This window comes from Uranotaenia lowii, chromosome 2 (genome assembly GCF_029784155.1).
Source record: "Uranotaenia lowii strain MFRU-FL chromosome 2, ASM2978415v1, whole genome shotgun sequence".
Taxonomy (NCBI): domain Eukaryota; kingdom Metazoa; phylum Arthropoda; class Insecta; order Diptera; family Culicidae; genus Uranotaenia; species Uranotaenia lowii.
In genome coordinates, this window is record NC_073692.1 from 268,700,809 (window position 1) to 268,844,987 (window position 144,179).

At 36.1% G+C, this 144,179-nt stretch overlaps 2 protein-coding genes across 2 annotated transcripts; one reads left to right on the plus strand and one right to left on the minus strand.

The window, feature by feature from the left end:
• The first annotated feature begins 9,554 nt into the window (after window positions 1-9,554).
• Window positions 9,555-15,079, plus strand: LOC129742625 (uncharacterized). The gene is made up of 2 exons (XM_055734553.1): window positions 9,555-12,438; window positions 14,961-15,079. The coding sequence occupies exons 1-2, from the start codon at window positions 9,555-9,557 to the stop codon at window positions 15,077-15,079; spliced, it is 3,003 nt and encodes a 1,000-aa protein (XP_055590528.1).
• Window positions 15,080-30,210: 15,131 nt separating this feature from the next.
• On the minus strand, window positions 30,211-95,806 carry LOC129749036 (hormone receptor 4). The gene is made up of 8 exons (XM_055743863.1): window positions 93,322-95,806; window positions 49,500-51,832; window positions 42,890-43,042; window positions 42,561-42,816; window positions 41,671-42,383; window positions 41,408-41,600; window positions 41,224-41,339; window positions 30,211-36,776 (listed from the first exon to the last, which is right to left on the minus strand). The coding sequence occupies exons 1-8, from the start codon at window positions 93,332-93,334 to the stop codon at window positions 36,696-36,698; spliced, it is 3,858 nt and encodes a 1,285-aa protein (XP_055599838.1). The 5' UTR covers window positions 93,335-95,806; the 3' UTR covers window positions 30,211-36,695.
• Between the last annotated feature and the right edge of the window lie 48,373 nt (window positions 95,807-144,179).

The window sequence follows — 144,179 nt, forward strand, 5'->3', positions numbered from 1 at the left end:
GTCTTCCTCATGCATTATATTTTTTGTTATTGTAAAAACTTCTACCAACATTTTGTTTTTTTTTGTATTCCACTTACATCAATTTTAACTAATATATTGATGTTTTTTTTTCCTTTCAAATCAAACTTACTACTGAAGAATACCAATTCCATCGATGAAAAACCCAGCACAATTCCATCGTTAATGAAATCGTATTACAAAAAATTAAAGATAGACTTTCGTGTCGAAGAAGATAATCAGTGCGGCGGGCCAGTAACATTCACTTGAAGGGTGTGCTCAACAGACTGGAAGGATCCATTCAATTTGGTGAGAATATTTCATTTTATCTTTTCAGAACATTTTAATTGCGTATTCTTGTATTGATTGAAATTTTATCTGAGCTAATACTATTTTTGAGGAGAGTCTGAAGTTTGTTCGTTTTAAACTTTGATATCTGTATATTTTTTTTTAATTTTGAAGTAAGTATGAGCTTAATCAAGTTTGTATTGTTGAAAATAGGTATGTAATTTCATCGCAATCCAGGATAGTTACATAAAAATCAACCAAATTTCATAAAAAATCTCATTTTTCTGTCCACGTGGTATTTGAACGGCCGCCTACTCGTTGATCCCTTTCAACAAATACCCATATTGTGGGAGTTTCGAGCGATTTTCAGTGTTTAAAATCATTCCAATGTTCAGTGCAAGCCGCCATCTTGGATTTCAAGATGACGCCTGAAAGTGAAATTTATATTCTACTCGTTGATCCTTTTCAACTTATACCCATATTGTGGGAGTTTCATGCGATTTTCAGTGATTAACATCATTTTAAAGTTTATTGGAAGCCGCCATATTGGATTTCAAGATGACGTCCGATAGCGAAATTCGACTTCTTCTAGTTTAGCACTTTCACCAAATACCCACATTGTGGAGCTTTCATGCAATTTTCAATGATTAACAGCATTTCAAAGTTCAGCAGAAGCCGCCATTTCAAGATGGCGTCGGAAAGACAAAAATCGACTTCTTCAAGTTTAGCCCTTTCACCCAATACCCATATAGTGGTGGTTTAATGCGACTTTTTGTCATTTACAGCATTCAAAGTTGAGCGGATGCCGTCATCTTGGATTTCAAAATGGTGTCTGATAGCTAAATTCGACTTCTACTCGTTTAGTCCTTTCATCCAATACCAATATTTTTGGGGTTTCATGCGATTTAAAGTCATTTACAACATTTTAAAGTTCAGCGGAAAACGCCATCTTGGATTTCAAGATGGCGTCAGGCAACGAAATTTGACTTCAATTCCACAGGTCATTCACAACCAATCCCTTTTCATTCAAAAAGTCTGTCCTCATTTACTGTACTAATGATTAACAACTCAGGAGGAACACATGTTAAGCATGTAATTGGTTGGCTTGCGAGAGAAACGACAAATTTTAGCTTTTTGTATGGCTCTCATAAAACCATTATAAAACTAATTAGCCATTTATCTGAACATAAAAAGCTATTAAGCATTGGATTGATTAACGCCATGTTGGTTGCAAAATCAAAGGGCACAAAATTACGCCATGTTGATGGATTCAAAATGCAAGTAAAGCATGGATCACGATGAATCTGGACGCATTAACCCTCATCCGCATTAGATTTTCCAAATCAGCACTAGGAGTGTCAATTTGACATTACAAGCTCAAATCGTTTTAAATTTTGGCGTGTTCAAGCGATCTAAACAAAACTGATATCAATAGAAACCTTGTAATGTCAGTAAAATATGTTTAGAACATTATATATACCTTAAGCTACTAGTTTTCTCATTTTTCAGCATGAAAGAAAAAAATCCGAAAAAACATGCATCAGGAAAACTGCTGTAGTTCATATATTACACGTCCAAAAAAATATGCATATGAAAGATGCATATGAAAGCAGAAGTTAATGTCTACATCATGAATCCAAGAAATATTTTTTTAAATTTTTTTTAATGAAATGGTCACAAAAAGTTCAAAAAAGAAGTCTGAAAAACCTACTTTTCATTCGATTGCTAGTAAAAACTGTTTGAGCGGTGGTAAAGTTTTTGGAAAAATACGACTATAAATTTATTCTAATTCTAATATTTTGTTGTCTTTAGATTGTTGATGCAACAAAAATTGAATTAACGGGAATTTTTCAAAGTTGACTACTTTGCGCGATTTTTTTACAAATTGAAATTTCATCTGTTTTTGTGGTCCACCGTCAGGTTGTACCCGGATTTGCAGTGCTTTTACTTTGGTTGGATCAATCAAAAGTATATTCATTGGAAAGAAAATTTAATCTACATTCTAGTGAGGTGCAACAATTCACGCTATAAGATTTTACAAAAATATGAAAATTATAAATGTAAAATCATTCCTGAATTTCTAGAACCAAAAGCAGCGCGTCCAGCAGAACGTGTTTGTTTGCTCTCCGAGTAGGTACGGTGGGTGGTGATTTGGGCAGAGAGCAAAGCCGAGAGCCGAAATATTGATGCGTGTCGTGGTCGTGACTCGTGACTAGCAAACGCGAACTACTATCAATAGAAAATTTCCAACCAAGAAACGTACGACGCGCATCATTATTTCTTCTCTCTGCTTGGCTCTCTGCCCAAATCACCACCCACCGTACCTACTCGGAGAGCAAACAAACACGTTTTGCTGGACGTGCTACTTGTGATTCTAGAAATTCAGGAATTATTTTACATTTGAGGCACTTGGGATAAGAGGGGTGCAAGTGATTTTTTATCAAAACTGAGATTAACTGTTTTTTGGAAATTTAAAGTATAGATTAACATTCTGTAGAAGACATAAGTCGAAAAAAAATTATTTCGATATTTTTAAGCTGTTTTAAAAATAACGTGTTAATGAAAATGCTGGAAGGGTGCAAGGGCACTCTCACCTTTCTGACACCAAAGGATTAATCTTTTAGACTGAAAACAAGTAGTGAAGCAAACATGGAATCATCATCTAGCTCCGACTTTTTAGGATTTTCTACTGGTTCTGACCAGGATAATCCAAAGTCCCTTGACAGAGAAGTGATGAAAATAGATTCAAATGAAACTTCGTCGACATCAGTTCCTTCTCAGCCTCGAACGAGACGGGTCGCATTTTGTGTTCGGTCTTCGCTCGCTAGACGAAGGCTTTTGTATTCTGAACTAAAAAGTTTCAAGTGATAGTGGCGCGATGAGTCCATCGCCGGGTGAGCTCCCTGATAGGAAAATACCAACATGGATGGATCCACAGAACCTGCATGGACGATTGTACTACTTGACCCTGAAAGCAGCAGATGGACACAAACTTCCACAAAACCCATTTTTAATTGGGCGATCCGTGGAACGAGCGGCAGGAGGTAAAATAGATGGCGCGTTCTTCGAGAATAGACATGATTGGTACGTACTGAAGACAAGAAGTAAAGAACAAATCAGAGAGCTTGCAAAGAAATGGCAGAAAACGATTTGTTAACTGAATTGTCGTCCCAAAAGTTATTGAAGTGCGGAGAATCACCAAAAAAACTCCCACTGGAATTGTTGGTACATCCACGCTGATATTAACTATCAGTACACAGCAAAAAATTTCTAAAAGTATACGCAATCTAAAATACGAGTGATTTACTTTTTGACCAGTGTAATTCAAAACTGATGTAATTTTACACTCTTTTTGATCTATTTTTGAATCGTTGGTATAAACTTAATTTTGAATGATGTATGTTTACACGCCCTGATCTAAAAAATATATCTTAATATAAAATTACATCGAAAACAATGTAAAACACGACAGATCCATTGTTTTCCTTTTTTCGCGGCATAACTTGTTCTGTTTTTATCCGAGATGGTGGTTTATTGTGCGAAAAGAAAAAAATTCGCTTCCGCAGTTAATTTTGTATTAAAACCGAACCAAATTCTTTCAGAATTGAATTAAAAAATGGTAGGTTATAATTATAGACGAAATGAAAAAAATGGAACTTCAAATTCTCTTTCGATTGCAGGAATTGCAGTTTTATAAATGGATCAAAAGCCGAATCAATGTTGAATGTTTCTGATGTTTAGGGGATTCCGATTACTATGCTGTTCCGGAAGGACTCAAGAATGCCTGACGCTGATCGGCAAAACATCGCCCTGCTGGGGATCATCGGACACAACCACAGTTCCAGCTGCCAGTGATGGTGGGTGTTTTTTGAGTTTGCAGTGTATCAGAAATATATGTTAAATAAAATGACACATGTGGCGTATTTATTCATAAACAACACCCAAAATCAGATTATTTAAAAAAGATTTGTAATATTAACGGTAATATGTTTTGAAATTTATATCATTGTGTATTTTTACACGACGGTTTATGTCATCCGTTTTCGTGCATCGTTTTCGATCTAAATTTACACGCCTCAAAAATTACATTGTTGAGAAAAATACACCGTGGTAGAATTTTATATCAAAATCGATGTTCCGTTTTCGTGCATCGTTTTCGATCTAAATTTACACGATTTTTTCTTGCTGTGTAGCACAGTTATACCAGAATTTATCAATTTCGGATTTCTGCGAGTACGAACTCGATTGTACTACCCATTGCCTTTACTGTGCAGGAATTGCCTGAAATATGGACACACGAAGAAAAAATGTACTAACCCTCTGTCGTGCAGCAAATGCAATTCTGAAAAACATGATAGTCAGTTTTGAAAAAATCATCCATACTGTGGAAATTGTGAAAAAGAAGGTCATTCCCCTATCAATCGATCATGTCCAACCTGGCTTGCCGAAACAGCAGCAATAAAAATTAGCACCGAACAGTACTTACCTATAGCGGCAGCACGAAAATTGATCCAGCAAACCAACTGCAAGCAACCTACATTCGCCAGTATTATGAAGACGACGGACCAAACACAGCAGAAAACAATAGACAATGGGCCTTATTCTGTGAGGCGAATGAAGTGACTCGTAGTCACATTAGTCATAGTCACGTGACTCTAGTCGGGGTATTCCGAGAGGCGACTCACTCACGGTGACTAGTTCATTGCCTCGGTGGCTTGATGTTCATTTTGACGTTCCAGAGGCAATGAACCAGTTTCATCGGGTTCACCATGCGAACTGTCAAACATGTAAGGAACATTCAAAGCAGGTAGTGTGATATTCAATTTCTTGGATGACGTCACATTCATGAAGAATTTGAATATAACAAATGCATGAAAAAAAAATCAAATCAATCTTTTTAGAGTATGCCCGTAAATCCCTTAGCGGAATTGAAATTGTCTTCCGCTCTAGTCCATGATGAGAATTGAGATTTTCATTTTTGAGCGTGATAAATTTTCAGATTTAGCTTAAAAAAATAAGAATTAAAAAGTAAAATAGTTGTAGAGAATTCCAAATTCAAAGATGCAATTCAGATTGAAAACTGAAATTTCATTCTATATTATCGATTGTCAGGTTAATGTTAATGTTTATTTCTATATTAAGAAAAGGAATTTTTTTTAAGGATTCAGTTCTTTTAAAGACTGAATTTCATTTTTTATTTAATTGTTTGTTCGAAACATTCAAGATTAAACGTCATGCTAATTCCACAGAGAACTAATTCCAAATACAAAAAACCTTCATAAAAACATATTTCAGATTAAAAGTTTAAATTTCAAACAAACAATTAAATAAAAAATGAAATTCAGTCTTTAAAAGAACCCTTAAAAAAATCCTTTTCTTAATATAGAAATAAACATATGCAATTGTTCTGTCTCAAGAACTTGAACAAATAAACATATATGTAGGTAAAATAGAAATTTATTTCTTAATATAATAGTTTTCAATAAAATAACCTCCTAGCCTTGAACATTTACAAATGAATCAGAAAACCAACAATCTTTGAAAATTGTGTAATTTTACATCTTTAAACTTTTATTTCTCTAAAAACAGGAAATCTACGAAAAATATACATTTTTGGTTTTTAGATATTTGTTTTTCAATGATTGCGTAACTTTAAAACTTTCAATTCATTTTATTTTAAAAGTCGAATGAGCCAAAGCCAAATATATACACTCAGAAAAATACTATTATGTATGCCATAAGATTCTCTTATGATGTGGCGCCATAAGAAAAATCATTGAAATTCATAAGACTGTCTTATGACGCGAATGAATTCTGAAGATGAACGCCTACTGCAATGAGAGTTTGTTGCTTTTCATAAGAGGCTCTTATGGAAACAGGAAATCACTTTCTAATAAGAATAATTTAAGATATTTGATGCTGAAAAATTTACTTTATTGTTTTACAAATTCAAATTAAATCACTCATGGTCTCCATCAGCAGCGCATCAACACCCAGTTCCACCAAAAAAAAATTGCCGCATCCGATCCTTCGACGTTTTGTTTTTTGCCGATCAGCTTGCTGAAAAGCAAACAAAAAATATGTTTTAGTTAAATGATATTATATTATAATAATCAATGTACATCAAATCAAACTTACCGTTCAGGAGATTAAAATAACAGTCAACTATTGAGAAAAAATTATAACTTTCAACTGATCCGGAAAAAAAACTTTCAACTGACAAGTGCTTCGTACCGTTAGACGATAAAAAAAAACTGATGGAATGAATGTGTTCATTGGTTTTCACAATGCCGTTTCTTCTTTCTTTCATAAGATATTCCTATGAAAATTGAAAGAATTTCATAAGACTCTTATGAACAATAAATTTGCACTCCTAAAAGCGGTTCATAAGATGTATCTTATAAATATCGTAATAAGAATTTGCCTGAGTGTAGTTATTTTCCTGTAAGTGATCTCTCGAAACCTTGTTAAAAAATAGGTCTATCATAAGCTTTGAAATAAATTTGAATTTTGGAGCCTTTATACAAAACTGAATAAGTTGTTTTTTTGATTATTTTTAACAAGGATATGAATTTTAATAACAAATGAACTGAAATTTAAATTTCGGATTTGAACATGTTGAAATTTGTTTTTTTTTTAATTATTTGAACATGAAAACCTTTTCTATGCTGTATGAGGCCAGAACAAATTTAAAATACTCGGAGATGAAACATTAAAAATAATAATATATCATTGCTCAAAACCTATAAATCAAGTATTTTTTATCGATAAACTCATCAAAATGATGAATACAAAAGGTAAAATAACTCTAATTTTCCAAAATTTGTTTTTTGGTCTTGTAATCTTTCGGATATTTTAATTTTTTTTTCGAATTAGAGTTCGATTAGAAAATTGTGTTATCAAACTCAACAATGAATGGAATGTTGCTTGAATAAATGACGTACTATTTGTTCTTAGTTTTTACTTTTAAAATCAAATAATTTAATTATAAAGAAATGGACATATTCATAACCATATACAGACCTCGTTAGATTTTGGCAACATTCAATTTTGGGAACACAAAATTTACAGGGCCTTTAGATACACAACTGATTTCATACAAATTTGCCATATTTTTAAACTACTAATACATATGCAAAAGCAAGAACTTCGTACCTGTAAAATCAAGTTATGTTTATAGATTGGCAGTTCTTTGAAATACATCCGAAATGACTATTGCCCAACATTCTAACATACTAAGGTGATGCATACCAGATCAATTTCATACACAGTTTTGCACACTTTCTTCAAAATTTTGAGTGTAAATGTATTTTGATTTCTTAGCCAAGTATTTTTTTTACGTTTGCAACAAGCCCAAGCACTTTTATCAACAATAAAAAGTAACTTCTGTTTCTTTTGGTTATCGTTAATTTGAAACATAAATTTATGCATCACCTACCTCTACATTTCATTGGTTTTTACCATTGCGTTCATTCGCATGAATACAAAATGAATCCAACAAGCTGTCAAAGCGGTCAAAGCACGTCAGCATTTTTCGACGGCTCGGTTTGGTTCCAAAAATTTAAACATCAACATAGCGCCCATTGCCGGAACGTAAAACGGCAAATACCCGTCTCCAGGAGGCCTACATCACATCTGCTGAAGCAAATCCAGAATCTGAAGATGACCGAGGATACCCGGATCATAGCCACGGTACTGTTACGAGGGCTGTTCTCGGTTGAGGTTCGGAAATTTTTAAATCTACCACCGAATCGAAGGAACAGCTCAATCAGTTGATTCTGCTAACGAATGCAACGCTGCAGCACCAATCGGAAATTCCGAGCATGTGGCGAAAGATTTGCGGTAGCGGAGGTTGCCCCGAATCTTATTAATGACAATGCCAACAACCAGTGGCTGGAGTTCGAGCAGTTTATTTTTCTATGTGCCAGCAGCCTAAACAGCCAGCCTCAGGAATCAACACTGCGAACTTTTCGATAAACGGGAAGGCCAGCATTTGCCACTGATCAAACAGATGCTGATAAATAACCTTGACCCCTTGTCGGATCCGGAAAAGCGGTTCCAAGCCGTTGAGGCGTTTAAGGAGGACGATGTGCAGCATCAGTTTTAAGATTTGTTGTCAAGGCACGTAACCAAGGCAAATGTTTAGGGAATCGATAAAGGTAGTTTTTATTTTATTAGGGATATTTTTAATTTTTACATGTCATCATTTTTCCAGAACTAACTGCCCCTTCTGCTGCACTGATGAACTACCGTAAAATAATACGATGGATAGCTATTTATGGTACCTGACAAACAAAAGAGTTAAATAATAGTACGGTGAAAGAAAATGGAACGCCAAATCAATAAAGCAGATCACGGTGTGCCAAAATACGTTGTTAGAAAAAGAAGGAAAACATATCGACATTTGAAATGCTTGAACACCCCCAGCAATTAAAAACATCGCACGGCTTTGACAGTTCTGCCGTTGCGAGTGTGTTAGTGCGTGACTGCCGAAACAGCTGATTGAAACAGCAGCAGCAGCACAGTTTAGCATAAACCACCGTCGACAACAAATCGCCCCACAATAAACCGCCGCGAATCTAATCGAAACCGAAGTTGCAAAGTGTTTTATTTGCAATCCGCGAATTCCCGCAAAGTGTCCGAACCGGTCGAGTGATTGGGTGATCGTTTTTCCCCTGAACATTTTGGTCCTTCGAGCCGGATTCAGGACATTTGTGGAAGCCCCGTGAACCGCGGAATAGTAAAGCTTTTCGAGCTATTGTTCCTGCCTGATAGCTGCACCATTTTGGACGCCGGATTCGCCATCGCTACAGCAGCTGAGAGACGACGCCGCGACGCCATCGCAGATTTGGGTGCAATTGAAAATTGCAATCTATCAGCTGGGAGATACTGCAGTTTTTGGAAGCAGATCCAGGAGGAACTGAAAGCCTTTTTTTGGTTTGTTACGAGAACGGTAAAGTGTATACGATTGGTGGCTTGATGCATGTGGCCTACCTGAGTGAAAATAAATAAAGATTTTGCATGTGAGTAAGTCTTGGTTTGTTGCATGTGGTGTGAGCCTTGTACGCTGTAATTGGTCTAGGATTTCGCCGCATAATTTCACTTTGCTGTTCTCTATCGGTTGCCTCCCCCTCGCTGCTGTCAATAGGGTTGCCAGTTGTCAGTTTTTCGTCGCGGTACTGTGGAACGTCGAGTTGATAGTTCGGTCAGTGAAAAATTAGTACAGTGTAACATATTTGGTGCAGTGTCAGATATTTAAAAGTGTAGCAATGTCTAAAAGTACGCTGAAGGCTTTGCTAAAACGTGAACGGCAGTTATATGTCATTTTTGATGGTACGGATAGATTCATCCAAACCTATCAGATTGATAGTGATCGGTGTCAATTAAGTTCGAGATTGCATGTGATTGATACTGTGTACAGTGAGTTTTTTGAAATACGGAGCAAAATTGAACTTTTGCTGGATGAAGCGGATGAGAAAGAACAGAAAGATGCTGACAGCGAAGTCAAAGGAGAAATTGCCAAGCAACGCGAAGAGGAAAACGACAAGGTTCTACAGCAATTCGATGACCGATACTTCGCCATCCGAGGTGACCTCCTTAGACTCCAAGGTGATAAGGATGCCTTAGGTGTGAACACAACCAGCAACAGTCAGAGTCAGTCTGCGTCAGGGAATACTTCAAGAGTAAAGCTGCCAGAGATACGTTTGCCGTCCTTCAGTGGAAAAATAAGAGAGTGGATTACATTCCGGGATTCCTTCCGAAGCCTTATCCATGACAACGAGCATCTGACGTCTATGGATAAGTTTACGTACCTTCGTTCCTCTCTACAGGGTGATGCACTGAAGGAAATCAACAACATCGAGCTTTCAGAGGCAAACTACGACGTCGCCTGGAAAACTTTGCAAGTTCGTTATGAAAATAAGAAGCTGATTGTGAAGGCTCATCTCGACGCTCTTTTCGCCCTCGAACCGCTTAAAAAGGAGAATTATGACGGTCTGAACTTCCTCATCAGCGAGTTTGAGAAAAACTTGATGATGTTACAGAAAATCGGAGAGCCAACGGAGTCTTGGAGCACAATATTAGTCTACATGTTGTGTTCTAGACTAGATTCTGCAACATTGCGCCAATGGGAGACGCATTACGGGTCTAAGGAGGTCCCAACGTACGAAGAGCTGCTTCTGTTCTTGCAAGGTCACTGCTCTGTTCTCCAATCAATCACCTCTGCAAGAAATCCACCATCCGAAGCCCGTCAGACGAGATCAACAGTTTGTAATACAACCATCAGATCAGTTTCACGTTGTCCGTTCTGTGCAGATCCATGGCACTCACCGTTCCAGTGTGGCAAATTTCAACGGATGAAGGTTCCCGAGCGAATGGATGCTGCCATTCGCAACAAGCTGTGTCGAAATTGTTTGATGCCAGGCCACTTCTACCGAAATTGTGAACGAGGTTCTTGCCATCATTGTCAGCAGAAGCACCACAGTATGTTACATTCTAGATCCTCCGTTCCACAGCCGCAGTTTTCGGCACAATACCGACAGCAGAGTCAAACGCGTCCGGCGCAACAAATACCGTTTCAACCGCAACCGCAGCCAATGAATCAACAGCAACAACACAACTCAAGACCAATACAGCATGCGCACACCACTACACAGCATGCACAAACCCACTCACACAACACAAACACAAATCCAGACAACGCACAAGCCACCACAAGTCAGAATTACGTAGCACTTCCGTTTACACCGTCTCGTAATATTTTACTGTCCACGGCGATGATCCGAGTCAAGGATCGCTTTGGAAACACACTGCTGGCACGTGCGCTGCTAGATTCGTGTTCTCAGCATTGTTTGATGACACGTGAATTCTCTCGACGGCTTAAGTTCCATGAAACCCCAACGTTTTTGTCGGTGCAAGGCATCGGCTCGTCTCAAATGGTTTCAACGAAGTTAGTTTCCGCAGAAGTTGGTTCTAGATCCCCCAGAATTTCCCAGTTTAAAGAATGGATGCAATTTTTTGTACTGCCAAGGTTAACAGTTGATCTGCCTACTGCTGCTTTTGATCCTTCGATCCTTACGCTGCCGAGTTCGGCCTGTTTAGCAGATCCTGGGTTTTATGAGTCTGGTCCAATTGATGTTATAATTGGAGCCGAATTTTATATGGATTTATTGTCAGATGGAAGAATGAAGCCGTTAGAGAACGGACCCACATTACAGAATACAGTTTTTGGCTGGATTGTGTCTGGTAGATTGCCCAATAATCAAAATTCAGTTTCTCAGTCAGAAGTTTATGTCTGTTCAGTCGGTGATATTCAAGATCAGCTCACACGTTTTTGGGAGCTCGAAACATGTCATGTTCGCAGCGTTCAGTCGATTGAAGAGTCAGCTTGTGAAGAGATTTTTAAGAATACTACTGTCAGAGATGAGTCAGGAAGGTTTGTTGTAACTTTGCCTAAAAAAGAAGGTTTTTTGAATCGGATTGGAGATTCTAAAGTTATCGCCACGAAACGGTTTTTGAGTTTGGAAAAACGATTATCAATGGATTCTGAATTGAAAAGGTTGTATTCCGAATTTATTCATGAGTATCAGAGTCTTGGTCATATGTCAGAAGTTATCGACAGCTCAAATCAGTTAAATGAAGTTTGCTACTATTTGCCGCATCACGCAGTTCTTAAGCCCGAAAGTACCACGACAAAGTTACGGGTGGTTTTCGACGCTTCCTGTAAGTCGTCGACAGGAGTCTCTTTGAATGATGCGCTTATGGTTGGCCCGGTTGTACAAGATGAGCTGATTGATATTGTATTGCGATTCAGATTGTGTCAGTTTGCGATTGTGGCAGATATTGCCAAAATGTACCGTATGATCCAAGTTCAGAAATCAGACCAAAAATTGCAGAGAATTCTTTGGCGAGACTCCACCGATCAAGCCCTTCGCACTTACGAGTTGTTAACAGTAACTTACGGAACAGCGTCAGCGCCTTACTTGGCAACAAAGTGTTTGCAAGTCCTAGCCGATCAGGGTTCTAAAACTCATCCCTTAGCGTCGAAGATTTTGAGTCGTTGTTTCTACGTCGATGATATGCTTGCTGGAGTTGACAGTATCGAAGAAGGTGTACAGTTAGTCAAAGAAATGTCAGAATTGATGGACTCAGCAGGTATGTCTTTGCGAAAATACGTTTCGAACAGCTCAGAAATACTCCTAGAACTCCCTGAAAATCTTCGAGATGAACGTTCGGTTTTGGAGCTTGATTCATCAAGCTCGACGGTGAAAACTTTGGGATTGTTATGGGAACCAGAGTCAGATGTTTTTCGGTTTAGTACTCCAAGTTGGAAGAGTTCAGCACCCATTACGAAAAGGTCAATTTTGTCAGATGTTTCTAAGTTATTTGATCCATTGGGATTAGTCGGTCCTGTGATTATTCAGGCAAAAATTTTCGTTCAAGAACTTTGGAAACTACAATGCGGATGGGATGACGAGCTTACCGAAGATTTAAAGAGCGCTTGGGATGAATACAGAAGAAATTTGATTGGGTTAGATAATGTGTCAGTACCACGATGGGTGGGTGTCAGTAAAACAGTCAGTTCATTACAAATACATGGATTTTGTGATGCGTCAGAGAAGGCCTATGGGGCCTGTATTTATGTCAGAACTGTGTCAGAATCGGGAGAAACTGTTGTTCAATTGATGACCTCAAAATCACGAGTCGCTCCTTTAGAGAATCTCCAGAAAAAGAAGAAACCCCGAGCAGACTTTTATGGCAAAATTATAGCAAATTTTGCTATCACGCCCTGAGAGCCGAATTTGCTCTCATTTTGCTTGACATAAGGTGGTACACAGCAAAAATGAGAGCAAAGATTTTCATACATGGTTAGCAAAGTGATGCCTTATTTTGCTAAAACTGAGAGCCGAACTACACCTCATTTTCCTAGAGCTTGGAGAGCAAAATGACGCCAGTATAAGGCATCACATAATTTTGCCTGACATCAAAATTTGGCATTATTTTGCTTTCAAAATTTTAAGAAAACTACAGCAAAATGAGGTACAATTTTGTTATCCCTGTTAAAAATTGCGTTTTATTTTTGCTATGTTCTACCTTAAGTCAACCGAAATAAGAACGAATTTGCTGATCAAAGCGTGATAGCAATTTTTTTCGAGCAACCAGAGTCGCCTTCAGTTATGCAACGTGTGAGCAATTAACAGCGTATCGATAGAGACAATGGAAAGTTTTTATTTGACACGGTTAATCTAAAAAAAGTATTTAAGACAATAGTCCCTATATTTTTTGATAGAAGATTTTCAAATCAATACAATATGTTTGATTTAAAACTCATATAGGTAAGTAAATTTAACAACACAAGCACTTTTATCAATTTTTTTAAATGCAATCCGAGCGAATGTTGATTTACCCCAATTAAATCAACTTTATCACTTCTTTGGAATTTAAAAACCAAAACTCTCTAGATTTACAACTTCAATTTGAGACTTCAACTTGAACAGTCAGCCACAAACAGTAAATAAATATTTGAACGTACATCAGTGAAATGCTGGACCTAAATTAACAAACCTGAACTTATTTGTGCCTGAATAAATCTACATATTTTTGTTGATTTGCGACAAAAATTTTCATATACAATTCCCTTTAATTAAACTCCTGAATTTATGTTACATTCCAATCTTAAAAATTCGCAAGAATATTGCATTAAGATAAAATGTATAGACAACGCATTGTTGCATGATAAATGTAAAATTTTATCCCAAGATATCCGTTGCCTACCCAAAGGCGTTTTAAATTTGTTAAAGCTAAAAGAGAAAAAAGCTGTTCTTGAAAAGTATCAGTGCAAGAATTTTTAGAACAAATGTAATAGAATTATTTAAATTCATAATATAGGTAATTACAATGTTGTTGTTTTTCTTTTTTTTTGAGGCGTTTAACTCTTTGTCATTCTTCCTCGAACTAAGATGTTTTTTTTAAATTTAATCATTAAATTTATTATTATTTCTAACACCATATCAGGCTACTATTTACTTTATTTTCAAGGTGTTAAAACATTATTCGGATATGGAGTTTTCGAAAAATCTATGTTGTCCGGCCATAGGCGATGTCCGGCCATAGACGACTTCCCCCTACATTGAAACATGGAGAATCGTTAAGAATACTAGTATACTTAACTTAAAATTGATGATTTGCGACTTGCACCCTTCTGATCCTAAGGGCCTCGATTAGTAATAAAACCCCAAACAAATGGAAAAAGTAAAAAACAACGCATGGAATGGGGCAATTTAATTAGTAAAAATATTGTACTTCTATTTCTTAAAGATTGGAATAGGAATTGCATTTTTAATTTGTTTAATGTGTTCAATAGTCTAAATATTGGTAATTTGTCCAATATGAAGCATTGTGGTCTTAGAGCCTAGCTCAAACTAAATTATTTTATTTGCTGCTATCTAGGAGGTTTACTTTTTTCGATACAGACTTTAGTTTCCCAAACGAAAAAACTAAAATATTTTGATTAAACTTAAAAAAAACAGTAGAAAATACTCCTCAGAATTAAACCCGAAAAGTAACCCAAAATAGGTATAATGGACAACGTAAAGAAATACTGACAAGGAGTACCCGGTGAAAGTGTAAAAAAATAAAGTTTTGTGGTACTATTACTATGACTTACCGCTTCCAAGGAGGTTTGCAGAGACGCTTGACTGGAATCAAGTGGGGCATCGAAGAAGAGGCAAGCCCAGAAACTCGTGAGCCGTTGATATTCGCACTGTTGGCGAAAATATCGAGTGGCAGCAAGTGAAGGTGCTGGCTCCGGATCGCCCTGGCGTGAACATTGTTTAAGCTTCTCCGGCGGTCCTCTAGTGAAATCCGGAACACAGTTTTCGTAGAATTTCCCGTGAAATGATTTGTTTGATTCCTGAAAATTATTCGAACATTGTCATCACTTGTCCAACGGGATAAATAAAACCTTACCTTCTTCCGCGGCTGCAGCAACCTCCAGGCGTCATTTCGTACATTCTGCTTTTTAATACCACTTACGAGCACGTTCCGGTCGTCGTTTTAACCACGAACACTCCAAAAAACTAACAAAAAACTTGTCGGATACTTCAAACAATCTCCGGTCAACTGATGCAAAACTTGTTTTGTTTTCTGCTGTCCAGGGCGCCTACAGCTACGGGCGGATGCATTTTGAGGAAAAGTAGGCAAGGGGTACCAAAAATTTCTCAGTGGTGGAGGGTAAGTGGAGGGTGCAGACGGAGCGCTTTTTGACAACCTGTTGTTCGCCTACCATGCCTACGATTACGATTGCCTATCACAAGATGATCGATTACGTGTTTAGGTATGTTAACACACCCGTAGCTTTACTCGCTCTGCTTCTGTCTTGTTATGTTTCGATCCGTGGTAGGATCAGTGACATTGAGAACATGCCTAAGAATACGGATTTTGGTTCGGAAAAATATTTTGGTTTGTTGTGTTGAATAAGAAACGAAAAAATAATCATCAATAAATCCACATCATGTTTTTTGTTTGTTATAACAATTTATAAGTTTCTCATTTGTTTGGAATATTTTTGAGATGAACGTTAAAGGAGTTTTGTGACTCAGCCAAAAAAAGTGCAACCGCTTACAATGTGCTTACAATGAACTAAATTGGCACACGGGGGTTTCGAGGGACAGCATTTTTATTTCAGGAATCAAATTTTGTGTACTTCTTTCACTGTTTTTGATATTGATAATATTATAAAGGGACGGATGACTGTTTTTACTATATCCAATATCCACGTAATTAAACACTATAATGAGATGAAAATTAGCGCACGGAAGTTGTCACACATTCCCAAATACTGTTTTAGTGATATTGACGTTATTATACGTTGAATGGAGATATAAATTTGCTCACAGGAGTAGTCAAGAACGGGCAATAGATTATAGGTATCAAATTTCATGTAAAGGTCGTCATCATCAATTCTTGCGGTTTTGACACATTGAAAAATATTCATGTTCCAGATTATAATACTACTTGTTTTTTGGATGCAATAATTATAATATCCAATCAATAAAAATTTAGTTTATATTAGAAATTTATGTTAATGTCGAAAAGATGACCTTAATATAAAAAAATATGTACTACAGGTAATGAAAATTTTAGGAACAAATTTAAAACAAACGGTTAAGTTTTTGATATTTATAAAAATCATATATTATTCAAGGCACATATACATACCCCGTGCGATTTTGGCAAGACGCCCAAACAAATTGTTTGGCACTTAAATTGAAAATTCAACCTAAGTTTTTCTTTAGAACCCTTGTCAGATTAATCATTAGTTTGTATAATTTTTATTCGTATTTTTTTTTGTCAAAACAATGCTGCATAAGTTTGCTATTGGATACCTTGTACTGCAAACAATAGAAAAATTAGACAATTAAGAAAAATTTACAAGCAATATCTCAGAATTGTATTTAGAAAGAAAAAAAAATGGACATCTCAATTATGCCTAGTTTTGCTATCAAATTAAATTCTACACCAAATGTTGCTTCTTGTTTGCTGTTGATACCTAATTGTGGTATAAAGTTGCTGTCAAATGAAAAAATATGACACCTGAATTATGCCTTATTTTGCTCTCGTGCGAAATTTAACAGCAAAGGATGGTATCAGTTTGCTGTTGAGACCTTATTATGGTCTCAGTTTGCTGTCTATTTGGGCATCAAAGTCTGCTCGGGACGTCAGTCAATTCCAAGGCTGGAGTTGTCGTCTGCATTACTGCTTGCTCACCTGTTTGAGAAGATCGTGAAAGGCACGGAGCTGTCTTCTTTCAAATCGTTTTTCTGGACAGACTCGATGATAGTCAAATGTTGGCTTGCATCTTCACCGTCAAGATGGACTAATTTTGTGGCAAATCGGGTGTCCGAAATCCAGCATATTACACGGTCGGGCGTGTGGAGTCATGTCGCAGGCACAGAAAACCCAGCGGATATCATATCGCGAGGAATGACCCCCGCTCAGTTACAGTATCAGTCTCTTTGGTTTCATGGTCCCAGTTGGTTACAATTGGAGGAATCGCATTGGCCTCAACCTCAACAAGTTTGTCCAGAAATACCCAGTTCCATGCTCGAAGAGAGAGGAGCTGTCACTGTCGTCACTGATTCTTTGACAACCAATGAGATATTTGAATTGAGAGCCTCACTTGTAGATCGCGTACTTTTTGCGATTTCGTTTCAATGCGCAAAAGTGTAACAACAGTAACAGAAAAGTCGGATATTTGTCAGCCTCAGAGTTAGAAGAAGCCCTTCAGTGCTTAGTCAGATTGTCCCAAAAAGAAAGTTTTCCGAAAGAATATGCAGATTTGTCGAATAACCGTCAGATTTCAATCAGTTCAAAGTTGCTGTCTCTCAATCCACGCATGATGAATGGAATAATTTGTGTCGGTGGTCGATTAGAGAATGCAGCAATCTCTGAAACGAGAAAACATCCGTTTATATTGGATTATAAACATCCGCTTACCAGATCAGTCATGTCGTATTACCATCAGAAGTTGTTTCACGCTGGACAGCAGCTGTTGATCGCAACAGTTCGTCAGAAGTTTTGGCCAATTCATGCAGGCAGTTTGGCTCGGTCAGTAATCCATAATTGCGTACGTTGTTTTCGTGCTAGACCCAAAATTCAAGAACAGCTTATGGCTGATTTACCACCGGAAAGAGTGACACAAAACCCAGTATTTCAACGTGTGGGAGTAGATTACTGCGGCCCATTCCTTGTCACTTACCCCCAACGTCGATGTCGCCCGGTGAAGGTATTTGTAGCCATTTATGTGTGTCTGGTTACGAAAGCTGTGCATCTTGAAGTCGCGTCAGATTTGTCAACAGATGGGTTTCTTGCCACTTTCAAACGGTTTTGTGGCCGAAGAAGCACGCCAAGTTTGATTATGTGCGATAACGGCAGAAATTTTGTTGGAGCCAAACGGAAACTCGACGAACTTTCCAAGTTATTCAGCGAGAATAGTTTCCAAGAATCGGTTGTAAAGCACTCAGCAAACCAGGGGATAGAATTTAAGTTTATCCCAGCTCGATCACCCAATTTTGGTGGACTTTGGGAGTCAGCAGTGAAGTCGTTCAAATCACTCTTGAAGCGCACTATTGGTACACGCACGTTGGGTCTAGAAGAACTGCAGACTGTCGTTGTACAAATTGAGGCAATTCTAAATTCACGTCCGCTCACTCCGTGTAGTAACGATCCAAACGATTTTGAAGTGCTTACTCCTGGTCATTTCTTGGTTCAAAAATCGCTCACTGCACCCCCAGAACATAACTGGGAAGATATACCAGAAAATCGTTTAAACGTATTTCACAGAATAGAGAAAACTGCTCAACAAATTTGGAAAAGATGGTCAATTCAATATTTGTCTGATCTGCATAACAGAACGAAATGGTCCAAGCAGCGAGATAACATTAAAGTCGGAACGATGGTAGTTCTCAAAGAGGATAATTTACCGCCATTACAGTGGGCAATAGGAAGAGTGTCAGAAATTCACCCTGGTTCAGATGGTAATGTCAGAGTTGTAACTGTTCGAACGCAATCTGGAAGTTACCAAAGAGGCATTTCGAAGATATGCATCTTACCAATTCGTGACAACGATGTCACATCAGAGAAAGAATAACAGAGTTAAATTTTGTCAGATTTGGGTTTCTATTTCAATTCTTAAGAATATACAATTTTATCTCCGATGTAAAAACCTGAGCATGCTGCATGTAGTTTATAAGTCAGAAGTATTCCGTCAGATGTATTGTCAGTCAGTAACTATGTCAGAATGAACTGCGTCAGAATGAAACATAAGGTTTCACTAACAGAGGCGTTAAGCGCCAGCACAGCACTGTGCACGTTCAAATTTAAATTGTGTCCAATTGGGACTAACAGCGGCGTTAAGCGCCAGCACAATTTAGTGCACGTTTTCGGGCAGAATGATTCCCCCTAAGATGCAGAGCACATATCACCTAGCAGGGTTGATAGGTACCATCAACCCTCTCGTCCAGGCATAGCAGTAATCGGCAGGCTTGGCCAGCATTGTCGATCGCAGCTTAAGACCAAGCACACTGGACCAGATTGGGAGCCGTCAAAATCACCAGCGAGAAAGGACTCGAGGCAACGGAGGAGTCAGCGGAGGCCTAGTGGCCTCCGCGCCAGGCAAGTTCCTTTCATGTTTGCGCTTCGACGGTTTAAAAAGCGCTCTTCATCCTAACAGGTCACTCTGGTATTCTTCCCGCACGTCATCGAGTAACATCACACGTCGGTTGCATCCAACCCCCTGGCAACTTGACAGTTTAGTCGAGTTTGCTGTGCCGTCTTCAAAATTGTAGATGTCGCACTAGTCACGTTTATTTTCATGCATCCTGGGTCGTCCCTAGCAGCGGCAACGATCATTTTCCATTGAAACCACTTGATTTTGTTTCGGCATCCTTGGATGCAATTCAACTGACGAAATACCATTTTAAAAGGGCACATAATCAAAAGTGATGCAAAAAAAGAAAAATAAATAACTTTATAATTAAATTTTAAAATAGTTGTCAATGAAATTAGTAATTTTATTTCAATCTATTTGTGTTCCATTCTCGGTTCCAACTTAATAAAATTTCTGTTTATAGCAAAGATTACAAAATGGCCATCTTTCATCCGAATCCGTTGTGTTTTTGTTACAAGGCGTCACCAGATAGAGTAATGAGTTTCTTTCGTTAAACATAACGCGGTTTGAAATAGTTCCGCTATTTCCTTAAGTTTATTACGGTAAAATTTTATCCAGCTGAATGTTATGAAATATTAGTTTAACAAATATGTTGAGATAGTAAACACTGAGAATGAAAGCGGAAACGAGTTGAGGTGATGGCTTTGCATTTGCACAAGTGACGTACAGATGAACTTTCGGCAAGTTTAATTTAAAAAAAAATAGTTCGTACCATCAAATGGGAAGATTGCAGAAATGAACTTTTCAATAGTTTTATTGGCAGATTAAAAGTTAATGCCGATGTGTTAAAGGTGTGCAGAATAACCGAGTTGGAGGTAAAAATTGTAGAACAAAATCATCAAAGTATAAACTTAGCATACTATTATGGTATCATAATGAATCGAACTCTGACACGGGTTTCAAATGATGCACGGGATGTTTTAGAGGATTAGCCGAACAGGATCAAGATGCTTTAGTTAACCATCGAAACTTGTTGTTGAAATTATGTGTTGGTTTTTATTTGAAGTTTCGGATGGAATCCTTCGCTAAGCAATATAATGATTCTAAAGAATCTCTTCGAAAAAAAAACTAACAAAGTAAATATTGTTTAGAAATGAATAAAATGTTGTTTTTAAAATTTACTATGCAATAAGCCAATTACAAAGATTTTTGAATTAAAATTTGCTTGTGTATTTCATAAATAACCCAACAAACATTTTTTGCTGAACAACCGCTGAAACATTGTTTAGTTCTAATTTTAAATCAGCTATCTTGCTCGAAGAAGGCAACCCAAATTCAGAGAGAAGCTGCTGTTCAGCCCTTAAACATCGAGATCTGGAGAAATTAATCAGCGAAGATGACATGAAACCACATGAAACGTCAATTGACGGAGCAACAAAAAAAAAACAAAAAGAATGTTGACCGATGTATGTCCGATGTTTGCCAGCTTATTTTCCCCTCCCGTGTTATATTTTCTTCATTTGAACTTGTCTCGAACTCAACCTACGACTTGTTGGTCTCATGCCGCAGAAGGCAGAACCAACCATGCATTCTGAGAAGAAGCAGAAAGTGTCGCTCTTAAGCGACCAAAATATTTCTCAACCAAGGTCAATTTCATATGGGGATTTTTTTTTATTATCTGACAATTTGCGCCGGGGGTCTTCAGATTTTCCCCAAAATTGAAAATTTGGTTCATTTTTGCGACTTAAAAACACATGTATTTTTTCAGATTTCTAACATTTTTATTTTTTGAGTTAGCTTCGGTTAGATTTTTTTGTAAATAAAAAATAACCATTTTTCAAAGCTACATAACTCTGTTGTTTCTCAACGGAAATGATAAAATAGCACATCAAAATGCATTGAAATTTTATCAGCTTTCCAAATAGAATAGTTGAAAAAAATTAAATAATGACCTTCAACATGAAAAGTTGTAAATAAACTTTAAATGGCGTCTAAAAGTACCGTCTGCACCACCGAATATTTTGCAAAAAATACTATTGTATAGCTCGATTCATGATGCAACTTTCATCTGAAGACACCAAAGTGGGCCATTAACACCTTGAAGAGTTATGAAAGAAATAATGACAATAAATCTCTTTTTTTGCATCGAAAACAAACAATGGTGGAACAACTGCACTCACATATGGAGATAGCAAGCACTTCTAACAACATGGAAACAAAAGAACTTATCAAAGCAGGTAAAAAACACTACTATTTCGTGCTTTGTAGAGTGTTTGCAGCAAAACTGACCTTAAATTTTAACCAAAATTCTGAGTATCGTATTGTTAATGTTATATAACAAATAATGGAAATGTTGCTTTTACAACCTGGTCATATGCTATTTAACTTATTAATTTTTCGATCAAAGATCATTGTGAAGCATAATCAATGCCAATAGGCCAATGTTTAGGATCACAAAAATGTAATTGAAAAAAATGAAATATAGACGTACTTTACAAAATTTTTATATCGGGAGCTAAACACTGGACACCAAAATCCTTTCCCATTGATTAAAAAAGTATGAGAAAGTGGCACAAATGTTGTAGAAATAATCAAAGAGCTCAGTATGGCCAGCCCAGGCTGTAAAATGATGAAAATATGATACTTTTACCGTATTCGTTTTCTACATTCGCCCAGTTTTGAGGTTTACCATACTAGAACGAACATAATTCGTCGTCAGTGTTTTGCTACCTCGATCGCTCACACACGAATCTTTAGTGTTCCACCGTCCATTTTAAATCAAAACTGGGGAATTACGAATGTCAAACTTAGCGCATAGACTTCTTAAAATAACAGTAAAATGTGCATAACTTGTTGTGACCTGGTGCAAAACTGGGTATGAACGAATACGTTATTAGATTTTTGGATATAACATGAAGTCAGTTAAGCTGCAACACTCTACCGCCCCTTCCTTCATAACAGTCCCATGTACAAAAATAAGCAAGCGAGACAATCAGCTCTTTCTGTTTTGGAATATATTATTAAATTGCGACCACCACTTTCAGCATAAACGAAAATCGTTTCTAGGTTGTCATAATAAATCGTTAGACCTGACATTTTTGAAATTGGGTTATTGGTAAGGTCGAGAGCACCATTTTTATTCATTATGGGACTGTTAATCGACCATATTTGAAACCTTTTTCAAATCTACTCGCATAACAGTCCCATACATAATATTTTTCTCGAACCAAGCTACTTTCTAAGACTTAAATTGATAATTTTTGAACTTCTTAATGCAATTTTCAGAAAAGAAACAAACTATTGGAAAAATATCGTAAATTCCACATTTTAAGTTGAATATTTTTACGATTTTTGATTGCATCCAATAGTTTTTCGCTCAGGAAGTCATTCCTAAGAAAGTCAGACCTGCCTTCGAAAACTAGTGTGCATCATTCGACATCAAGTGAGTTAAAAAATGTTTAAATGATTCAAAACAATAAACCAAAGACTATTTCGCCGAAAGAAACATTGAAAAGTAACCAAATCCGTGGTATTTCACATATGGGACTGTTATTCAGGTATATTTCATATAGGACAGCCACGAATATTTTTTTTTCGAAATTTCTAGAACAAAACCTCTTTTTTTAGTCTTTTATGTTGAAGCCTTATGTTGACCTAAAATGACGAAAATTCATACGGGACTGTTATGCGAGTAGGAGCAGTCTGAAAAGGACGAAAAAATAGTGTTTTTTACCAGCTTTGATAAGTTCTTTTGTTTCGATGTTGTTAGAAGTGCGCGCTATCTCCATATGTGAGTGCAGTTGTTCCACCATTGTTTGTTTTCGATGCAAAAAAAGAGATTTATTGTCATTATTTCTTTCATAACTCTTCAAGGTGTTAATGGCCCACTTTGGTGTCTTCAGATGAAAGTTGCATCATGAATCGAGCTATACACTCAGAAATAAATAAAATATCAATCAATTATTATTTAGGTATTTCCCCATTTCTCCCTCTTTACGCACAAGGATACTTCTCATGGTGTAATTACTGGGATATTTCTCACTGAGAAATATTTCTGCGATTAAAATTTATGCATTGAGAAATGAACAACAGTGACATCTGGTGGTCGTAAAAATAATTAAACGGCGGTTATAGCAGTCCTATGAATAATTATTGCACCGCAAATTGAAAATTTTTCGGAAACAAATAAAATAAAGAGATAAATGTTTTAAAATGTTATTTATTAAAAGCTTATTAAAATAAAAACAAAACAATATCTAAACTAAAAAAATAAACAGAAATTGCAGTAATACTAACTGTTCCTGGATGTGCCGTAACGTAAGTTCGCCGCCGAGCGAACCGATTGACTCATCCGAAAGGCTGGCGGACATTCTCGATAAAGTTCTGCTAGTGATCGTGGAATCATCAGCGGAATATCACTCCGGGCAGTGGACACCTCCTGTGGGTTTTATAGTATGAACCCTTCACCCGGTCGTTTGTCCTGAGTCAAAAAATTTCCGAGCCAAGGCCAACACACCGGAACTGCTGCAGCAACATTTCCAGACAATTCAATCTGTGAATGAATGGAAAAAAGACTACTCAATACATTTTATGAGACTCCGGCCAAGTGGTACTTACATTTTCATTGTCGAGCATGATTCTGCTTTATTAAATAGTCCCAAAAACATTACTTGCGCCACCAGTAGTACCGGAGAAGACGATAAATCCTTCGAGTTTTGAATAACAGCAACAAACATCAACCGCCAAAAAAAGAAAAAAGTGACAGCTTGAAATGTTTCGGATCTAAATTTTATGCACTGGATGATTTCTCATGCAGAAATGTTTCCAATGCATAAAAAATAATATCGCGATACTTATTTTTTAATGACTGAACTTATTAATCGCCTATAAATTACAGGATAAATATATAAAAATAAATTTGATATTTTTTTCATTTCTGAGTGTACAATAGTATTTTTTGCAAAATATTCGGTGGTGCAGACGGTACTTTTAGACGCCATTTAAAGTTTATTTACAACTTTTCATGTTGAAGGTCATTATTTAATTTTTTTCAACTATTCTATTTGGAAAGCTGATAAAATTTCAATGCATTTTGATGTGCTATTTTATCATTTCCGTTGAGAAACAACAGAGTTATGTAGCTTTGAAAAATGGTTATTTTTTATTTACAAAAAAATCTAACCGAAGCTAACTCAAAAAATAAAAATGTTAGAAATCTGAAAAAATACATGTGTTTTTAAGTCGCAAAAATGAACCAAATTTTCAATTTTGGGGAAAATCTGCAGACCCCCGGCGCAAACCCGTCAGATAATAAAAAAAAATCCCCATATGAAAAAATTGAAATTGCTACGAGAATAAAATGTAAATTTCCCGGCAAGGCCATTTTATCATGCAAAATGAGAAATTTCGAATCATTAGAACGATTCAAAAGATAATTATTTTGATTCATCATGAATACCAAAAAGTTTGATATTGCTGAAAGACGTTTTCGAAGCTATCCTGACGGCTGTCAAATTTGAAGGTGTCAAAAATGGTTGGACAAAGGCTGAACGAGTTATTCTTCAGCCAATTTTCCCCTACTTTCTATTGGCTGAAATAAAACTTCCTTATACGCTGAAACAACGCTGAAATATTTCTTTCTTCAGCCAGAAAGCTGAAACAGCAATCAGCACCTCAAAACAGTATACGATCAGAGAATTGGCGTTTTTAATCAGCAAAAATGTTTGTTGGGAAAAGCCATTTGAAACGCTGACATTCATCAACTCCTTTTCCGCTTAATAGGTGTTTCTTCATCATTGTTTTCAAAAACTTTTTTTTTCTATAAAAAAAATATTTTTGAAACCTTAATTTATCGAACATTTCATTATCCACCCTTTCGATATGTTTGTTGTGTGAAAATGAGATTTTGACAGAACCAGAGAACCAGAAAAACTGGCACACGCGATTAGTATGGGAAACGTCAAGTTGCCAGGGGGTTGGTTGCATCGCAGAACTCCACCGCAGTAGATCACTCAGCACTACAAGGTTTTTGAGAAACCGACGATCCAGCAGCAACAAAACAACGGCAGTAAACATCAGCGCAGCCTAAAACAGTGAAACAAGCAGAAATTAGTTTCATCATTTAAAGAATTTGTTCAAATTCTTCTCACTGGTAACCGTATCCCTACTGCAAGGTCGCAGTCATCGCAGTTCACATCATACTCATCAGCTGATCTCAAATATGCAGCAGCTAACGGAACATAAAGGATATGATGCAGCATTTGAACACACATAAACTAATACACTTCAGAACTTTTTCACACCCTAGATTAGTTTTCACAATATTATAAGCAGAATTTGCATTTATTTGTATAAAATCAGATCCACCGTAACAGAATCGCACTATGATGAAATCAAAACAAACATGAATTATGTTTATATACCGTTAGAGTAAGTAAGATAGATTGAAATGATATTTCAAGGCGGGCGGCATATGTTAGAAAAAGAAGGAAAACATATCGACATTTGAAATGCTTGAACACCCCCAGCAATTAAAAACATCGCACGGCTTTGACAGTTCTGCCGTTGCGAGTGTGTTAGTGCGTGACTGCCGAAACAGCTGATTGAAACAGCAGCAGCAGCACAGTTTAGCATAAACCACCGTCGACAACAAATCGCCCCACAATAAACCGCCGCGAATCTAATCGAAACCGAAGTTGCAAAGTGTTTTATTTGCAATCCGCGAATTCCCGCAAAGTGTCCGAACCGGTCGAGTGATTGGGTGATCGTTTTTCCCCTGAACATACGTTATTAAAAATAAAAAATGACCACCAAAACGGCACTCGACATTCGAAAGGTATAGTATTCAGGCATCTATCCTGAAAATTTGGAAATGTTTCATCGGGCTTTCTTGAAATTAGAGCGATTTTAAATTTTAAGTCAATTTGCATTAGATTTTCAATGGGGTTTTTCGACCTTATGTTCTATGACCATGGATTTTTCTGACTACACATTTTATGACAATCACCAAGTTCAATGACTTTATAGAAAATTTTATGCCCGACAACTTTGTGGAAGACCGGAAAAAGATTTGAGTTTATCCTGAAGCGTTATTGGCAATTTTCTTAAACTTTATTAGATTGATTGAAATTTTTCCATGTTTCTTAAGTTTTTTTCAATTCCGCTTCACTAAAAAGCGAATATCTTTCCAGGCGTAGTTTGAATTGTTTTTGGGTCTTCAAACATTTTTTTTCGTGCTTAAAATGTGCTTAGTCTAACAAGGTAAATAGCGTAATATTGGCTTTAAAATAGTTATTTTTGATTACCTTCTTGGATTCAACAATAAAAATAAACGATATTTTTTATTTAAAATTAAAAATCAAGACAGATGACCACTGTTATAGTCCACTACAGCATTTAAGAGATGATCATAGTACAACTTCGATGTATCGGGGGTTTGTTATCGTTTCCACGTTTCTGAAAAATCATGATGAACACTCTCCGAGGCTTGCTCTCCGATACACCCAGCGATTTTCCGGTGTATTCGCAAAAATCCTTTATATGGAATCGTAAAATGTGGAATTTGGAAGAGTTTGGCAGTTTAAGATTCTCCCACACTGTAGAAAACTCATCAATGAGTGATGTGTACTCGGAATCTAAGTTTTCCTTAAAGCATGCCTTGTAAATCTCCTGGAACAGCTTCAGTGCCTGCGATATCGGTATTTTTACAGTTTTAAGTATTTTTTTATTTATCTATTTTACTTACCATTAAATGTTCTTGCACATCAAAATTACCTTCAAGCACATCTGAGGAATCCATTAGATTATGGCAAGCTTTCCCTGTGAAACCAAACGTTTGTTGGAGATGCCTCACTCCTGTCTTTGCAGTCCACAATTCTGCTAGCTCTGGATTCGTTGCTTCAACTGACTTTTAAATCTCATGCAACATATCCATCGATGTCTTGCAACTGTAGCGCGTTCCAAATTGGAGCAATATTCTCATATTTTTCTTCCAGTTGTGGGGCAAGAGCAAAAATCAAAAGCCTTATAGTTGATTAAATAATTTGACGTTATTATACTAAAAGCCTAATGTTCATAACTATTTCTAAAATACCTTCGAACACTGCCATCCTTGAAACGTTCAGCTTTGGACTGCTGTCCCAGTGAAATCCCCGACAAAGTAATTTAAAAAGAACCACCTCCACCGTCCATTCCAAATTTAAAAATTAGTTCTTCATCAGTCATATTTCGCGAGTCTCGAATCTTTTGAATAATTTCTTTCACATCGACGCAGTATACTACAGGTGCTTCTTTGACGCTTTCGTTTCCTCCCATATCAACCAACTTCTTGATTTCGAAGAAATCCTTTAATTGCCGGTTATATGAGCCTAACTTTTGTTTAAGATTAGGCTCAAAATTTATACCCATTTTACGGAAGTTTCGTGTAATACTAAGGGTTTTCCTCACGCTTAAGTTGTTGTCAACTTTAATTTCGAACACATTCTGGGCAGATACTGAAGCAGTTGGTTTCAAAGAGCTGTGAGCTCGTATGATGCCTATTACCCATAGATTTACTATTACATACACATTTGTGCTGAAAATTCTAACCCAAACAACTTTATCGAAGACCCAAATACGATTCAAACTACGCCTGGAAAGATATTCGCTTTTTAGTGAAGCGGAATTGAAAAAAAAACTTAAGAAACATGGAAAAATTTCAATCAGTCTAATAAAGTTTTAAAAAATTGCCAATAACTTTTCAGGATCAACACAAATCTTTTCCCGGTCTTCCACAAAGTTGTCGGGCATGAAATTTTCTATAAAGTCATTGAACTAGATGATTGTCATAAAATATGTGTAGTCAGAAAAATCCATGGTCATAGAACAAAAGGTCGAAAAACCCCATTGGAAATCTAATGCAAATTGACTTAAAATTTAAAATCGCTCTAATTTCAAAAAAGCCCGATGAAACATTTCCAAATTTTCAGGATAGATGCCTGAATACTATATCTTTCGAATATCGAGTGCCGTTTTGGTGGTCATTTTTTATTTTTAATAACGTATTTTGGCACACCGTGAGATCAATGAAAAAATTCTGTATTTTTTCATTGAAAATACACGAAAATAGTGTAAAAGTAATCGCAAAGCTCTTAGTTGCGTTAAGCAGACACATCACCCATTTGTCTGTTTCAAGTCTTGAAAATTTTCGATCAGCCGACGGGGATAGAACCCCAACTGTTTGTTTGGTTGCTACTATCGTTATGTAGAAGTACGTATTTTGGAGTAAAAATTCACGTTAAAATATTTACAAAACTGCAATTCACATTTTTTTAAATGATTTATTCCAATTCCGTTCGATTTTCATATATTTCTTGGCTTTTCCACCTCGTTTCCAACAGAGTCACCTGCGAAATAGGTTACGACTCCAAAAGTCACTTGCCACCGACTTGAGTCACGCCATTCGCCTCTGAGAATACGGTGACAGTAAAAAAAGTTCATTCAAGTCACCTAAAGTTCATTCAAGTCACGGCATTCGCCTGCTAGAATACGGTGACTCTTAAAAACGGAGTCACTTCACGTCATTCGCCTCGCAGAATAAGCCCCAATAAAAAACCCCAGCAACCAGCCCAAACTCAACACAAAGAACAACAAAAACAACAGCAGTAACCAGCACAACAGAAGCGGACAAATCAAATAGCTCCACATCTCAAACCAGCATCCCCCCCTCGGAAACGGATAACCCCTCAACCCTCTCCAGTGCAATCATCGGACGAGGCCGAAATTATGCATTGCGAAAACGCAAATGGAACCCCCAGCCCCAGGCAACAGATCAAATCTATTTCTTCCAAACCTTCTCAAAATCCTTTCCCCTCTCCTAACCCCTTCCAACCTCCCTCTAGTGTTAAGACTAATGATCCTCGGCCCCTTAAAACTTTAGTTAAGAAGTAATTTGGCCTTAATAAACGATACTTAAATAAAAAAAAAACTTCGTCGGCAGGTTAATAAACATGAAAAACCTCATTGTCATGTAAACGAAAAATTCTAAAAGGTTTCTTTTTTATGGCAAATTTAGCTTATGCTAATAAGGATAAAAGACAGACACGAAACGCACGTACCAACAATTTTTTGGCAAATATGTATATCTAAGAAAAATCTCTCGGATGAAAACTTAGAGGATTGAGATTTTTCGACAGGTTCTGATCATGACGTCACATACTATTCCACGGAACAAACTGAAACTTCGGAAGGTTCAGATGAGTCGTTGTCGTTGTCTCAAAGGTAAACAAACGAAACGAAGCAATCAAAATGGCTTATTCTGGAATTTGACAGATCGAATCATCTTCTATTTACTCACTTTACTGATTCACTTCTTTTTCTTTTTGTTCTATGAAAACGAAAACTTTCAAATACATTTCTGATTCATCATTTTTTATTATTTAATTTTTTGTTTTGTTTTTGTTTTACACAATTTCTAACGGTTTAACCTTACTTGCTGTTGCTGTTGTTTAATCATCTTCTGCTTCTGCTGTAGTCTGTGTCTGTATGTTGTATGTATACTCTTACTCAATAATTAGGTAATTATAGTTATACTTTTTTCAATTACTTTTTTTTCTTATTATTTTCTCATATTATCTTTAGGTCTTATTAGTTACAATTTTTTTTCTGTTTTTTCCCTCGTATTTTCTGCTCACATTCGCATCATCTGTTTTTTCGGGTTTTCTTCCCTATCTTCTAATAGCTTTTTGATGTATTTGTTTTAACTACTGTGTGTTAATGTAATCGCGCGTGTGTGTTTTTGTTTGTGGTTGGCGGTGTGTGTTTGAATTATGTTTGTTTGTTTGTTTATGTTGCTTTTCGCCCACGAGCTTCAAATGCGACTACATTTTTTTCTGTCATCAACACCCGCCTTATGATTATTTATATTTGTATATACTTGAGAAACGGCAGTGATTTGTTATATCGGTTGTTCTCTTTTTTGTTTTCTTTTACTAAATGTACACGTGTGTATGTGTGGTTTTCACTATAACGATGTTGCTGTATTTCATAGATTACAGGTTTTTTGTAACTCTCTCTTTTTCGACTGATTGGTATTGATGATGAAATTTATAGGTTGCGATGCGGGTAAGAAATGTATGGTTAAAAAGTTTTTCTTTTGTTTCTTTATCATTAATGAATTGATGGCCACTAAAGTTGATAACTATTTATTTGGAACATTTCGAAGATCCAACACATTGGATCTGGGATAATAAACGATGTAGAGTAGAAGAAACGAAAAGATTGAGTGCCTGAAGGGAGATGTGAAGGGTTTTTGGAAATCCTGTTTTGGGTTAGTTGAAAGCTATAAGTCAGTTTCCCGGTTTATCAGTGTAAATAGTATTACAGTCTATAGAAAATCTAAAAGTAGTGGCAGTGCTGTTTTCTGATCGTCTTTTAAAGACTGAACGTTATGAACGAAAGTATTGCTGTTCTTTTCAACCGGTTCAATTTTCATTGAAAAACATATTTGCTTACCAAAATTGCCAGTTGGAAAGGTGAAAAATCGAGAAATGAGAGTGTTTTTTTCTCAAAGAATATTTTCACTTCAATCTTGGCCAAACGGTGACACGAATCCAATCGAAAGAACTAGGAAATGGTATTGAAATCCTTCCCGCAGCAAGCTGCAGGTTATTAATTTGACTTTGTCTATCTTCTCTCAGCATTTGTCAACAATCACTATTTTACTCTGGGGTTTTGGTAACTTTGAACCACCTCGCTTCCTCGCGTTCCGCAATTAATGCAATACAATTACTAAACCTACGACGTACGGTACTTATCACTGTAGCTAAAACATACTTATTACTCTCTTATTAAACAATTTAGTGCTAATTTAATAATGGCTAGATCGTTTCTTTTTTCGAGTATGTCGCCATTGGGGCCAAGATTGAAGGTTCCATATACTTTTGAAAAAAAATGCTAGAAGTGTCTGTTTAGAAACAATAAGGAACAACAATAGTACGGGTTATTATCACAACAAAACTAAAGGTTTGGAGTAACGAACACAAACAAAAAAAAAAATAGCAAAAATAATGCTAATTTGACTTTGAACAGCGGTGAACTTTACTGAATGTATTTATATTTATTTTGTTGTTTCTGTTAACGTTTTTTTTTTTTGAAAATCAAGTTGAACAGCTTATTTCAGTCCGAATTGGGTTTTACAAACATGAAGAGGTTCACGTGGTTATTGTTGTTTTTTTACTTAAGTGTTCGAAAATTCAATCCGAACTGGTTATGAACAATCGTGAAAATATGTACTTTTAAGGAAAATGCGAAAGCTTAAATGGTAACTTTGCAAAAACAATTGATTTTGAGGTAGAAAAGTAGGAATACTCTCAGAAATCACGAAACTTTGGAAATCTGATCATACAGAAACAAAACTAAAAGCCGAACTTACAGAAAAAAAAAATGACAGATAGTTTTACCTTTTTTTTTGGAATAGAAATAACTTCTGAGATAAATAAAAAGGAATCAACCAATTTTGATATCATTTTTTCATCTGAATAATTTTTATTTAAAAAGTGTTGCTACTACGTTTTGACTTCAAATAAAGACAACAGCCCGAATGAAAAAAAACCTCCTCCATGTTTGTGTGACTAAAATTAGGTACAGCCGTAAACATGTTTAAAAAATTTCAGTAATTTTCAAATTTTGTTCCTTGAGAGTTATGATTTTAGTAAGGTAGACGTGCTACTGGCAGTTGTTGTTTGTTTGTTCACCATATAAGTTTTTTTTAGTGTATTACTAGAGGTTCTGTATTTGTGACAAAAATGAGGAATTTTCCTGGGTCTCTGTGGCAGTGTTGATTTCCCAGTTTCGTCTGACTATTGCTTCGAACCCTTTCTGGTTTTGCTTCGATTCGGGGATTCGGGGCAGGGTAACTTGTTCTTGTTCCTGTTATGTATGAAGGTTTAACACGTGAGTTTTGCTCAGTGTCAAACAGGGATGCACTCGGGCGCTATTTTAAACAGTTTATATTTACGTTTAGTCTTTTATTACGGTTTTTTTCTCGCTTCTCTCTATTGTTTTGCAGTGTGCTTTTTTCTTAGGTTTGTTTTTTTTTCTTTTCTGCATATTTTTCGGTGTGTGTGAATGCATATTTTCTTTTTTTTTTTTTTGTAATTTGTGAGACTATGTGAGCTTGCATACTTGTTTTATCGTCTAAGGTGAATGTAATTTTTGTTTTCCTTTTTTTCTATTCGTTTGCATCAACGGTGAATGGCTAGTACGGTAGCGTTTTGTTTTAGTCTATGTATTATCATTTTCTTCTGGCTTGTGTTTTACGGGCAGTTCCATGTTCTCCATACTTTTTACACAATTATTTATAAGTAATATGGTTTCACTGGTAACAACGGTTCCATAATAAGGGGATTTCTGTTTGATTTTCGGTTTGTTTGTTTGTTTGTTTGTATGTTTCTGTTCTCTGTATTCTTTTTTAATAATTGTTTTTTGACGATCAGACACATAATCTTGATTTTGTATTGTGTTTTTACAAAGGAATGGGAAATTTAACTGTTTACACATGACGAATGGGGGACAGGGATTTAAGGGGAGGGGTAGGAAGGTGGTTCGTATAAGATAGCCCTTTACAGTAGTAGACAAAACAATGAGTTGTTTCGAAAGCTGAAGGGTTATGTTAAATGCAGTGCACGTGTATAGTTTTTTTTTTATCTTGATTTGTGGTATTAGTCGATGCATGAATTACACTTTTATTTTTGATGTAACTTGCCGTTTGTTTTTTTTTAGTTTTTAGAGAGAAAGAATGACGATAAATGTTTGGGTGTGTGTGTGTGGCAAACCAACAGAAATTTTAGGTGATGAGAATTTGTTAACGGTAGATCAGCCGTCGTTTGTTTTCCTTTAAAGTTTTCCTATACAAATACAAGTTTACATTTCCTAAATTTTTGGTTTCGAGTCGTTCCGTAAACGCACGTACAAGCTAGAAAAAATGTAGCTTCTGGCATTGGAAAAAATCCACGAGTGAAAAACGATTAAACAAAACATTTTTTGTCTCGAATATAAATACATATAACGCCATTTTTAAGCTATGTTAAAAAAATGAGTCTCTGAACAGTTCCAAAATAGTTAGTGTTAGTTTTGAATTATTGTTTTTTTTCTTCTTCATTCAATTATTCGGTTTACAATAAAAACGCGTACTGCGGATAAATAATTCACCTACTAATAAAGGGGTTTTATCGACACTTATTCAAAATATTACTTGCTATCTTTAAAAAAATCAGGAGGATCAATGTATCAGTTTTGGTCATTTCGCTGTGTCCACTATTTTAACTAGTGGACCGTAGTCCTACGGCTAAGTCTGAATATTTAAAAAAAAACAAGTGCTTGCTTGTGATGTTTTCAAATTAAAAAAACGTAACGTCTGTCTGCCTACAGTAATAGTTGCTTCTTAAACCGGTATGCTTTTCAATCAAATTTGTTCTACACAAAACGAAAACAAACGCAAGGAAAACATTCCTTGTTATCACTAACTAAAATCGGCATACTCAATAAGTGTTTTTACCTATAAAAATCCTACACAAGAAACTTCCTCGTCACTAACATCTAGGTATATGTATAATTTCTCCGTAACTCCAAACGTGAAAGGAGTCAAAATCAAAAGCAACATGTCGTTATTCCGCGCAATTGAGTCCATCGTTAAAAGCATTTAGTTCCTTACCAAACTACGGTTTTTTTTCGCGTTAGAGTGTTCCAGATGGGAACAGGGAGTGAGGCCCCAACTTTTCCAGCATCATCTTGTAAGAAAAGTGTGAGAAGAGGAAAAGTTGGGATTGAATATTTCGATTATAAAAGCAAAAACTGTGAATATTTTCTCCTATTGATGTTTTTCTCCACAGGTGCCATACTTCGGACCAAATAGGATTTCAGTTTAGAAAAATCTAAACAATACAATTTTCTCTTAGGATGTGTCAGTACGTAACTTTTTGGGGGTGTTTTTGTTCAGTGTCTGATGATGAATGATGTCGTGTGTGAAGTGAACAAGCCAAATCACGTGTTCCTAGACAAATTTTGTTCTGAACCTCGGCCTACTATATGCGCTTTCATTAGAGTTGTTTCATTTTTCATTCAAATATGGTACGTGATCTGTGCTGCCGTGTGTTGTGTATTTTACCGCGGGCTTACTACGATGTTTATTTTGTTGTTGTAAAATTAGCTAATAAAAATATTAATAAGAAGAACAACAATGAACCGATCAATCAAATATATAAAAAATATATATATGTTCAATTACGAGTACTGTTTTTATTTATTTAAACGCTCGATATAGATGCACTTTTGCGTTTCCTCATCACTCCAGTTTGTCGTACTGTGAATAATGTTAGCGCAAATTTTATCCATTTTCAGTAATATACTTGTTTAACGCAATTCAGAGAAACGGGGAAAATTTTTGCACCGTACGCGCGCGCTACATTTATCTTTATGCGTTTCTATTCTTATCGATATTACATCTACAATCGCTTGTTTTATTTGTTTTTGTTTTAATTAATTTAATATAGAAGGCATTTGATTTCAGACTTCCTAGTAGCGGAAAAAGTTATTCTCTTTTCCTTGAATGTGTAACCATGCTGTTGTAATTTTGCGTTTTTTTTGTGTCAATTGTGGCTTTGTCCAAATTTTTCATTTTGCTTCCCAACCATGGACGATTTTAAACGAAAATATGCTGCTATTTTTGTCAGTGCATACAATTTTAACTGTCTATTTCCTTGAGAATATAGAGAAATCTTTGTAAAAGTTAATTGGTATACGAATTTGTTAAATTTTGTTTGGGCTGTTTCGATTTGACAAAATGTTTTAGGAATCTATTTCAAGTTACAAAAATAAGTTTGTGATCTTTTGTGAGAAACAAAAAAAAAACATGAACACAGCCACCCTAACGTGTGCAATTTGGTTCCGTTTCTTGATCCGAATTCAGCAATCATATTCATACGCACTTGCTGTGTATGTTTGTGATTAAGCATGCTAATCCACGTGTGTTCATTGTGTGAATGAGCGTCTTTACTTTTCGCCCGCCCCCTTTGAGAAACTCATCATACAGCATCTACCTGCGTATGTATGTGAGTGTGTGATCTAAGTAGCGCCTTTGAAAACCTTTGGTTGCTTAGATGAATATTACAATCGGTTGAGTTGCAATATAGCACATTCGAATGCAATACAGCTCATTCAGGTTATTTTTCAAAGGTAAAAAGTGTCATTAAATACATATTTTCCTTATGTTGGGATAATTTCCATGCTTTCGACAAAATCTATGTATGTGTATATTTTTAAGTGTATATGCAAAAAGTTTCTCTTTTTTTTGTCTATACATTTATTCCAGACATGTTATATGTATATATTAATGCAATACATCTGTGCTATCCACGTTAAAAATGGTACTTTCTTCTATAAATTTCGCGGTACATTAGACTGCAACGTAGCTTGGAAAACAGTTTAAAAAATTTTTAAAAAAATATTTGAAAAAATAAATAATTCATGCATGCAGATATTGAATAAGCTCTAAACATAAACAAAGACAAAATCAACGAGATTCAACTCGAGATTGGAAACATTTAGTCACGAGGTTTAGCACTCCCATCCCTTCTTTCAAATGGGATTTGGGTAAGCGATCCTACTTCGACTGTGTAAATCTATGGTAACGTGTTGCGATTTGAAATCAAACTTATTTCATCCCTACTGAGTTCAGGGCCAGACAGTTCCCGACTCCGAAATTGTTTGCAATTTAAGGTAAGAAAGGTAGGTGCGGATAAAAACTCAAACTAGAGGCAAATCGGGGTTGGCGAAACTCTCAAACTCACTCATCAGGTAACACGGTTTTGATGAAAACAATCGTCACGGCGCCATTGTTTCGAGCGGGCGTAATCGGTTGTTGTTGTTGCTGCTGCTGTTGTTGATGCAATAGGGGAATGATTTGCTGTTGTTGCTGCTGCTGTGAGTGATGCTGAATCGGACCAATCTGTTGCATCGGATGCGATTGAGTGTCGGTAAATGACGTTGTTGTGGTTGCCGAGACTGTTGAACATCTATGGATGACCAGAGATTCCGAAGATGCCACCGATTGCGGTGGACCATATGGATCTACCTCTGATTTGGTGATGGTGGTGCTGCTTCTGCTACTGCTACCTTGAGCTGATGCATAACTATTGATCTCTTGTGATTCTTCCATCGATTGTTGTTCATACTCGAAAGGCTCGATCATACCTTGCTCGATCATCTGCTACCTGATGTTGGCCGAGTTCAGGACAAAGGGTACGTAGAACATTTTGCTCTCCAACAACAAGCTGGCAGCCGTTTGAATCTATTGGTTGAAGATAAAAGCAGCGTTCAAATTGTAATTCAGTACTTTCTTTAAAGGAAGATTTGATATGGATTTTTTGTGCAAAGAATTTATACGATTTTCAAATTTTTCAACTGTGTGGATTCAGCACACCCCTGAGTGGGTTTATGACAAGACACACAATACAACCGATCGACCTGCACATAAAGTCACTTGGGTATCCCGAGATGGCCGAACAGAAAATCTAATTGACTCCATCTACATCAGCCAACAATGGAGAAGGAGCCTTCTTGATGTCCGCAACAAACGAAGCGAAGGCTTTGTATCTGATCATCACCTCGTCCTTGGCGAGATACGAGTGAGAGTTACACGTTTCCAAAAGCGCGAGGAGATGAGACAGTAGAAGAACAGTGGTTTGGAATCAAGAATGACTTTATCACAACGAGCCATGGTACTCTCTGTAAAGTTTGTATAAAAAGAATTGAATGGATGTCGAATGACACCTAGAGAATGGTCGATGAGTCAAAAGTCGGAATTGAGCAGGCATGTACCGAGTCAGCCAAAACAGCCGCCTGCTTACGATATGCGGAGCTGGAATAGGCAACTTGTAGACAAGACAAGAGAGCCTAGCCGAAGAAAAAGAAAGAACCGCCGCCAATGGGAATATCCGATTACTTTATGACATTTCTCGCCGCCCTAGTTGCGCAAGGACTTATGCTAAAATGCCGCTTAAAGACCGAGCAGGTCATCTGTTGACTGACGGATAGAAAAGATCAGCGTTGGAGTGAGCATTTTGAACAACAGAACCCGCAACTCGAAGCACCAACAGTAAGGCGCAATAATGGCGTCAACTCAGAAACACCCTCGTTGGCTGAAATAGAAGAAGGAGCAATCAAAGGCATGAAATCGAACAAAGCGCTTGGGATCGTTTGCCTTCCGGCTGAAATGCTGAACTGAAAGCCGACCCTGCCTTGTCTGCAGAAATGTTGCACAGTCCTTTCGCTGAAATTTCGGGATACCGCAACATTCCCGATCGACTTGATGCAGGGTATCCTTGTTAAGGAAGGAGTCTTAACATAGTGTGGTAACTGGCGTGGCATAATGTTGATCTGTACAATCCTCTAAGTACTCTACAAAGTTACCCTGAACCGGACCCAGGAGAAAAATAACGCTACATTACGACGGCAACAAACTGGATTTCGATCCGGATGATCATTTGTGGAACACGTCACAACGCTACGAATAATCACCCTTATTCTCGTTTACGGCGTATCTGGCTTTCGTTCGAACGGATACTTTCGAACGAATTCGAAAAGGGTATTCTTGTTTTCGTACGAATGTGATACGTTCGATTCTGGTGTTGCCTGATTGACTTCGAAATTTTCAGGCAGCTCTGCATGGCAGCAACCAGTGTGAAAATGCCAGTTTAAGATGTAAACATTGTAGCCGAAATATGTTTATTTTTTGAGTTTCGACGAAATTTATTCGTAGATATCGGTCTGAGTCAAGGAATATTTAGGCAGCACAATCCAAGAGGTGGGTAGTGAATCTAGGTCGTGCTCATCCCGTTAGGCTCGGAAAAACGAACAGCAGTCGCCGGGGCCGCTTCTGAAAATCATACCATCGTCAGCAGCCGTAACGGACGCCTCCCAATAAGCTGTACTATAGATGATCAAGCGCAAGTGTCTCCGGTTCCGAGCAGGTGTCCTTATTGCCAGAGGGTAGTGAAGATGAACCGCTAAAGCTTCTGCTGCTCTAAAAATCCCCCACCGAGAGGGAGGAATTGTAAGACGACGACAAGTCGGAACACTTAAAATTTGAAACCTTTTGAATAAAAATTGATTTATACAACTCTTAAGGTGCCTAAACAATAGATATGCAAATTTGTGAATTAATTCTGTTATTTTGAACCAATTTTAAATTTTATCATTCTAAGCCACCCAACTTTAAGAACGCCTTAATGAGCCTCAGCATAAGACTTGCGTTTTTTAGCCAAATAAAACGATTGAATGAAATTTAATCCGAAAATTTTCGCAATATTTTGTTTTGAATCAGCCTGTAATAAAATTGGTTGTGTGTTCTGATTTTTTTGTCTTATTTCCTAACAAATTACAATTCTCTAATTGTTTTGGCTCTTTTTACGCATGCCGTTCGCAGCATCAGACTCGCGTTTGCCAGTCCGAAGAAAAAAAACGTTCGGTCGAAAACGGGAATGCAACGTTTTGTTCGTTCGAACGATGTTCGAAAGATCGAACGGTTTTCATTCGTTCGAACGAAAACAAGAATACGAAAATTCAAAACTTTCGAACGAATGTCATTCGATCGAAAACGAGAATAAGGGTGAATACTGGAACAAATCAACGAATTCCAGGACTCTCTTCTGCTGATGTTCGTTGATTTCGAAAAAGTATTCGACCGACTTAACCATGAACACATTGGGGCTGCACTTAGACGAAGAGAAGTCCCAGGGAAACTAGTCCATCTCATCAAAGCACAGTACGGGGTATTTTCGTGCAAGGTCTTGCACGACGTTGTCTTGTCCGATCCAATCACTGCTACTTTTTCTCATCGTAATGGATGAGATCCTGACTGGACCGATCGACTGAGCACCGAATCGAGGATTGCCGTGGAAACCTTCAACAATGGAGCAACTAAACGACTTTGACCTGGCAGACAAAATTGTTTTGCTCGCCCAAAGACAACCGGATATGTAGAGCAAAATCGAAGGCATCACCGAAAGTTCCAACGTAAAAGGTCTCAAAGTCAATGTTGGAAAGACCAAATCGGACATAGATCAGAAAAGCGCTATGTTAGGGAGTCTCCGAAACATCTGGGGCTCACGTAAGATATCTCTTCCAACGCATATTTGAATCTTTATGCCCATATGCGGTAACGCCGCGAAAACTGTAAGTTTTTGTGAATCGTTGCCTGCGAAGTATCATCCACGCTTGGTAGCCTAGCAATTGGATCTCAAACGTGGAACTTCATCAAATGGCGCTAGAAATTGAGTTTCGATAACGTAAGTGAAGATGCACACGCTGCGAAGAGATGTAAACGATACATGCAGAGAGGCGCTTGAATGGAATCCAAAAGGACATCAAAGGAGAGGCAGACTCAGAAGCCGCCGAAATCCGAGCTGTCGACGAGAACCTTGACTGGGACCAAGTGAAGACGCAGGCTCCGGATCGTCAACAGTGGAGGTCTTTTACTTAGGTCCGAGAATCAACGCGGGATAATTGATCGATTTATCTCATCTTCGTTCGTGAAGAATATTTGTTACAGATCTACAATGACTCTATCGTGAGCCAAATCTTAGATGAAAATGTTGAGCTTCAGGGGAACTCATCTTGATTGGAATGGAGCTTCGGAGCTTAAGTCGGAGATTGATTTAGAGTGGAGTACACAGAACTAAGAAGATTACGCTTGAACTCAGATAGGTATTGATGAATATTTCTTCTAGTTCGGTAATGCACTTCGAAAAATCCGCTTTCGAACCATAAGCATAACATGGGCCTAGAGCAAGTGGACAGTTCCATGATTTCAGAAATGAACTCGTTAGACAACCGAACAAATAACTCGGTATCAGAACGAAGTTGACGAGTCTTGGCGATAAAAAAAATTCTAGAAAAGATACTGAGGGGTATTGCGTGAATTCTAATTTCATCAAGATTGAAGCAGTCAGTCAAAAGTTATCGACGATTGAACGCGAAAGGCGAGAGAAAATTATGCACACTCACGTAGAGAAACCGACGTGGTCAGGGGTAAAGATCGCGAAATTCCTGAAATATCCAAAATGGACTGTAAATTCGGTGCTGCAACGTTACCGGGAGACCCTTACGGTGGATCGAGCAAAACAAACCAGGCGTAAAAGTGGAACATATGACCGGAAGCTGCGAGCAAAGGTAATTCGATCAGTTCACAATAATCCTGAAATCTCCTTGCGTGATTTGGCGAAAAAGTTCAAGACGAACCACAGTACAGCTCGACGAATTTGTTTGCGAGAAGGCTTGCGGTCGTATCATGCAAGCAAACACCCCAACAGGGCGCTGAAACAAAACCTGGTTGCCGAAATCAGGGCAAGGAAGTTGTACGAGAAAGTGTTGACCAAGTACAACGGATTCATTTTGATGGACGACGAAACTTACGTCAAAATGGATCTTGGACAAATACCCGGTAACAAATTTTACCTTGTGAAGCGTAAAGGGAATGTTGCGGGTAGATTCAAGTTTGTTTTCGCAGATAAATTTGCTCGTAAGTTGATGATTTGGCAAGGGATCTGTAGTTGTGGGAAGAAGACTAAGATTTTCATCACTGGGGAATTCTACAATCTAAGCTTTGGGCGACCTATGGCGCTTGCACTCAGAAGTAATACGATGTTGGACGCGATAAACCCTTAAATAGGAATTATACTTTAGAGTGACTCCAATTGATTGAAATTTAAAACCTAAAGAAATCAGTTCGTACTTACCTCAGGTATATGCGAGAGGAGATCGGACAGTCTATTGGGACTATGCGGGATGGTATGCTGTAGGTATGTCCTAAGTACTTGTATATACCGTTCCTGTATGATCTCCAAATCGACTTCTGTAAATCGAGGATAAAAAAACGTGGTTACAATTCTGAACGCTTTGAAAGTCTCTCCTCTGTCTTACCTTTGTTCAACAAAATGTAAACTTTCAGACAGACGTACTCTTCCATCTTCAGCTTGCTCCGCCGGAACATGATCGTGATCTGGGTCATCTTTTCCACCATCTCCCCGACGTCGATTTTCAGCTGCTCGATCGATATGGGATGACCCATGAGTGTAGTTAGGCAGGATTGTAACGTGTGTAGGTGTGACGTAATCTGTTGAAGTTAGATATAGACAATTATAAAAAAATACATTCAAAAGTCTAGAAGCAACAAACAATGTTACCTCTTCGACAAATTCGGGATCCTGTTTATCGGGAGGAAGGCTGGTCCCACCTCCAGGGCCATTGCCTGCCGTCGGCGTTTGTAGTTGGTTGCTGATGTTTTTCTTGCCATGCATCGCCTGATACGCGGCCGTTGTTAGCACCAGTATCTCGTGCCATTTGTCCGTCAGTAGCTTCGTATGGATCTCAACCGGGATTTCCATGTAGAAAGGCAACTTTCGAGTCCACGAGACGAGCTTATGTACAATGGAATCGCCGATGTTGCACAGCTTGTCACCAATTTCCGTCTTGTCGGCGAGGAATTCACTAAAATGCGGCAGGGTCGCTATGTCCTCCATAGCATCACAGTCTATAAGGGTATGTATCATGTTCAAGGCTTGCTCGTATGAGATCGACCGATCTTTGGACGAGCTGACGGCGTTGTCCAGTCTATGACGTAAATGCACGATTTCGCTCGGATTGGTCAGTGCTGTCTTCAAGATGGTTCCATTGACCAAGTGCGATGGTAGGCTAATACTTTCCGACTTGATTGGCGGCGTTGTCGATGATGTCATGTACAGCGACTTCGGGTTGTCGACACCCGGCATTCCCAGCTTCTGGTGGTTGGGATGACCTCCTTTTTGGTTGGCTTTCTTGTGTTTCTTATATTTAACTTTGTACAGGTTGTAAACCGCTCCACTGTTTCGTCCACCGGGCATGCGATCCTCTCGAACAGCTGAAAGCATGAGAAGAAAGAATGGTTAGATCAACAGGGTGTCTACGCGAATTTTGAAACCAAGGATTTCCAATTGCAGCAGAAAATTCTTAGGTTTGTGTGGTTTTGTTTCTCCGAAATCTGATTTGTTTTGTTGAAGTAGACACCCCGTAACGTTTAAACACCGTTTGAACTCACCTTGCAGCACCATGCCTTGTTCGATGCATTTCTTAAATCTACAATACTGGCAACGATTACGCTGGGCTTTGGTGATCTCGCAGGTACCATCGGCGACGCAGGTGTAGACTCGTCGGTTTTGAACCGTCCGCTTGAAGAACCCCTTGCAACCCTCACAGGTAATGATTCCGTAATGCAGTCCGGTGGCCTTGTCTTCGCAGATCATACACACCAGGGGTTGTTCGTCCTCATCCGGGGGCATATCTTCGAGCAATTCCTGTTGAGAGAGAAAGGAAGAGTTTATGGGTTTACCCGCATACGACTTGAGGGGTTGAACTACGTCAACTCACCTTCTTCGGACCAGGTGGTAGATTCCAGGGTTGTTGCGAGGTTAGGTTGAGGGCATGCGTCTGATGAGTGGTGGGAAATTGGCCATAATCGCCAGCCCATAATCGTTCCATATTCAGCGGCAATCCTGTCCGACTTGGTGTCCATGGTTGAGCCTCGAAGGAGCGGATAAACAATGGGGGGAAAATAAATAACATGATCGCGTGTTTTTATTAAGATCACTGAAAAGCCAGCACCTTAATCAGAAAATGCCAACATTTATTATTCAATGAGCTTTTGTTTAAAATTTATATTGTTTGTATTTTCGATTGCGAATTGACTATACAAGTGAAATTTTAATATTTTTATACACAATCAATCTGCATTCCTTGTCTCGATATCCCACTTGCATAGAGATCTATGCTTTCAAATGTTCCGTGTTTATTTTAATCCACGCTTTTGAATTTCCATATTGGCTGAATTAAGGTTTCCAAGGGAAAATGCCTAAAAATTATCCTAATCCGCTTTTTAAATCGAACACAAAAAATGAGAAGAGAATTTTTAAGAGCGTAGTAGGTGATTTTCAAATTATTGTTTTTCTAGGAAGAGGTTAAAAAACGTTCGAAAAAAGAATGAGAAATAATTTTGATTCTGATATCAAAAATTTCTAGTAGAACTTAACAAACAATTCGCTGACGCCAAATTTTTTAGTTTTTTTCTACCGTGATTAAATAAGTGGTTTACAAAATCGGTTCCTACAGTTCTCAAGGGCTTTACCATTTTAAATTTGGGGAGGAAGGTCACATTCACATTCTAATTTACTAACTTTAAATTGCGATTTGCATCTTTTTTTTTAGTTTGAGTTATGAACAATCCCCAGCTAACATGAAATCGTAATAGAAATGATAATCCAAATCGAATATTAAGACATTTTCAATAACCATCCTAAACACGTTGGTATTAAGTGATTTTCCATCATTCATTTACGACAAGCTTTGCCCAAAAACAGTTGAATCGGATAGCAGTTTAGTCAATTCGTAAATATGTCTCCAAAAAGTTGAGAATATGGTAATTCAACATTTACGATTTGAAGAAACTGATTTACAATAAATGGGTGGTCCTTCAATTTACACTCTTTCCTGTCTCCTCTTTTGACCGGTTCGTAAAAAGAGAATCTCACCCATAAAGCTATAGCGTGGATCATATTTGTTGATGAGTTGGCATCGTGGTAAGATATCGGACAGCCAACTCGGAGAACTGGAGTTTAAATCTCGGTCGGGGACATTTTTTTTTCGTTAATTTTGCTTTTTGTGGGAAAATCGAATCGTTGGAATCTTGTCATTGTAGATATATCGCCTTCAATTTTGTAGCTATATGCTATTTTGGTAAGTGAAATACAATCTTTTCATCTGGTATATTTGTTTGAATAATTCTGTTGTTCCTGTGTTATACCTTCATTAATGTTTGCTGGGTCAGTTAAACCTAATCAATAAAGAGAATTTTTGATTGTGAAATTTAATCGACTCCAATTAAGACACAAGTTGATGATTTCACAAAAGAATTCTAAACGATCAAAATTTGTATTTAGATGTCTTGAAGTTTTGCAAAATTTAAATTTCTTATTCAGGATAAAGATAAACAAATTATAACCAAATATGCACAGTCATATTCAGAGTTACACTTTTTTTTTTGAATAAATACTTATAAATTATCTAAAGATATATTTTTTTCAAATTCAGATTAGGATTAAGATTGAGGATTCAGAACCTAGATTCAAAATAAGATTTATTAAAATGTGGACTTCGATTTACAATTTATTTTTAAAAATTATCTAATTCCCAGCAGAACAAAAAAATTTGATCGAAGAATGTCAAAAAAACGAATTGTTTTATACAAATTTATGCAAATTTATTTATTTTGGATTATATAATTATAGAAAAACATTCAAATATGGAATAATATCTGGACTTGCCCTATGCTTCCTTGAAAACTTAGCAACCGAATTGACCGACCCTCTTCTGATTGTTTTCAATATGTCAAATTATAAAAAAGCATCAAAATTTTGGAAAAAAATCTTTTCTAATTCCAATTTTCAAGTCCGGAAAAAGTTTATCAACAAGTAAAAAATGTTATAACAAGCAAAGAACATAATTTCTTCAAAGGGCTCTCTATTGCATGAAATCTTCTGGAATTCGTTACATACATTATCAATTTTATGAGCAAATGCTTTCATGTTGAGGCTATTTATATCGACTTTAGCAAAGCCTTTGATCGCATTTACATACCACTTTCAATCTTCAAATAAAAAAATGGATTTCATCCAAATCTTTTCTCCTGGTTACAATCATACTTAACCGATCGAAAACAAATCGTTCGCTTCCAAAACGAATTATTCAAATCTGTAACTTTTAACCTCTGATGTGCCTCAGGTGTCTCATTTAGGAACTCTGTTTGTAAATGACATTTCCTTTATTCTAAAAAGGGTTGCATTCCCAATATACGGTGATGATATTAAACTGTTCCCGAAAAAAACAACCGATGATGTTGGGACATTTCAAAACGATATTATTATTTTCTTTGAATGGGCAACAAAAGTCTACTTCATTGACTTCGTTGAATGTTAAAAACTACAACTCTAAATCATTCAGTAGAAAGCAAAGTTATCATTGAAACAAAATAAGGCAGTAAACCGGTACAAAAATGCAAAATTGTAGGAGATCTCGCCTCATACTGGATTCGAAACTCACGTTTGTAGAATATCAGAACACTATTATCAATAAATTGATTAACTGGTTAATCGCCGCGATGAATTGTTTGTTGTTTTTATCGACTTTTCTCGGCGAAAATTGAAACGAAAATACTGGCCAGTTGGTCCAAACGTTTCGAGCTACTTTTGGCGTTTCGCTCCTCCTCAGTGGACCTTAAAATTAAATTTATTTATTGTATAATTTTCCATTTTACAAGAGCTGATCGAGCGATCGTCGTACTGTTATTCGCTGTCTGTTGTTTGTTTATGATGTTATGTTTACATTGGTCTGTCAGTGTCTTGATCTTTGGTAAAATGGAGTTGTATGCTGATTTGAAATTAATTGAATCTTTCTGTTTATTAGCAACGTCGTTGTCGCCCCTAATTTTAATGCGAAACATTTCTGCACAGATTCCGGTGTTGTTCTTCGAATTTTTTTTCCAAAATGTTGGTATTTTTTAAATCAAAAACATGATCGTACTTGATACAACCCTGAAAAAGGAGGGTCTCAAATTATTCATACGCAAACAACATCGGTTGATAAATTTTAAGCTTTACAACAAAATTTATCTAGAGCTCCTTCTATTCCTACCCTCTTGAGAACTTATGTTAACAAAATTGTATTGGGTGTCTTTCTATGTTCCTACTCACTGGAAGAAGGGTGGTGCCTCAAATAACCAAAAAATAATTTCCCATGTCCAATTTAGTCGATTTGTTAGGTGAATTCTCGGATTATGCAAAACATGTATGGAAGCCCTCCTCCCCTTTCCTACATTGTCTATCCTATGGTGCTACTACAAGAATGGAGTGGTTTTAAATAATTATAGAAATATTTCTCGCATTGAAATACTATCCCATGCAAAATTTGGTTCCATTTGCTTGGTTAGCTGGGTAGTCGAGTTATGAAAAAACATGTTAGAGAGTCCCTTTTACCCTTTCTATCTCTCCAGTGGATGAAGGCGTTAAGCATTTATGGAAATATTTCTTGTAGGACTCAAATACCCTTTGATCCGGGTAGTTTTAACCAAAAACCTGGCAAAATCCGAGCATTTGTCATTAAAAATTTCAACTTAAAGTCCGACAATTATTTGGGCAAATTTGGTCAAAATTCGATATTTTCGACAAAAATCAAGAAGGCTTTCAAATTGTTCATACACGGAAAAAAATTGCATGGGTTTTCCAAATACAGAGTCATGATAATTTTACTATATCCATCATTTAGTATTTTCGACCATGATTTAGTATTTTCTACCAAAATTCTGGGCGATAATACTACGACATAGTATTTTTACTATGCGAACTTTGACAGCTCATAGTAATTTCCTCGTGTCGAAATTACCATGCGCATGATATTTTGATATTACACAATTCGTGTTCTTGAAATAACTATGCTCATGGTAATGTTGAAACATCGTCATTTGTGTTGTCAAAAATACTATGCTCATCAGAAATTCATAGTAATTTTACCTATGTGCAACGTTTGAGTGTTTGTTGCAGCCGGTCACGATTTTCGGAACGCGGAAAAAAAAAATTCGTGGGTACGTAAATGGGATAATTGCTGTTCCAATCAACCAGGTGACCGGCGCACTAGGTGTGTGAAATAGAATCAGCACTTTTGTCAGGTCGGGCTACGCAGTCTCCCAGGTGAGTAATATTGTGTTTTTTTCGTTACTATTCAATAAACATACTCCGATCCGTTTTTTTTTTAGATATTTCTTTTGATTTATTTTAAGCTGTTTCATCTGATGCATCGCCGATTCCCCGGCCGAGGGGACCTCTCTTCTGACCAGCCACTTAAGATTGACGAGAGAATCGCAGTTTTCAGGAGAATAACCTTGCCCCCTTCCTGGATCGTTGGCCTCAAGATGACTGCCAGTACATCCAAATCAATTCCAGCGTAAGTAGAACATTTACCAAACTATGGTTTGCTCATTAATTAATTTTTTGTTTACTATTTTTTTCAGGGCATAACGATGAATTATCGTAGTTCCAAGCAGACCATTGTATTGTGTAAAAATGTAATTTGTTTCAAAATAAATTTATTCTAGATCTCGAAAAAATCACAAAGAGTGTTTATTCTATCGTACTTCAATATAGTTATACCATGATGCATGGTAATTTTGGTATCAAATCAAGCAACATGTACTCATTTATATCATAACATATCATAGTTTTATCATGAAACATGTGAATTTTACTATGCACAATGAAAAACAAACCCATGATTTCATTGACAATTTTACTATGAACGTAGTCGAAATTACTATGCGCAGCCAAAATAAACACAAAGTAAAACTACTATGCGCATGGTAATATCAAGAAGAAAACATTATTGACTCAAAAATATGGTTGCGTGTTGTTCATTTAAACCACGGATTTAGTAATTTTACTATGCTTTTTTTTTGTGTGTAGGCTTCCAAAAAATCGTTCAAGATTATTTTCATAAAACTTGGTCAACAGATTTTTATTTTTGAACACAAAAAATAGAAAATAAATCAAGTGCGCTGACGAGGTGGTCTAGCGGATAGGATGGTGCGAGTTTGCTAATCTAGGCATACTGGGTTCGATTCCCGGTATCGGCAAGAAAACTTTTGGCTTCGAATCCTACAAGTTGTCGACAGTTAAGATGTGTTCCCATGTATAACTAAAGATTTTACAAGGGTCTGCATCTGGGGATAATCTGAAGAGACTATTGCAGGCGGCACGGGCACGGTCGGCCGTTGTAAGTTTCTGAGGTTTGGATGCCTTCACTCGACGAACAATCGACCGTGGTAGACCCCTAGAATCAATTCGAAGGCCAAGCCACACAAAAAGAGACTCGATAGGCACCCATCAGTGATGTCAATTGAATTTATATTTTTTTAATATCAAAAGACATGCCCATATTAAACACCTGATAACTTTTTTTCCCTAATAAGATATTACAAAGTTACGGTTTAACAAAATTGTTCAGCGGCAAATTTATAAATTGGCACAAAAACTATTAGCAGGCTCGATTTCACATAAGAAACAAAAATGATGTTGATTTTTAGTACAAAATATTCAATTTTCTCATACAAACATAAAAGTTCAAATTTACTCATGTATACGTTACTTTAAAATTCCGCAAAAATCATGGATGAGTTTTGAACCAAAACGAAGCTTTTTAGACCCCAGGATTTGAGAAATTCTAAAATGACCCCAAACCGACTCAGTCTACTGTAGCAATGTCCAGATGAAATCTCATTTTATCTTTAATTTCAATCGAAAGTATGAATTATTTGAATCACAAGCATGGTTTGTAGAAAAAATGTGATAAAAATGTTATTCAACTGATTTTTTTTGTTTTTCTGTTTTTTTTCGCTGATCATCTGAAGAAACAGATCACTCCCCTACGACCATAGAATGATTTAGTTGAAAAGTTGAGTCGTACTTGGAAAGTTGAATTTCAAATCTCAAATCACACTATAGTTGGAAAAGAATGCCGTAGAGAACAAAATGTCGAAAAACTTAAGTTTAGAGCTCTCCTAAATGCAAGGCAATGAAATACGACAAGGAAAGGCGGAAAGGTTTTTCAGAAATCTCAGGTTTCTTCGATCTTCGGCTTCGCTAAAATATTAGCGGCGCTAATGAAATCGCTAATTCACTCAATATCACCAACAAATCATTTGTTTTTCAGACGATTTTAATGTTGTGAAAAAGGAATAAGATTCCAACAGATTAAAATGTTCAAGCGAACAAAAAAATTTATTTTCTTAAATTTTACATTACCACGATGAAAAATGAAACATGTTTTTTGGCTTAACCATGTTGATAAGAATAATCAACAATATAACAAATTTGTCCAGAAAAAGCTCAATTTGTTCCCGACCTTTTTTGCGACCATCAACGAAGTGGCTAACTATTACCTCATTTTGCCTTACGGTTTGACCCAGACTGAGCAGCAGATGGGCAGCCTCCTCATTGTTGTTGGTGCTGCTACTACTGCTGCTGCTGTTGCTGTTCTGGTGATGGTGATGGTTCCCGGGTGACTGCGGGATGCCACTTAGCGTCGGGGGAGGACCCTGCCCGGGACCGGGAGTTCCCACACCGGACGACGGACTCGGCGGAATTGGCGGTGTTGCGTTTTGTACTTGCGATGGGGGATCATAGCTCCAGACCATGGTTCTCACACCACACGATTCGCCCATGATGACCGTGGGAGTATTTCGGGGTGGCGTTTGCGAGGCAGCCGATCCAGGGCTCTGATGGGGGGACTGTTGCGGGGATATTTGGTTTCGTAGTGGTGGCAGTGGACCACCAATCACTTCCGGCTTGACGCCGTTGATACGCTGCTGGGGACTCGGCCACAGGTTCATCCGACTCGGAATCCCACCAACGGCATGCTGGGGCATAAAATTTGGTACTTGCGCTTCGTTTTTGACACGAAATAGTATGGCTGCATCCCGGATGGGATGGCGAAGTTGGAGGGCAGGATTAAGGGGCGATGTGGTGGGACTCACTTGAATAGGACTTGGTAACCGTTGATTGTTGGGTGAAAGTTGCATGCCAGGATTGCCGGTAGGTTGTCGTTCACGTTTGATGACGATGTGCGGCGACTGTTGCATGCTGCCTGGTCCTAGATGAACCGGACTCTGCTGTCGACCTTGTTGCTGTTGACTTGGGGACATTGGTGGTTGCATTGGCGATGTGCTGTTGCAGATTTGTACCGGACTGGCTGGCGACTGCCTTTGGTGGTTCCCGGGACCATTCGAGGTCATGTTGACCATGGTATGGTTCTGATTGGTATGAGATCGTTCTCGCTTGATGTACAACTGCTGCTGGGGATTTGGAATCATTTGAATGTTCTGCTGCCGTAGATTGCCACCGCCTGGAAGCAGTGAAGTGTTGGTGTTCTGGTTAACGATCGTATACTGCTGTGGCATGCGCTCCTTCTTGATTCGTATTTGCTGCTGCATGGCCTGAAACATTTGCTGTTGGGCGTAATGTTGCTGCTGTTGGAGACTTAAGCTGTTGTTGTTGTTGTGATTTGACGATTGACTAGATGGAGATTTGGAGAGGCCTCCGAATGGGGGTTGTTGAAAAGTTTGGATCTGAGATAGATTCTGCTGTCCACCGGGTGATGAGCTGGATGTCGACGACGATGACGATGACGATGTTGACGACTGCGGTGATGACGAAGTTGAACTCTGTGGTGTCGATGTAAGTCTATTAGGCTCTTCGATATTATTACTACCGTTACTATTACTGCCGTTACAATTAATACTACTGCTACCGTTGGTGTTGTTGCTACTGCTGTTGTTGTTGTTTGCTAGATTAATTGACGGTGGAGCTTGTTTCCGCATCCCGAGCGTGACTAGCGTTGCCGGTTGGTCACTTGCTTTCATACGAGACGGGGTGACTAGTACGGTCACATGTTGCTGCTGTTGTAGCGAATGGCCGGAACCATTTTGGTTGTTTTCTGGACCACCTGCAGCACCATTATTGTTTGGATTGTAGTGTTGTTGTAACCGTTGAATCGAGTTCATGAGCGCCATGTTGTGGTTACTACTCGAGGGTGGACTTGTAGATCGAGGCCGCTCGTAGGACACCGATCGTATCACACTGGCGTTTCCTGTGGAATTGGAGAACGAACCTCCATGTCCGGGAGGACCACCAGGATCAGTCATTGCCGGTTTCAGTCTCGAGGGCGGCGTTTCATCTATAAGCAAACCCGGCGAATCTGGCGATGCTCTATCGCTGCTGCCATCGTCCTCCTTAAGCTCATCGTCATGCTGCGCAGACGCGAGCTTTGGTGATGTTAGACAGTCATTGTTGTTATTGTTATTGTTTGTTAGAGTGTTGTTGTTTTCGACATTATTGCTCGCGTGGCTATGCCCATGCGAATGCTGCTGGTGGAGCTGATTATGGTGGTGATGCAGATGGTGTTGTTGTTGCTGTTGATGATGATGATGATGGTTTTGGAGGTGGTGATTATTTTCGGCTGTAACCGGAATCGGTGAACCGTCCTCTTCTAACTGACCGTGCTCTTCCAATTCTAACTGATCTGTTGACTGCTGCTGATCGCACATCTTTGGCGACAGTGGCTGAAGAAGATCCGGTGATGAAGTGCTAGTGTCCGCTATTGATTCCCCATCGCTGCTACATCGTGAGTCAACTTTTCTTCGTTTCAGCTTCAAATCTTGGAAAAGGCTCATCTTATCGAGCTCGCTGTAGGGTCCACGGCTCAGTGTCATAATTCCTGGAAACAGAAAGAAATAAAACAGATCATCATTAGTTTCATCTATTGATGGTCAAATTTAATAATTGTGTTGTTTGAAGAGTGTGAAATATTTAATAATATCTAAGTAATTGAGCTAATCGTTGTTTCAAATTGATTGAATAAGGTTTTTTCATCATAGATTGAAGCTTATGTTTCGCCATCCTCTGTTTCCTTTACACAGCTTATCATTTGTCAACAGGCATGACGTGATCTTGTCAGCCTGTCAGCAGCTAGGCTGCGAATGCATTTCCGCCTTTTGCTACCAATCGAACGATCGATCATCATCATCATGATCGACCGGTAGATTCCCTAATGAGTGCGCAACGGTCGGAACATGCGGAATAGAATGCAAAGTTATTTGCTAGTTAAGAGAAAGGGGTTTTTCACACATTTGAAGATTTAAGATACATGTTTGAATCTCGATAGAAAAACAGAACATACACACTAAGATTGCATTTATCCCGCTCGGGACCATGATTCTCCGTATCACAGGAACACTGCTCAATTTAAACGAAGTTCGAATAAGAACTCACCCGAATCGCGGAACGTCTCATCTCTTCTGAAATCCAAGACAAACTTGCTATGAGAGCACAGGAACTCTAACCAACCCCGTGAACTCAGGACAGTGTTCTCCTGAATCGCTGTAGACACATTTCTTGTCAAATCTCCCATCTCTTTCTATCCTGTTTTAAAAAAAACAACCGGATTTCTGTTTCTTTCTCACCAGTGCACAAAATAAAAACCCGCCAAAGGGTTCAGTTTGCCATTTTTCCTTGCGGTATCTGTTCGTTGCTGTTAATCAGAAATAGTGAACTCAAAGTGAAAATTTTCGTTGACTGCATGGTTGGGTCGGCATATTCGGGTGCAAGATTTTTCAACGCGTTTGCTGGTATGGACCGGATAAGGATAAGGTTCTCACGGCGCATCGGTAAGTTTCGATGTCAGGCGGCGTTTTACTAAAAGTAATAGAAATCTTTTCTATTTGTTTTTCAGATTGACAGTCTTGTCTGTATTATAGTGAAAATACCACCTTACAAAATAAGAAAAATGAAGAAAAATTGTAAAATGTGAGAAATAAATTTAAATACTTTAAACAATCATTGTGTTTTTTGTGTTTATGGGAAAATTAAAAAATTTAGAACCAGGGGAAAACGAAAGCTAATTTCACTACAAACCACAGGAGGAACACGTTTCGAGCCCGTATAGGAACATTTCAAATCTCCTGCAAATTACAGGAGAAAACCGTTTCGATCCTACAGGCGAGTTTGACAGTTGTTTTCCTGAGCGGTTTTTCTGTCCTGAAGTCGTCCTGTAATTTCAGCTGTTGAAAATACAGGACGAAATCGTTCCGATCACAGGAGAAAAGATTAAGTGTGTACACACTAAGATTGCAAATATTCCGCTCGGGACCACGATTCTCTGAATTACAGGAAAACGGCTCAAAATGACACTTGAACTGTCAAAAACAAGAGGTTTTCCTGTAGCACTGGGAGACAGCTAAACGATTTTCGTAGCACTCAATTTCTCCCGAAATTCGAAAGAACTCTGCTTCAAGTGATCAGGAGCTCGAAAAATCTCAAGGCAACAATCGCCTGTATCACTGTTTAAATGACACGAGTTTTAATGTTTTTTTTTGGTCCCTTTGGTTGTTCGTTTTTTTTTTCAAGCCAAGCCTTGACCGGTTGGAAGCGTGGGGACAAATCCATGCAACAAGAGATAAGTATAAAATAAGTAAGTTTTTTCAGATACTTTTATTGCTTTTATTGATGCTCATTTGTCTGTTTTGCTTCCCCAGATATGGCCGAAATTAGTGGGGCTAATGAAGTCGCCGAATACAAACAGCAGGAACTGCTCGAATCTTTTTCGCCAAAGGGTCGACGAAAATGGAGCCTGATTTTTGCTCTGAAACATCATCAGCTACAAATGAACTGCACTAATATGAACAGTGATGTATTTGAATTATGGTAATGGTATGAGGTAATAAAACAAAATCATTAAAAAAATTTTGCGATTATTTTTCTTAAAAATAAATAACCTGAACTGTATGTATAATTCGGAAAGAAACAGTCTTGAGCTTACAGGATAATATGGCAAAAGTCCCTGAAAGTCACAGGGGAAACCCGTTTCGAACATACGGGGCAATTTGACAGTTGTTTTCCTGTAGTGTTTTGCTGTCCTGAAATCGTCCTGTAATTTCAGCTGTTGAAAATACAGGACGAAATCGTCCCGACCACAGGAGAAAAGATTAAGTGTGTACAGGAACTTTGGAAATTTGTTTCTACGCTGACACTTGAGTAGGAGTCTGAATGCTCAATGATGTGATCCCATCTAACAATGCGCATCATTCAATACTTCGATTAACGGCAGTCATTTACTTGGCGAAACGCTACTTTTTCCGGTAGCATTTGCATGGGAGTAGGAGATCATACTAAAATATTGAATTAAAATTCTAAGTTTTGAGCATAACAACAGTTCAATTTAGTTTTTTTCTCTTTAGTTTTTTTGCTAATTAAAAAAACACAATGTTTAAAAAAATTTTTTTTTTAGTTTCAAAATCTGCAAAAACGTTGAACAAATTTTGAGACAAATCTTAGACCCCCCCTGGCGCATATTGTAGGATAATTGGAAAATGCCCATTTATGATTAGGTTTTTTTTCATAGTAGGCATGGATTCGTTCGGTACATACATTCGCATTTTTTTTTCGTTCGCTAGGACGATCAGTCAGAATATCCGTTTCACAGATGAAAGGTTTCCTTTCCTTTTGGTCAGGTGTTTGAGTGCTTATCCATAATGTAAAGCCAAATTAGCTGGAGATGGTGTCCGGTTTTGAACGACGATTATTGCCGAAATTAGGAAAGATGAAGAGAATTAGGCTTCATTTGGGAGAAGTGATAAATTCAATGAGATTCCGCGAAATTAGTATCTACATGTTATATCACCACGGGAATGTAGTAAGTAGCCACGTTGTTTTTTCCACTAGTTTGCGTTGCCCTGTAAACGTGTTCCACATTTCGGATTGCTGTGATCGTAGGAATGTCCATTTTAAAGGAAACATTCAATATTTTGCCACAGACTAATCTATATATATAAAAAGCAATTTCTGTATGTTTGTTTGTTTGTTTGTTTGTTTGTCCTCTATAGACTCAGCCGTCTTAAGAGCTACACTCAGGCAAATTCTTATTATAATTTTCATAAGATGCATCTTATGAACCGCTTTTTAGAGTGTAAAATAATGTTTCATAAGAGTCTTATAAAATTCTTTCAATTTTCATACGATGCTCTTATGAAAAATAGAAGAAACGGCATTGTGAAAAAATAATGAACACATTCATTCATTGCATCAGTTTTTTTCATCATCTAACTGTACGAAGCAATCGCCAGTTCATGTTATTATAATTTCCCTTCAATGTTAAATGTTATTGCTATCTCCGGAATGGTAAGTTCGATTTGATGTTTTTTTGTGTAAACGTCTAATATATTAGTAAACTAAAATACATTATTTGTTTACTTTTCAGCAAGCTGATCGGCAAAAAACGAAAGGTCAAAGATTTAGATGCGGCAAAAAAAAACTTTGATGGAGCCGTCTCTTGATGCGCTGCTGATGGTGACCATTAAGGATTTAATTTTGAACAAATTTGGCAAACAATAAAGTGATTGTTTTAGCATGAAATATCTAGAATTTTTCTTATTAGAAAGTGATTTACTATTTCCATAAGAATCTCTTATGAAAAGCAACAACCTTTCATTGAAGTAGGCGTTCATCTTCAGAATTCATTCGCGTCATAAGACAATCTTATGAATTTCATTAATTTTTCTTATGGCGCCACTTCATAAGAGAATCTTATGGCATACATAATAGTATTTTTCTGAGTGTAGAGGTCTGAAATTTGGCATGAATACTCATTAGGACCAGGAATGATGAAAAATGTTTTTTAGATTTTCGGATGACCCCTTCTGAAGGGGGTCGTCCATAGAAGACAAATATTGTTTTCGCGATATTGACGTTACTTTTCGTCGGATTGTGTTGAAAATTCACAGATGAGTGTTTTGAAAGACGAGAAATCGATTTCAGGTGAAAAATTTTGTGTAAGGGATCGGCCAAAAGGGTCGTCCATATTAACTGTTCGATGTTTTTGCGATATTGACGTTATTATACATCGTATTCAGATGAAAGTTGGTACACGATAGGTTTGAGTGACGGGCAATCGATTTGAGGTATCAAATTCAGTGTAAGGGGCTGGCAAAAGGGGTCGTCCATATTAAATTTTCAGTGTCTTAGTGATATTGACGTTATTAAACATCGGATTGGTATGAAAATTTGCACATAGAAGTTTTTAGGAACGAACAACTGATTTCACTTATTCAAATCAAAATCAGGGGTCGGCCAAAGGGGTCGTCCATATTAACTATTCACTGTTGATGCGATTTTGTCGTTATTATACATCGGATTCAGACGAAAATTGGTACACGAGAAATTTGAGAGACGTGCAATGGATTTCAGGTATTACATTCAGAGTACGGAGCCAGCAAAGGGGGTCGTCCATATGAACCTTTTAATATTTTTGCTATATCGTCGAAATTATACAACGGATTGGGATGAAACTTTGCACACGGAAGATTTCAGAGACGGGCAATCGATTTCAGATGTCAAATATTTTGACAGGGGTCGACGAAGGGATCGTCCATATTAATTAATTTTTCACTGTTTTAGCAATATTGACGTTATTATACAACGGATTGCTTTGAAAAATGGCACACGGGAGTTTTCAGGGAAGGGCAATCGATTTCAGATATCAAAGATTGTATAAGAGGCCACCGAAAGAGATTTAACTTTTTGGCAATGATTGCGTTGTTATGCAATGATTGAATCGATATTTATACACGGGGTTTCTTGGCACGGTCAATTGATTCCTGATTTCAAATTTAGTAGCTGACGGCAGACAAAGAGATCGTCCAATATTTTTGCCGTTATTACTTAACAATGAATTCAAAAGTGCATCTGCAAAATGCTTTTTAATTGACTTTAATGTCAATTGTTCATGACATATTCCAAGTTGAAAGCGAAACGGAGTTCGTATGGGATGAGCTAGTCATTATTATACAATAATCTTAACAGCTAATTGGTTTTAATGAAAGTTGAAACTTTTAAAGAATGAATTGAATCAATTTATTCATTATCCAACCAGTCGATAGATTTTTACTGTTGAAACTTTTATTTCCAAAATTTGACAAAACTTTATCTTTATGCTTACTTTATGCTTACAGACAGTTTAGTCTTTTCGATAAAAGGGCAAAAATTATTAGCATTTAACTAACTTTTTACTTACTTTTCTTCAACAGGAAACATTGAAATATGGTGTGATGGTAATTCGAAGTATATTGTGAAAAAAAAATGAGCTGATATGTGAAAAATATCTGTTTTCAAATTTGCGCGTCAAAGAAATTCTGAAAACATCAAAAGGATAATTTCTGAAGTAAAACGGTGGATGTAAGTAGTAAGGAAAAGTTGTGATTTTTTTCCGGGAATTTAACACCACGGTTATTTTTCCCAAGAGTTGAAGCAGAGTGGATAACAATATTTTAACAAAACCAACCAAGGGGCCGCGGCAATTGCGGAAGATGCAGCTTCGGTAAGTCGATCTTTTTTAATCAACTATATTTTTTTCTTTTTCGAATATGTAAAAATATGTAGTTGTAATTATAAAGCGGGAAAATTCCAAACGTAACCAGGAATGTTTATGTGGTGGAAAGAGAGGTGATGAGAAAGAAACGTTACAAAGCTAGTAGTAATAGTTTTTCTTTGTAAACAAAGTTACCATGACGAAAGTGACGTCACTTCAGACAATTTTCGCGACGTAGGATAAATATGGGATAAATAGAACTCACTGATAACGAGACATCGCGACGCGCCAAAGTGAACTGAGAAAAGATAAAAAGCACGTTTTAGTCAAGAAAATGGTTTGCAGAAAAATAAGTCTGTTCGGTTTTTCGATTCGAAGTTCTTAGACTCGTTAAGAACTTCAATCTGATAAATAAGTGACGCTATTAGTTAAAATCAAAAATATTTCTAATTTAGATAGTGGGAAATTTGTATGGCTCGGTTCACTCTGGCTCAACGAAAAATGCATTTTTTCGAGCATCGGTCATGCTCGTTGGGTGCTGCGTATAAAGTGCCTAAGTTTAGAACCAATTGCCCATTCAAATTATATTGCATAGCAGTTTTTTTTTGGTACGACCAGAGGGAACTGAGTGCAAACATATCGTTCATAAAAACCATTTTTTCTAAACGGGATTTCAGAAATCATCTGATATTGCCTCAATGTCTTGATAAGAGTCTATATTTATTGGTAAGATGATCATACTAAATTTGTAGGACTGTGATCTTAGAACTCAATTATCCCAAAATCATTTTTTTGGCGTTCAGTTCGGTCTGGTCGAATCCCGACCAACTGTCTTAATCTTCATTTTCAACTCGAATCTTCAATATTCGATTTTTTCCGCAGATTTTGGTTTCCATTTTTTGTTTCTAATTTAATCCTAATTTTTCAATATGAACATGTATTCGGAAAAAGTTTCTTAAAAATTTAATTTTTATTTATTGAATTTTAATTTAAACTTAAATTAGTTGAAGAGACTTCCAAACGAGTTTAAAAAAAATGAAGTTAATGATCACAACATAAGATGGTAAAAGTTTCTTTAACCATCAAATTCTAATATTCAATGGAATTCTGATGTAAGTTAAGTGTACTGCTAAATCTAGATAAAGTTTTGAATGCCAGCGAACATATTGTGGCTTTGAAATATGGTTGATGCAGATTCTCACTGTGATGAAACAACCCTTCTAATTTAAAATTCCACATTTATTTTTTCTGATTCCGCATCCCACATAAAGGCGAATCTTAATCAACAGTTGGGCGTTTCATCAGAATTGTGATAATTATAAAATTCCGACACAAAATTTATCGAAACTTGAATAGAACATCAGACTTACAAACTTGTGATCTTAGATCAGATTCCATATCATGTATTTAAATTTTCATTAAAACGGAAATTTATTTCTGAATTCCGAATTCCGATCTTTCAACTTTGAGTTCGTAATCTTAATCTTCGAAAAAGCAGAATAGCTTAATTTTAATCAAAATTTGATTTGCTGTTGGAAAAATATATTTCATTATCCTTCAAAATTGTTCCAGTCACAGTCGAATTTTTTTTTGAAAAGAGAATTGAAGTTCATGTTATTTGTGACATTTTGGCATCTTTTGAATTACAAAACACGAACACAAAATTCTTGACGTCTATTCAAAGGGTAGCTGTTTTTCGAACTTTTTCACAATCTGCATTTTCTGAGACTATTCTAACACCTAAATTCGGTTTTGCACTTGATTTTCAGTGTACATATGTTAACAAAACATTTAGGCTGCTATTTATACAACTATATGCACAAGTAGAGAAATGAATCCAACTTAGATGAAATTTCAGGGACTAGATAAGAGAAAATCGATGTTGAAAAACATGCGAAAAAAATTCGCCTTGTCTCCCGGTGAGACTTGAACCCACATCTTGCGCCTCTCCGGGGCCCATGTATTAACATTCTACTACAGGAGACCAACCTGGCGTATGAATATTATACTGGTTGAGTGTCGATGTCTATCGGAATGAAGGGAATAGTTCTCCCATGTGATCATAATCATTTTTCTTGGTCTATTTCTATTCCCATCATTTCATCTTACGGTAGTTGGAATCAAGTTTGGACATTTTTAGGCACGGCAAGATTTGCATTGCCTTCTCATATCCTGCACGGGTTGTCAGTTATGATGAGAAATGATGCGTTTGCCGTATTTGGATATCCAGCCAATTTCTAGTCCCTGAAATTTCATCTAAGTTGGATTCATTTCTCTACAAAAAAAAAGTTTCGCTGACTGAATGTTTGAGTCAAGACCCATCTCTGGGTCGCAATTTAAAAATATGCACAAGAATGGAACTTTTTTACCGGTTCTAGTGATGTAATTATATACTTTACAAAAATGAGATAAATATTTTTCTGAAAGTAAATTCAGAAATATTGCGCTAATGCTTGTGTGTTTTTTGTTTATTTCTCGCCCTTCTTCGTGTGCAAAATGGCTTTGAGATATTACCACCCACTGCGCCCGTCTGCCATGCAAGAATTTGTGCTGACTTTTCAAAATTCAGAAACTACTTCACTGTTTTATTTATCATATTTTTTTATAAGCACCGTATCGCCAATGTTACCTACTGTTATCACCTCATGTTATCACTAGAATCGGTGTGAAATGCCCTTTCTTTTGCATATAGTTTGATTTCAATAGCCTAGCGTTAACATACTTAAAACCCAGTGCAAAGTCGAATTTAGTTAAGGAAAATGCAGATTGATAAAAGAATCGAAAAAACAGAGCTGCCTTTGAATAGCCGCCAAGAATTCTGTGTTTCGTATTTTGTTAATCTATGATGCTAAAATGTCACAAATTATGTCAACAGCTTTAGCGGTTCATTTGTTAAAAAAATGTTTTACACCACTTTTTTACATTTTTTGTAGCCATGATATAAAGAAATAAAAAAAATCCATATGTGCAACATAGAGCTTCTAACTTCAGCTTTCTCAAGCACTAAGGGATTTTTTTCGAGCACTCAATAACTGACTTACAGCCTTTTCTTCAAGGCTCGTTTTTCGGATTTTTTTCTTAGAATTTTAATAACTTTTAATAAATGATTTAAGCTGAATATTCCAAAAAATATATTGGAGTCAATTTACAAGCTTTCCAATACTATAAATATTGTTAAAATCAATTAAGAAACAAGAGAGTTTTAGCGGAAAAGTGTTAGGGGTTATTTGACCCCCGGCGGTATAAATAGGTATATGGGAGATAAGGGCATAAAAAGCACCCGGGCATAATAAGCACTTCACTTTTCTACAAAAGTACGTATTTTCTTAAATAAATTTTCAGGAGGATAAGTTCCGTACTTCCTATAGTATTAATTTTTCAGCAAAAAAGAAATCTCCTTATCATTTTTACAGAAATATTTTAGAAAAACCAACTCGGTTCTCAAGTGACGAGAATATTATAATTTTTGAGCTCTAGAAAATAAGCTTTTATGATCGTTAAATCATCTCAATTTAAAATGTACGCACTGCAACATGATGAACACTTTGTTCCTCAATTTTCACCATCATAAAATTTTTGGTTTTTCACTAAAGGGTGCTACGGACAAAATTTGGCCAAGGGAAAATGCGTGTAAATCGGTGAAATCGTTTATTTAAAAAATCAAATTAAATTTCTTTTTCAAGTTTAATTAGTATAAAATTCAGGGAAAATATTCAGTTAGGCTTCCGCTTTTCCAAATCCGAATTGCCGGGCCTTACGCTTAACCCCTCCCATCAGATTTTGTACAGCCACCTTATCCACCTTCTTCGCCTCAGAAAGCCAGTTTGCCTTGAACAGCTGCTCGCCCTTAGCAGTTGTTTTGGTCTTCTTTGGGTTCCGCTTGACAATAGCCCAGTATTTATCAATTGGGCGGAGCTCTGGCGTGTTGGGAGGGTTCTTGTCCTTGGGAACTACCTGCACGTTGTTGGCGACGTACCACTCCATGGCCTTTTTACCGTATTGGCAAGATGCCAAATCCGGCCAAAACAGTACGGAACAACTGTGTTTCTTCAGGAAAGGCAGCAGACGTTTATTCAAACACTCTTTCACGTAAATTTCTTAGTTGACAGTCCCGGAAGATATGAAAATGCTGCTTTTCAAGCCACAGGTACAGATGGCTGGCCAAACCAGATATTTCTTCGCGAACTTTGACAGTTTCATGTGCTTAAAAATATCTGCCACCTTTCCCCTTCCCTTTGCCGTATAAAACTTCTGTCCCGGAAGCTGCTTGTAGTCGGCTTTAACGTAGGTTTCGTCGTCCAATACCACGCAGTCAAACTTCGTCAGCATCGTCGTGTACAGCCTCAGGGATCGCGCTTTGGCCGTCGTATTTTGTTTATCATCGCGATTTGGAGTCACTACCTTTCTTGTGAGTCGATAGTTCGGCTCGTTTTTTGGCTCGATGCACGGTTGTAGACGATACATCCTGCTCATTTGCGGCATCTCGGAGAGAGAGTTTAGGGTTTCGCTTGAAACTACCGGCAACTCTCTTTGTCGTCTCAGCGGCTTCCGGTTTTCGATTGCCCCCCGATCCAGACTTCCTGGCTGTCGACAAACGTTCCCCAAACACTTTAATTACAATTGTAACGGTTGATTTGGCAACTTTGAGCGATTTGGCCAATTTTGCGTGCGAGTAGCTCGGATTTTCGCGATGCGCGAGCAAAATTTTGATATGCTGCTCTTCTTCCTTGGACGGCATTTTGACAACTGAAGAGTGAATTCCAAAATCAATATAGGAGCAACATTCCACAAACACACACACCTTCAAAATGTGGGGTGTTCAGGTTTTCTAAATGCAACATTGAAGGAAATACGTCAAGTTGATATTGACCAAATTTTGACCGTATCACCCTTTATAATCAATTTTCAAACACGTTTTTACTTTGAATTGTTGACTCGGGGCGAACAGAGCACAATTGTTCGGGGCACGATGAGCGTTTTCTGCCGTAGAATCTAGCAGCGAATTCAACTCGATGTAGTCAACTGAATGATAGAGCTACACCTAAGTAACCGTAAGCACTAATGACTTGTCAGAATGCTATCCATCCAGCTTTAGAGCTTCTCTGCTCTCTCTAAGCTCTATGAGCCAGATTTGGCGAAATTAACTGCTAGCTTAGTGCTTATGGTTACTTGGGCAGCTTGCTTAGTTTACATCTGACAATTTGGCCTATTGGTAAGATGTCGGAGAGGTAATCAGTAGGCTCGAGTTCGATTTCTGTTAAAGTGCTTGTGTTCGCTGTCAAGCGGGAACATAAAAACGTTGAGTCCACCATGTCTCTGTCTACCTTAAGAAAAAAGTTTAAATCATTTATGCGGTGCCGACTTTCTAATCTAGCAAGTAACATAAATGTTCATATTCCGGTAAACTCTCTCCCCAGGCAAAATTCCTCACTGGAAATTTGACGAAACGCTTCTGAACAGCATCCATTCGGTTTACGTGTGTTTGGTACATGGGCCTCCAAACTGTACTCGCGAAATCGAAACTCGATCGCACTAAGCCAACGACTCCGAACAAAGCAAGCCCATCTACTACACTGCTGATGGTGATCCCTGAAGCTCAATCCAGAATCCAATTTGATGCCTAAATTCTTAACCCTGGTAACTCTTGCAATATTTTCGCCACTTAGGAAATACTTAAACTGGATCGGTGTACTGCTTCTTGTAAATTATATTGCTGCGCATTTTGAATTATTTACTTTCAGTTCGGTCCTGATCATATATTCAGAGAACACATTCAAATCGTTCTGAAGTTTTCTACAATTTTCTACCTTTTTAACTGGCAAAAATAGTTTCACATCATCTGCGTAAATCAATACGAAAGCATCCGAAAGGGAGTCCGGCAAATTGTTCAGACGCGTACTGTATTGTTGTCTATTCATCAAATAAGACTCGATCCAAGGTAGGATGTTTCCTCCAATACCAGTTCGCGCTGATGCATCCAAAATTTTTTTGATTCCTGCTGCATCAAAGGTCACGACATTTCGGTGTAGATGCAGTCCACTTGGAATCCCTTGACCATCCAATCTAATACGCGATTGATGAACTCGCAAAGATTTGTGACCACCGATCTTTTTCTGGAGAATCCGTGCTGATGGGACGAAATTCTATTCTCCATCGCTGGATATAGCCGGTGGTAAACCAACTTCTCAAAGTTTTTTGGCAAAGCAGATAATATTGCTACACCCCTGTAATTTTCTGCAATATTTCTGGATCAATTTTTGTTGATGAGAGTAACTCGCGACAATTTCCAAACAAACAGGAATAATCCCGAATGTAACGATGAATTGAACAGAAGAGCCAAAGGACGTGCCAACTCATTGCAGCAAGCCTTTAAAAATCTGTTTGGTATTCCATCAAGACTAGATGATTTACTTGCATCTAGCCTTATCAAACCCGCCTCTATTTACTTGAAGGTCAACATATTGTCGTCGACATATTGTTTTGATACTTCTCGTTCGTAATTTTTTTTTTATTTCTCTTTCTCGAGTTGACAACGTTTACATACATTTTTCAAAATCTACAAACTTTAAAAACAATGAAAAAAAGTGCATTTTGAATATAAAAATAATAATGAAAAAAAATTGAATTCGAAAAAATCAATTATAACAGGAATTATAGTCATTTCAAGTTAAAAAAATGACATTTGACCCCCTCCGGTGCGTTTAGTGTAAAGTGTGATTGAATCAGGCCCGTGCGAAGGATCCGCTCATGGGGGGGGTTTTCAAAATTCAAAATCAAGATTTTCAAAGTTTTGAATCATTGCTCTTTCCGCCAAGTCATCAATAAATTATTTAAAATGATGTTCCTTATTTTGAGCTAGACATTTGCTCAAAATGAATACTAAGCAATCAAGTTTATAAATCTTACATCAATTTTTCAGAAAACACAGAAAACGAATGCGATTTAAAATTTTGAATGAAACCAGAGTTTAAAGCTTCGGACATAAGAATAATAGAAATAAAATTCATCAATTTTAATCTAGATTTAAAAAGAAAATTAATCCGAATTCTAAAATAAATTTCAAACCAGGGAAGAAAATAATCATGATTTGGAATTGTTCAGAATAACTATAATAATTGTTGTTTATTAATCTTCGAAATCAACATTCCTTTTTTCATATTCAATTGATTGAAAAACTCCTCTGTAATATTTTAAATTTGAAGAAATATTGAATAACTATTTGAATTGTGAAATTTTGATTAGGAAAAAAAGTCATTTTGAACTTGAGAGAATTTATCATATGTACCTACTTGTAGCTTAAATCAATTTTAATTAAAAGAAGAATATCAATTTAACTTCAAGAGTACCAGTGATCAAAATCAGAGATAAAATCATTTTTTATTTCGTCCAATTATCAACCTAAAAGACTGAAATAGTTCGTTTCTGAAGTTCACAATTCATATATTGATAAATTAACATGTTCAGTTAATCATTGAAAGCTTCTATTGCCAAAGTACAGGTTGGGGAATGGGTGATTTCTTGAATGATCAATAAGAAACTTATAAAAAAATAAATTTAAAGTTTTGTTGTAAATATTGAAAGCACAAAGCAAATACTTATTTAATAAATGTCATGCATTAAAATTTGGCTTTAAAACTTCTACTTCGAATAATTTCGAATCTTTGCATAAATTTCAAAATCAAATATTTAAAAAAGATTATTTAAAGGAATGAAAATAAGTAAAACCATTATAAATTTTCAAGTGCAAGTTTTATAGTTTAAAATCTCGAGTTCTGGATATTTTACAGCCGTCAATTGAAATACTGAGTCCTTAAAAGAACAAAAGATAGAAACTTTTAAAACTTGTTAAAATTATTAAAAAAAAAAATGTTTGACTATAAAAATCGGTAGATTCATGTGAAAATTAAAAATAAAAAACTTTAAAATTTGGTTACTTTATTTGAATATTAAAACAAAATAAGACATTATAAAAGGTACGTTTCTAGTATTGATGATATGGAGTTTATAAGTTTGAAAATGAATCAGTTTTAAGTGAAATCAATCATAGATAACTGATGCTCTAACATATCACCATGAAATTGAAAAAAAACTGATTCCTTATTTGTTTATTATATTTTAATTTATTTAGAATGGATAATGGATAATGTTGATGGTTATGATGATGCATGATTTAAATAAGTTAAATTCTACCGTTTTTATAAACTTGGAATAAATCATTGCATGCATATCCGACTATAGTGAAGAAATTTAAAATAGAAAAGATATTATATCATTTTACCAATTTGTTGAAACCTGCATTTGATTTTCGTTCAAAAATATCTGAAATTAAATTTTATTTAAATAGAGTAAAGTGAACAAGTAGAAGACTGCTATAACTATTTTCGCTGAAATCAAATTTAGATGCGATCTAGAGGAAAGTGGATAATTGATTTGAAGCCTTTTTTAATCTTTTGTTATGTTTTAAAATTTTGTTAAAAAAGTAAAAAAAAATTGTTATACAATTTTCACCTGTTTTCAAAAGTGATTTAAAAGACAAAGGTTCTCTTAGACCAAAACCTAATTGCAAATATGATTTATGGCACCCAAATTATTCAAAATCTTCTCTTAAATTTTTTGCATTTAGAAAAAATGGTAATATTTGAGGCCTTGAAAAATTTGTCAAGAACTTTTTTGGATATGAAGTTTAGGATTCAAAAGAATGAGAAACACAAAATACAATTGAGGCTAAAATTGATTTCTTGAGGAATATTTCATATCAGCATAAAATTTGGAGTGACATTTGCCCTTTTTTACTATTAAAGGGGCTAATTATAAAGTCATTGATATTAGGATTTTTTTTTTATTTAGCTAAATCTGTTGATTATCGTAAGTGGCTACCAACTTGTGAGGGGTAAAATTAGTATTCTAAGAATGAATTTCGAAGTTCAAATGGTTGGTTTCAAATTTTTAACTTGTTTAATTACACTTCTTAGTGAAACCCCATTTTGAACACGAGCTTAGGGTTTTGTGTGTCTTTGTTTGTTTGTTTATTTGTCTGGGATTTTAACACTATCGTGTTATTCATCCCTAAAGGTTTTCTGTGTCAAGAATTGAGTTCCAATACAAAAGGTATTCACTGAAGTGCAAATCGATATCTACAATTGATTGGTTTCAATTCGTGAACGTCATATAGAGCCGTGAAATGAAATGTCTTAAGTCTTAGGTCTAGAGAGTGATTTAAGACGAAATTCCGCCGGAGGCGAGCTGAATTTCTGACATGTTTGTCAACACTTATTTTTAAATACCTTTTAGGATCAAGTGATTTTCCGGTAAATTTATTTCTAGTACTGAACATGTTACTTGGAAAACATCCCCATGGGGGGGGGGGGGGTTAAACCCCTAAAACCCCCCCCGGTCGCACGGCCTTGGATTGAATTGAAGTGTTTTTTTTAATTCAATAGAAAAACGTATAACTTAAATCTGATCTATCCCATATTTCATGAATTCGTTAAAGGTGATTTTTTAATGGGCCTCAAAACAGTAACTAACTAGCTATCAAACTTCCAACAGTGTCAACTTGTCAATCTAGAGCTAACTACTGTTAACGCAAAAATAAAAATAAATCATTTATATTTTTACAAATAGTGCATTGAATAGCGGAGAGTCTCTTTTATGTTTCGGTAGGATTCCAGACAAATCACAATGAGTAATAAATACGAGGTAAATTCCCCCATTCCCGAAAGGCAACCTTCACAAAACCTGTTAAAGATAACATACGGCGAAATGTTTTCGTGACGTTGAAAAAGTTTGAACAAGAACAATATATCTGGCTCAAATATTTCCTGTAGCCTGGTTGTGCCGAAACGCTTCGTAAAATGTCTCAAAACACACATTCGCATTATTTACTTTGCTTGGTTTGGACGACCGAGCAATAAACAAACAACCGTGCGTCTCCTCCCAACTCAACTTCAGCTGTGCGAGCCAACAAACCGCGGAACCCGATTTTAATAGGTCGAATATTGTGGTAGGTTAGCAATTTTTGCACAAACAGAATCGACCGCCACTAATAAACGGGTACCCTCAGACCTTGCGAATGTATTGGTGAGCGACGCCGTTTTCGTCATCGTCATCGTCGAGCCAGGAAGGAAATTCCGCACGTACAGAACATTTTCAGACCGACTGCGGTTCGAAAAAGCGAACACTTTGTGGAATGGATTTCGTGCAAAATAGGTACAGCACTAACGCAGCAGTACCAGAGTCAGTATTTGCATATCGAGGTACAAATGTATTGGGTAGGTTGGCTGGCAGATTGGGAAAATTGCAACCCTTTACTCCCCATTCCATTCGTCTCACAATCGACACACACATGCACAGAACAGGACAGGAGCTGAAGCACTAACTAGAACAGCGACCTACTACAGGGTGGTGGAAACGTTAGAAATGAGGAAACGACGTTGTCTGCCATCTCTGAAAACATACACAAATGCAGGTCGTGTTTCGAGACAGCAAGCAAATCCTATTTATGAACGACCTTCCTGGTATGTTTCGTTTTTTATTTTTTTTTACAGGGTTTTATTTTTGCAGATCGCATTCGCATTGTGGGGAATTGTTGGGGTAGGACCTGGTGGGATGAGTTTGTGGATATTTTTGTTTCAACCCTGGCTAAAGCTGTTTGTTTTTCATGTTTGCGATACCAGTTTTTATTTCTATTCGTCTGCGAATATTGCAAGCCGAAAATCCTTTTCTGTTTTGATTCGGAAATTTTTTATTACAAAAGGATTCATTTCATGCCACGTTGTTGCCATAGTTGTTATCTACTATCAAAGCTATTAAAAGGTGATTATTTAAAAAAAACCTTTTGAATTTCAATGTACGAAAAATTCGAAAGTTGGTGAAATTTGAATTTCAAATCACAATGAAATTCAGTTTTCGGGACCATAGTTTAGATTCAGAATCACAACTCAAGAACAGGATTCAGAATCAGTATTAAGTAAACGCCTTGAGATTCCGAAACGAGAATTCGACTTAGTAGAATACATGTTCAAACTTCAGAGGGATTTAGAATCGAAATTCAAAATTAGGATGACTTCCTGGATCGGACGAGATTTTAAAAGATGGGGAGACAGTCACATCGACTTGAAAAAAACTCAAACATATTGTTCGGTATTAGTAGTTCGTGTACAGAATAAAGGAATATGTACATATGTACGTACATATCATAGAACATCCAACTATATGTTCTTCTAAGTTGTGGACAGAGGTAAAAATATCAACAAGAACAAATACTAGCAAAACAAACGGTAGTAAAATGTTGAGGTTGGTCACTACCGGAAGGTTGAAATTTGATCACGTCTCGCCGTAGTTCTTGTTGTTGTTCTTCATTTTTTTTTGCGACGTCCGACCAGGCATCGCTGTTGTGGATTATTTTTGCAATGTCAGATTATCGTTGCCAGCACTCAGTTTATTATTGGCAATAACTTTGATGTTGTTGTTTTCCGTAACATTTCGTCTGTTGGGGGGTTTAGGTATAGTTCTGTTTTCTAACTAACTCGGTTTTATTCTTCGTCACGTTCGTGATGTTTGTCTATTGAGGTTGCTCATATAATTTCATGTGTATTGAATGTATGTAGGTGTTCCTCACCTTAAAATTTTAGAATTACAAATAAGTAGCGAATTTGATAATTAGTTTTTGACCTTTCAATAACATTAACATGAAAATCTGATTCAGAACATTCACAAGAAACTGTAAAATCTTGTTAAAAGAATAATAAAATTAACGTATTTTACGAAACTCGTTAATTTTCATGAATAACCGAATCATACTAACCAAAATTTTAGCTTTATTTCTTAAATTTGTAGTTTATTAATCTTTGGAAATTATAGAGAAACCCATATAATTATTGTTCAAGTTAGGGTATTTTCACACTGATTTTGGATGCAACCCTCTCCTCCGTTTCAAGTAAGAGAGAAATTTCAATACAATAGATCATCTGCTTATGAAAAATGGCTACTTTGGAGAAAACAAAAATTAGCAGCTTCTCAACGATTCTGATCCAGTTTGGTAGTTTGGCAGTTCTGATGGCGATTCTTACTCAATGAACGATCGCATACTTGTTTTTCATAAATGAAAGATGCGGCTTTAACAATTCACACTTTAAATCTGTGTTATTCACTATTTTTTCAATATTAGCAGGGTGGCCAGCGAACCGGGAAAACCGGGAAAAAACCGGGAATTTAAAATGAGACCGGGAAAACCTGGAAAAAACCGGGAATTTCAAATCAAAACCGGGAAAATTTTTTATGGATTATTAAATCCTAAAATACATTCATAACATCATGACTGAACTTTCTCTTAGAAAGTTTAAAACTATAGTCGTTTATTCCAAGATTGTTAACCATTTGGGAGGAGCATGAAAATGTCGGGGATTCTATATTAATTAGTAAAATGCCGAGAAAAGTCGAGAATATTTGAAAAATCTAGATGCCTCGACCACAAACTTAGCTTATTTCTTTGCTCAAGCATATTGTGCACTGCAGTGAATATAAAAATGTTTTTAAATTAAATAAACGTTTTACAACTGTGAAGTTAAAATACGTTAAGTCTCGGTAGTTAGTTTTTATAGCGTTAATTAATTAAAAAAATTTACCATTGTGCACTTTCTTTGCGAATATTTGGAAAAAATAAAAATTTAAAAGCTGAATGAAGAAATAAGTGAAAGAAATTTAAAAAATTGAATTGTGATGTGAATTCATATGTTGAAATCAGACAGTCTTCTATTGAATCCACATCTCAAAAACTAAGATTTAAGCATATCATCTATCTTTTAACAGGAATTAAACACTATTCCAGAATTGACGAAGCTCGAATCGGCATCATCGGCTAATTTTTTTTTTCAGAAAAACCCGTTATACTGAAACGAAACTTGGAAAAAATTAGCAGAAATCTATCAAACACATTTACACTGGGGGAGTTATTTTGAAGAGTCCGACTAGAATATCGGATTATTTGATGGAAAAAAAAATTATTTTAATAGAACGTTAAACGAGAGATATGAATTCAGTTATTTAGCCATGAAGTCTTACCTCGGTCGACAAATTTATTGAAAAGCTATTTTTACAAAAATCTAATGATCAATGGTAGTTTTTAAATAGATTGAACAATGAGAATTTTTTTGACGTGGCTTTACTTATTTTCAGCTGTTTTCAATTTAGTTTACAGTACCTCAAAAATCAGAAATATTCATCCATACTTCAAATTTCCATTTGATTAATAAAACATTTAAAAAAATTCTAAAAAAATCAAATATTTTGTTTGCGTTTTATGTAATAAAACACGAAAAACTGTCAAAAACGTAAGTTCAAAAATCAAAATCAAATTTCTGAAAAACGACATGACCTCGAAGAACTTATTTAATTTGGTCGCGAAAATATTTTCTTTTAATATTTTGCACAATTTTAACTTTGAAATTGTCCCATGCGGGCCAAATGCCAGAAAAAAAGATGCCACCATTTTATTCGGTTAATTGATAAACCCACAGAAGACAGAAGATGTAACTAGAGAACAAGTTTTTGTGTGATTACATAAAAATCGAATAAAAACATGGATTTTTGAGATAGGACATATAATATAGAACTAAGCGCATTCAGTGTTCAACATGAGAACTGAAATAAAATATTAGATTGCTTATCATGAATAAGGTTCATCTGAATCTGTTTCAAGAGCTTTAGAAGAAAAAATATCAGAATGTCAGCCTGTAGATAATTCAGAATTTCAACTTAAAATTTTAAAAGTATTATATGGCATCATATCAAAACTATGATTTATCCATGTGAATAATAAAAATATAGCAGTTACTCTTATTTTTTTAAGGTTTTATTAATGACACTTTACCATCTAAGTTACTCTTATAAAAAACGAAAATGGTATGAAAGACTGAAAAGAAAGTAACAATTTTCGGTTAAGGTTCGGACAACTGGATTTATTTTCTCACCGTATTGCGATCACCATAATTCGAATAACTTTGGGTTTCAAGATTGAACTAAAAAGAATTAAGTCCTCTCACACTTTAACATTCAACTTGCAAACACATCTTCAGTTTTTGTCAAATGGACATATGTATTCGCGCATTTTGAAACGGGGAAACCATAAAATTTCATTCGGGAAAACCGAGAAAAAACCGGGAATTTGAAAATGGAAACTCGCTGGCCACCCTGTATTAGTTGAAATCAAGGCTGCAAATCATGATTTTATTTCTTGTGATTTTCTTTTGTTTCCATTATAGGCGTTTTAACATCTTCATGTCACTCGCGACTTATATTAACGATGCAGTTAGCGGAGAGTCATTGTAAAACTTATCCGGTACAACTCTGCCGCTCATAGCATGTCCGTCCCATTTGCGTTTTCATCATTTTTCAGTTTATCGCTGGAAACACTTTAATTTTATCTGTAGTTTCAAGAGAAAACTTTATTTTTAGTACATTGTTCTGATGAACATTGAAAAAGACCTCAAGAAATTTTGTCCCATTGAACAAATGACCGCAAGTCGGTCCCATATGGCATAAATCATCGCAAGTCGGTCCCACAGCCATAAGGGCCCAGCAAATGATTTTCAACAGAATCAAAACAAAAAAATAATCCTTATAAAGCGAAAATCTTTCATTAGCCGTAGCAGTGACAGATTCTGATGATTACTTTGATAAAAAACGCATACAAGTGCCGAATTAGCGTTGGACTTTTTACGATTTTTCAATGCCGTTTTTCTCACTTCAACAAAAACGCAAATGGGACGGACTTGCTATGAGTGGCAGAACTGTGATCGATATTTACTCTTGGGCTAGAACTCACGGACATCAGCTCAGAGAGCAACTGACTTGCCAACTGAGCTACATGTATCACAAATCTCATTTCTTGTAATCGTTTTCTTGCACTTTTTTTCGTTTTCCTCACAGCTATTCAAAATCAAAGTGGCAAGGAAATCAAATCCCTTCGAAAAAAAATTTAGCAAGCACCAAAATCAATCAAAGCAAAGTTTGATTTAGATTTAAAAAAAATCCTGGTGAACATGATCGAAAAAAAAAAACAATCATCTCGATTTTCGATCAACAATTTAGAATAGGCTTCCATCGCATGCCTTGATTTTTTCAAATGATTTTTTCCGGTCATGATTTTTTCCGCTCACCAGGCAATCGCATGATTTGGTTTATTTTGATATTGATTTTTTTTTCTGTGAACAATTCGCTAGATGGTGAAGTTTTCGAAGTGATCAACATGTGTTGATTGAATCCGACCGGGTAACTACACTTGTCTGAGTCGATTTGTGGTCATTTTAAAATTTCTCAAACCCTGGGATCTAAAAAGCTTCGCTTTGGTTCAAAACTCATAAATATTTTTTTTTGTTTCGATTATAGTCGTTTTAACATTTTTAAGTCATTTGCTACTTATATCAACGATGCAGTTGGCGGACAGTCATTGAAAAACTTATCCGGTACAACTGTGATCGATGTGTTTACTCTTGGGCTCGAACTCACGGACATCGGCTCAGGAAGCAACTGACTTGCCAATCGAGGTATATCACAAGCCATTCATGTTTTTTGCAGAGTTTTTAAGTAACGTTTACATGAGTCAATTTGAACTTTTATGTTTGTATGGGAAAATAGAATATTTTGTACTGAAAAATCAACATCGTTTTAGTTTCTTCTGTAGAACCGAGCCTGCTAATGGTTTTTGTGTAAATTTTTAAATTCTCTAAAGAAAATTCTCCGCAAACCTAAAAGTTCAAAAATTGCACACAGACCAGAGAAAAATAATCGAAAAATCGTCCTCATGATTAGCTGTATAAAAGTTGTGGTTTTTTTGTTGACAAAAAGATAAATTTCAACTAGCCAATATATTGAAACAAGAGCATTTTTTTTGGATCTTCACAACGCTGCTAGAATATTGTTAGATGCCAGTGTTTTACAAAATCAACACGCTTTAATAGGAAGACGGACATGTTAAGCATGTTGCGTTTTGCGATTACCATTATTTGAACCTTATTTAGTATGTCATGGTTATCTCGAGGGAGGAAAAGTAATGAAGCCATCTAATTGTGTTTGTGATTTATGGCAGGGATTTTCAGTGTATTCGAATAAACGAGTAACATCGAGTAGATCGAACAGACGCATATACTTTAAATTTATTTTTTTAAACAATTGTTGCACATGAGCAAAATTTTAGGTTTTTAATACACAGAATGCGCATAAAAGAGAACATGTGCACATTAGAGTGGCAATGGATTATGAGAAAAATTTCATCATCGAATTTGTTTAATCGACCATATACATTTTCTAGTTGGCCCTGTGCAAAATTTCAGCTCAGGGTGCCTCAAAGCGCTAAAAGTTTCAATTTTTTTTATCCTCAAAAATAACCTAAGAGGGAATAGAATTTTGGATCTGATGTTACTCGAAAAAAATATTCTTACCCAAAAATCGACTTTCACAAAAATGTTAACCATTTGAATATTAATAATACAGCTGTTTAGACAGAAGGAAGAGTAGGCGGTGCTCGTAGAAGGTGAACGTGGTTTTTTCTGTGAATTTAAAATATTGCAAATGCAAACCGGACACAGGCAGTTACGACTTCAAACCGTCGACCGGAATCAATATGGAAACCACACAATCTAAATTCAGGAAAACTAACATTCTCATGTTCTAATGGGATAAATAAACAGATAAGTACTATATTTTTTACCTAAAAAGTGGAGCTTTTGATAGAATTACAAAATGAACCTAATTTCTGGATGTTTGTAAAAAAGAAGTAAATTGTGGAGCTTTTGATAGAATTACAAAATGAAACGCCTAATTTCTGGATATTTGTAAAAAAAATGTAAATTGTAAATGCATTTACATGTTTTAATATGGATTTGTTTGATTTTAATAATCAAGTTTTGAAATTTTGATTTTCACGTAATTTCAACAATTACGAACAAGATAATGTTTAAAACTGAACGTTAAATACAGAATTCATTTGTTAGGTTATTGATGTCAAAAGAAAGAGCACCAGTTTTTTAAATTCGTTTTGCTGATTCACGCCTCCGATCGTGCTTTTCGATATGCATTTATTTAAAAAAAACCGAAAAATTATATCATTCATTAAGAATAAATAAAGTAGAACCTTTTCCGTGCAGGTTATTTTGTAAAAATTGACCTTTCGGATTCAATTATTCAGGTGGATATGAATAGTCAATCAAGACGATATTATCCATTTGAAAATGAATAAGGCATTTTATACATAATTTCGCACTAGGGTTATGCAGTCATTTTTCAATAGAGGGGTCTTAAAAATAATTTAAAACCCGAACAACATGGAACAGCAATGTAATTCCAATGACAAATTTTACCTTGATGGCAAATCTCAAAAATTACAAAAAAATGAGCTGAAATTTTGCAAAAGTCAATATATTGGGCCGATCCACAATGTGCATGTGATTAGTTTTCACCATGACCCTTTTCGCTGCCACCCCACTGCACATTCAAGAGAAGTGCCACAAGTAAACATGTGTTTGACAAAAACTTGAACAACTACATTTGACATAACTTTGTATTGAGATTTAGAATCTGGTTATGTTTTCATCTTTAAAAGTTCATTATCAAAACGTAGATGTATCTAAATGTAGTTTTAGAATCAGCTTTAAGAACTAGATTCTGAATCATGTGAAAATAAAAATTCAACATTTATAACTACTACCGGAGTCATTTGATCAAAATTTTAATTTCAATCGATTATGTAACACGTTAGAATGTGTTACTTAACGAAATTGCGCTCTAAATACGAGATATCTCATTTTTTCGCTTGTCGCTAGTGTACTACTCTTAGACGCTTAACTTAAATGTTATGAATTTGACAACTGAATATTGTTCTACAAAATTGAAGTTACTCGAAGATACTTTATTTGAAGGATTTTGCCCTTTTGATTAATAGAATACCAATTTTTGGTGTTTCCTGGCTTAAATTTTTTGCGGTCCTTAATGTGTTAACACATTAACAATCCCGTAAAAATCCAAGCCGGAAACCACCAAAATTCAGCATTTTATATCTTAGAAAAAATTGGACTAAATTCTACAAAGTCAGTATCTTCGAGCTACCGCAAGTGTTGTGTATATTTTTGTAGAACAATGTTTTATTATTGAATTTATAACAATTGAGTTATGCTTCTCGCGGCAAGTGAAAAAACCAGATATCGCGTATTTGGTCCGCAATGTGTTAATAACTGAAATATTAGTCTTTATTCTAGAAAATCCTCTGTTCAGGAAGTGCATGTAATTTTTTCTGCACATTTCCGAGTGATCAAAACTCATAATCATCTTATTGCAAGTTACGTAAAACAAGTACCGCATCAAAACCTGAATTGAAGAAAAAACCGTAAACCTGCTTATTGCATCACCGGTGTTTTGCGCAGCAGCGTTGTCATTTCACCAATAGAGTACGCAAACTAGTTGAACTTCACTTTGATCGTTCGAAACTGTTATGTGCAGCTGTTGAAAAGCGAATGAAAAACAAAAAATGAAAAAAAAAAACGAATTGAAAACTATCACCAAAAATAGAAAACAAAAGCCTATAATGAAATCAAAAGCATTAAACCATTTCGCACCCCAAAGTCAACGACCTGCAGCCCGACGTCTTGATGTAATCAACAACCCTCTCTCAACGTCAACGTCATCAATAGCAGTAGCAATGGCAATAGCAAAAGCAACCAAAACGCCATTCAATCATCAGAAGGAGCCAGGCCCTAGAAATGATCTCGGTCATTGACCGTTTTTCTTACGGTGTGCGAATTGCCGCGTTACATCACCAATTCAGCACAAACCGGCAGCAAGCAAGTCACACTAAAATACCTACTGGTGGAGTGCTGAACAGAGAGAGATAGAAAGATATTCGAAAAACTATATCTACAGGTACGCTAAACGGCAAACAGCAGCAGCGATTGAGCATTTTTTTTTTCAAATTTAACCATAAACTTCGCGAAAAAAAGAAACACGACCGCGATTTCACCTTTTTTTGATTACATAATGCTTACATTCACCTCCCGACAGTCCAACACTACCAACAACAACAACAACATCATTAACAGCAGCAGCATAGCATAGTATAGCATAGCATAGCTATATGCACATTCGATACGATTCGGCAGACGCCAACAACAGCCATGCCAAAATGCCGAAAAAGAATATCAAGAGCGGCAGCAGCGTCAAGAGTCAAGTGAATGGCGACGCCGCCACCGCCTGTCGATTTGGGTAATGCAAAAAAGAGGGATGAAAGTGGTCGCCATTTTGCCATTTTCGCACGGTTTTCTGCCGTACTACCACCCCCTACTGCCTTGGTAGATGGTGGTGGTTCAGTACCTGTGAACCGCGTGAACCGATTTTTTTAATCGAATCTTGAAATGCAATCCCCGATGGCGGAAATCGTTCGCTTGCAGGTGGATAATTTCGTTTACGACTTTGCTGCTATCACCACAACGCATCAACAAACAATAAATGAGCGCATGCAAGTTGCATGCAAAGCATGAATGGCGAATTTAAGTACCCAGGGAATTCGAGCTCATTTCAATATACTAAACATACCGCCAGAGGGGTCCCCAAACACTTTTTTCCGTTAAAATTTATAATTTTGAAAAGCGAAATTCTAATTAAACTATACCAAAAAGGCATAATAATTAAGAATAATAATTTCGAAATCCATTTTCTTACTCATGACGATCACACAAGCTCGTAAAATAATAAATTTTACTCATACAATTCAAGTCAAATCAAAATTTATTCTTATTTATTTACATAGTTTTCCGTCTCACGACATAACATGATGAACATAATTCCTAAAATTCACTTCAATCAAAATCAAATCATTGATATAAAATGTTCAAAATTGAAAATCTCGAGTTAAACAAAAAACGCATCTCCAGTATTTTCTGTATCTAATACTCGTATTACAATCTAGTTTATGCAGCAAAAAGCAGTTTTTTTGGTTTGTCCCAATTTAAGATATAGTAGCTCAAAAATTGGTATTTTTTTTTGTCAATCACGTCCTGTTTTGGTGATATGAAGTTTATAAGTTTAAAACTGAATCAGTAAAATTCTACAGTTTTTAAAAATCTAGATAAAAAGTATTTCTGACATTACTGAAGAAAGTTTTGAAAACGATTCAATTTCATTTAACAAATTTGTTGACGTCTGTTAAAAGATTAGATTTTTGCTTTTTAAAATATTTTAAATTAAATTTAATTTATACTTCTTTTAAAAATCGTTATTATTGAACAGAATTGGGAAAAGTAAACCAATCTGCTTTATTCGCAGAAGTCAAAATAACTTCCAGTCTTGGGAAAAGTTGACCTTTATTTGAAATTTCTTGTAATATTTTCAAGTTTTGTCAGAAAAGTGCCAATTTTCATAAATAATTTTTACCTACTTATAAAAAGTGTCAGGGCACATAAATTGCACTTAAACCTTTGCACTTCAGAAAAATGTGAATTTTGAGGTCTTTCATATTATTTATCAAACCCCTTTTGAATCTGGAGTTGGGCAGTAAGAAGAATAAGAAACACAAAATAAAATTGAAGCTGAAATTGGTTTCTTGACAACATTTCAAATCAATATAAAATTATGTTGCTGAACGATTTTTTTTAATTTTCAAAGTGATCAATAGTAAAGAAATGGTTGAACTAGTTTAGATACATTTCTTAATAAAAACTAAGACGAGATAGGTTTTTGTGTATCAAGATTTGAGTTTAAATACAAAAGATTTCTTAAATTGCAAATCAAAATTGATAGTTCAAAATTAGTTCTAATTCATAAAAGTCATATAGTAAACCGACATGTCTTAGGACTAGCTAGAGATATATATATGTAGGTTTAAAAACCGCTCACAGTGGTCCAGAAATGAAATTTAGCGGGAAACAATTATTTGCGCTCTAGCCTTAAGTTTAAGACATTTGGTGTCCAAGACAAAGTTATACAACTTTACAAGGCGCTACTTTGAATGAAACAATTTTAGGGTGGTTCATAAAACTCGTTAGATACGAAAATTAATTTTCTACTGTAATGAGATAGTGCTGTACTATGTTCAGCAATAAAGTAGAACAACATAATTGATGAAACTTTGTAGAAGACTTTGAATGTCTATCCTTTACCATTTAGGTTTCATGATGATTTTTCTTGTACAAGTTAGAGTGGTCCTTTAAAAACAAGTTTTTTGGTTATAACTTTGTTGGGTATAAACTTATCAAAATCATGTGTACGGCAAGTATTTAGCAAATTATTATGCGCATCTTTTGTAGCAAACAGATATCAAATAACTGTTTTTGAATTGCAGTTATCATGAATTTTGTGTTCAAAAATGGCCGTTTTGTATGAGCCATAACTTCAAATGGAGCAAATCAAAAAATTCAAACTTTGTTTTGTTTGAAAGAACATGTTAAAATCTACAGTATATCAAAAAACTGGAGAGGTGTTTTTTGTTTAAAGCTTTTAATTTCCATTTGAACTTGACAAAAATTTCCATTTTTCATATAACAGTATGAACCACTTATGTGCTGCGACATGGAATTGACTTTTTGCGTTCGCACCCTTAATCAACAATTCTAAATTTTTCACCACTATAAAAGCAGAGTTGCATATTCAATGGCTTTTGTAAAAATTTTGAAAGACCAACATATCCAGGAGGGCACAAAAAAATTTGAGGATTTTTGATTATTAATTTATAAAACCAAAAACTGAAAAAGATGAATGACAAACTTGTCTTGGACACCAAATGTCTTAACCCTAAGGCGAGAGCGCAAATAATTATTCCCGCTAAATTGCCTTTCTGGACCACTGTGTTCTGGAGGCGAACCAATTTTCTGACCGGATTTTTATCACTTGTTTAAAGCACCTTTTCGGATCAAGTAATGTCACGTTACTACGGTAAATTAATCTCTTGAACTAAAAGTTTTACTAAAAAAAAATATCCACGAGGGGGGGGGGGGAGGGGGGAACCCCTAATCTCCCCTCTCTGGAACGAACTTGGTTGCACATATGAAAATAATTAAGATTATAACCACAAAAATGTAAAGAAGTAGTGTAAAACCGTACTTTTTAATCAATAAATAGTAGAACAATTAAAAAAAAAAGAATTTGAAAGGTGACGTAATTTGTCAAATTTTGGCATCTCTAGATACGAAACGACAAAATTCCTTATATAAGATGTACAAAAAAAATTTTATAACTCTTCATTTGGCATAAGAAAACTGTACAGATAGGAAAAACGTATTTAAAGTTCTGAATGTGTATAAAAACACCAAAACATAGGTGGTTCAAGATACCCCACAAAATGTGGCCCACAATTCCCCACAAGCTATGATTTGCAAATTGGTTGCTTTTATGTGACTTATTGGTGTTTCATCAAAAATTCCTTTTCCACGTGAAAGAACATGACAAATCTAAGGTCATGAGCGTATGAGCATTAGACTGAGTCGATTTAGGGTCATTTTTGAATTTCTCAAACCCTGGGGTCTAAAAAGCTTCGTCTTGGTCCAAAACTAATCCATGATTTTTTGCCGAGTTTTTCAGTTACGTTTACATGAGTAAATTTGAACTTTTAGATTTGTATGGGAAAATTGAATATTTTGTACTGAAAAATCAACATCATTTTTGTTTCTTCTGTGGAACCGAGCCAGCTGACACTTTTTGTGCCAACTTATAAAATTCCTAAAGGAAATTTTCCGCTGAACAACTTTGTTCAAGATCACAACTTTGTATCTAATTAGGTAAAAAAGTTATTAACTGTTTAACAGAGGTATGTATGTTAAAGATAAACAATACACAATGTTAAAGATAAACAATAAATTCAATGGACATCACTGCTGGAGCCTCGCGAAGTTTTGTATGAAAAGTAGCCATGCAATACTTCGCTAGGCACCCTGCAGGGATGTCAATTGAATTTGTTGTTTATCAATGCGAAAAGATATACCTCTTTTAAACAGCTAATAACTTTTTTGTCTAATAAGATACGGAGTTACGGTCATCGACAAAGTTGTTCAGAGGAAAATTTCCTTTAGGAATTTTATAAATTGGCACAAAAACTGTCAGCTGGCTCGGTTTCACAGAAGAAACAAAAACGGTGTTGATTTTTCAGTACAAAATATTCAATTTTTCCATACAAACCTAAAAGTTCAAATTTACTCATGTAAACGTAACTGAAAAATTCTGCAAAAAATCATGGATGAGTTTTGGACCAAGACGAAGCTTTTTAGACCCCAGGGTTTGAGAAATTCAAAAATTACCCCAAATCGACTCAGTCTAATGAGCATATTTTTGTTATGAACTTTAGGTTCCTCATCGATGCAATTAGCGGGTGCTTGTTTAATTATGTGAGTTAATTATTTTTTTTTCTCTATTTTTTAAGCTTGATAAATAAAAGAAGCGTATGATGCTTATTTAAGTCTAAAAACATCTAAAAATATGCTTACGCAAAGCGACGGCGGTGACAGTTGGATTGAGATTTTTATCTCAACACACATGTGAAATATTCAAAGTGGCCCACGTTTCCCCATGACCCACGTTACCCTACTTTCCCCTAATATTTTTGACGTGTTTTGAGATTATTGACATCTTCGATTTATGTCAATTAGCAGTTAATTTCAGAACGATTGAAAGAAATTCACGAATGTTGACGATCTCTGGAGCCACGACTATAAATGTAACAGTTTATATTCTTCAGATTCACATGAGATAGTTCTTGTTGAATTGCTTAACGCAATTGCTGATTACGAGAACGCATACGGAAAAATGGTACTTTCTCTGACAGGTTCAATTACTCTCTGGAGCCACGATTTTCGCACTTCATCGTTTGAAGCCACCTTTATTTATTTTTAGCATTATTGATCACAGGTCTTAGACGTTGAAAGTTTTTGATTGAAAACGTCATTCACTACTCTTGAATAAATTTTAAAGCACTCAGTACGTTTCTGAACATTTTTTAATGTAAATTAATTAAGTTAGCATTCGAACAACGCAAGCATCAAAACTTAGCCCATCCGCATAAACGGATTGCAATAGTCATTACATCTTCTCCTCGATGCTCGCCTTAAACCTTTAGCTCAATAAGTGGCATTAGGACAGACTACCTTTCTACAGAAAAAACAATTCTCAATTTTACATTTCTCCATTTCTCCAGTGTGGCCACTCAAAATCCCATTTTTAATTTCCCGCATTTTGCCGACTTTTCCGGTGTGGTCTCACGAAATTCCTGATTTCGTAAAACAGAAAACCAAACAAAATTCCGAATATTTATTTTTGAAACCATACAAACAAAAATCGATTAATCTTTGATCTTTAAATGGTATTTTTTCAGTTATTTCTACCAATTAGATTGATACGCAGGGTATGATCCCTTAACAAATTTCAATATTTTAAAAACTATGCTATCATTCGAGATGAAAATGTTATACAAATAAAATTGTTCATACATGAAAAAAGGGTATATTAATTAAAATTTCTTTGATAATCGAAAAAACTTTATTTGTTGTTATGTTGTTATGTTGTTGTTGATTTTAAGAATTTTAATTTTTTCGTCCATCACGCTTGCCTCTCTCTGAGCGTAAAAAAATCTTCTCTCTCATTTCCTCGAAATAAACCAACGAAACAATCAGCTGCTACGCAGAGCTTGAATGAAACAACACAACAAAAAGCATGCACGATAATACAGCTTGAAGCTTCGTTGAATCATATGTAGGTAAAAATCGGTTTCAACTAACTAGTTTCTGTCAACTGATAGTTGTTCAATGAGCCAATGTTTTAGTGGAAACTAGTCAGGTCGTTGTTTAATGAAGCAAGTTGAAAATAGTGGAAATCAATCCAGCTTGGCAGGAGGGTTCGTTTCGACCTTGTAGAAATCGGTCGAAGTCAATTGGAAAGAGACAGGGGATCAACTCTCAATTCATTTCTACTTATTTCGACCAAACTTCTTAGAACAGACTTTCACTGAACCAAAAATTCCCAACTTTTTCCCGCATTTTCCCGGTGAATTTCAATTCCCGTCTTTTTCGCGCATTTCCCCGAATGGGTGGCCACAGTGTTTCTCTCTCGTTTTGTTCAGCATTCCAATAGATCACACAGATCGATAATCTGAAATGCTAATGTTAATGTGAAAAATGAAAATCTCCATGAAATTATCGAAATTACCGATATTCATTGAATTAGACGATGCAAACTTTGTTGACAAAATAGAACAACTGATAAAAAATAAATCAAGAAATTTCTCGACGATACACGCTAACTTGACGCTTTTAGTAAGAACTTTCTCCATGTGGTGGTGCTGATGTTCATGTCTGTGCTGAAGTGTATCAAGCCTGCAGAAAGTTATCAAAGTTGATTATCATATGTTTGCTACTTTGCTACTTTAAACAATCTACGAATTAAAATTTTTCATGGTATCAAAATGAGTCAATTGCCAATATTCTGATTTAAAACTCATATTATACTTAAAAGCCTTGGTCAAGAATTTTTCACTATTCAAAAACAATTCTCTTAAAGATATTAATAAATTAAAATGCAAAAAAGTAAAAAAAAATGTCATGAGAGTTATTCCTTTTTTTCCTGTGCCTCCAAATTCAACCAAAAAAACAGTTCTCAATTTTAGCAGCATATTCTCATTCTAAACTATTTCAGGTAAAAATGAAGACTCGTACTCTAGATTTCGTTTATTTTACATAATTTTAATAAACATTCGAAAAATTTGAGTTACACAGCATGAAAAAGGGCAAATTTCCTTACAAACTAACACCTATTCTACCGCTCATTGCAAGTCCGTCCCATTTGCGTTTTTGTTGAAATGAGAAAAATGAGGCATTGACAAATAGTAAAATGGTAATTCGAAATTTGTATGCGTTTTTAATCAAAGTAATCAAAAGAATCTGTCACTGCTAATGCTGATGAAAAATTTTCGCTTTATAAGGATTATTTTTTTGTTTTGATTCTGTTGAGAATTATTTGCTGGTCATTTGCTGTGAGACCGACTTGCGATGATTTATGCCATATGGGACCGACTTGCAATCATTCGTTCAATGGGACAAAATTACTTGAGGTTTTTTTCGATGTTCATCAGAACAAAGCACTGAAAACAAACTTTTCTCTTGAAACTACAGATAAAATTACGATTCCAACGATAAACTGAAAAATGATGAAAACGCAAATTGGATTGACTTGCTATGAGCGGCAGTTCTGTAGCCATTGTACTAAAATTCTGCATTAAACTGGTGATTTAAAACTTAAAACTGGAATGCTTTCTACTTTTGTAAGTAAAGTTAGAAAATTTCATAAATGTAGCTTTGACCATTCCTTAAATATGGCATTTTTTTAAACTTTTTTTTTCTCGCAAAATCAGTTCGGTAGAAATTGATATGTAAATTCATAATTAAAATCAGAATTCACAACAGCAACTCAAAGTCAAGATTAGAGTTGAATTTCAGTATTACACTTCTTTAAAAAATTAAAAAAATTAAAATTAAATTCTGAGTTCCGTTTCTAATAAGCAGACTGTATTGATTTATTTGTCTCGATGATTTGAACTTAGAAATCAATAATGTTTGATTTACAAGTCGCAGTATTTCTATTTTGATAACATGCTGCTATGAAGCCTTCTTTTTTCTGATAATTTGTGAATACCTGAAAATTTTTAATTTTTCAAGTATTTCAGAAAACTCCAAAAAATAAAAAAAAAATAGAAATAAACCCAACGAAAACTGTAGAATTTGCTCTAATTTTTGAAGGTTTCAAATACAATGTGGTGACACTTTTATATCTATGTTAACTTCCCCACGGTTTATTTAATTTTCAATTTTATTGGGCTTGCACATTCAACTGACTAAATATTGAAGTTTAATTTACATTCATTACACGTTGCTTTGTTGGATCATGATTTTGATGAAAAAAATTATTTTGCGGAAGGATTTTTTTCTTTGTTGGATACGTATATGTCTTGATTTCTCCAACAAAGATCAAGTGCACATCGTAAAAATGTCTGCTGATGCTTAAAAACAAAAACAAAAAAAACATCTCTTAATGATCAATACCAGCAACAGCAGAGCACAGAGTGCAACGACCAAGTTCGCCCCACAAAACCGTCCCAAACAAGATTACGCAATCGATTCGAGAAACTGTCTTCAGACAGCCAGCCAGTCAGCAAACTGCTTATGCTGCCTGATACCCACACTACCAACTGCTTCAAAATTTTCCTCTATTAGTAATGACCACCAACACCAGTTTGATGTTTGGTCATCAGTTGATGCAATCCTGGTCCGAAGCTAGGCTGGTTTTTTTTTCTCGATTCTCAACTAAAGCGAGCATCATGTTTCAACGTTTTTTTCGTTTCTTTTCTTGGTGATGATCGCATGATTTATACGATTTTCCGTTGGCGCTTCCTAAACATTCTTATTCATATTTCGACAAAGCGAGCCCCACTAGTCGAGACTCTTCCGCAAGTTCGAGAAGCTTTTTACCAACTCCCCAGCGCAAATAAAGCTGCCCACCATACATACATAGATAGTAAATCGACCCATCATCCCATTGACTATCTCCGAGTAGCAAATACAACAGGGGGTTGAAATTGCATCTACGCTTTTGTGTTGGTATAGATATACTAAGCTGAAAAAAGCACCCGCTTCGTACTCATACATAGACTTTTGATTGTGGGAGCGACAAAGCTTGAATGGAAACCCGACGCCAACTGCCCGGGTTCAATGAACTCTAATGCTGTCAAGTTTCAACTCACGTGCTTTTTTTTTACTCTCCCCCATTCGGAAAAAGGGGGTGGGGGATGATGTAAAGTCTCTAGTCGCCACCACACGATGGTTGAAGAAAAAAAAAGCATTCGGGTTTTCCTTTGCACGGAGGAGAGCTTTCTGTAGTGAGCGAGCAACACTGTCCTCTCTTCTCTCTAGGTTTCGCTCGCACGTAAATGAAATGAAAAAAAAAAACATAACAACAGTAAAGCTTTAACGATCGTATCAGCGAAGCTCGCCCGATGTTAGTCGGGAAAAAAGTAAACACCATCCGATCACTTCGCGAAGTGGATCGGCCCGAATCGGTCTTCAAACCCGAAGCTAATGGAGAGACCGTGTCGTGAATGCCGCCCGCCACTCTCTCATTTGCTTTCGGTTCTTTCTCCGTTGTTTACGGAAGAGGAGTTAAAATTTGCGGCATATTTACCGAACGGTTAGCACATCATTAGGAAGTAGCATTCGTCAGGTGGAAAACTGTAGAAAGTTGTTGATGAGTGGTTTTTCGGGCTGGTAGGTACTTTTACTTTTATGTAATTCTTCGTAAAAATGCATTGCAGGAATCAAAAACCGAAAAGTCGTCTTTAAATTTTAATTTTTATATCCAAAACATTGCCAACACGTGCGATTTTATCAATTTACAAACTATAAAAATCCTAATTCACAATTTTTATCTGCAGCCGAAGAAGAACGTCATTTTTAAACCGGCTTGTCCAAACCTTTTCCAGAGGCTTCCAAAAAGGGGCTTTTTCTGGGACACTTAATGAGTTCAGAAAACCTTTCATGTAATATTATTACTTTTCACGGATGCCTCATGGAAGAAATCTTAATGGATATAAATTCATACAGCAGAAGTCTAATTCTCAACCTATCTGGACTAAACTTATTATTTAAAGTTTTTTTTTTGTCACGTTTTCTGCGATTCTCACAAAACCTCTCTGAAAGATGAAAATTATTAACATGAAGTGTCTTCTTTGTAAGTACACACAAGAACGAACATTTCATTAAATAAATAAATCTTGTCCAGAATGCCATTTATTATAAAATAAAAACTAAAATTTTTAAAACACTTACTGAGGTTAAGAGTATAAAACATGATCATTGATTGCAGTAAATTCGAACGACATTGGTAGTTATAATTAAATGTTTGTTACAAAACCAAATTTCGAGTTTCGGGATAACTTGTACCTGAACTTCTTCAAAATTATTGTTAATCAAAAGATGGACAATGTTGCTGCATACATCTAAGGGTATGAACATTTCTCAATTATTTTTGACCTTAAAACATATGAAATTTTGCCTTCATGCAATTCCCTAGGTCCTCGCACTGTTCCCATGTTCTTTTTTCTTCTTTAAATTGAAGCATTTGATAGAGTTTTAGTCATTTTTACTATACGGGCTTTCTCATGGAAAATCACCGTTTTATTTCAATATCCAAAAATTAGTAAAAATTAGCTCTAATTTTCATTGCACCTCGGAAAATTTTTGAAAGTTGTCGCCTTGATAAGTTCTCCATTTTAAAGGTATCAATTTTTCTGAAAAATAGTTAAAACCAAAAATCAATGTCATAAAGCAGAATTTTTTTTTCTGCTGGATACAGAATTTTGAATTTAAAAAACCATGCAAACGAACCTAGAATATAAATTTAAATTTCAACAAAGGTAATAAAAAATAATTTCAATGAGTTTGAACAAACTGTACAAAAGCTCGTTTGCAACAATATTGCACAAATAAAAAAAAACAGTTTTTGTTTAAACCATATCTCAAGGTAGAACTATAATTTTCCTTGCTCAACCTGATCCATTTTTTCTATATAGATCGTGAAATTTTTAAGTATTCTAGCACTTTTATGTGCATTGGGAATTTCCGGGATTATTTTAGCTTTCCCGGGATTCGAGAATATCCGAATTTGCAGAGATTTATTATAATACTCTAAATTTGATTTAAAAATCGATTTCGTCTTTCTTTAAAATTTGGTGCGTTGGGGTAACATTGTTCAGTCTGTCTTTTGACGGTTTTAACGAGTTTTCTTGATCATAAATGATACAAAACTCCTTCATAATATTTCCAAATGCTAGTTTATCAATTGTTAAGGCAGTTCGTACAAACCTAAATTATATAAAATTAATGATGAAATCCACAAAATTGAACACAACGCTTTCGGTGGCTCAAAATACTCAATTTGTAACTTTTGGTTCAGTGAATTCTCAGATTGACTATGCTCAATTTCGGTGTTTCTTGGTTTAGATTTCTTCGCGGTCCAAAAAAAAAAACAACATCGCGGTCCTTAATGTGTTAAGGTCGAACAACAATTAAAATCGAAAGATGGACAATGATGTTGCATAAATGGAGGGGCTAAATCTTATAAAATTTTTATTACTAAAAATATGAAATTTTGCCTCCATTCTATTCTATAGGCCCTTGCAATATTCACCTTTAATTTTTTCCTTCAAACTTTACCATTTTATAAGGTTTCTAGCCTTTTGTCCTAGACTGGCTTACTCTTGGAAAATGTCCCTATTTTTCAAATATAAAAAATTTACCTCAAAATACAACTAAAACTACACCAAAATCCAAAACTATACATTTACTATGGAAGAAAGTTCTCTCACATAAATCAAACTACTGCTTTTAAACGCTTTCATTTCATCAGATAGGGTATTTGTTTGTGAGCCTTCGAAAAAGAAAGATATTTCAGAATTTTTTGAATTACATTTTTACTTGCATTTCAAATTTTCAAAACAAACCAAGTTTTTCCCAATCTGAAACTCAACTTATAGGTTTTTAAACATTGAAAAAAGTTTTGAAATATTTTAACTTTAGACTTAGTTATTGATGATTATGTGGAAAAATTTCATGTATATCAAAGTTATCCGGGGATCAATGTTACCCCGTTTTACGGTAAACGAATCCAAACGCCCGATGATATTTGGAAGATGAAGGACAGTAAGGTGGTAGAATTCATAAGAAACACCATCCCAACCTAAAATGTTGTTCGATTTCGACTACAACTGACATCTCAATTAATGATGACAGTACGACGTGATCAGAGAAATATTAAATTGGGAATAGACCAAATACAGACCCCGTTCGTTTTTGGCAACATTCGATTTTGGCAACATTCGATTTTGGCAACATCCGATTTTGGCACATGTGCCAAAATCGAACGGTTTTTAGAAGCGACATTACCTCTTAGATTTCTCTATAACAGGACCAACATAATTTGGACAAATACCAAAAAAACATTTTTACGTTCAGAAATGATGATAGAATACAACAACAAAAACAAATGTTTTTAAAAAATTTATAAAGTACTCAAAAATTACAAAAATATGAAAAATTTAAAAAAAATCAAAAACAAATACAAACAAAAGACTAAAAATGACAAAATCAACTTAAAAATGATGAAGAATGGCAAAAACTGCAAAAATGACAAAAAAAACTAAGATTATAATCAAAACAAAAATAGTGCAAAATGCATCAAAAACATGAGGAAAAAAACTTTAAAAATTTTAAAAATGGTCGGAAACTGACTTAAAATAACGTTAATGATAATAAAAAGAGTTATTTTGTTAAAATTGGAGAAAAAAAAATTCGGAATAAAAACCGTTCGATTTTGGCAACATTCGATTTTGGCAACACAAAATGTTCGGGCATGTTGCCAAAAACGAACGGGGTCTGTAAATTGAACGCAGTGGATTTGCTCATACAAAAAAAAAGTTTGTATTTGATTTTTAACCACTTTTTTGTGTTCCCAAACACAGGAACTGAAAGCTTTTATTATTGACTTGAACTTTGCTTTACAACAGTGGTTTTTAAACTTTTTTCACTCACCGCCCCCTTTTTCAATTTTTTTAAGTTCAACGCCCCCCTGGTCAAATCTTCAGAAAATCTTAAAAAAAAGATAATCTGGATCTTTAAAAAACCATTGGCTTTTGGCTTTAAGTTATAGTAAGTTGTGAGACTTAACTCAAAATCCGTTCAAATTCATATGAGCGCCTAAGAGCCAAAGAGGTAGGGAGAATCTTAAGAGTAAAAATGTTCGATTTTTATTTAATAATAAACGATTCTTTATATTTTAAACAATATTTCTTGATTTTTCAGATTTTTTGAATTTTATTTACGTACAATTTTGTTTCCTGTGGACAATCGTTAAACCCTTCATTTCATGATTTTTTTTTTTATTTTCCTTAAAAATAATTTAAAACAGTCAGAAATGATGTGGAAATTAAGAAAAAAAAATTAATTAAAATACGATGTTTTACTTTTTCCATACATTAATTGTTGCAAATTTGTTACTTAATAAAACGAAGGGTTAATTTGATTGATTATTTTGTTTTGATATAAAATCATATTACTTAAATTCTGGTTAACAAATTTATCCACCATTAGTTTGCATTATTGAATACAAACTAATTTATATATAGCCAATGAAATAACGTAAAAAAAGTATTATTTTTTGGTATCTGAATTTGAGTCCTGTTCTAAAGTCATGCAGCATTCACGAGTCTAAAACTTTAACTTATATTTTAATGACTGAATTCCGACAATGTTAGTAATAACCGAATAGATTAAAAGTTTATCCATGGCAAATGGCACAATTGATTTTTTGAATCGACTGAAATAAATATGAACAAATAAGAACTTAAAATAAAAATTCTCTTACCTAAAAAACCTTTTATATTTTTTCCAAAAAATCTATCACTGAATCACAGATGGCGCCTTTTTCCCCAGTTTTTTTTTCGAATATTTCTCCGGTTCAGCAGATTTTTTGAAACAATACATTTAAAAGATTATTAAACATTGCCAACTAAAATTAATCTTTTTTTTTAGTATAACCCAGAATAATCTTACAAAACACGATCAACATGTAGAGCGTATACAAAATCTGTGACAATTTAGAAATATCTTTTAGATACATTTTAAGAAATTTTTTTTTTGAGATACTGGTACAAAATTTGCTTGCAGCTCTCTGTTAAGGTGTAGAAATTTTAGTCTTGAATTGATGTTTAGTTCTGAAACGTAATTTCATTGTTTTGCATCGAACTTACTCGTTATTTCAAATCTACGTTGAATTATGACCTCAACGCCCCCTTGAGCCCTTCCAACGCCCCCCAAATTTCAAAATTAAACTCACCGCCCCCCTGAAAGTTCTCAACGCCCCCAAGGGGGCGGTAGGGACCACTTTGAAAACCACTGCTTTACAATAATCTTTGATCGATAAGTTAATTTACTCAGTATACGAACAGGTCGTGGAAGCAACAATCCCATTATTGGTAATATTACATTAACAATATGATACTAAGATTATTGGTTGAAATTTGAAGTCAGTTTTGCTGTAAACACTCTACAAAGCACGAAAATTAGTGTTTTTTAAATCTATTTTGATAAGTACTTGTGTTCCCATGTTGTTAGAAGCGCGTGCTACCTGCATATGTGAGTGCAGTTTTTCGACCATTGTTTGTTTCCGATGCAAAAAAAGATTTCTTGTCATTATTTATTTCATAACTGTTAAAGGAGATGTTGGCTCACTTTGGAGTCTTGAGTGGTATTTTTGCAGAATATTCGGTGATGCAGACGGTACTTGAAGGTACCATTTAAAGTTCGTTTACAATTTTTCGGTCATTACTAAAAATTTTTCAAATATTTTATTGGAAAGCTGATAAAATTTCAAAACGTTTTAATGTGCTGTTTTATTGCTTCTGTTGAAAAATAACAGAGTTATGAAGCTTTGCAATATGGTTTTAAATTATTTACAAAAGATCTTAACGAATCTATCTCGATAAATAAAAATGTTAGAAATCTGAAAAAATACATGTGTTTTAAGTCGAAAAAAGGATCAAATTTTCAATTCGAGGATTTATTCGACTTGTTTGCAGTAATGTGGATTGCTTCGATCGGGTTATATCTTAAGGGCTGAAGGGATAGAGTAAATTGAGCTTTAAGAGTCAGTTTACCAAGAATTGATGTAGAACATTCGATTCCACGAATTTTTCACATTTGCCGCAGCTCGTGGCGTTGAGGATAGCCTTCAAGTCTTCTAAGCCAACGGTCATGAGATCGAATCCCGGTCATGGTATATGTAGTACACTTTCCGTGGGTTTGTGGTTTTAGCATTTGTAAGATGCTAGCCATCATATCCTCGAAAGTTGTATTCTTAGAGTTTATTAAAAAGGAATCTTCTCGAGGAACATCAAGTTTCGTTGAGATCCTGTGTGTGTGTTTGTGTAAGTAAGAATTTTTCGTACTTTTACTTTGACTGTGTTATAAATTGTTTTAATCATTTTGGAAGAAAGCCACTATCCCCTTGTGGAAATGGTTTTATGTATGTAAAAATCAAGGCAGGGGGCCTCAAAAAGAGACGTGTTTTTGACGATGAAAAGTTTGAAGAAGTTTTTTTCATGCAAAAAAATTAAGTTGTGAGAGATTGTCATTGATTTCATATGGCCCATTCCCGAGAGGAAGGATGCTCCCCCAGGTTTTCCGGTATCAACCATAGAAGAGACAGTCCCCACAAAACCTTAGGAAGTCCTCTAAAAATCCAGAGCTGAGTATTATTTTTGTAACATTATTTTTAATGGTAGAATCGTTTTAACTAACCCCGAAGTTCCTTCCTCAAAATTTTAATTTGATTTCATTGTTGATATTTTAAAAGCTCTATTTAACTTGCTTGATGATGATCTTGAATCATAAATACAAAACTTTGGAAACAACTCCAATCAACTTGAGTTTAGAAATTCTAATATTTTAATTATTAAATGGCATGAAGAGACATTTTAAAGAGTTCAAATTCATCATTAAGAACAGCATTCAAGCAGTTCGGATTCAACGATTCTAGGTGGATGTGAGTAGTCAGAGAAGCTAAACTAAGCTTAAATCAGCCCCGGCCTAAAAAAATCCCAGTTATAAAAATTTTCTTTTATCGGTTCAGTAGTTTCAATGTCTTTTTGTCTGACAAAGGATCATTTTTATACCTGCGCAGGTATATTGAAAGTTGTTATAAACCTAAATAAAACATTTATGATCGTTAGACATCAAGTTTTCTTACACAATTTTCTATTTTATAAAAATTTATAAATAGAAAAAAAATCCATTTAGATTTTTATTTCAGTTTAAAAAGTACCTTTTCTTTACGATCAGGCTTAAAGTTTGTTAATCAAAGTGCACAGAATAACATGAGTTTTAGAGCTATTCTTGAAAGGTTTTTATACACTAATGTCAACTGTGTGATTAATGAACATATTTCTTGAGATGACGAATCAAATTAAAATTAAACATCACAATTCGCCTTTTACATAAAAGCACACATTTTTGTCATTAGCTTTTTTACCTTTTCAAAAACAACTCGATTTTTGTTAACGTTAAATTAAGTTTATTAGTGACTACCATGAAAGTATGAAGTTGTTGGGCCCGATGTTGGGGTTTATAATTTTTCACCACCATTTTTTCTTCAACCAAATGAACAAGACAACAGTAACACCCAACAGCAAACCCTACCATACAGTGAACGGAAACATAAAAGTGAGCACTACCAAATAAGAAAATGTATAAAATTACCACTTACATGATAGCCTGAGTTTCTGGGGGTGTTCAGTGATCAATGACTACCATATTGTTTTGAACTTTTTATTTTGGGGTTGTTCGATTTTTGACCATGAAAGGTATGGCTCTCTCCTAATGTAACTGTATGGAATCGACTAAATGCAATGGCGTTCCGATTCGCTAACGTTTACATGTGTGCAGCTGATTATTTTCTATTGCGGTGATTTTCCTTGTTTTAAACTACTGTTCGGCATGGTCATGTGGAGATTTGTAACTACAATGACTGTAACAAAGTTGAGAAAACTCACAGGTGCTTTTGAATAGTGTAAGAAACCCAGATCCATTACCAGAGTTAATGAGAAAACAGTTGTAAAATAAAAAAAATAAAAAAATATTGACTGAAAGCCGTGGTCCGAAATTGTATAGCCAATTTTGGGAAATGTTAACCTATTTACAAAACAAACTTAAAAGCAACTAAATCCCGCCGAAGAAAATAAAACACAAAATTTTAATTGATGAATTTGAAATTTTGTTTACCTAGAGACGTCATTTTCGCAACGAGTTCTGGATTTCTCTCACAAAACAGGGTTCTTTAGGGAGGGACTGACGCGCTCACGCGAAAGCAAACACGTTTCGGGATGCGTGTCTGGCGATAAGCCTCGCTTTATTTCTTTTTCCGGGTTACACTGAACTCGTTCAAGCACTTTGAACCTTTCCTTTATCTTAAAGTACCGTTTCCGAGTGCCCGCGATAGGTCGTACACTCTAGATTGTTGCTGGATGAAGTTTTATCCGGTGCAATCAGTTGCAGCTGAGGTGCGAACGTCATTGTTGCGATCTTCATGGTAGGATATTTTGTAAACACTGTTAGTCACACACTGAATCGAATCAGCAAAAGAGCAAAAAAACACTCTAGGATCGAAGAAAGCCGTTGTTGTGAGTGAGGTTGTACGTAATCAATTCATCCCGGGCGCTGTATGCAGAGCCGCCTTCGATCGATTCATTCACATTGTGATCTCAGGGCTAGGTTAATTGACTGTACACTCTTGGCTTGTAATTTTCACGATTTTCTCTACACTATCAGGAAGCACTTCTCCGCTGCATTCTCAGTCACTTTGTAAATATTTTGATAAACTTGAAACGGGAATCAGTTGTCGCGGGTGCGATTATTTTCTCGTCGCAAGTTCTGCTCTTCTCTGCTCCATCCTATCGCCAACGACGAACGTTGCGTATAGTAAGTAATCGCTGCTTTTTTCCCGGGTGCACAATTGATATTGCCTCATGCAAAGGTCACTCGGTAGTAAACAGACTACTGTGATGAAACATGGGCAGTGTTATTCTTTGATTACTTCACTATTAAACTAGCAGCTTCAGCAAGCTCCTTTCAAGGTTCAACAGCTGATAAAAATACATTTTCTGTTTGAACACTTCTTTCTTTTCGCTTCGGCAGTAAACGACAATACGTCGCGGTAAAGACGAAGTACTAACTAGTCGATGATGAATCACTTTGTGTGGTATCCTTAGAAAATGCAACTATGTTACAAAACAAAAAACTGCAATCCCGTATGTCTGGATTTCAGCTGATCTCCTCCGAAGAAATAAGCGGCAGTGTTTACTCTCTCTTTAGAAAATGCTGGCGGTTATAATTTATTTATATTAAAATAGAGATACGATGGACGGCCGGTTTTGTAGAGTTGTTAACAAGACACTTGTTTTTAATCAGCTTCACACATTAAAGAACACGCTCGATATATATAGTAGGCCTATGTGCAGATAAATAGTAACGATATCACGTTGTCTACGCTTGGGTTATTTGAATTTATGTCGTTTTTTATATCACACACAGATCAGTCTTAAACGGTGAAATCGTTCTTCACAGGATTCAGCTATATTCGATCAAGATCGAGACGAATTGAGCACGGTGGTCGTCATCGAACTACTGCTACGCGATGTTATTCCGTAGTCGCCAGGAACGATCTTAATCCATACTAAGAAACACTTATACACTTAAACACGGTTCATATAAAAATACTTTAGAGCATCTTTGCAACTACGAGACACTTTTATAGTACTGTAGATCACACGTCTTCCTGCTTTCTTCTTGCTTTCACCCCAAGGCCAGTCATTTGATGCACTTGCACTCGCCGTAAATAATGTTGCCTTTTAAAAACACATTCCGCCAACAGCGTATGTAAGATCACTTGTTTACATCCCACATCAGAGAGAATCTTGCACCTCGTCCGGGCGCAAGAAGCGACAGCTGGTTTAAGGTCAATGCCGAACGGAGAATCAAGTTGATGATGATGATGAGCCACGAAGAAACAACCGTTGCTGTTCGATCCTTCAAGGATTGTTGCTCTTAGTAGGCCGACGACACTGCCTGCCAATTGACGATGATGGTGCGATACCGTATCGGGCCCGTATCAATTAGCATATTGTCACCACCTACTCCGATCAGTTCAACGATTTCCGTGTATGTATTTCGGTCACCGAACTGCTAAATATAACACTTTTTATTCTAATGTTGAACGAGTCGTTGAACTTGTCGTTCAAAACAAACTATCTCTGACAGTCGAGTGGAACTTTGTGTAGCGGAAAAGTAAGCTTACGGCAAATTAGAGAAGATTATAGAATCTTGGAAAGGTAAAACACCTCCTTAACAACACCCACTAATTTCAATGAACCAGGAGCTCTTCAATGTTCCGGTTTGCAGTAATTGCGACACTTTCCGGAAAATTGCACTTTTTGCCCCCGGAGGGAAATTAAAGTTACCGGGACGACGGGCGGCTGTCACCGTTTAGGAAAATCAAGGAAGTGTACAGCAGTCAGCAGTTTTCCTCGGTGGTTCCTGTCGTGATTGAAGATTTTTTACACAGAAAAAAAAGTTAAACGGATTGGTGAGTGAGCGCGGGCGCACGCGACCGAGCGACCGGGCAAGCGATCGAGCGAGAGTTGGGAAAAACGTGTACGAATCGAAGCAAAGTAGGTTACCAACTGAACGAAGCAGATTCCGCCGGGGCCCGAACGACCGAACGTTGTGTGGCGGCGCGTCCGGATTCCGTCGTCCACCGGCAAGCAAGGCAAGGCAAGAAACGGAGTTCAGTTCAAACGTAGTGTAGTCAATCGGTTTGTGCTCGCTTACTCACGTGCTTCGGCGGTCGGAGTCGGAAATTGTGAGAGAGCTTTCGCTCGTCTACGACGAGAAGCTCAGAAAGAGAGCGATGCTCCGTCGAGTTTTTCCGGGGAAAACTCGATCGTGAGGACTGTGGTGGATGACTGACACCCACTCTTTGCCATGCAATGGTGTAAAGTTGCAGGGGCCAATGCAAAGTCAAGTTGATGATGCAAAATCGTCTGAGTGTATGAGTTTGTGTCTGGTGAGCGCGAGTTTGTTGTAAGCAAGCACATCAGGAAGCGAATTTCGATGGGAAAGAGAGAAATGTTCTATATACATATTGGATGATTTTTTTCTGCTGCTTTCGACTGACTGATGATGATGGGTGGTTGAACGGAGCGAGCAAAAGACGCCCATTCGTGTTGGGTGTTGGGGCTTGGAACGTTTGATTGCGTTTTATTTTTTCAAAGACAGCAGCGAGGAGTCGAGTAGGTAAAACTGCAGTGCAATGAATGAGAGAAGGAAATGGTTAAGTCTGAAACACATGTTCCTGAATGAGGAAATTGCTTGCAAGCGGAAAATATGGATGTGGATTTTTCCTAACGAGACTTTTGCAGCGTGCACGGTTTAATTTATGATATCGATGCTAGAGCTTTGTTTTTATAGACAATATCAAGAGATGTAATCAGTTATTATTATGGTCGAGCATAGACAAATAAGAAATAGACTGATATTATTCCTCTGTACAGTTTTTGAAGTCTAATTTGTGTTGTTTTTTTTTTGTCAAATTGAGGATCAGTGCCTGTTTCATTATCAGCGCCCTGCTGGGATAATTATATAAGTCAAAGTTACTTTGAAGAAACTAGTTATTTTCTTTACTCCTCCTGCTTTTAAAACCATTATTTTTTTCTGGGAATTAGTTTTCCACTATGTCATGCTTCAAGGTATCAAATCATTTTAATCATGGCATGATCGTTAATTAAAGAATTGAAATTATGTTCAAATTTAATTTATCTAGCCCTTGCATAACTCTATAGAAATGCAAAATATGCACACTTCTTCTTTCAACTTTTTACAATATTACCTCACGAACATTAACGTGTCTAAGAAGGGATGTGAAGTAGGCGTTGGATTGGGAGGACGCGACAAATTTTCGGCTTGTGTCAACATTTAAATTGTTTAAATTTTCGTTTTCGATATGAAACTAAATGTTAGGTGGTATATTGAGTGGGTGCAGTCTTCTAGTAGGATGTCAAGGCCAGAAACCTGTTATCTTGAATACAAAGAATCTTCATTAAAAAAAATGGAAGCTCACAGCTAAGTTTTCTTTAATTTTCTTATTTTTCTAGAGAAGTGATTAATCCATAAGTTGCAATCTGAAAATATACACGTTACAGAATTTCAGTACAAAAATAAAGTGTGAGCGATTTGCATTTCATGATGTGATTTTGATGATGATTCTGATTGAAACCCCCAAATGCATTTTAACCTTCTATTTGACCCGATCTGTACTTTCTCGAAGCGATATCTCAGAAACAGTAGAAGATAGATACATAATTTTTTTTGACTTTTCCTAAAATGAGGAGCTCTACGATTTCTCATTTTTAGATTTTTGAGTAGGGTTACCAGAGTCACCCAGCCAAAAAAAAAAGGACAATTAGTCTGTTGGGGTCATACAGACCCAGATTATTGTTTTGGATATAAAATCAAACTACAGAACCGATAAACCATTTTAAAATCGTCAAAATGTCTGCTTCTTAAAAACTTGAGTTTTGATTTTAATGGTCTTCAGAAAATGACCTTAACCCTCATCCGCATTAAAGTGTCAATTTGACACTATTGCAAGTCTGAATGTTTGTAACTTTTTTTCAGAAGCTTCAAAAAACAAAAAAATCTTCAGGGACACTAAATGAATTAAAAAGTTCTTTAATATTGCATCTTTACTTTTTTTAAGGACGAACCCTGGAAGCCTGGACAAAAAACTCCCTTTTCCGACTTAGAGTGTCAATTTGACACTTCAAAAGTAAAATTTATCTAAGTCGTTTGAATTATTATGAAATCATATGAAACTTATATCACTAGAAATCTTGTTATGTCAGAAAAATATGTTTGGAACATCATATACAGCTTAAGCTACTAGTTTTCTCGTTATTCAGCAGGAAAGAAAAAAAATCCGAAAAAAACATGCCTCAGAAAAATTATTGCAGCTTATACATTACATACTCAAAAAAATATCTATCTTATGCATATGAAAGCTTAAGCTATGGTCTACATAATTAAGTAAAGAAACATTTTTTTAAATTTTGTTTATGAAAGGGTCACAAAAAGTTCAAAAAAGTTGTCTGAAAAACCTACTTTTCATTAGATTGCTAGTAAAGACTGTTTGAGGGGTGGTAAAGTTTGAAAAAAAAAATAAATTTACAAAATTTATTCTAATTCTAACATTTTGTTGTATTTAGATTTTTGATTCAACGAAAAATGAATATACTACAATTTTTCAAAGTTGACTACTATACGAGATTTTTTTTACATATAGAAATTTCATCTCTTGTTTTTAGTTCAGCGTTAGGTTCCACCCGGATTTTCAGTGCTTTCTTGCCGTTTGTAGCAATTAAAACTATATCCGTTGGAAAGGGAATTTAATTTACATTCTAATGAGGTGCAACAATTTTCGCTGTGAGATTTCACAAAAATATGAAAATTATAAACGTAAAATCATTCCTGAATGTCTAGAACCACAAGCAGAACGCGTCCAGCAGATCAAAGCCGGACTCGTATGGGTTGGATTTTCAAGTATTTCTGCCAAATTTGAAATCTATTGAACTAATCTCTGTTCTGCGTAATGAGTATTTGTGGAAAACGTCCATTTTTCTTCAAAACTTTCTTATGAGAGTTCTAGCAAGCCAATGTTAATATAAAACGATAATATAATGTGGTTGGTCATCATTTTTATGGATCTGTTTCAGATAATCGTTTGAAACAAACCAGAAAAAAATAAAAAAATCATAAACTAGCAACTTGTACAGAAATTCTACTTACAAGTTGAAAATCTGCAGTAAATCCAAAAAAATATTCCTCACAAAGTCTTTTCTTGTTAAGATAGCCCTGTTCTGTTTTTCCTCATAAACCCATACAAAAAACAGGGCTTTTCTCTAACTGATTGAGTCCATAAATTTGTTTAAAAGTTGAAAGAAGGAAAGAATAGCACGCCGTTTCATCAGATACGAAGTTTCTTTTATATCTATTTTCAGAGAAAATCTATTCTTAGAGAAAAATTATTTAGCTGCTGTAATCTTTGTTATCATATTTTTTTAAAGTTTTCAATATCAGAACATTAAGAAGATCTTCCTAAAAGATATTATTAATCTAGGGATTTCTTATTTCCTCCGAATAAACTAACAATGTACCAGGAGCTAGCGCTCAGTGCAACTCTGAACATGTATGTATGCATGTATGTCTAGTGAAATGTGTAGATAGCGTCGCCACATATTTTCTGGTTGTCCATTCACACATTTTCTAGCGGCCATTTATTTATGTAACAAAACAGAACAGTTTATGGTGCTCTACTTTCGTGCGTGTTGTTTGCACTCTGCTAGTAAATATAGATACCTCCATACATACGGGTATAGTATACATACTTCGGGCACAAGTCTCTGCCGGGCATATTCTGATCGCCGAAAAAACCGTCGGCCGCGGCTTGATTTCGAACCATATGCTCGCTGGTCAAAACGTCACACCCGATTTCTCGACTGCCACATATTCTCCCCAAATCCTCAGTACCCAACACGCCTTCAGTGATTTTTTGTTTTTTTGAATCCTACTCGAAACGCTTCTTTCCGCTCCTATCAATCATATGGGAAGGTGCATTCAAGCTAACGAACGGGGCCATGTCGAAAATTCTATCCGGGCAGCGATGCTCAAGTTTAGATTGAATGTAAACACTTGATAAACTATTGGGTAGAAATCTTTTGAAATTAGACAAATAATAACTTACAGTACCGTTCATAATTGTATAGAAATTGGAGCACGCGCACTGTCACTTCGCTTTTGAACTTTCATAACTTTTTACTCTGTTGATATTTTTTGATCAAATTTTCTACGTAACATAGATCAACTATCACACTATTATAACACAAAATTTGAGCTTTCTAAAATTTGTTTGGCCTAAGATACAGTCATTCTACGAAAATCGGACTTTTTGGACTTCTACCATTCAAACTGCAATATCTCAGAAAATACGCTACGCTTTTCATTGAAATTTTGCGGAGTGATTGTTGAAATATAAATTAGCATGTCTGAAATTTTTGATAAGTTCTAGCGATCGGATCAAAAGTTACGCGAGGTACGATATTTCAGGCATGTACCTAAAATTGCGATTTCTATAGAATTTTGGACGAATGTTTCCATAGGAAAAATCATATATTATGTTCAACAATCAGTAAATCTATTTCAATCAAAATCTCAATTCAATATCGTGAGATTCTGATTTCAAAACACAAATGAATCATTTACTCCATTTTTTTTTTCTTTTATTTATTGCATTTTTCAGTCATTTTTGACCGATTTGTGAAAGGAAAAATATTGTTCTTAGCAATCGTTCAAAATTCTATAGAAATGATATTTCTAGGTTCATGCTAACTTTATATTTCAACAATCACTCCGCAAAATTTCAATGAAAGGCGTAGCGTAGTTTCTGAGATATTGCAGTTTGAATGGTAGAAGTCCAAAAAGTCCGATTTTCGTAGAATGACTGTATCTTAGGCCAAACAAATTTTAGAAAGCTCAAATTTTGTGTTATAATAGTGTGATAGTTGATCTACGTTACCTAGAAAATTTGATCAAATAATATCAACAGAGTAAAAAGTTATGGAAGTTCAAAGTCGAAGTGACAGTGTGCGTGCTTCCAATTTCTATACAATTATGAACGGTACTGTACAAGTTAAAGTAACATTACATTGAATATAATTTATTTCAAATTAGACAATCTCGATAAGGCATGGATCACCATAGATTTTCATGTATCATCACACACGACATAGTATGATAGTATGTTACATTTTTCAACTGATGTTGGCTGACGGGCCACATAAAATATTTATGCGGCCTGCACACCTAAACGAGCCTGTATTAGATGTTTAATAAGTTTGCGATATAATTTTGCTGCAGAAACATTTAACACATTCGTAAGATTTAGAAAGACATTTTTTTTTATATTCCAACCTTAAGACATCATTTTGGCCACGTGTAGACATCGTTATATACCTGAAAGAGAAAGAAAAATAAAGTTTTAATAAATTACAAAAATATTAGCACATCGACATTCTGAAATTTAGTCGCTAAATCTCAGCAACTGGCTACGTCACTACATGTAAGAAAGTGATTGGTAATGGGTCAAAGCTATCACAAAAACGCCCTAGACCAGGGGTGAGCAACCTTTTGCATCAACGGGCCAAATTGAATTTGAAATATTTTCGGCGGGCCGCACTCAAAATAATATTTACTAATAGTCACCAGAGCTTTACGTTATTTTTTATAACGACAATTTTTTGAGGATATTTATCCTCAATAAATATAAAAAAATAAAACGGAAAACAGAAAATAAAACGGAAAACAGAAATTTAACACTGTTTTTTTTTTTAAATACAATGAATAATATCAGCCAAAATTGAACACGTATCTGCATAACTTAGTCTTGATCATTTTTTGTATATTTTTATTTTTCAATCGATTTGAACTTTTTCACTGATCTTTCTTTCAAACAAAACATCGTTTGTATCTCACTTTTTTTAATTCAAAACCAAAAATCTGAACCTTTTTTGAACCACAGAAAGACCTTCAACTTCTATTCGTCATCACTTTAGTTTAAACTGGTAGTATGGAGCTAATTCACAGCGAAAATTGAAAAATGTATTTTTAGTAAATCATAGTCTTTTCAGCGCATCGTTATTGAATTTGTAAACTTAAAATCCTTCTTGTGTGCCCATTTTCGAAAAGTTTTTTCATGATTCAAATTTTGTCCTCGATGACCAGATTTTTTTCTACAAACGATGAAAAAACTGTACCCTATAAGATTATTACATTGCCGCTTTTTGAGCAAAATTGTTAAAATCACATAAAAATTCATAATTTCACAGATTTTTATACAAACTTTGTCAAAGTTACAGTTTACATTCTTGATTCTAGATTTTTTTTACAGATTGTAAATATGGATTTGAATGAATTTAATTTAAATAGATGCCACTGGGATAGGCTTTTTACAGCTGATTCATGAAAATCTTATGACTATGGTAGGGTTGAATGTCCCGCTGTCCCGCTTTTTCCTCTAAATGTCCCGCTTTTTTTCTTGGAAAACTTTTACAAAGTTAACTGACTTACACCGGAGAAAAACAAACTTTAATCTCAATTTGAATTCTATGATGAACAGAAAATCTTTCAAATAAAATAAACTCTTTCTCAAAATAGGCAGCATTTTTCATAGCTTATATTAGAGCGTACAGAATAAATCTTAAGCTCTACGGAGTGTTCGTAAATTGATTTTTGGGCGATGCAGCGATTTTTTTTGGTATATGTCAAATCACCTTTAGATGTATATGTCAATTTCACCTTACGCAATACATTTTGTCTAATTTACGAACGTCAGCATCGATAGATAAAATCACCTGGATAGAAAAAAGTAAGCCAATGTATGATAAAAAATATTGTTAAAGTTGCCTCCAGATAAATATAAATTATAGAATTATAAAGACAAACTTTTTCGCCAGAATCTTAGTTGAATTTCCAAATATTATACACCACCTTTTTCAACTCAAGACGTACCTGCGTTAAAAAACCTTAGTGTACTTTCTATGAACAACTTTGGCTGTTGGTAGACGTATAAGTTTGGCTACACAATTAAGCTTTTTTTTAAAATTTTCTTAAATGTCCCGCCTTTTTCCGATGTGTCCCGCTTTTTTTCGTAAAATGTCCCGCTTTTTTCTAAAAGTATCTGGCGAGCCTAGACTATGGTGATGTCGATTGCCTATTTTCAAGAAAAAAGACTCAATTTATCGATGTTCGGCATGACTTTTCTATGAAATTTCTGAAAATAGCATCACAGATAATCGTCACAAAATTTTTGGGTCGAATCACAGAATGACAAATATTGTCTTTGTCAGGAATTCAGGAATTGATGCGTAGCCATGTTGATTAGAAATCTAAAATCGTTCTCCCAGTCTTTAATATTCAAAACTCAAAAAATATCGCTTGATTGTGGTTTTATTTTTATTTTTTTCGGTTTTTAATTGCTTACAGAATAAGCCCACGAAGATTGCAGGTTCAAGTCCTGCCGGGTTGAATCTTTTGTGGAAAATTCTTATATTCTTTCTTTCTTTGATACCTAATGTTTCTCTAATACTTTCCACCACCTACGAAAATTTAAAATAATTAAATTTTGATAAATAATATCTGCTGAGCATATTCCTCATAAAACGATATCTTGGCTTCAAACGAAAAAAAATATAATCAAACTAACAGACTTAGAAATTGCTATGATCATCTGTATAGCCTAGCGATTTTTTGATAACTCTCCCGATCAGCTTTCATGGATTTGAATTTAAAAGTGGTAGTTAAATAATTAGAAAAAAAATTTAATCTGGACAAAAAAACTGCAATATTACATTTTGCCAATAAATATGATTACTTTACTAGAACACAATAAATGCTTAAAATTCTAGAAATAGTTGAAAATCTGAATGGTTTTTGGGCAACTGCAACTTGAAACAAGTGAAATTGTGCATATTTAGTGAAGTTTTTTTTTGTATGAGCAAATCCACTGCGGTCAATTTGTTTGATCTATTGTGGAAAATGAAGTTACGGACATATAATTTTTTTTTTAAATTTTTATGGACCATGCGGCACGCGGGCCGTGCTGCTCATCCCTACTCTAGATTGATAAAACATGTTAGTTCCATTCCTTGTCAAAAATAAAAACATTCTACCAACTTTGCTATCAGACTATGTTTTGATGCATAGCTTTTCTTTTTTTTGTATAATTTTTTTTTTGAGAAATTACTGAATCAATTTAATTTTGTGTTTTAAAAGGAAATATTCCTTCGCCTTCAAAGATAATTTAATAGGTATACCATTTCTAGGTCGTACCACTTCTTCCAATTCTTCCTATAATAAAAATATGACGCTTTGGCGATAACCTTTTCCAGCGGTGAACCATTATCAAAATCTAAGGACTTAATCTAAAATATTCATGGCAAAGCAGGATGTTTAACATATCAGAATACTTTTAAAACTTTCTTGTAAGTTCAGTTAAAAAATTATGTTTTAGTTAGTAGTTAATAGGACACAAGGCTTTTTTCTTGTTTCAGGGGGTCATATAAATTCTTCATTTTTTATTGTACCATATTGTTAAAACGTTTTCCAAGTATCTTTTAAATGCTTTTTCTTTTGCCACTCAAGCAGAAAGGTTTAAAAAAGCTTAAACTTCAAAGAAATATAAACTGACTCAGTAAGCTCAATTATACAACTTTAATATTGAGTCTACTGAAAAGCATATTTGGCAACAAAAATAAATCTATGAGGAAAGAAATTGAACAATTGATGAAAAAATTATCAAATTTGTAATGGATGATAGTTGCTTGGCACATTTCTTCATTATGTTATAAATTTTCTAAAATATGTGAAATCATTGGCAATCATATACACGGATGAACTTGGCTTCGTTAGTTGTTTTCAATCATAACTTTTAAGAAAGTTTTAAAAAAATATCTAGAATCACATTTCATTTCTAAATACTCCCTATTCAGAACTATTTGTATGAAATAAAAATAATCAATCTTGCATAAAGTTTTCAAATCTAGAGACTTTTAAAACGTTATGAGTGTCTTTGGTCTATTAACCCGATTTAAAAATTAAATTATGAAAATATCAGCAAGCTTATTTGAGCAGATTTGAGTTCTTAACTAATTTACAATTAAAAAAAAAGTAATTTGAGAACCTCCTGAAATAGATCAGCATAGAAGCTCGAACACCGGTCGATTCCGACTTCGAACGGTTGTATATATCACATTTCTACACACCAACAGAAAGCGGAGCCCCAAGTTTTCCCCATAATAGAGCAATAGCTAGAACTTGTACTAAGTCAGCCGCTGCCGGATCGTTTATTTTAGGGACGACTAATGCCGGTGGGTGTAGCTGGGTGGATGTGTACAAAATCAAGTAAACCGAACAGAAACGACAAGAGCAGTAACAACAACAACAACAGCACCAGCTCTGGCGATGCGAGGCGAAGAGCATCAGTTGAAAAAACAGTGGCGGTGAAAAATTATGTACACACACGCACGGTTTAGCCCCGTTTCTGGGTCACTAGGAGCAAGCCAAAGTATCCAACAACGGCAGCAGAACAGAACCGAGCCGAAACGAGGAAGCGAAGAAATTGAAAATGAAAACGAAAACGCATATCAGACACTGACTGGCTTCTGTGTTGTTTACTCGTCATCATAATAATAACAACAAAACAGCAAGAACCCCCCCAAAAAAACACACACGCACAGCATAGCGACGGACGAACGAACGAATGGACGATATGCGCAACTGACAAAGCCAGCAGAAGTCACTGGGGAGACCGAAGAACGGCAAAAACAAAAATAACATCTGAGGAAAAAATGGAAGCAAGTCATGTGTGGAAAATAGTAGATGAGAACTAAGCAGAGTTTATGAAAGTCTTAGAAGAAACACGGGCAACATTTATGTGCGTGTTGTGAGGTTTCTGTTTTTTTCTGCCAAGATGCAAAACAATAAAAAAAGCAATAGAGAAACACCTACGCGGAAATTGAACCACGAGACGACAAGAATGTTGCAATATATTGAGCGTAAAAGTTTTCTGCGCGAGCACAAATCAAACTCTCTTTTAGGTCAATCGTTACATAAACAACAAATATCTGTAAGACTGCGATATACTACGAAACAGGCTATTTTCAAAGTGACAAATATGTAATGCCTGTTTTACGATTTATGATTTGTTTTCGGAAATTTGGGTACTTGTAGCACTATTTATTTGAAAAAAAAAACCCGTTCAAATGCCGTCTTTCTCTGATTACAAATTTGATTACACAATTGAAATATGTTTTAAAACGTTGGTACATGACTGTTTCTGAAAAAAAACCTTATTGGGATTTCATTTGATTCAAATAAAAGCACTTTCTTTGCTTATTATAAGCGCTAACTAGTGATACAGAATTTAATATATTCGCTTCAAAATCGGTATAAATATTACGATCTTGAACCTTGAACTGACAACTGCCAAAACCAAGCAACTACATGAAGGCATAATTTAAAAAAATAACAGTTTCACTGAAACATAAATTTTCACAAATTCATTGTTTATTTTCAGTTTCACCAGACGACCGGAGTGCGGTTATTGTGATTTTTTTTTTGTCTATTTGTGGTCATAAGCGAAAACTGCGCGATATACAATTGACTCAACAATACGACCGAAGGAAGAAAAAAAAACAGCAGCACCAAACATTTACGAGGCATCGAGTCGACTTTTACTTTGACGACACTCGGCCGATTTAAACTCTCACCCTCTGCCATTTATCCGTCATGGGGTTTATGGATCTTTTTTTTGCCATTTTGAAGAGGTGTCCAAAACAAAAAAAAAATACGGAGAGGTCAATGCTTTCCGCATTTGGCGGCAGCCATGGAATCAGATGTTGAATGTTGATCACCAAAAGGAACTTTACAGAGCAACCAAATGTATCAAAAAACGGTGTGGACTATTCAATTCGTGTCTGTGTGGCCGTGTCTGAATTGGGTTCCCTTTTTTTGGTTGAAAAAGTCCCACTGTGCGATGGAGTAGAGGACAACGAAATTTCGACACTTTATGAACATTTTGAAAATTTTCCCATGCAAAAACATTTTCAAGATCTGCTGTCTTCAAGTTTTTTTTACAAAACGTGTTGTATTTTCGCATGCTGTGATGCAAAAATAGCTATATTTCTATCACATACCGCTGAAATAGAAACAGTGCTGTAAAAAATACAGCGCCCTTGAATATCTTGAAAACATTTTTGCATGGTAAAATTTTCAAAATGTGCTAAAGTGTAAAAATTTCTACCACCTTTTTCCCAACACGAGTGTACTTGCTCTAAAGGATAACTTTTGTTGCAATGTCGACACCAGATATCACTACTTTACAACATTTTGGAAATCATAATTTTCATCATGGTAGCCAAGCCATTCCTTTGTTTATTTTCTCGTGGCAATCAGAAATTCTTAAAAACAAATTATCTACCGAATATATTTGTATAGTTGATGAAGTTGTAAATAAACTAATAATTAAATACCTATATTTTCATTTTCCTGGTCTTGAAACGTAAGAAGATTTCCATTTTAATTACTTATACCTATTAATTTCAATTTGTTTTACTGCTTTTTATTCAGGAGAAATTTGAATGAAGATCTGATATTCCGTACTCTACCCTGTTTTGATTAGGGAGAAATACTAGAGATGACCTGGCCAGTTGCTATTTTAAAGGGTGATACGGTCAAAATTTGGTCAATATAAACTTGACGTATTACTTTCGAATTTGCATTTAAAAAACCTGAACACCCCTCATTTTGAAGGTGTGTGTGTGTAGAATGTTGCTCCTATTTTGATTTTGGAATTCAGTCTTCATTTGTCAAAATGCCGTCCAAGGAAGAAGAGTAGCGTATTAAATTTTTGCTCGCGCATCGCGAAAATTCGAGCTACTCACACGCAAAGCTGGCAAAATCGCTAAAAGTTGTCAAATCAACCGTAACAAATGTTATTAAAGTGTTTGGGGAACGTTTGTCGACAGCCAGGAAGTCTGGATCGGGGGGAAATCGAAAACCGGAAGCCGCTGAGACGACAAAGAGAATTTCCGGTAGTTTCAAGCGAAACCCTAACCTCTCTCTCCGAGATGCCGCCAATAAGCTGAGTGTATCGTCTACAACCGTGCATCGAACCAAAAAACGAGCCGGACTATCGACTTAAAAGAAGGTAGTGACTCCAAATCACGATGATAAAGAAAATACGACGGCCAAAGCGCGATCCCGGAGGCTGTACACGACGATGCTGACGAAGTTTGACTGCGTGGTAATGGACGACGAAACCTACGTCAAAGCCGACTACAAGCAGCTTCCGGGACAGGAGTTTTATACGGCAAAAGGAGGGGGAAAGGTAGCAGAAATTTTCAAGCACATGAAACTGTCAAAGTTCGCGAAGAAATATCTGGTTTGGCAAGCCATCTGTACCTGTGGCTTTAAAAGCAGCATTTTCATAGCTTCCGGGACTGTCAAACAAGAAATTTACGCGAAAGAGTGTTTGAATAAATGTGTGCTGCCTTTCCTGAAGAAACACAGTTGTTTCGTACTGTTTTGGCCGGATTTGGCATCTTGCCATTACGGTGGCCATGGAGTGGTACGCCAAGGACAAGAACCCTCCCAACACGCCAGAGCTCCATCCAATTGAGAAATACTGGGCTATTGTCAACCAGAACCTAAAGAAGACAAAACAAAAAAATTCTAACGACTAGCAGCAGTTCAAGGCAAACTGGCTTTCTGCGGCGAAGAAGGTGGACAAGGTGGCTGTACAAAATGTGATGGCAGGGGTTAAGCGTAAGGCCCGGTAATTCGGATTTGGAAAAGCGGAAGCCTAACTGAATATTTTTCCTGAATTTTATACTAATTAAACTTGAAAAAGACATTTAATTTGATTTTTTTAAATAAACGATTTCACCGATTTACACGCGTTTTCCCTTGACCTAATTTTGACCGTATCACCCTTTATCATATCAACTTTATCCGGAGAATACAAAGGCTTCCAAAAAAGTGGATTCTCATTAAAATTCCATGTTGAACCTGTTCTCTGAAAATCTTACCCACATAATTTTGAAAACTGATTTTAGTAGCTTCAGAAAGTTCACAAAATTGGCTTTAATGGAATACCCTGCGAGAACATCACAATCCATCAGAAACAATATGCGGAAGTATTCGTACCCTCAGTTGAAGAAATAGTAACAGAAACAAAAGAATTGATTATACCATAAAACAAGTTGATTTTTCAATATCTTATCATTATCTGACAAGATACACTTTTCCGATTCGCCCCACATATGGAAGATTTAGATTTCATACATTTTTAATATAAATTTCATAAAAAACCCTTGACAACCGGTTAAACTTGACAACCTGATAGAGGATTTGAGACTTAAAATGATATTATGTACTCCAGTTTTTGTTTCGTGGATTTTATTTTAATGCAACAATCGAAAATTGGCAACTCGTGAGAGTCAAATATAAATCGGATTGATGGCTATAAGTTATTATAGCAACAATATGGATAAGGAGTGTATCGAAAATTAATTATAAACATATTTGGGCCTTCTACTTACTGACGCGTGAACGCGCACAACTGTGCTCACTTGTATGTAAAGTCTGTTTCACATAGAATCTGGTCGAATAAAATAGATCATTTCTCCACAAAGAAATAACGTACAACAAAAGTAAAAATGTCATTTTGTAGGGTTTTTATTGCACTTTAAGGAAAAAAACACATAAAAATCATTCGTCAGCTTTTCGGATGAATTTTTGAACTTTTTTTTGTGATACCACCCATCATTTTCTGCACAGTACTGCTGGTAACCTCATTCGCCATCTTATTCCACCTTTTTTCCATTTGAGCGGGTTTTTTTTTATGGTTCTGCCACATTTCTTCAGTTTGCCCTTAACTATTGCTTAATATTTCTCGATGGGACGAAAATCCGGACAGTTTCGTGGATTAATTTTCAACAAAATCGATCTTGTTCTCCTTATACCACTTAAAGACATCCCGACTGTAGTGGCAGCTTGCCAGGTCCGGCCAGAACTTCACCGGACCTTTGTGGGACCGAATGAATGGCAAAACCCTCTTCTGGAGACATTCTTCTTTGTAAACATTTCCATTCATTGTGTCCCCAATGATGAAAATCTTAGTCTTCTTCCCACAACTATAGATCCCTTGCCAAATCATCAACTTACGAGCAAATTTATTTATCTGCGAAAACAAACTTGAATCTACCCGCAACATTCCTTTTACGCTTTTTATTTTATTTAATGATCCCGCGTCGATCTTCCGGTGCAAAGGGGCCGTGGTAAAAGACCTCCACTGTTGACGATCCGCAGCCAGCGTCTTCACCTGGTCCCAGTCAAGATTCTTGTCGACAGTTCGGATTTCAGCGGCTAGGCTTCGCCGCCACGAGTTTCTGGGTCTGCCTCTTCTTCGATGTCCTTCTGGATTCCAATCTAGCACCTCTCTGCAAATCTCGTTTTCATCTTTTCGCAGCGTGTGCCCAATCCATCTCCACTTACGTTCCCGAATCTCGATTTCTAGAGCCCTTTTTCTGATCCGGGTTTCGATGTCTTTCCTGGTACCACCATCAGGCGTTATCTGGCTACCAAGATACTGGAAGCACTCCACTTTCTCAACTTGTTGCCCAGCTACCATGAAACTGGAGGGATTTCCTGTGTTGATCTCCATCGACTTGGTCTTTCCGACATTGACTTTGAGACCTGCTGCCTTGGAGCTTTCGGTGAGGTCATCGAGTTTGCTCTGCATGTCTTGTTGTGTTTGGGCGAGCAAAACAATATCGTCTGCCAGGTCAAGGTCGTTCAGTTGCTCCATGGTTGAAGGATTCCACGGCAATCCTCGGTTTGGTGAACAGTCAATCGATCCAGTCAGAATCTCATCCATTACGATGAGGAAAAGTAGCGGTGATAAGATACATCCTTGTCTCACTCCAGCAGTTACCGGGATTGGTTCGGACAAGACACCGTCGTGCAAGACCTTTCACGAGAATGCCTCGTACTGTGCTTCGATGAAATGGACTAGTTTCTCTGGGACCCCTCGTCGCCTTAGAGCCGCCCAGATGTTTTCATGGTTAAGTCGGTCGAATGCTTTTTCGAAATCAACGAACACCAGCAGAAGAGAGTCCTGGAATTCGTTGATTTGTTCCAGTATGATTCGTAGCGTTGTGATATGGTCCACACATGATCGTCCGGCTCGGAATCCAGCTTGTTGCCGTCGGAGTGTAGCGTCGATTTTCTCCTGGATCCTGTTCAGAATCACTTTGCAGAGTACTTTGAGGGTTGTACAGATCAACGTTATGCCTCGCCAGTTACCGCACTCTGTCAGGTCTCCTTTCTTCGGGACCTTTACGAGGGTACCCTGCATCCAGTCGGCCGGGAATGTTGCAGTATCCCAGATGTCAGCGAAAAGACGGCGCAACATTTGTGCTGATAGGGCAGGGTCGGCTTTCAGCATTTCAGCAGGGATTCAATCGATCCCAGGTGCTTTGTTGGATTTCATGTTTTTGATTGCCGCTTCTATTTCAGCCAGGGAGGGCGCTTCCGAGTTGACGCCATTTATGCGACTTACTGTTGGCGCTTCGAGCTGTGGCATCGCAGCTGAACTCATCAAAATGGGCAGATTGCCCACACCGGTTGATAGTCCGGATCTGGGACATAGAACAGCTGCCGGAGGAGTGTAAGGAGGGGGTAATATGCCCCATCTACAAGAAGGGCGACAAATTGGACTGTGAGAACTACCGAGCGATCACTGTCCTCAATGCCGCCTACAAAGTGTTGTCCCGAATCCTACTCCGCCGCCTGTGGTCCAAAAGGGCCTGAAATGGAACTTTTTTCCTGGTGACTTTGTATTTCATTTTAGCTGTTAGATGTCTTCAGAACATTTACTAGTAAGATTGTTTCCCATAACGTGAAAGTATCAAAAATTAGTCACAGCCTACTACGATAAAAATAAAAACACTAACTTTTTTGTTTGAAGAGATAGAGACCAAATTTGTTCTACAAAGTTGTAGATATCATCAAAATATGAAACTTTGTTGAAATAACAAGAGCTTTATCTCTATTCAGTGCAGAGTTATAAAGCTTTTAGTTTAAAACATACTTAAAATTTGTTTTTTGTACTTAACTATTGTAACTTTTGAACTTACATCAATATGATGTTCACAATATTTATTGCGATACTTAATACGCACATTTTGCACTAGATCTTAAGTCTCTACGACCTTGTATTCCGAAGTTATCGCAATTTCAAGTTTTAGTTTTGCTTAATTTCACGAATTTCTAGGGTAAAATGGGGCAAGTGGATCCAAAAACTAAATACCACATCTTGAAGTATAATTCAAGTACTACAAACATAGTCAGAAACTACATGTCTCCACGCGCCCGTTTTTGAGTACGGTCGGCATAAATTTGTTGAATTCTTAGATTTTAACGAGAAAATAGAGTTTTATTGTCATCGTTGAAATAAAAACATCCTTAAAATGCACATAACTTTATCAGTTTTCAACTGAAATCATCAAATAGCACATCAAAACGCATTTAAATTTTTTCAACTTTTCAAATTTAATATTTAAAAAAAAATTAACAAAAAGCATTTTCAGTTAAAACCGTAAAAACACTTCAAAAATTGTTTAAAGGTACAAACGGTATCATCAAAAATTCTCCAAAAAATACCATTCAATAGCTCGTTTGTTGTTCCAACTTTCATTTGAAGACATCAGAACAGATAGTTTATTCCTTGAGAAGATATGACAGAATTATTAACAATCGATCTCTATTTTCTCGTTAAAATCTAAGAATTCAACAAATTTATGCCGACCGTACTCAAAAACGGGCGCGTGGAGACATGTAGTTTCTGACTATGTTTGTAGTACTTGAATTATACTTCAAGATGTGGTATTTAGTTTTTGGATCCACTTGCCCCATTTTACCCTAGAAATTCGTGAAATTAAGCAAAAATAAAACTTGAAATTGCGATAACTTCGGAATACAAGGTCGTAGAGACTTAAGATCTAGTGCAAAATGTGCGTATTGAGTATCGCAATAAATGTTGTGAACATCATATTGATGTAAGTTCAAAATTTACAAAAGTTAAGTACAAAAAATAAATTTTAAGTATGTTTTGAACTAAAAGCTTTATAACTCTGCACTGAATAGAGATAAAGCTCTTGTTATTTCAACAAAGTTTCATATTTTGATGATATCTACAACTTTGTAGAACAAATTTGGTCTCTATCTCTTCAAACAAAAAAGTTAGTGTTTTTATTTTTATCGTAGTAGGCTGTGACTAATTTTTGATACTTTCACGTTATGGGAAACAATCTTACTAGTAAATGTTCTGAAGACATCTAATAGCTAAAATGAAAGACAAAAGCACCAGGAAAAAAGTTCCATTTCAGACCCTTTTGGACCACTGTGCACAAGCGAACAGATTCGTGAGAAGTCATCAGGCTGGCTTCATGGAGGGACGGTCTACGACGGACCAAATATTCACATTACGGCAAATCCTCCAAAAATGCCGGGAACACCAAGTCCCTACGCACCATCTATTCATCGACTTCAAAGCCGCATACGACACGATCGACCGTAACGAGCTATGGAAAATCATGGACGAGAACGGCTTTTCCGGGAAGCTGATCAGACTGATCAAGGCGACGATGGATGGAACGCAGTGCTGTGTACGGATCTCGGGTGAATTGTCGAGTTCATTCGAATCGCGCAGGGGGCTTCGACAAGGTGATGGTCTATCCTGCATGATGTTCAACGTGGCGCTAGAAGGTGTTATTCGACGAGCGGTGGGCGAAATTCGGGGCACGATTTTCAACAGATCCAGTCAACTTATCTGCTTTGCCGATGACATTGATATAGTCGGCAGATCATCTGCGGCGGTGGAAGACATCTAATTAATACGTCCAAGACGAAGTACATGCTGGCCTGCGGATCCGAGACCGACCGAACCCGCTTGTCCAGTAATAACAATGTCACGATCGACGGCGACGAACTGGAAATAGTCGAAGACTTTGTCTATCTCGGCTCACTGGTGACCGCAGACAATGACACCAGCCGTGAGATCCGGAGCCGAATTATCAGCGGAAGTGGTGCCTACTATGGACTCCACAAGCAACTGCGGTCGAGAAGACTTAGCCCTCGCACGAAGTGTTTTTTTTTCATTTTTTTTTTTTTTGGTTACCCAGGTGCTAAATTCGAAGAAGGAATTTTACGAATTGTTCCCAATGCACGTCGAGTGCCGTGTCTACATGAGAACAATGGGTCAACTCGTTATATACTCATCCGTATATACATATGCCCTAAACTCCACCTGGAGCGTCAGACTAATTCCCAAAGCCCCTAAGGCAATACTTCGGTAAGGGGGTGTCTAATTCACGCATAGCGCTACTTTCGCAACACTCGCCAAGAAGTTCATATTTTAATTAAATATCATCCTGACCGCCCAACATCATCTTCACGTTGTGGTCCCATCGGCTACGCTGATTGTTTTGCGTAGTTCATTTCATAGCTTCGGACTCTTTAAGCTTAGTAAAGTTAACCTACGTTATCCTGCGTCAATTGCAATTTGCGTCAGTCTCCAACTCCTTTGCAAAGCAGCCATTATCCGGGCGAGCCCATCACTGATAATGGCTGCTTTGCAAAGGAGTTCGCACGAAGTGTAACCTGTATATGACGCTCATTAGACCGGTTGTTCTCTACGGGCACGAGACATGGATATGGCTCGAGGAGGACCTGCGTACACTCGGAGTATTCGAGCGACGAGTGTTAAGAACCATCTTTGGTGGCGTACAGGAGAACGGAGTGTGGAGGCGAAGGATGAACCACGAGTATCCAGAAGGTGGTGAAAGCTGGCCGGATACGCTGGGCGGGACATGTTGCGAGAATGCCGGACGACTGTCCTGCAAAACAGGTGTTCGCTACGAATCCGGTAGGAACAAGACGAGCGGGGGCGCAACGAGCGAGGTGGTTAGACCAAGTGGAGCATGATCTAGCGAACGTGGGGTGCCCGAGGAATTGGAGAACGGTTGCCATGGACCGAGTGAATTTTAGGAATTATTTTTGTCAAGTTATGTCGTGAGACGGAATACTATGTAAATAAAATAAATAAATATGTATAATAGAATCGCACAAACATTTGGTATCTCATTCAACCTTTTGTGCATTGTATTGGTGAACCATGTAACATGGTGGCCACTCGTTTTCAATTTTTCTGTTTTCCTGCATTTTCCTCCGCATGATCTTATAAATTCCCGAATCCCAAAGGTTATGAATTTTAAAGTGAAAAAGCAATTTTTTGAACCATATTAGAGATAAGTTCTTCGCACTTTTGACGCTTTTCAACAATTTCATTTTTCATTTTGGACAAATTTTTTGTAAGTGTTTGACAAGCTAGAAAATTTTGATTCAATCAGATTATTTTTTGTAAACGTTGTATTGAAGTAATAAAAACTTAAAGTAGGGTTATACTAAACATGTCCACTGAATGCTGTGATTTTTTGATAAATTGTACCTTTCATAACCCTAGTTAAAACCACTCAAACTAAATAAATTCACAAAAAAAATCTCAATATATTTTGGAACTGGAACACTTCAGACCACTCAAAGGTATGCGCTGATCTAAAAATTCTCGACTTTTTCTCACATTTTCTCCATGGTATTAAGATCCCGATTTTATATCGCTATTGAGAAAAAAAAAATTATGATGATATGAATGAAATTTAGAATTCAATAGGTTTGTTGAGAGAAAAAATGTTCCATAAAAAAAATTCCCGGTTTTGTCTTGAATTTCCAAGTTTTCCCGGTTCCATTTTCAATTCCCGTTTTTTTCCCTGTTTGCCCGATTTTTCTGGTTCAATGACCATCCTGTGTAGACATCATTAGTACGAGGATAGCTAAAGGGATGTTTTGTGCTATTATAATTTACCATAAAAAAATATGAAATATAAAACTCGTAACCCTACGAGATCAATCCCATTCCACGACAGGATTCAACAGTTTCTTCATCTCGGAAATTATGAACTCGGTGACCACCAATAAACGGATGACCATGTGCGGCTGGTTGAATGAGCAGCAAGCAGCATTTGGTCGGACCGCGACTAAAGTGAAATGGAATTTTCAAGTGCGCAACTCATCGTTACTCATCGCCCCCTCTCGTCCTCCATGTTGATGGTTTTGATGTTCTTGTTGTTGTTATAGCGGTTTGCTCCAACGAGTCAAAGCAATCATCGACTTTCTTTCTTTCCCCAGCGCCTTATTATTTTTTTAAATTTTATTAAACGGCGCGCATATATTTTCCCCATATTGTTATTATTTCAGCCGTCACTTGAGAGTGTTTAAACTTTTTCTTTCGTTGGATCCGCGAGACCCTAAAAACTCGGTCCGGTGCTTACCTGCACCCGAAATGGCCAAGTGAGCAAGTGGGACGTGGCGCGAATTGAGGAGGACCATCGTCCGAAGAAAAGGGGGGAGGTGTTTCGCATCACATTCAGCAAGTGCGCCGATGTTGCTGGGGGGAAATGGAAGTGGGTACCTACATGTGTGTTTTGTTTTTTTTCTATATTTATGAACTGTGTACACACATTGTGAGCTGTGTGGTGCGCGCATTTCCGCATCGCATATCGCGTGGAAGTTTTGAGCTGAGGAGCGCGTTAAACGTCAAATGATGGAGCCACCCATTAGTATTGTGAAGGGTGAGAAATATAACCCTAACCTTAGTTTGTATGATGTTGGAATGTTTGGCTGGCCCTATTGCCTGCCAGTGCGCGCCAAGTGCAGAAAATATGCTCCCCAGGCGGAAAGGTCGAAGCATAGTTTTCGTAGTAATGAACCTGACTGTGGTGGGTAAGTTTTCGGATATACATTGTTATCGTAATTGCTGTGGAAGATTGTGTGGATCTCTTAAGACCATTCATGACCCCAAGTGAAGGAAAAGAGCTGGAGCTTTTCACGAATAATTGTTAAACATTCCATTATAATGTATTTGCTGACATTGCTCAAGGAAATTGTTTTCTCGGGTTACGTTTGACAAAAGGATTGGTTTTCACCATTTTAGTTTTACTTGATTTAATGCTGCTTGATAAGGAGCAAAAATTATGAAAGAAAAAAAACTAAAAGTAACTAAATAGATTGAGGTTGGCGATTTTCATGACTATTTGTTGGTATTATTTGCTTTATTTTTGACATCCTTGTCATTTGATTTTTGTAACTTAGAAAAAAGACATACACCGTCTTAGCCGATTTAGGCTTTACAGACTGAATTACATGACGTGGACAACTTAAGATTAACACATTCAACAACACCCAGTACCGAGATAGGAATTGAACCCATGCCATCAATGGACCAGCGATTACCGTCTTACCACGCTAACCACTCGACCACTGAGACGTACATACTGAGAAGGCAATCCATCGTTTTCTATGCGATCACATAGCATATTTTCGTTAATTCGCACAGTCGTTGGCACGTGCTGATCAAAAATTTGGTATGTGAATAAAATATTTCTAATAAAATTATATTCAGTCATTTTCACCATCTTTCATTTATGTCTAGAAAATTTTATAATTTTGAAATATTCTTACTAAAAAATACATCACCTTCATCGACAAGCAGACATGCGTAAACTCGCTTCGGAAAAAATTGTTCTGCTGATTTCTTCCGAGTTTAACGCGTTATGTGCAGATTGATTTTATCTTCGTTCCAATCATTACGTCGTTTTGCTGATGTTTCCTTTGATTGTAGTAAACTCGACCGGGTTTATCCGAAGCTCACTTACTGATGCTTTCCGAGTTGAACCTACCGATAGCATCATGGCAGATTGAGTTTAACGAAATAGAATCGATCTGCAAATAAGGCAATGTGCGAGTATGTAGACTCGCGATTTTAACATGCCTGCCGATAAGGTCGATAGACTAAATAACAAACATAACTAACGGTGAGTAAATTCTTCATGTAATTTTCAAAAAACTGAAATGTTTATAATTTTTCACATTATTGTTGTTTTTTAAATGATTTTTTTTTTAATTTTTGTTACAACTCTGTGTTTGTGGCGAGCCACGGAACCTTAAAATAAAAGGTTTTCTACTTTGAATTCAACTGTTATAAAAAAAATACAAATACCTATTCTACGCATAAATGGGTCTTAATACATGGTCAAATTTTATTTTTACTAATTTTTTTCAAACCAGCCAATTGCATTAACGTTGTTCCATTTTCATCCACCTTAGAAGCGAAATTGGTGAATTTCAAATCATTTGCAGCTCCGGTTAAATCCGATATTTCTTTTACAAGAAAAAAAAACAAATGATTTCTACCCATCGTCACTCGCTTTCTAGTTCCATCTTACAGTAATTAATATTTTGAAGCAATTCCATAATCTAAATTCAAAACGATCTTCAAGGGAAGAAAACATAATATTGACCATTTCATTATTGTTTAACTTTGTAATATTTAAGAAAGCTAGTCATCCAAATAGGACGTGGCTGGCGCCATTATTTATGTTCAAAGAGAGAGCATCAGTTTTGTACATTGAAAAATGAGCTTCTAGTCCCCCCCGGCTTCACTTCAATTTTGTTGTAGTAGATATTTTCTAGCACCCATCGCTCTGAAGTTTTTCAACATGTTGCTTATAAATTATATCAGATATTGTAGGTTTTAAACCATTGTTTTTCTATTAGTAGAGCAATTTACCATGGGTGCACGGATTCACCACCATTCGTCCAAAATCAACTTTTTGCATGCTACAAGCAGGGACGGGATTATGTCGTAGCCATGAGGCAAAAAATGCGACTTTTTACCCATTCTTTTGCTCACATGTTATTATTTTAAGATTTTTTGAAATGAAAGTATGCTATGAAATTATTGTTTTGGTAAAGAAATAGTTTTCCATTAAGTCATTGATCATTGAGATCTCAAACATTTCGGTCATGAAATACAGCAAAACAGTTCTAAAAGTATACGGAATCTTAAACACGAGTTGTCTATTTTTCACAAGTGTAGTTCGAAGAAGATGTAATTTTCAACTCCTTTTGATGTAATTTTAGTCTTTTTTTTTTCAAAAAGTGAACGGGAATGCATTGTTTTGATATTATTTTACATTCCAAGATGTGAAGATCAAGCGATCAATGAATTTTATCTCACAAACAGTGTAAAATTATATATGTTTGATATATTATCTCTTTCATTGAAAATTGGATTTCGTGCAATGTTTTGCAGTCGCAGTTATCCGTACGAAGGTTGACTGAAAAGAAGTTAGCGTGTAGAACTCCGACAGAATTTACACTGATTTGACAGGTCGCACAAATGTACAAGTTCGCACAAATGTCGCAGTCATGAGTGCGCAGTCCAATTTAGTGCGCTGCGAATAATAAAATTAAATCGAAATGTTGAACTTGTGTCGCGAGCGTCGTGTACAAAGTGAACAAGTAAGAAAATGATTCGGAAACGAGTGGCAGGCGTAGCTCCAGCACTTCCAGAATCTTTCAAAAGCTGGTAGGTTTATAAAATGTATTATTGAAAAATAATGCTGTTGAAATTAATCGGTTTTCTCTCCATTGCAGCAAGATCTGATTTTCACAGTGACATTTTCCTGACAGTGATTTTCCGGAGGAATTTTCTCCAGACACAGGTGACGCTAACCGAAAAATAATGATGTTCTGGGACGAATCGAGGATCCTGGTGACGCTAATCTGTACAATACCACCGGGAATCATCGGATGCAATTTACTATATTATAACAAACTACAGCTAGCAAAAGTATAAGATTAATTGAAAAGAGATAAGAGTTTCTAGACATATTTTTAAAGCTTCCATTTGGTTTCCAAATCTCATTCATCGCCCATTCTTCTCATGCGTGAATTTTATATCCATCACGTGAATTTACCGAAGTATTCACATTCACGTTATTGGAATATTTCTGTCATGACATGATCCAAGACTGATCATTTTTCTTTGGGATAGTGATCCAAAAGAAATTTCGCCATCCTTATGATTGAATGAATATTTTCAAGCCTGACTAAAAGTAAAACATAACGGCTTTGAAAATTTGTGTTATATACATGGTTCTTCACTTAGGATTTTTCTTTCTTCCTTTCTTTCGCTTTTGACGCAGACGGTTAGTCCATGACAGCCAAGTCTTATTGTGAATTTGTGTTTATATTATAATGAATTTTGAAATGACCGTTGACGGACTTTTTTTTGACTTTGTAACATAAATTAGACTAACAATTTTGAATTGAAACGATTTTGATTTAATTAAACATTAACTTTAGCTTGCATTATGAATTCTGCTTTTTTTTTATTTCATCGGGGCCTTGGAGTTCTATTTTTTGTTTAAGAAATTGGACGTTGTTTCTGATGGAGTTGAATTTGTTGCAGTCCTAAAGAAATGTGAAAGGTTTTCCGTGGTATTACAGGTGTCGCATTTATCGTCTGGGACTTGGTTCCATTTCTTTAATCTGTCTTTGGTCGCTGTATGTCCACTAGACCGCTGCAAGCTTTGTATGGAAATTTCAAATTCTTAAATTTTTACACCACCCATAACTTTCTTTGGTTGTTTTCGCTGCCAGAAATAGCAATAAAATTTTTGGATCCATCCAGTCCTGAATTAGCGCAACAAGTTTTAATTTTGTATGGAAATTTGTATGGGAAAACCAAATTTTTCATTCAAAAATCGCCAGAGATGTTCTGAAAGTTCCAAAAAATATAACTTTCGGTAAAAAATGTTCCTTGATTCTTGCTGTACATTTCATGTGAACAACGCACAAGCCTAAATTGTACTCCAGAAAAGATATTCAATGTTATATAAAATTTTTGTTTTCAAAATTCATTTATTTAATTATATCGTTTTTGATTGCTTGTTTGAAAGATGTGTAACAGTAGAATGGAAATAAAAAATCTCAAAAAACTGCTTTGGATTGTCAGAGAATTTATTGATTTATAAAGCCTCTGCAAAAACATTTCATGCAATTATTAACAGCTCTATCAAGCAAATTCTGCCATTTTAGAGTACTTTTCAATGGAATCAGATTTTTAATTTTAAAATGGTTATAACTTTTTTCTTGAAATGCTTAGCTGCATGTCATGTTAGCAAAAAATGAAGCTTAAGAATAGTCAAAACCAAAAATTAAAGACCGACTTCATTTCAAGCTTATTTGAATTTTCTGGATGATTTAATGTGCAAAAATTTCTTCTTCCATACAAATTTCCATACAAAATTGAAACGCGTTGCGCTAACTCAGGAATCGACTAAATCCAGAGCTCAAAGAATTCTTATTCGTTGACCGCAGTAGGGCATGAATGAGAGACAAAAAATTTCTCCCCCACGTGTTTCGAAAGACGGCTAAATAAAACCAAGCTAGTCTAGACGAACTTCATAATGACAGTGAATACATTTTTTGGTTTCGTCATTCACTCCACACTCATTCAATCCACAAAGTCGTGACAGTGAACAAATCATGACATGATCGGAGGTAGTTTCTATTCTACCAGACAGTTGAAGAACTTTTCCACCGGCTTCCTAGCAATAGAGTCTGGACCAGGCCCGTGCGAAGGATTTAAAAAAAAATCTGTACAATAAAATTTGGTTAAATAATTTGAAAATTAAAAAAAAATTAAGTTGAAAATGATGGGGTTTTTAACATTAAAGAAGGATTTTTTTTCAATAAATACGACTTACCATTATAAAAACTTTTTGAAAGAATTTAATTGATAACTCAAGGGAACAGCATTTTTGTGCTTATGTTTTAAAAATTGATTTGGTAGATTTTAGCGTCCTGAACTCGAATTTTTTTTCAAATTTGAACTATCACATTTAGTTTTGATTATATGAACTTTTAAAATATGTCAATTTTGAGTTAAATCAATCATTGATAACTGTTTAACTATTAAACCTACATTTAAGCAGAAATCTGATTCTGTTTACGTTTATTATATTTCATTCAAATAAGAAATAATATTTTGATGATTAAGATGATGCATAATCTAAAAAAGTAATATTCAACAGTTTTTAAACATGGGAAAGATATCATTAAAAGAATTTTTTAGGGCTTGTGATATAGCTCAGTTAACAAGTCTGTTGTCTCCTGAGCCAATGTCCGCGAGTTCGAGCCCAAGATTAAACATCGAATACAGTTGTACCGGATAAGTTTTTCAATAACGATCCGCCAACTGCAACGTTGATAAAGTCGCGAATGCCATAAAGATGGTAAAACGACTATAATCGAAACAAAAAAATTACAAGTATTTTTGACATTATTGTCAGAACCAAATTCCATTTGGTTTAAAACTTCTTTACAAATTCGTTTAATGAGAAAAAGTAAACGAATAGAAAACTTCTAACTTTAATCGCAGAACTCTAAATGACTTGAAGTCTTGATGAATGTTGATGATTGATTCAAATCTTTTATTTCAAAAAGTTATGTTTTTGTTTTCAAGTTTTGCTTTCTTAAATAATTTTAACCTATTTTGAAAAGTTATTTCAATAACAAAAGCTGATAGAAAAATTGCATATTTAGATTCACGGCACTCAAATTAGTCAATATTACGTTTTGAATACATTGCATCTAGGAAAAATGTAAATTTTTTTAACCTTGTGTAATTCATCAAAACCTGCTCAAATGTGATGCTGAGAAAAACAAAAACAATATAAAATTGAGACTGAAATTGGTTTCTTGAACAAAATTTCATATCAGCATAACATTTTTGAAGACATAAATGATTCTATTTCAATCAAATTTTTAGTAATAAGGTAAAGGGTATTAGATTTTAGATTTTTTTGCTAGTTCTGTGAGAGTAAAACTCTTGTTTCATGGTTTCCAACTTGTCGATGTATAAGATTAGTGTTCAATTAATTAATTTTGAGGTTAAAATGGTTCGTTTCAAACTCCGTTCTTGTTAAGTTACACTTCTACACTAAAGACGAGGTAGGATTCTTGTAATTCAAGTTTATAGTTTCAATACAAAAGGTTAATCAGAATTTTTAATCAAAAATTAGTATCAATTCCTGAACGTCATATAGTGTCGTTAAATTAAATGTCTAGTCTTGAGATTGAAGAGTAAATTCCGCCGGAGGCGAGCCAAATTTCTGACTTGCTTGTCAACACTTATTTTTAAACACCTTTTAATGTGTATTTTTTCGATACTACGGTGAAAAATTTCTTGGAAAAAATCTCCATGGGGGGGGGTTAAACCCCTAAAACCCCCCCCGTTCGCACGGCCTTGGTCTGGACATTTGCGAAACAAACTTAACGTGACTACCATTTCTTTGTATCGTTAGGTGTTGTCCGAATTATAAAATGCCTCTCAAAACAATTATTTACTTGACACGGTACTTGATAGTTTCTTAATAGACTATGACCTGAAAGGAAAATAATGGGAAACCGACCGTGCATTGTTTGTAGGGGCTAGATAACACCCAGGCATTAAAAACCCAAAAAAATGCATTCCAACTCTATCATGATCTCCAAGTTAAGATGACTGAGTTTTTAAAAAGTTCATATTCACAGGTACGAAATTGGAGTGACTTTTTTTCGACAGTCAGTCATAGATTGCTATTTTGACTGATTGGGGGCAATGATGGAAACTTTAAATGTGGACCTTGAATGGAAAATTCTTTCACATTCATCCAAGCATGTCAACAGATTTGAGCACTGGACTAAATCATCTCAAATTTTACACTGATGCTTGGTGACCCAAAAGGCATCGAAAAAACATATGGGAGGAAAAAGTCATTTTTTGCAGCGGTCTAATGTCCACTTCGTATTCGGGATAGGATGATGGAGTGGTCTGTTGAAAGATTCAAAATGTTGAACCATGGTTTCGGGGAGAATTGGTTTTTTATTTTAAAATGGTAAGTACCTTTCTCTTCTGAAATGTTTTTATATTGTTCGTTCCAAATGCACCATGTTTCATGTTTTACATTAAGTAATAGGTCATTTAGCGTTAAATTCATTTCGTTTATATTGTTCTTAGTTGTTTCTAACTTTGCTGCTGTGTCAGCTCTGTCATTTTCGATGAATCCTGAGTGTCCAGGGATCCATTGGATGTGAAGTTGTTCTATATCAGAATTTTGGATAATATGGTGGATGTTAGCAATTAAATAATTTTTCACCGCTGAATTGTTTTTTCAAAGTTCTGTTGCGCTTTGAGAGTCGGTTAAAATTGTTCCTATGTGTATTTGTTTCTCTATCATGTATTCGATTGCTTTTAGGATCGCGACCAATTCCGCCTGCCACTAAAAGATGTTTTTTCTTGTGGATCATAGAATCCATAACCGGGCTACCCTGTATTCTATTTTTGATCCTTCTGTGTATAAAATGTAGTTTTGTGAGGAATTAGTTTTAATAAGTTGTAACACCATTTGTTTTTGGATAGCTATAGAAAGTTGCTTTTTGACTAATGATGGAATTCTGGATCTGATTATGGCTTTGTTTGATTGTTGAAGAGGTATTTTTTTGCTAATTGTTTGAGATGAAGATTATTGATGTTAGCTATTCGCTCTAAATATGAGCTATGTTTATGGGGGTTTTCTGTGAGTATGGCTTCATTTAAAAATTCAACTATGAACTACTGTTGTAGTAGATAGTCCTAGTAATCTCTTTGAAGGCTAAGTACGCCGCTCTTTCTAAAGTGAACCATTGAATCTTTGGATTTTCATGAAATATTGGGCTTTTAGCATATTTTTGAAAAAGTATTTTGACAAATGTTAACTAAATATACCAAACCCGGAACCATATCTCAATAAGAATTTTAAATAAACGATTTTTTTTTCATTTCTGGAAAAAACTTACAATCATATCTTGAAATAATATATTTCTCGCGTGAGCTTTCATTACGTCGTATGGAACAAAATATCAACAAACATTTGTATTAAAAATGCTTGATTGTGCTCAGCAAATTTAAGTCGAATAAATAAATTTTAGTGATTATTAAACTATAGGGCTCTGAAAGTTCATTATTGAACTGAACACCTAATTTAATGTATTAATGTAATATAAATGTAATGATGAATTGGTACTAATAAAGATATATTTGAAAAAAAAAATAAAAAAAAACAAACATTTGTATTACGAAAAAAAAAATACAAAAACTCACATAAACTAGTCGCAACTTCTTTCCATTGAGAATAATTGTAGCCTAGAAAACATATTCTATATGTGAAGTACAAATTTTAAAGTTGTTTTGATAACTTTTGCAACAGTTTTCTTTGAATTCTCAAGATGTTTCATACGACGAAATGAAAGCTTTTTTTAATCAACGTTTCGTTATCGATTAACATCATTTTCCAGATTTTCCTCAATTATCAAGTATCAATTTTGCGGCACTGTCAGCAGCAATTGCAAAAAGAGTAATTGATAGTTGTAATTTGCAATTATTTTGTTATTCAATCGTTCAAAAATAGGTCCAGTGAGTGGTCCCCTCCTTCCTGTATGGGGATGGCCAACGACCGCTGCTCTTGACTGACAAAGTCGTCAATCTTTTTGGATCCGAAGAGCTATGCTATGCTCTATTCATGTGCCTTCCTACTGCCAACTTCATAGTTTGCACAGCACAAGCCAGAAGCCGAGCCGAGCCAGCGATCATTGGCAAAAGTATAATTATTTGCAACATTGCCGAGAAGAAGGGGGAGAAAAATGGCAATCTTCAAAGCATAACAACTTACGTAACCCGCACAAGCCTTTGGAGAAGACCTATCTACTAGGTACTAGGTATGCTAAGATCCAACTAACCTAATGTTGCGAAGATGTTAACCGAAAGACTTTTTCGAGTCTCTTTTGGATTTCGAGTGGCTTGAAAACTCTAGGGAAGCCATTTCTCCTCTTACTTTATGATATTTACTCCACAATTGCGTGTAACCGAACTCGAACTGGGTGTTGAAGTTGTGTGTATTTTTTCTATTTTGCTACTCACTAGTAATATCGAGAGAGGTGATGAACCTTCGCCATTTCGTTTCGTGATTGGAATCATCAGCCGCATAGATGGCTGCCAGTAGGTGGGCATTAGAAAGGTGTTGCGTTGGCTTCGTTACATTCCCACCGTCATCGATTGCGCACCGTGTTTGGTCGTCGTTTGCACTTTGAGAAAGTGAGAGTCATGAACAAGGAAGTACATTTTTCAAAGTTGAAGATCGCTTCGATGGGACGGGTAGGTGTTTGGTTTGTATTGCTTTCCTATAGGTTTAACCGATTGCTTTATCGGTTAACCTTTAAGTCAGATCAACAATAAACGAGACCGTCTTAGTGTGGTAGAAAGTGATGAATGGGTGAATGATTATTCGAAAGGGATGCAATAATTTATCGTGTGCATATTAGGAAAACCATTCAACTTGATTTGCATTATTTTGAGATCGATTCTTTATAAAGAGACTTTCACATTGGCAACTGTCGAACATGTAAACAAATAATGTAAAACCAAACATTGGTGCTTGGGTCGTACTTAATTCCCTGTTATTTCCAGGTCATCCCTTCGCCAAACGATATGAAACAAAACGCTGCGTTCTGTTTGCTTAAAATCACCATAAAATGTGCTCATTCCAATTTGTACTTTTAACGGCTATTGCATCATATGCAGCATGTGCGTATGCCGCATATTGGCGGTTGGTTTGTTTGCTAATATGTACGACGAAACATAAAAAGTCGAAGAAAACTGGTGCAATCTGCAAGCCATAAGCGCCTGCAGGCGTGCAAACTATCTCTTCCTCGGGTGCATTGCAAACATTTGCGTTATGCAATCGATTCACTCCGATGGGGCCCACTCTGAGAGATGACGCAGCCTGCATGCGGCTGGAGAAATGGCGTGTGATCTAGTCTCGCATAAAGTAAGGAAAAAATAGTTGTGTTGTTTATAAATGCCCACTATAGAGCTAGCTAGTGCAATTTAGCTGGAGGAAGAGATGATAGAGGGTACAAAAACAGGGAAGTAAACGCAGCTCAGATGTACAAAACAAACATCGACAAACACACATGCCCCCGGTTTGTAACGAGGAAGTGAGACAATTTAATGTATGCTGATGGAAACTGGGCAAGTGGTTAGCATAATTTGACCAGTTTTGTCGCTTCAAGTTGCCGCGTAATCTGATACGGGAGCACTATTTAGTAGGAAGGTAGTTGATATGCAATGCTATGTACAACCCTCTGGCACATCCTATCATATCATGAGTGTTACTTTAGGTCCGATCCACTACGGTAGTACGGTCACGTCGTCCTGATAATGGTAGAGGTTGAAGGAACTTATGGAATTTATTTCTAAGGTTCACTCTATATAAATACATATTAATTTAAAGTAGGAATTGTCGCTAAATACGAGATATCTCGTTTTCGCTCCACGCTGGTTTGTTATACTTGGATCAGTTACTAAAATGTTATAAGCATGAGACTAGAATATATATTCCTACAGAACAACACACGACACATTGATTATTTCAATATTATCAAATTTCTCGCATTCGTTAACGTGGTACCTATGTAGGGTGACAATTAAGTTACCTGTACTTTTGAAAATGCTTCAAAATCATAACCCTGCTTCGTAACACTAGTTTACAGCTTTTCGAACAAATATCTCAGACTTCATAACATTAATTCGAAATCTCTTTTTGCATATTGAAGGTGAATAAATTTGCTATCGATAATTTGAACCTCATTTTTGCATATGATCAACAGTATTGTTGTTATTTGGGAATTAATGATAGTAAAAATGATACAAAACACATTTTTCTAGAGAAAATTCTATGGTAACATTTTATAAATTTGGATTCATATGGGCCTTAATGTCAATTCATAACAAAGATTTTAAGTAGCTACTTATCAAAATCGGTTGGTTATCTTTCTATAACAGTAATATTTGCATTTTTTTTTAATATTTAACGAACCGTAGTGTACTAATCATAGTATATATAAAAAATTTAACATGATAAATCTCACTCGCTTCACATGCCAAATTTCAACAAAAGCTGACCATGGAGTCATGGAAAGCTTAAGTCTCAAGCTTGAATGAGATTTGAAGGTGCTCAGGTGGAGCAAAAAATACTGGTTTTTCAAAATTAACGTGTTTTTCACAGGCCGTTTCCTTAATGCGTAAAATGTACTCATTACGTATCAGACGACAATTTGCGGCCAAAATACAATTTTTGAACCGCAGCAACTTTTTTGTTTGAAGTCCAATCGTGTTGCACTCTTGGAGTGAATCATTTGTTACAATTTAGGTTTTATGAAAATTAATAAACAGTAATCGATCTGTGAAGAAAAAAGTTATTAATGAAAAAACCTCCCGAATAGAATACATTAAAAACTCATTCACGCTTGACACTCAAGCAACCCCTTCCCACGATAAGATATTGCTCAAATTTTGCATGTGACCTTCTGATAAACTAATGATCAAGTTTAGCTTGGAGTGAGTGAGATTTATCATGTTTAATTCTTCATATACTGAGATTTGTTTTGAATATCATTTTCCAATTCATCGCCCGATTTTACATTAAAAATATTGGTTCATTAAAATTTACGATTTTTTTTTTAAATTTAGTAAATTAGTGTAATTAATCATATCGAAAATCTGAATAACAAGCAACATTCTAAAGTCTGTTTCACATAGAAACTTTTCATTTACTGCAGCGCCCCTAGTTGTCACATCGCGAATCTATTGACAGTGTTTTGATCCGGATGGTTTGTTTACTTAGTGGTGAAAATTTCATCAAGATTGAAGCAGTCAGTCAAAAGTTATCGACGATGGAACGCGAAAGGCGAGAGAAAATTCTGCACACTCACGTAGAGAAACCGACGTGGTCAGGGGTAAAGATCGCGAAATTCCTGAAATATCTAAAATCCACTGTAAATTTGGTAATCGCAACGTTACCGCGAGACCCTTACGGTGGATCGAGCAAAACAAACCAGGCGTAAAAGTAAAACATGTGACCGGAAGCTGCGGTAATTCGATCAGTTCACAATAATCCTGGAATGCGTGATATGGCAAAAAAGTTCAAAGCGAACCACAGTACAGCTCGACGAATTTGTTTGTGAGAAGGCTTGCGGTCATATCATGCAAGCAACTGTTTTTGGCTGTAGAATGCTTCTGCTAATCCTCCTTGAGCAGTCGGTGGTAGTGAAGTGTCTCAGTTGCCAAGATTCCAAAGAATACCACTATTGTTTGGATGATTCGATTTGATTGTATGTAAAAAGTTCTATGTTTAAAAAAAAAAACGAACACAAACATATACAGGATCTCAATGAAACCTGATGTTTCCTCGAAGAGATTCCCTTTTTCTTAACTCTAAGCATACATCTTTCGAGGATATGATGGCTAGTGCAGGATTGCCGAAATAAGTACGAAGTCTTGAAAGTTTACATCTTTAATTTCAACTGCTTTGAAAAGATCTGACAAGAATCCAGTTATTACTAGCTAGCCTACTTATTTATTACTAAACTCTAACTCCTACACTAGCATCTTACAAATACTAAAACCACCAACCTACAGATGCACTTCCGAATTCATTGTAAAGTAATAATTGCAAAAATATTGGACGATCACTTTTTCTGTCATTTGCTACTAAATTTGCAATCAAGAATCGATTTATCGTGCCAAAAATATGCCCGTGTATAAATTTCGAATCGATCTTTGCATAACAACGCAATTATTGCCAAAAAGTTAAATCACTTTCGGTGGCCCCTATACAATCTTTGATATCTGAAATCGATTGCCCTTCCCTCAAAACTCCCGTGTGCAAATTTTCAAAGTAATCCATTTCATAATAACGTCAATGTTGCCCAAAACAGTGAAAAATTAATTTATATGGACAACACCTGGCAAAACATTTGACATCAGAAATCGATTGCCCGTCTCAGAAAACTATCGTGTGCAAATTTTCATCGCAATCCGATGTATAAAAACGACGATATTGCATAAATATTGAAAGGTTAATATGAACAACCCCCTTTGCCGAACCCTTACACTGAATTTAATACCTGAAATCGATTGTTCGTCCCTCAAAACTCTCATGTACCAATTTTCATCTGAATCCGTTGTATAATAACGACAATATCGCATTGACAGTGAATAGTTAATATGGACGACCCCTTTGGCCGACCCTTGACTTTAATTTGGATAAGTGAAATCTATTGTTTGTCCCTAATAACTCCTATGTGCAAATTTTCATCCCAATCCGATGTATTAAAACGTCAGTATCACTAAGATATTGGAAAATTAATATGGATGATCCCTTTAGCCGGCTCCTTACAATTTGATACCTGAAAGCGATTGCACGTCACTCAAAACTAAAGTGTACCAAATTTCATCTGAATACGATGTATAACAACGTCAATATCTTATTCCGGTGGAATAAGACGGAATTTGCGTTAGAAGCGCAGATATTTGAGGCTGCTGCTGCTGATTTTTTTTTATTTGGCCTTCCGGTGGAATAAGACGGAAATGCCTAGAGAAGCGCAGATATATAAGGCTGCTGCTGATGTTTGTTTTGATTTGGCCTTCCGGTGGAATAAGACGCAACTGCCTATAGAAGCTCAGATATTTAAGGCTGCTGCTGGTGTTCGTTTTGATTTGGCCTTCCGGTGAAATAAGACGGAACTGCCCATAGAAGCGCAGATATTTGAGGCTGCTGCTGCTGCTGATTGTTTTGATTTTTTGATTTGGTCTTCCGGTGGAATAAGACGGAATTGGCGTTAGAAGCGCAGATATTTGAGGCTGCTGCTGCTGATTGTTTTGATTTGGCCTTCCGGTGGAATAAGACGGAACTGCCTATGGAAGCGCAGATATTTAAGGCTGCTGCTGCTGCTGATTGTTTTGATTTGGCCTTCCGGTAGAATAAGACGGAATTGGCGTTAGAAGCGCAGATATTTAAGGATGCTGCTGCTGATTGTTTTGATTTGGCTTTCTGGTGCAATAAGACGGAACTGCCTATAGAAGCGCAGATATTTAAAGCTGCTGCTGATGTTTGTTTTGTTTTGGCCTTCCGGTGGAATAAGACGGAACTGCCCATAGAAGCGCAAATATTTAAGGCTGCTGCTGATTGTTTTGATTTTTTGATTTGGTCTTCCGGTGGAATAAGACGGAATTGGCGTTAGAAGCGCAGATATTTGAGGCTGCTGCTGCTGATTGTTTTGATTTGGCCTTCCGGTGGAATAAGACGGAACTGCCTATGGAAGCGCAGATATTTAAGGCTGCTGCTGCTGCTGATTGTTTTGATTTGGCCTTCCGATGGAATAAGACGGAATTGGCGTTAGAAGCGCAGATATTTAAGGCTGCTGCTGCTGCTGATTGTTTTGATTTGGCCTTCTCTGAATTGAGATTCGTAAAATCATGACACATACCAAGCGTCATAGTGGAACTAAGGATCGGAAACTGCATTTGAAGGTGTTGAGAACAATCAAAGCAAACCAAGGGCAGTCGGACTATGACATCGCCAAGAAATTCAATGCCGAACGGTGCACCGTCAGAAGGATTCGTCTGCGCGAAGGAATACAATCTTATTGGGCCAGTAAGCAACCAAACCGGACAATGAAGCCGAATGTAGTAGCCAAAGGGCGTATTAGGCAACTGGGCACCTACTGCTAGTTTTTCCTTTTCCACCACAAAATCAAAGCTTCTTCATCTTGGTCCTAACCGAAGAAAGCTAAATAAACTACCACCGCTTACACTGCTCAATCAAACAATTCCCCTTGTGCGATGCACCAGAATTCTCGGCGTCTGGATCGACGACCGATTGAATTTTAAACGCCACCTTAAACAAGTTCGAAGTAACACCAATAACAAGCTTAATATCTTGCGTTTCCTATGCAACAACAACAGCTCGGCTCATCGCCAATCACTGTACCGTTTTCTACATGGGTGGCTACTCCCAACAGTCCTCTACGGTCTTGGACTTATCAGTCGTTCAGAAACTTCGTTATTAGACACACTAGAACCCCTTTATAATCAGTGCATAAGAACCATCAGTTCAGCCTTTAAAACCAGCCCCATCCTCTCCATCATGGCCGAAAGCGGGCAGTTGCCTTTCAGTTATCTCGTTGCCAAAAATCTAACAACAAGGTCATTACGATGGTTAGCCATAGGTGGCTCAGTAGACTCCCCCCTAATTACCCGAACCAACGCCTTTCTAGAAAATTTGAACATCCCCCTTCTCCCCCCAGTTTGTGCTAGAAAACCGACTCCCTTCCGCTACTGGAATGATGAAATCCCCACAGTTGACTTCAGTCTTTCCCGAAAAGTTAAAGCAGGCCAATCATCCTCAGTTGTACTCCCCCACTTCCACCACCTAATTACCCAAAAATACCCTTCCCTTCCCCACTTCTACACCGACGGATCCAAAACCCAGAGCGAAAAAGTTGGCTGCGGCATCCATACCAATGAAGGAGACAAAAGCCTAGCCCTACCACCCGCCTGCTCAGTGTTTAGCGCCGAAGCCTATGCTATCCTCTATACCCTGGAAAACTACTGCTCCGACACAGGGCCCTCCGCCATTTTCAGTGACTCAGCCAGTGTGCTAGAAGCCGTTTCCGCCGGAAATCTCAAACATCCTTGGATTTCCTCAATCACTGATCTAGCCCTCCGAAAAAATGTTACCCTGGTCTGGATACCTGGACACGCCGGAATTCCCGGCAACCAATGCGCGGATCATCTGGCTGCCGAAGGAGGTAAAATGGATCCTCCCTCAATCCCCATCCCCCAGAAAGACGCACAAAAACTGACTACCAACAACATTCAGCTTGCCTGGGACCAAAAATGGGACCGAAACCGAACGGCGAAGTTACGGGAGATCAAGAACTGCACCGGAAAATGGAATGACCAGCAAAGTCGCCCAAACCGAGTTGTCCTAACAAGACTAAGGATTGGCCATACCCGAATGACCCATGATTTTCTTCTCGACCAAACCGACCCTCCTGAATGCCCCGCATGCAATAGCACAATCACCGTCAAGCACATCTTATGCAACTGCATCACCTATTTGCCAGATAGACAACACTTCCAGCTTTCAAATAGTCTCCGAGAAATCCTGTCAAATTGTCCGATTGAAGAGGAAAAGTTATTGGCTTTCCTAAAACGCAGCAAACTGTTCCCACGAATTTAGATAGCCAAACCGAATGGGATGAATAAACCCTAGAGGCTTAAAATCCCAAATAAAACAACAAAACAAAACAAGCCAAAGGGCGTGCCCGGAAGTTATACATCAAGGTTCTAAACGAAGTATGACGGATGCATCCTCATGGATGACGAAACGTACGTGAAGATGGATTTTGGGTAGCTTCCTGGCCAAAAATTTTTTAAAGCCACTGGTCGGAGTGATGTTCTTGGCAAGTTCAAAATGGATTTTGCCGATAAGTTTGAAAGAAAGTGTTTAAACTGGCAAGATGTTTGCAGCTGCAGATGGAAAATCCCGGTTTTTGACAAGACCATGGACTCCAAAATGTACAAGGAGGAGTGCCTGAGAAAACGTATTTTTCTGTATATAAGATCTCACAAAGGACCAGTAAAGTTTTCGACAGATTTGGCAAGCTGCCCCTACAGCAAAGAGGTACTAAGGTGGTGTCGGGACAACGGGGTGGATATTGTCGAAAAGGACATCAACCCACCCAACTGCCCTCAATTCCGCCCTATTGAAAAATATTGGGCAATCGTCATTCAGAATATGAAGAAGAATGGTAGGACGACTCAGGATCCAACAGAGATGAAGAGATGGTGGAACAAAATGGCCACTGTCGTCAGCGAACAGAGTGTCCAAACTATGATGAGTGGTTTTCGCCGAAAAGTTCGAGAATTCATCAAAACCACATTGGAATAATGTTTTTGTTATTTTTCTTTTAAAGTGCAATAAAAAGACTATATTTCAAGTACCTACATAACATTTTTATTTCGTTCACAAAGCTCCGAGATAGACCTGTTTTAATGCGCCTATATTTAAGATGAACTATGCTTTAATCCTGGGGTCTCTCTCCGTAATTTGGCAGAAAGGTCAATGCGGCACATAGTGCAGTTCGTCAATTCTATATTCGTGAAGGAGAACGGTCGAATCATGCCAGCAAAAAACCCAACAGAGCGTGTTTTAGGACACTGCCGTCCATCCAGTCACATGAAGGCCCGTGAAGCTCTGGCTCGATCTAGCTCACTGTAACTACACCCGGGATGTATTGAAATAGTACCAGCAGAATAATAATAATAATGTTTTAAAAAAAAGTCTTATTCCACAAAACTGGAAAAATCAGAAACTATATGTGACGCTACTCTATGTAAAGAAGCCTTATTTAAGTACCCAAGGCCGTGCGAGGGGGGGGGGGGGGTTTAGGGGTTAACCCCCCCATGGAGATTTTTCCAGGTAATATTTTTAGTACAAGAAATGAATTTACCGGAAATCACTTGATCCCAAAAGGTGTTTAAAATGAGTGTTGAAAAATATGTCAGAAACTCGGCTCGCCTACGGCGGAATTTCGTCTTAAACCATTCTATAGGCCTAAGACATTTCGTTTTACGGCTCTATACGACGGTTACGAATGAAAACTAATCGATTTTAGACTTCGATTTGCAATTCAGTTAATACCCTTTGTATTGAAACTCAAATCTTTACACACAAAAACCCTAACTCGTGTTTTAAATGGGTTTTTACAAAGAAGTGTAACTATATAAGTTATAACATTTGAACCATTTGAACTTCAAGATTCATTCATAGAATACTAATTTGGCATATCACAAGTTGGTAGCCATGTGAAAGGTGTTGAACACGTACGATAGTCCAAATCCTAGTATCGATGACTTTATAAATAACCACTTTGATTGTAAAAAAAAGGTAAATGTCATTCCAAATTTTACGCTGATCCTCAAAAAACAAATTTCAGCCTCAATTGTATTTTGTGTTTCTCATTCTTTTGAATCCTGAACTCCATATCCAAAAAGTTTTTGACAAACTACTCAAGGCCTCAAATTTCACATTTTTCCTAAGTGCAAAGAATTTAAGAGATGATTTCGAATAATTTGGGTGCCCCAAATCTAAATAACCTTTGTTTCTGAAATCACTTTTGAAAAAAGGTGAAAATCATTTGAGAATTTCTTTTTTTATATTTTCGACAAATCTTTGAAACATAAAAAAGGCTTCAAATCCACTTTCCCTAGAGATCGCAGCTAATTTTGGTTTCTGCGAAAAAAGCTATAACAATCTTCTACTTGTTCACGTTACTCCATTTCAATCAAATTTGATTTAGGATATTTTTAAGCGAGAAAAAATTCAGGTTTCAACAAATTGGTAAAATTAAATTATATCTTTTTTATTTTATTTTTTTTTACTAGAGTCGGACATGTTTGTAATGATATATTCCAAGTTTATAAAAACTTAAGAATTTAACTTTTTTAGATCATGCATCATTATCATTGTTTATATTCCTAAATTAATTAAATATAATAAACAAATAAGGAATCAGTTTTTCTTCAATTTCGTGAAGATTTGTTAGAGTATCAGTTATCAATGATTAATTTCACTTAATACTGATTCATTTTTAAACTTATAAACTCTATATCATCGATCCTAGAAACGTATCTTTCTAACGTAATATTTTGTTTTTATATTCAAATAAAGTTACTGAACCCGATCAGGAGGGAAAAACTAAATTATATCAAGATGAGATATTTTGATACTAATATTTTTCCTATCTAAATGAGTTATTATTCAGTACTCGTAGGATGTTAAAATATCTCAAATTATATCAAAAAGTCTATGCGATCATAGGTGAATTATATCAATTTACGATATGCTCCTTACAAGATTATATCTCGTTCAGATAGCATAGTTTGATATTGGGCAGAACAAAACCTATCAAAATTATAACTTATCATGATATGAGTGCTTCGAGAAAATTTTCTAATGGAATGTCAATAAACCACATTGGATTCAATTTTATGAATCTGTTGAGCGAAACTCATAGATGTACGGTTTGGGCCGTTAACTTCGATGTCCGTGTTTCAGAAAAAGTTGTACGTATATCAAAATAAGATATAATCATTTTATTTTAGGACAATCCGAAAAAAATCTTGATCATTGAAAATGAGCTCAACCCCATTCAAGTCTGTGAATCAGAATAAGATATAATTCAGATTGGAAAAACTTAAAATCGAAAATTTAGAGTACTTAATTATAACTGAATCAGATGTAAATATCTTAATGAGATACGTTTGAGTTATTATTTTGATATGCTCTCCTGATCGGGAATTTTATAGCTTTTTTTAAAGTTTTCACATGAATTTTCCGATTTTTATAGTCAAACATTTTCAATTCCTTTTTTATAATTTAAATAAGTTTCTCATTGTTTTTCAAGTCTGAATTTATGTGTTCAGAAAACGTAGTAAGCCTAGTATTCATTTTTTTTTAAATGAAAAACTTAGTTTCTAACTTTTTTCCTTTCTAGGACCCAGTATTTCAATTGACGGCTACAAAATATTCAGGGCTTAAAAATTTAAAATATCAAACTTGCGCTTGAAAATTTATAAAGGTTTTACTTATTTTTATTACTTTGAATAATCTGTTTTCGTTCGTCAATGATTTTTTAATTTACGAAAAGATTCGAAATCATTCGAAGCAGCAACTTTTAGGCTAAATTGTAATGGACAACATTTTAAGTATTTGCTTTGTGTGTGCTTTCAATATTTACAACAAAACTTCAAATTTATTATTTTTATTTTTATAAGTTTCTTATTAATTATTCAAGAAATCACCCATTTCCCAACCTGTACTTTGGAAATAAAGCTTTCAATGATGAACTGAACATGTTGTTTTATAAATGTATAAAGTAATAATTGTAAACTTCAATATGAACTAAACTATTTCATTCTTTTAGGTTGATAACTGGAAGAAATAAAAAATGATAATATCTCTGATTTTGATCACTGGTACTCTTGAAATAAAATTATTATTCTTCTTTGTATCAAATTAAATTTAATAATCAAGTAGGTATGTGTTCAATTGAAAATGAAGGAAAGGAATTTTAATTAAGACGATTAATAAACAAAAATTTATTATAGTTTTGTTGAACAATTTTCAATCATGATTGATTTCTTAACTTTTTTGAAATTTATTTTAGAATTCAGATTTAGTTTCTTTCAATCTAGGTTAAATTGATAAATTTTAATAAGGAAGATCATTTTCAATAATTTATTGATGATTTGCCGGTAAGAGCAATGATTCAAAAATTTGAAAACCTCCATTTTGAAATTTGAATTTTGAAAATTCCCCCAATGAGCGGGTCCTTCGCACGGGCCTGAAAGTACCATTTCAGTTCAATTGAGCTTCGTTAACCCAAAATTAAGTTAAAACTAAACACTTTTTCCGCTTAAACCAAGATAGCTCGTCAAAAGTTTAAAACAGGTTGTTATGTCACAAAGGATTCCGTGTCATTTTATATCATCAGTTAAGTCTGTTAATGGGAAACTAAGCGTTGAAATCAAGTTGGGAAACTTGAAGTACTTTAATGATTTCACACGAGACCTTTCCCACAATCAGGAAGCTGATCGGATTTTCCATAGGATCACGCCGCGGTCTCTTCTGCTAACGAGCTTGACATTTTGTGCACTTTTCCCGACACGCGGAAATTCATTTTCATCATCATCTTACTTTTCTGGTTTTGTCCAAATATGGCAATACCACTTCACTTCTTCTGGTTCTTCACCGACGACATCCTTACGATCGTCTCCTATCAGGAGAGTGCAATTGACAGGCTAGTTCGTGTGCATCGTGATCATCGTTACTTGTTACATAATCACCGTAATCTTGTTACCCATTTCCTCATTCGCTTCATTGTGGCATTTAAGGCAAGATAATCGACTGGTTACTATAGTTTTTTTGCAGCACTCTTTACTTTTGCTTTTTCTCTATCGCTACTGGCCCAGACGGGATGGCAAAGAGTGTCCACCAGCAACAACATCTCCTCCAAAACCGGGGTTTTTCTAATGCCAGCAAATAATCGAAAGAGTCAGCCCAGCGGAGCAGATCGCCACCGTGCAGAAATTGCAACTATCAAGAAAGGGGCTGCATAATAATTGCATTAGTGCAGCTAATGCAACCGTGTCAGTATAATAAAGCAAATCAAAGATGGAGGAAGCTGAAAAGAAAACTCGATAGACAACCCTCCCCGCGGGCTTCGACCCTTGAATGGAGTTTTCCTCCTGCGAGTTCCAACATCAAACCCGAACGAAGTCACGCTCGAGACGAGCAGAAAGAAAAAGCTCACTTTCCATTTCAATCGAGACGGAAAAAAAAGTAAAACCTTTGGACCACGGAGTCTGCAGCATTACTTCCTCGTTCGTTCGGCCATATTTGGCTTTCCAGGCCCAGAGAGCCACCCAACTTGATGCTGTGCTGTGATAGTTTCCAGTATATCAGGCAGAGGTACCAATAACCAGATCGCAGCAACCCTTGGCAATGCACCTCAGCCGGCAGTAGGCCGCGACTTTTGCTTGTAATTTCTTCGTCCGTTGCTGCTTTGCTGTTTTCTCGCTTCGTTAGCGCCTAACGATTTCCTTCTTCGTCATGAGGCGAGTTGCATCTCTTCTGTTGGGTATTAGAAGACGGTTTATAATGTAGGGTTTGGCCAGAGCAGGGGCTTGGATGAATCTTTGAAACGCGGATTTTTTCCGCCACCACTTGCTCTTTCTATCGCTTTGTAATATTTGCGGATGTTACATAACATGCTCTGCACCGGTATAACTGACTTCGGGTTGATTATTTGTTGCAGCCAATGTTTAGACGCTCTATTGAATTGCCCTCTCTCAATGGATGCAGCTAAGCAATGCATTTTCCTGACATTTGTTTGGGTCAAAAGAAAGTCAATTGTTTGATGCAATTCAATGTGCTCAATACTTGTATCTAATGAGAGTTCCATTGTACAACAAAGGATAGGCTTTTTTGCAATTGAATTCAATTATAGAGCGAAACAGTTTGTAACAATCAACTTTTTTTTTATTGATACTTCATTGTTAAACTTCAATGTTGAAGACTCAAAGCTATTGAACATTTATGCTCGATGTTGTTTATTTAACATTTAGTATTAATGAAGAGTCGAGATTGTTCTTAGTAAAATTCAAAACTCCGGTTTCAGCACTGAATTTCCGCGTTATTTGACAAAATGTGCGTTCAAATCAAATACCAATTAATATTTCAATGTGAATTTTCAACACCTCATAATAGAGATTACATTTTAACGAAAAATTCTTCATAATTTAATCAAATCAATCATCTTTTCTATATCTATAGAAAAAGAAATAGTGCCCACCACACTCTTTCACACCAATTGGCTCAACCCCCTGAGAACTGTTCAGCACATCGAGCAGAATAAAAAAAACTAAATGCCATAAACGCTTGCAAATTGTGTAATGTGTGGCAAACGTATAATCGCCTAAAAATGTACATAAATAAGCGAAATTTTCGCCTAAAAATCGATCAAACTTTTTGGTGACGCTGAATTTTTTTTCTTGATAATATGTTTTCTATTTTCATTCTAGTCATTTGAATATTTGTGTGTTATACATTTTTTTTTCGAATTTATTGTTGAACTTTGCGGACTGGTATTGAATGAAATTCTGGTGCAACTGTCCTTCAAAGAATTTTTTTTGGTTGAGAACTTGGGAGTCATTCATCAATTAGTCCTAATTTTAGCCAAACCCTAAATTATAATTTATGATTTTAATGCGATTGAACTACCCAAACTGTTTGTGTTTTTTCACAAAATTTTATGATTTTGCTAAAATTTGTTTGTTTTTTTATTCTTGCAGTAGATATCGAAATAAAAGGGACTACAATTTAGTATGATATTTCAGCCCCCTTTCATAAATTATCAAAACTTACCAACACTTATCGATTCTGTCGGTTTGATCACATGATTGCATTACTATCAGTGGAAAACGGTACCTGTGAAAAAAGAAAAAGAAAACATTATTAGTATTTTATAGGTTAATCTTTAGTCACTTCTGGCTTAATCAAAACAAGGGATTTAACGCCCTCCCCCCACATGGAGATTTTTTCCAAGTAAATTTTTAAGTTCAAAAAAGGAATTTACCGTTACCGTAGTAATGGGAGGTAACTTGTTCCCAGAAGCTGTTTAAAAATAAGTGTTAATTAACATGTCAGAAAATTATCCAGCCAACATGAAATCGTAAAAGAAATCGTCGTCAAACTCGTAGGAATATGAGTGACTCACAAATCGGAATCGTAAATGTGTACACTTTACATTTCACAATGTCATATATCCATCGTAGAGGATATTAAAACCAAATCAGCACCAACACGTGAATAGAGTCTATGTTCATTTATGACGTTTCGAGAAAAACGCGTTTGAAAATTTTACAACCTTTTTTAAATCGCTAATTGAAATTCACGAGGCATCTTCCAAGTCTATATGGTCAAAACGGTGCGAAGGATAATTCTAAATATATGTTTTTATCGATACGAGGATATTATCATGGAAAAACAGCTCGCAATTGTTTATAGAACCTAGCTGGAGAATGAATTTCATCTAAATGTTTTATACACCCTTTGCTTTGTACTGTCTGTATGTCTCATATGTGTGAGTGAGATGGAGATGAAATTTCCCCTATTTTTCGAGAAACGCTTATATAGTTCTTTCTATAGGAGTGAGTGAACAGCTTTCCGCATCCTTCACCTTTTAATGTTTTGCATCTTGGCCGTTTGCTTTGTTGTGGAGTAAAGGGTGTATAGAACAATTTGTGTGAGAATAATGTCATTTTATGGCTCTAAATTTTTAAGATCCTTTACTCAAACTGCATTATAAATCTTACGAAAACTGACAAACTAAATACGTTTTTTGTGTTGTAGAGCTTATATTGGGCTATTTGAATTCACTGAAAACGGGTTTTGTTTACTTTGTAATTCATACACTTTTCACATGTTGGTGCTGAAATGATTTAGTAATGATATGTTGGATAAAGTCGAATTTAGTGCGAATCAGATTAGCATTCGCCCACATCACAAGTCAAAACTTCATCGGGTTAGGCGGAGGTAAAATGAAAAGTGTTTCCGAAATATTGCAGTTTTGTAATCTTGCCTGCAATTTACCCGGTAAATTAACACCGGACAAAATAAAAATGGTGAGTTAAGGAAAAGCAAAAGTGGGCAGAATCTAAATGACAATTTTTTTTCTGAAACAGGTAAATTAAAGATAAACCGGCCCCGAAAAAGAATAACCAAGGGAGGTAAGATAAGAGGGTGTACCGGAAAAACGGCCATCCTAAGCAGCCAAAGCCTATTCCAATATTTTAATTTTTTTTTAAAATAAAAATCAATTTAAATCAACAGGAATTTATTTTTATTTGTACAATCGTAGTTTAATCATAGTAATACGCACAACATGCAATATAAAGTGGTTCGCAAAATCGTTTATTGGTACAAATTGTACAAGACTACATCATATCTCGCATAAAGTGTCGCTTAAACAGCCGATCTCAAGTGAAATTACTTCACAACGTACTAGAGTACAACATACCTCCTATAGAATGTGACTTAATTTGTCAATCGATGTTAAAATTTCTGAACATCGTATAAGACTGCAACACACCCCGGAAAAAGGGAAACTTACATCGCCAACTTCAAATCGTACAAGTCTAGAACACAGATCGCATAAGGTGTGGTTGGAACTGTCAATCAACCCAACCTCATAAATGTGTATGAATGAAATCGTTTAATGACTTGCAGCATACAGTACCAAAGGAAATCAAACATCGTAATAAGATCGTATATGATCTTATAAGTATATCGCCTCCACTTTTTATAGGTATAAGCTTTTTTCTAACGTTATATACGATGATTTGTAGATGTACGTATATCTTTTGATATACCTACAAAATTTTTGGCTGAGCTACCCAGCCTCGCCTGAAATCTTGTTGAATTTCGTTCTGCAGTTTTAAGGTATTAAGTAGTTTTCCGGGGCTGGCTGCTCCATCTTCAGGGTCAATTTTTAAAACAAATTGAAACTTTCCTTCAGAGTATGCGCCTGTCTATAAATAGCGCTGTATCATTCCTGATCAGGGACGGGATTATGTCACAGTCATGAGCTAAAAATTGCGACTAGTAACCCATTCTTTTCTTCACATGTCTTTAGTTTAAGATTTTTTCGAATTGAAAGCATGATATGAATGATTGTTTTGGTAAAGAAAGATTTTTCCATTCTGTCATTGATCATTGAGATCTCCAATATTTCGGTCATGACATGATGGTTGTAATGGGTCATGAGAAAGATCATCAGTGCAATTTTCGGCAACTTTGTTTGCCAAGCTAATTTTCAATATGCTGCACTATGACAAACGCTAACTAAAAATAGTATAAAAAAAATTAAAATAGAGATAAGAGCTTCTAGATGCCTTTTTTTAAATTACTTTTGGTTTCCAAATTTCATTCATTGCCAACTCTTTTTATACGTGACATATATTTACATCACGTAAATATGAATGTTATTTATATTCACATCATCGAAATATTTCTGTTATGATATGATCCATGACTGATTTTATTTACTCGGGTATAGTGATCCAAAAAAAATCTACGTCCATATCAATGAATTAAAACTTTCAAGCCTGCTTCTGATAACGTTCACGAACATTTAACAGCTAGTTTATCTTAGTTTGGGTAAGTGGCCCAAAATTGGTCTCTAAGAAACTAAATAGCTAAACTTATCAAGGCACTTCATACTGATATGGGCTTGATTTAACTCAAACGTGAAAAGAGACAAAAGAAGATGTTTCTGCACGAGTTGTACATTTATTCAAAGATACTTGAATTTTGTACAATTTGTATACACACCTTTTTGCAATACCCCAAATACTCATAGAAATCAATTATTATACCTACTAGTAGCATTTTGAACTTTTCTTCAAAATACAAAAAAAAAAGCCAGAAAAGAAGTCCTTTGACTTTGGTATTTTCAATCAGTAAGAGAAAGATGGAAATCCTAAGGTAGATTCGCAATAGCATTAGAAAATTGGCTTCATCAAGTCTTTTTTAAAACGTGCTTGCAAAACACGCTTTTTTAGCATAGTCGGGTAAAACGAAAACTGCGTGGAAAAGAAAGAATTTGCTGTAATAATTAATTACTGTAAAAGTTCAAAGTTTTGTAAGTTAAGTATTTGTTAATGTTTTTAAACTCAAATTAAACCAAATGGTCCGAAAAATAGGGTGGTTTCCGGAATCCCGTATTTTTTAACGCTGTTTTCAATAGGGATCCACTTATAATTGCTTTTTATGGCTTGTTTAAGATGCTGAATGGTATTCGACCGAAAATTGCTCTTGTCTAGGCTTTTGGAGGCATGAGGAGGATTAAACCGATGCAAAATTTGACATATCTGGAGGAAATTATGAATCCGGATGTAACATAATCTGTCGAACCGTTAACCAGGAAAAAGATTCCCATGTAAGCCTCACAGCGAATCAGCTAAATGAATTATAAAAAAAAAACAAAAATATGGAGTTTGGCTTACTCGACCCAAGTTTTTGTTTGTTTTGTTCACTAACATATTCTCATCATTTGATTTTTGCCGAGCATCGTAATTTTCGAAATATTGAAAGTGTCCGTTTTAGACGCTGTGTCCGTCTCACCCGATGTTCCGCTAAAACGTTCGACACTATTCGATAGGAAAAGAAAACCTAATCAAATTTAAAAACTTCTAAAATAGAAAAAAAAATATCTTAAAATTTTATTTCAATACACTCGAATGATCTCATGTGAACATGAGATAATTTATGATTTTGGTTACATGGTAATAAAACGTCTTAAACAGTTTTCATGCATGCACTGTACATTGACAAATATGAGCACACTGTTGATATGTATTTCCAAAGATGACAATATGCAACGTTTAAGAGCGTGTGCCGCCTACTTAATTAGCTAGTTGATCGTCCCAAAATTGAGTGTCTGCAGCTTGTCTGTTAGTAGTGTAGCCGATTAGTGTGCAAGCGTAAAATAGGTAATTAGTCGTGTGCCAATTTCGGTTTTTCCCGTACAAACCAAACCAAACCAGAACATCCGGACGAACGGACAAACGGATGGACTGAGGAAAAGGTAATCGGACATGACAGGACAGCAAGCATACACGCCACACACGCCCAGCAGACGTAAACATACCAGATGGAGTGGACGTGGAACGCAACAACGGCCAACTGTGATGAGAGACATTTTGGTGAAATTGGGTTAATTGAACACACATTCTCGTGTTCTCGAACGCACATTATCGCTGTAAATGAGAGGAGTTTGGGTAATTTATGGGGTTTTTGTGGCAATTTATCCTGCTGGGTGAACTGGCTCCTACTTTCCTAATGGGGGTGACTTGGTTCAACCCGAACGACAACAATGTATGAACTCCGGGTTGAACTCAGTCTGAATCTTAAGCCACTTGCAGTGAATCACGTTTGCTTCCTACTTGGAGCGGTTTATTC

Excerpts from the sequence above, each read along its gene's own strand:
- LOC129742625 (XM_055734553.1), top strand. The coding sequence starts at position 9,555 with ATGTCTAAAAGTACGCTGAAGGCTTTGCTAAAACGTGAACGGCAGTTA. Across the intron at positions 12,439-14,960 it reads AGAATTGATGGACTCAGCAG|GAGGTTTGCAGAGACGCTTG; the intron begins GTATGTCTTTGC and ends ACCGCTTCCAAG.
- LOC129749036 (XM_055743863.1), bottom strand. Across the intron at positions 43,043-49,499 it reads AAACCGTAAGGCAAAATGAG|GCTCAACCATGGACACCAAG; the intron begins GTAATAGTTAGC and ends CGCTCCTTCGAG. Across the intron at positions 41,601-41,670 it reads ATCCCGAATTTGTCGAAGAG|ATTACGTCACACCTACACAC; the intron begins GTAACATTGTTT and ends TAACTTCAACAG.